The sequence below is a fragment of the Bombus flavifrons genome, chromosome 1 (genome assembly GCF_040668555.2).
Source record: "Bombus flavifrons isolate JBK064 chromosome 1, iyBomFlav1_principal, whole genome shotgun sequence".
NCBI lineage: Eukaryota > Metazoa > Arthropoda > Insecta > Hymenoptera > Apidae > Bombus > Bombus flavifrons.
In genome coordinates this window covers 22,899,402-23,043,580 of record NC_138442.1, presented here as the reverse complement: position 1 = coordinate 23,043,580, position 144,179 = coordinate 22,899,402, and the positions used below count along the sequence as shown (strand labels likewise).

The 144,179-nt window shown below is 36.5% G+C and overlaps 3 protein-coding genes and 1 long non-coding RNA gene across 8 annotated transcripts; 3 read left to right on the top strand and 1 right to left on the bottom strand.

Annotated features, from left to right (window-relative positions):
* The first annotated feature begins 67,684 nt into the window (after positions 1 to 67,684).
* LOC138183261 (alpha-ketoglutarate-dependent dioxygenase alkB homolog 4-like) lies at positions 67,685 to 69,948 on the top strand. The gene is made up of 5 exons (XM_069119935.1): positions 67,685 to 68,125; positions 68,481 to 68,606; positions 68,887 to 68,979; positions 69,095 to 69,525; positions 69,745 to 69,948. Exons 1-5 carry the CDS (start codon positions 68,024 to 68,026, stop codon positions 69,893 to 69,895), a joined length of 903 nt encoding a protein of 300 aa, XP_068976036.1. The 5' UTR covers positions 67,685 to 68,023; the 3' UTR covers positions 69,896 to 69,948.
* Positions 69,949 to 84,515: 14,567 nt separating this feature from the next.
* LOC138183237 (phospholipase B1, membrane-associated) lies at positions 84,516 to 100,368 on the top strand. Of its 2 annotated transcripts, none has more exons than XM_069119909.1 (10): positions 84,516 to 84,801; positions 84,906 to 85,046; positions 87,141 to 87,470; positions 90,557 to 90,666; positions 91,846 to 92,050; positions 92,790 to 92,966; positions 93,431 to 93,590; positions 96,434 to 96,593; positions 97,683 to 97,834; positions 99,849 to 100,368. In XM_069119909.1, exons 3-10 carry the CDS (start codon positions 87,369 to 87,371, stop codon positions 100,025 to 100,027), a joined length of 1,245 nt encoding a protein of 414 aa, XP_068976010.1. In that variant the 5' UTR covers positions 84,516 to 84,801; positions 84,906 to 85,046; positions 87,141 to 87,368; the 3' UTR covers positions 100,028 to 100,368. The 2 variants fall into 2 exon arrangements, with proteins under 2 accessions (XP_068976010.1, XP_068976017.1); XM_069119916.1 differs by lacking the exon at positions 99,849 to 100,368 and adding an exon at positions 97,904 to 98,125.
* A 1,039-nt stretch (positions 100,369 to 101,407) lies between these two features.
* LOC138183250 (uncharacterized) lies at positions 101,408 to 106,821 on the bottom strand. Of its 2 annotated transcripts, none has more exons than XR_011174024.1 (2): positions 105,526 to 106,821; positions 101,408 to 101,667 (listed from the first exon to the last, which is right to left on the bottom strand). It is a non-coding gene; the product is annotated as an uncharacterized LOC138183250 (long non-coding RNA). The 2 variants fall into 2 exon arrangements; XR_011174023.1 differs by having other exon boundaries at positions 101,408 to 101,655.
* Positions 106,822 to 125,202: 18,381 nt separating this feature from the next.
* Positions 125,203 to 131,959, top strand: LOC138183215 (zinc finger protein 699). 3 transcript variants are annotated; one of them, XM_069119889.1, is made up of 3 exons: positions 125,203 to 125,300; positions 125,688 to 125,804; positions 128,419 to 131,959. In XM_069119889.1, exons 2-3 carry the CDS (start codon positions 125,730 to 125,732, stop codon positions 131,302 to 131,304), a joined length of 2,961 nt encoding a protein of 986 aa, XP_068975990.1. In that variant the 5' UTR covers positions 125,203 to 125,300; positions 125,688 to 125,729; the 3' UTR covers positions 131,305 to 131,959. The 3 variants fall into 3 exon arrangements, with proteins under 3 accessions (XP_068975990.1, XP_068976000.1, XP_068975998.1); XM_069119899.1 differs by having other exon boundaries at positions 125,262 to 125,398; XM_069119897.1 differs by having other exon boundaries at positions 125,278 to 125,413.
* The last annotated feature ends 12,220 nt before the right edge of the window (positions 131,960 to 144,179 follow it).

Sequence of the window (144,179 nt, the reverse complement as noted above, 5' to 3'; positions counted from 1 at the left end):
AACCTAACCCCAACCTAACCTAACCCCAACCTAACCTAACCCCAACCTAACCCCAACCTAACCCCAACCTAACCCCAACCTAACCCCAACCTAACCCCAACCTAACCCCAACCTAACCCCAACCTAACCCCAACCTAACCCCAACCTAACCCCAACCTAACCCCAACCTAACCCCAACCTAACCCCAACCTAACCCCAACCTAACCCCAACCTAACCCCAACCTAACCCCAACCTAACCCCAACCTAACCCCAACCTTTTTTTTTTTTTTTTTTTTTTACGTGGAGAAATCCTCATGGACACCCGCTACTGTGAAAACAGCAGCGGGTAGTGTCGGACTCTTACCGACTAAAACTCCACGGTGGCCTGTCCTGACGTTTGGTCGAGGGACACCCGGGCTCTCTTGCGAAGTACTACCGGGGTGCCCCCTGTCGTCTATCTCCCTGTAGATCTTGAAGGGAGACGTCCTGTTCTTGTTTGGTCCGTTAGGGGGGGACCACGCCCCCTAACGCCTCGATCCTGTTCTCACGCTCCTAAGGCGGCGGCTGCGCCGCGCCTTCGTGGCGTCTGGTGTTTCTCTGATGCTGCTGCGACGTCCTCGAGGGATGGCGCGATCTTTCACGGTCTCTTTCCGCCCGCTCCTTCGCGAGCATCACTTGCTCGCAGTACGTGCGGACGGCGACGAACTCCTGGCGCCCTCTTAGCATCGCCTCGACGACCGCTTCGGGGGCTAATCTCTCGCCGATGTCGAGCCGCAGGACGCGTCGCGGTTCTGCCCACGCCGGGCAGTGCTCCAGCGTGTGCTGCGCCGTGTCCTCCTCTTCCTCGCAGTGGTGACAGATGGACGTCACCTCCCGCCGAATCCTGAGCAGGTACTCGCCGAATACTCCGTGGCCGGTGAGCACCTGCGTCGTCCTGAAGGTTAGCGGGACCCCGCCGTGTTCTCTCCAGGCGTCCCAGTTCGGAAGCACGGCGCGAACGGCGCGATGTGGTCGTACGGCGTCCTCCTCCACCAGCCGAGAGCGCCATCGCTCCCAGATCTCCGACTTCGTCTCCTCCCGAATGTTTCGGACCGTCTGGCTGTTGGACGGTGGCGTCGACGTCGAGCGCCCGTCCGAGCTCGGACCTCTCAGGTGTTCGTACACCCTTCGGAGCGCGAGGGCCTGCAGCTCGAACGGCGGGGACGCCGCCAGCACGGTCGCCGACGCGTAGGACACCGTCCTGTATCCTCTGGCGATGCGGATGGCGATCGTCCGCTGCAATCTTCTCACCAGGACCAGGCTGCGACGACTCGCCGCCAGATCTTCGGCCCAGACGGGAGCCCCGTAGAGGACTCGGGACCGGACCACTCCCTCGTAGAGTCGGCGGACTCCCAGTCCTGCTCCGCCGATGTTCGGTAGGAGGCCGCACAGGGCGTTGGCCGCGGCTGTCACCCTGGGGACCAGGAGCTCGAAGTGCGGTCCGAACGTCCATCCGCTGTCGATGGTGAGACCCAGGTATCTCATCTGGCGTCTCACCGGCACCTCTTCTCCGTCGATGGTCACGGAGAGGTCGGGAGGAGGGGTTCCTCTGCGGCGTTGGTCGAAGAACCAAAGGGCCTCGGATTTGGCAGGCGACACTCTCAGCCCGAGCGTCCGAATGGCGCGTACCGCGCATGCCACGGCGTTCTCCGCGTTGTTCACCGCCTCGTTCCACCATCGTCCCCCGGCCAGAACCAGCGTGTCGTCGGCGTAGCAGACCAGGCCCGCGCCCGGGGGCACGGGGCATCGGAGGACCGAGTCGTAGGCCGTGATCCACAGTATGGGTCCCAGGACCGAGCCCTGTGGCACGCCGCGCTCGACGCGTCTTCTCTCTTCCCCGTCCTTTCCGCTGTACAGGATCCACCGGTCGCTCAGGTACGCCCGGATCACCCCGACGAGATAGGCCGGAACCTCGAAGTATCGCAGGGCTTCCACTATCCTGGTCCAGGGGATGGAGTTGAAGGCGTTCGTGACGTCCAGCGATACCGCCAATCCCACCCCTTGGCGAGCGACCGTGTCCTCGGCCATGGATCGGACTCGCCTCACCGCGTCCACCGTCGAGCGGCCTCGGCGAAATCCGTACTGGCTTTCGTGCCATCCGGGCGTCCTCTCCGTCATGTGAGCCTCCAGACGGGCGGCGATGATTCGCTCGAACAGCTTCCCCACCTCGTCGAGCAGGCATATAGGCCTGTACGCGGACGGCGAGTCCGGCGGACGATCCTCTTTCCGCAGCAGAACCAATCTCGCCGTCCGCCACGTCCGGGGGTAGGCACCCTCCCTCAGGCATCTGGTGTACAGGTGTCGCAGGCGGGGAGCCATGGCGTCGATCGTCTCCGCCCACACTCGGCCTGGGATTCCGTCCGGACCCGGTGCCACGTCGCGGGATGCCATCCTTCTCGTGGCTTCGAAGAGCTCCTCTTCGGTGACTCCGAGCTCTTCGCTCCACTCCGTCGTCGTCGTCACCGCCTCCTCGTCGTCGTCGTCGCCGCCGAAGTAGGAGGATGGCGCTGATCGTCCCGCGTCCCTGTCTTCCGGTGGGAACAGAGTACCGATGACCTTGTTCAGCAGCACCGGGTCCATGTTCGCGGTCAGCGGGGGCGCCGTAGGTCGCAGCTTCTTCGTCGCTATCTTGTACGGCCGCCCCCACGGATCGGATTCGACCGCCTCGACCAGCTCAGCCCAGCACCGAGCTTTCGCGATCTTGATCTCCCGCTGAAGAGTGCGTCTCGCCTCTCTGTACGCCTCGTAGCAGCTGGAGATCTCCTCTTCGTCGCGCGTCAGCCTGCGACGGCGGGCCCTCAGGAATCTTCTGCGGGCTCGGACGCAGCTCGCTCGCAGCTCCGCGATCTCCGGTGTCCACCAGTACACGCGGCGATCGCGTCTACCGCCCGGGACGGAGCGCGGCATCGAGGCGTCGCACGCCGCGCTCATGCGTCGGCGAAGTTCTTCCGCCTCCTCGTCGACGCTTTCCAACGATGATGCTGCTCCTGTTGTCCGTCGGGCGTCCCAACTCCAGGCGGAGACGGTGGCCGCCGCCCGCAGCAGGTCCTTGTCCCTCTCCTTGAGCCGCCATCGCGGTGGTGGGCGGGATCGATTCTCTCCTCGTCGTCGGGCGTCGTCGTCGTTGTCGGCCTGTGCAGTCTCGGGGGCCACCTCCATCAGTATGTAGAGGTGGTCGGACAGCGTTTCCATCCCCTCGGCCACTCTCCAGTCGTGGATCCGCCTGAACAGCTCCGGGGTAGTCCACGTGACGTCGACCACGGAGGACCCTCTCCATGCCACGCAGGTGCTCGCCGAGCCTCTGTTCGCCAGCACGAGCCCGAGACCCGCGGCCCAGTCGGTGAGCATCCTTCCCCGAGAGTTGGTACCGGGGTTTCCCCATTGCGTGGAATGGGCGTTAAAGTCCCCGAGGACGAGCGCCTGGCGGGGAAGGCATCTCCTGACGCACTCGCCGACCCTGTCCAGAAAGTCCCCGTACGCATCCAGGCCGATGTTGGGGGAGACGTAGACGGCCACCACCGCTATCCTAGCCCACTCGACCGCGACGAAGCCGCGGCCGCGATCGAGCGGAACGCCGGGGGCACTCGAGGCTGACGTCCAAGTTATCGCCGTGGCTCCGTCCAGGTCCGCGATCCAGTTGGGAACGTCGGGAACGCGGTACGGCTCGGCCACCGCCGCGAGGGCGACCTCGTTCTCTCGGATGGTCTGAGAGAGCAGATCTTGCGCTCTTCTCGACCTACCGAGGTTGCATTGGAGGAGGCGCTCGAATTACGCGGTCACCTCCATGGCCTCCTCCCGACCATCCGCCGCTGCTGCTTTCGCGGCGCTTCCTGGACTCTTTTCCGCCGCTGGCTCGCGGATTGGTCTCCTCTTCTTCTTGGACTTCGGGGGCGCGCAGGCCGCCCCGCCCATCCTGTGGTTGGCGGGTGCCCCGAGCGACTCGCACAGAGGGCACTTGGGAGCAGAGGCCGGACAGCCTCTGGCTCGATGTCCGCTACCGCCGCACCTGTAGCACAGATGCCCGCGATCCACACCGGACACGCACGTTGCGCGCACGTGCCCCAGCTCCAGGCACTTGAAGCACTGGAGGGGCCGCTTCGGGATCGCTCTGATCCTGGCTGTCGACCAACCCAGGGCGATTTTCCCCGCCTGGGCTAGTTTGCGGGCTCCTGCCACCGGGCATTTGATCCACACGGATCCGAGGCCGCCCCTGGTGGCGCCGATCTCTCCGATGTGCATCTCGGCGCAGCCGCATCCCGCGGCCGAGGCCAAAGCTCGCCGCAGTTCGTCCTTTTTGACCGAGATGTCGATCCCGGTCACTTGGAGCTCGGCCATCCTGGTTGGTGTGGCGACTCTCACCGCCGTCGGATCCAGCGCCTCGGCCAGACGCGTCGCCAGCAGTGTCGCCTTTCCCCTGTCCCTGTCCCCAGGGACTCTGATGATTATGGCGCCCGTCATCGCCTTCCTCATGTCGACGGACTCCACACCCATCTCCGAGAGCGGGACCTTCGCTCTGGCTGCCTCCAGCACGTCGGCGTACGACATCCTGGCTCCCTCGTTCAACGTCAGAGTCACCGCGGATGTTCGCGGTGCTCGAGGGAGCGTGACCGTCTTGGGAGCCTGCGGCGGTCCTCTCTTCGCTGCGGCGGCGCTCGGTTTCGGCGCGCCTGTCGTCCTGGTCTGCGGTAGCCGCTGGCGTCCGCTCGTCGCCGGCGGAGCCACGGTCGCCCCGTTTCTCGCCGTCTCGACTCCAGCGGCGGCGGCGGCGGCGGCGGCGGCGGCTGTCTTCTTCCGCTTCTTCCGTTGTTTCTTCCCCCTCGACTCCACCACCGTCCACGACTCGCCACCCTCCTGCTCCCTCGGGAGCGACGCAGTTTGGGGGGTACGTAGAGTAGCGGGGCGGTCCGCGCCTCGACGCGCGTCGGGGGTCCGCGGTCGTTGTTTCCCGAGCAGCTCCTCGATGTCCCTGACGATGGAGGGTCTGAGCTCCCGGACCTCCTTCTCCAGGGCATCCAGGCGTGCCCTGTCGCTGTTGTCTTCCCGCGGAGGACGGCCATACTCGCACAGTGGGCCGGTGCATCGCGGACACTCCTGAACGCGAGCAGTCAATATCGCCAGCTGTTGGCGAAGGGCTGCGTTCTCTTGCTCCACCGCGGACAGCCTCGTGTCTACGACGTCGCTGTCGCGCGCCTGTCCGGTCCTTCTCCTGCAGGACTCGTGCTTCCAGGCGGCGGTGAGATAGCTCGCCGCGTCTTTTAGTGCCTTTATGCACGTTCCTTTCAGGTTGGACGATATCGTCGCAACCCTCATGATTTCGGAGATGCGCATCGTCACCTCCGCGCTGACCTCCGCGGGCGAGCTCGTCCTTACGAGGATGTCCAGTTCCTCGGGCACGTCCGGGGTCGTAATGGCGACCCTCCTCTTCTTACCCCTGGACGTCGCAGAGGCCAGCGACGAACGCGACGAGATCGAGGCGACGGACTCCTCGTCGTCGGACCTCACTCGCGTCCGCGGCCCTACTGCCACCGATGACGTGGCATAGTCGACCAGGGGCGGAGCGAGAAAAGCGTACTCCGACTTGTCCGTGCTCCTGAGCGAGCTCCTCGTGCTCCTCCTCCTTGGAGATTCCTCCGCCATCTCCATCCCGTTGTCCTCGCCAGACGCAGAAACACGTCCGGGGGCCTGGCGGTCCACCCTCGAACGGCCGTGGTCGTGAGATGACGACGCAGCGGGGCCCACTTGACTACCCACGACTGCGCCGGTACTGGGGTCTCCCTCCCCTGCACCGTAAACGTTTTTACCTAGTTTCTTATCTTCCATGTTTGGTTTGTTTGTTTGGTCGCCGGGTCGTCAACAAATCTGCATCCTGGTGCCACTCACTCTTTCGCACCCTACCCCGGTCAAGGCCGGTGCAGGGTGACGGGGAGCCCCACGAGAAGGTGAGGTGAGTGGTCTTGGCAGATATGGGCCCACCAACTTCTCCGAAGTTCTCCGCACCGGATCAGCGAACCGACGGGTACCAAAGGCACCGACCAGCCGCCACCCGACTATAGGAGAACATCAGATCCATCGGGGTTTCCCAGGGCGTGGTCCTACGACCTGGGAACCCATACCCGCCTCGTGCTCCCCAACCTAACCCCAACCTAACCCCAACCTAACCCCAACCTAACCCCAACCTAACCCCAACCTAACCCCAACCTAACCCCAACCTAACCCCAACCTAACCCCAACCTAACCCCACCTAACCCCAACCTAACCCCAACCTAACCCCAACCTAACCCCAACCTAACCCCAACCTAACCCCAACCTAACCCCAACCTAACCCCAACCTAACCCCAACCTAACCCCAACCTAACCCCAACCTAACCCCAACCTAACCCCAACCTAACCCCAACCTAACCCCAACCTAACCCCAACCTAACCCCAACCTAACCCCAACCTAACCCCAACCTAACCCCAACCTAACCCCAACCTAACCCCAACCTAACCCCAACCTAACCCCAACCTAACCCCAACCTAACCCCAACCTAACCCCAACCTAACCCCAACCTAACCCCAACCTAACCCCAACCTAACCCCAACCTAACCCCAACCTAACCCCAACCTAACCCCAACCTAACCCCAACCTAACCCCAACCTAACCCCAACCTAACCCCAACCTAACCCCAACCTAACCCCAACCTAACCCCAACCTTTTTTTTTTTTTTTTTTTTACGTGGAGAAATCCTCATGGACACCCGCTACTGTGAAAACAGCAGCGGGTAGTGTCGGACTCTTACCGACTAAAACTCCACGGTGGCCTGTCCTGACGTTTGGTCGAGGGACACCCGGGCTCTCTTGCGAAGTACTACCGGGGTGCCCCCTGTCGTCTATCTCCCTGTAGATCTTGGAGGGAGACGTCCTGTTCTTGCTTGGTCCGTTAGGGGGGGACCACGCCCCCTAACGCCTCGATCCTGTTCTCACGCTCCTAAGGCGGCGGCTGCGCCGCGCCTCCGTGGCGTCTGGTGTTTCTCTGATGCTGCTGCGACGTCCTCGAGGGATGGCGCGATCTTTCACGGTCTCTTTCCGCCCGCTCCTTCGCGAGCATCACTTGCTCGCAGTACGTGCGGACGGCGACGAACTCCTGGCGCCCTCTTAGCATCGCCTCGACGACCGCTTCGGGGGCTAATCTCTCGCCGATGTCGAGCCGCAGGACGCGTCGCGGTTCTGCCCACGCCGGGCAGTGCTCCAGCGTGTGCTGCGCCGTGTCCTCCTCTTCCTCGCAGTGGTGACAGATGGACGTCACCTCCCGCCGAATCCTGAGCAGGTACTCGCCGAATACTCCGTGGCCGGTGAGCACCTGCGTCGTCCTGAAGGTTAGCGGGACCCCGCCGTGTTCTCTCCAGGCGTCCCAGTTCGGAAGCACGGCGCGAACGGCGCGATGTGGTCGTACGGCGTCCTCCTCCACCAGCCGAGAGCGCCATCGCTCCCAGATCTCCGACTTCGTCTCCTCCCGAATGTTTCGGACCGTCTGGCTGTTGGACGGTGGCGTCGACGTCGAGCGCCCGTCCGAGCTCGGACCTCTCAGGTGTTCGTACACCCTTCGGAGCGCGAGGGCCTGCAGCTCGAACGGCGGGGACGCCGCCAGCACGGTCGCCGACGCGTAGGACACCGTCCTGTATCCTCTGGCGATGCGGATGGCGATCGTCCGCTGCAATCTTCTCACCAGGACCAGGCTGCGACGACTCGCCGCCAGATCTTCGGCCCAGACGGGAGCCCCGTAGAGGACTCGGGACCGGACCACTCCCTCGTAGAGTCGGCGGACTCCCAGTCCTGCTCCGCCGATGTTCGGTAGGAGGCCGCACAGGGCGTTGGCCGCGGCTGTCACCCTGGGGACCAGGAGCTCGAAGTGCGGTCCGAACGTCCATCCGCTGTCGATGGTGAGACCCAGGTATCTCATCTGGCGTCTCACCGGCACCTCTTCTCCGTCGATGGTCACGGAGAGGTCGGGAGGAGGGGTTCCTCTGCGGCGTTGGTCGAAGAACCAAAGGGCCTCGGATTTGGCAGGCGACACTCTCAGCCCGAGCGTCCGAATGGCGCGTACCGCGCATGCCGTGGCGTTCTCCGCGTTGTTCACCGCCTCGTTCCACCATCGTCCCCCGGCCAGGACCAGCGTGTCGTCGGCGTAGCAGACCAGGCCCGCGCCCGGGGGCACGGGGCATCGGAGGACCGAGTCGTAGGCCGTGATCCACAGTATGGGTCCCAGGACCGAGCCCTGTGGCACGCCGCGCTCGACGCGTCTTCTTTCTTCCCCGTCCTTTCCGCTGTACAGGATCCATCGGTCGCTCAAGTACGCCCGGATCACCTCGACGAGATAGGCCGGAACCTCGAAGTATCGCAGGGCTTCCACTATCCTGGTCCAGGGGATGGAGTTGAAGGCGTTCGTGACGTCCAGCGATACCGCCAATCCCACCCCCTGACGAGCGACCGTGTCCTCGGCCATGGATCGGACTCGCCTCACCGCGTCCACCGTCGAGCGGCCTCGGCGAAATCCGTACTGGCTTTCGTGCCATCCGGGCGTCCTCTCCGTCATGTGAGCCTCCAGACGGGCGGCGATGATTCGCTCGAACAGCTTTCCCACCTCGTCGAGCAGGCATATGGGCCTGTACGCGGACGGCGAGTCCGGCGGACGATCCTCTTTCCGCAGCAGAACCAGTCTCGCCGTCCGCCACGTCCGGGGGTAGGCACCCTCCCTCAGGCATCTGGTGTACAGGTGTCGCAGGCGGGGAGCCATGGCGTCGATCGTCTCCGCCCACACTCGGCCTGGGATTCCGTCCGGACCCGGTGCCACGTCGCGGGATGCCATCCTTCTCGTGGCTTCGAAGAGCTCCTCTTCGGTGACTCCGAGCTCCTCGCTCCACTCCGTCGTCGTCGTCACCGCCTCCTCGTCGTCGTCGCCGCCGAAGAAGGAGGATGGCGCTGATCGTCCCGCGTCCCTGTCTTCCGGTGGGAACAGAGTACCGATGACCTTGTTCAGCAGCACCGGGTCCATGTTCGCGGTCAGCGGGGGCGCCGTAGGTCGCAACTTCTTCGTCGCTATCTTGTAGGGGCGCCCCCACGGATCGGATTCGACCGCCTCGACCAGCTCTGCCCAGCACCGAGCTTTCGCGATCTTGATCTCCCGCTGAAGAGTGCGTCTCGCCTCTCTGTACGCCTCGTAGCAGCTGGAGATCTCCTCTTCGTCGCGCGTCAGCCTGCGACGGCGGGCCCTCAGGAATCTTCTGCGGGCTCGGACGCAGCTCGCTCGCAGCTCCGCGATCTCCGGTGTCCACCAGTACACGCGGCGATCGCGTCTACCGCCCGGGACGGAGCGCGGCATCGAGGCGTCGCACGCCGCGCTCATGCGTCGGCGAAGTTCTTCCGCCTCCTCGTCGACGCTTTCCAACGATGATGCTGCTCCTGTTGTCCGTCGGGCGTCCCAACTCCAGGCGGAGACGGTGGCCGCCGCCCGCAGCAGGTCCTTGTCCCTCTCCTTGAGCCGCCATCTAGGTGGTGGGCGGGATCGATTCCCTCCTCGTCGTCGGGCGTCGTCGTCGTTGTCGGCCTGTGTAGCCTCGGGGGCCACCTCCATCAGTATGTAGAGGTGGTCGGACAGCGTTTCCATCCCCTCGGCCACTCTCCAGTCGTGGATCCGCCTGAACAGCTCCGGGGTAGTCCACGTGACGTCGACCACGGAGGACCCTCTCCATGCCACGCAGGTGCTCGCCGAGCCTCTGTTCGCCAGCACGAGCCCGAGGCCCGCGGCCCAGTCGGTGAGCATCCTTCCCCGAGAGTTGGTACCGGGGTTTCCCCATTGCGTGGAATGGGCGTTAAAGTCCCCAAGGACGAGCGCCTGGCGGGGGAGGCATCTCCTGACGCACTCGCCGACCCCGTCCAGAAAGTCCCCGTACGCGTCCAGGCCGATGTTGGGGGAGACGTAGACGGCCACCACCGCTATCCTAGCCCACTCGACCGCGACGAAGCCGCGGCCGCGATCGAGCGGAACGCCGGGGGCGCTCGAGGCTGACGTCCAAGTTATCGCCGTGGCTCCGTCCAGGTCCGCGATCCAGTTGGGAGCGTCGGGAACGCGGTACGGCTCGGCCACCGCCGCGAGGGCGACCTCGTTCTCTCGGATGGTCTGAGAGAGCAGATCTTGCGCTCTTCTCGACCTACCGAGGTTGCATTGGAGGAGGCGCTCGAATTACGCGGTCACCTCCATGGCCTCCTCCCGACCATCCGCCGCTGCTGCTTTCGCGGCGCTTCCTGGACTCTTTTCCGCCGCTGGCTCGCGGATTGGTCTCCTATTCTTCTTGGTCTTCGGGGGCGCGCAGGCCGCCCCGCCCATCCTGTGGTTGGCGGGTGCCCCGAGCGACTCGCACAGAGGGCACTTGGGAGCAGAGGCCGGACAGCCTCTGGCTCGATGTCCGCTACCGCCGCACCTGTAGCACAGATGCCCGCGATCCACACCGGACACGCACGTTGCGCGCACGTGCCCCAGCTCCAGGCACTTGAAGCACTGGAGGGGCCGCTTCGGGATCGCTCTGATCCTGGCTGTCGACCAACCCAGGGCGATTTTCCCCGCCTGGGCTAGTTTGCGGGCTCCTGCCACCGGGCATTTGATCCACACGGACCCGAGGCCGCCCCTGGTGGCGCCGATCTCTCCGATGTGCATCTCGGCGCAGCCGCATCCCGCGGCCGAGGCCAAAGCTCGCCGCAGTTCGTCCTTTTTGACCGAGATGTCGATCCCGGTCACTTGGAGCTCGGCCATCCTGGTTGGTGTGGCGACTCTCACCGCCGTCGGATCCAGCGCCTCGGCCAGACGCGTCGCCAGCAGTGTCGCCTTTCCCCTGTCCCTGTCCCCAGGGACTCTGATGATTATGGCGCCCGTCATCGCCTTCCTCATGTCGACGGACTCCACACCCACCTCCGAGAGCGGGACCTTCGCTCTGGCTGCCTCCAGCACGTCGGCGTACGACATCCTGGCTCCCTCGTTCAACGTCAGAGTCACCGCGGATGTTCGCGGTGCTCGAGGGAGCGTGACCGTCTTGGGAGCCTGCGGCGGTCCTCTCTTCGCTGCGGCGGCGCTCGGTTTCGGCGCGCCTGTCGTCCTGGTCTGCGGTAGCCGCTGGCGTCCGCTCGTCGCCGGCGGAGCCACGGTCGCCCCGTTTCTCGCCGTCTCGACTCCAGCGGCGGCGGCGGCGGCGGCGGCGGCGGCTGTCTTCTTCCGCTTCTTCCGTTGTTTCTTCCCCCTCGACTCCACCACCGTCCACGACTCGCCACCCTCCTGCTCCCTCGGGAGCGACGCAGTTTGGGGGGTACGTAGAGTAGCGGGGCGGTCCGCGCCTCGACGCGCGTCGGGGGTCCGCGGTCGTTGTTTCCCGAGCAGCTCCTCGATGTCCCTGACGATGGAGGGTCTGAGCTCCCGGACCTCCTTCTCCAGGGCATCCAGGCGTGCCCTGTCGCTGTTGTCTTCCCGCGGAGGACGGCCATACTCGCACAGTGGGCCGGTGCATCGCGGACACTCCTGAACGCGAGCAGTCAATATCGCCAGCTGTTGGCGAAGGGCTGCGTTCTCTTGCTCCACCGCGGACAGCCTCGTGTCTACGACGTCGCTGTCGCGCGCCTGTCCGGACCTTCTCCTGCAGGACTCGTGCTTCCAGGCGGCTGTGAGGTAGCTCGCCGCGTCCTTCAGCGTCTTTATGCACGTCCCCTTCAGGTTGGACGATATCGTCGCAACCTTCATGATTTCAGAGATGCGCATCGTCACCTCCGCGCTGACTTCCGCGGGCGAGCTCGTCCTTACGAGGATGTCCAGTTCCTCGGGCACGTCCGGGGTCGTAATGGCGACCCTCCTCTTCTTACCCCTGGACGTCGCAGAGACCAGCGACGAACGCGACGAGATCGAGGCGACGGACTCCTCGTCGTCGGACCTTACTCGCGTCCGCGGCCATACTGCCACCGATGACGTGGCATAGTCGACCAGGGGCGGAGCGAGAAAAGCGTACTCCGACCTGTCCGTGCTCCTGAGCGAGCTCCTCGTGCTCCTCCTCCTTGGAGATTCCTCCGCCATCTCCATCCCGTTGTCCTCGCCAGACGCAGAAACACGTCCGGGGGCCTGGCGGTCCACCCTCGAACGGCCGTGGTCGTGAGATGACGACGCAGCGGGGCCCACTTGACTACCCACGACTGCGCCGGTACTGGGGTATCCCTCCCCTGCACCGTAAACGTTTTTACCTAGTTTCTTATCTTCCATGTTTGGTTTGTTTGTTTGGTCGCCGGGTCGTCAACAAATCTGCATCCTGGTGCCACTCACTCTTTCGCACCCTACCCCGGTCAAGGCCGGTGCAGGGTGACGGGGAGCCCCACGAGAAGGTGAGGTGAGTGGTCTTGGCAGATATGGGCCCACCAACTTCTCCGAAGTTCTCCGCACCGGATCAGCGAACCGACGGGTACCAAAGGCACCGACCAGCCGCCACCCGACTATAGGAGAGCATCAGATCCATCGGGGTTTCCCAGGGCGTGGTCCTACGACCTGGGAACCCATACCCGCCTCGTGCTCCCCAACCTAACCCCAACCTAACCCCAACCTAACCCCAACCTAACCCCAACCTAACCCCAACCTAACCCCAACCTAACCCCAACCTAACCCCAACCTAACCCCAACCTAACCCCAACCTAACCCCAACCTAACCTAACCCCAACCTAACCCCAACCTAACCCCGATCGGACAGTATTGCGGTCGCAAGTATCACCAGTGCGATGACAACTCCCGTGATTCGAGGCAAACGACGGGCAGTTTTCGAGCAGTTACTAACCACAGAGGTGTGCTTGGGGCGACTTACGAATCCAAAGATTTGTCCAGTGCACGTTGACCCGCACGTACCCGGAATACGCGCGAACGAGTACGTCACGCTACGGTTTGAAAGAACTGAGCGACCGCGAACCGATATATCGTGGGAACAATTTTTTCAGTGTGGTAAGCGAGGGGATCAAGAGAGACGAAATCTTTATTTTTCGCTCCAAGATAGATAAGTATCTTTGTACAGAATGAGCTTACAATGCACTTAACATAGGTATCTACCTTACAATTAATTAAGACTAAAACGTACGCATCCTACGATATCCCACGGTGTCCCACGGTGTCCAACGATGTCCCACGGTGTCCAACGTTGTCCCACGGTGTCCAACGATGTCCAACGGTGTTCAACGGTGTTCAACGGTGTCCAACGGTGTCCAACGGTGTCCAACGCTGTCCAACGGCGTCCCACGTTGCAGTCCAGTTTAGATTATCCAAAATTCTCTTCGTGGCTTTTCGTAATCCAAACTGGACTGTATTAGCGTGGTTCTTAGCTTGGTATCGAATTATTGTGCAATGTTTTTACTTATCGATGTAGTGGTTTTCCAAGAATTAATCAACTGATTAATTTGCGAAAACGATTACATCGATCGGTACAAACATTGTACAATAATTCGCAACGGTACTGGCAACATTCGGTATCAAAGATACATTTGTCTAACTTGGAACGAAAGAAGAGAAATGAAACTATTGACACTGCATATACAATTTAGAATCTTGCAAAAGAGACATACGACTCGTTGTACTAAACTTATGAAGATATCGAGAAGTTATATACTCCAAAGTGATCGCAATATGCTTCTTTTAAAAATGGGGAAACGGGAAGGTGCCTGAACAATCAGACAATGAAAGAAATATCATTTGAGTATCTAGTATACATATTTAATATGCTATAAAATGTTCGTATATGTAACTGAAATGTAATTTCTGTATATTGATAAATCTGGAACAAACTCATTTTCTGGTTTCTATATGAAGGAAACAGGCATCTTTAAAACGAGAACAATTTAAAAAATGAAAAATAAACTACCAATAATGGTCAATTATAGATCAAATTACTATTGATTAAATTTTAGCAAATATAGAGGATCATTTGTATCTTTTTAATCGAAACTAGGATTACGTTGAAAACAAGAATTTTAAGTAATTGAATTTAAGCTGAATTAAAAATTGAAAAGTTCATTTGGAATAACTAAGATGAGAGAAACCCCGATTATTATAAAATCACCTGCTTTGTCTTTTAACTTTTAACTTTTAAAAATATGTCTTATAGCAGTATTTTCAGTAATAAACGTAGTAATAAGGGGCGCATTAATAAGGGGCGCTGAAAAAGAAACAAAGCAGTAGCCAGAAGGGCTACTAAAATTCAATCGTCTTCCACTCTATTGGTAAACCCGATCAACACGCCAAGAGTGGAACTGAATATTCTTGTTTCGCAACGCTACTTTACTACTAATATTTATGAAGCAGAAAATTCTCAAAATCAAACGCGATGAGTGCTTTGTTATATCTGCAATATCAATTAATCTACCATTAAAAAAAAAAAGAAAAGTCTGAAAATTCCCGATATTTGATACGCAACGCTAATAAGTATAAATCTACGCACTCGTATTTAAGCAATACGCAACACTAATAGCGAGAGATCGAAGTGCAACCATTTAAGAGGTTGCTGATGAACGATCACACTTGCACAGCTCTTGCAGCTGTACGTGTGATCCAGGAACAGTGTCCGACAATTGCAGTCGGAGGGTTGGAGTAGTTTGTGAACGAAACTCTACTCAACAAAACGCGATCATTCATTATCGCAACGCTAACAGGAAAAATTAGCAGAACTCGCGATGGAACAATATCGCAACGCTAACTCTTATAGTGAATTTAATAAAAATTGCTATTTACTATATAAAAAAGCTACTTTAAATATTCTGGTATTGCTTCTTGCAATACTATAAAATTAATTGAAAACTAACACTTTTATAATCTAATTTTAAACAATAGAAAACAAAATAAATTCTGATACGTATAGTTCTATAAGAAATTCTAAAAATTCATAATAAAATTTGCAAAAGTCAATCGCGGTATCGTAATTCGCAACTCTAAAGCAAACGCCATAATCATTTTCTCGCCACACTAATGAAAGGCCGCGATGTTATTTCGCAACTCTAATACAACCCGTAATTAATTTGTCGCAACACTAATAAGAAAAATCGCGATTTGCCCAATGGGACGATGGACCGATATATCATATACATCGGCCAAAAAAGTAAACTACTACTACTACTACTACTACAAATACTAAAATCGAGCATAGTGACAAAGTAGTAACAATAATGACTTCCCATGCTCTGGATGACCCAGAGGATGGGGAGCCATTAGTAGTTGCCCTCTTGAGTGGCAGTTTGCCGGGCCTCTTCGGCTTATAGCCTCTTCTTTCTTCGGGCGCAATGCCCGCTGAAACTTAAATCTAAGCTCGAGACTTCTAAATCGCAAACAAAAGAAAAAAAAACTTGGAAATAAAAATATAAACCGCGGAAACTGATTGAAGTGCACATGGACTGACCAACGATCACGGCAGTGATCGTTGCCCACTCGCATGTGCGTGCTCGAGCGATAAACGTTCGTTTCGAGCCCACTCGCGACCGCGACCGCGAAATTCGAAAAATCGATAGGCAAAACCAGAGACGAGAGCATGCTCTACCCGTGCCAGTTTCACCGTCGATTTTTCAAATTAGATTTCCAGAAACAGGTTGGTCACACGAAAACGCGCCTACCCGACCAGAGACTGTGCCAACCTGCCCGGCCCTACCTACTTATAATTAACAGTCATACCAGAAAGTATACTACCTATCCTACCTAGCGCTATATTTAAAAATGGCAAAACAGGCACACCAACACATTCGCTCCACGGTTCTCACACAAACGCTCGGGCGCAAAGGTCCTACACTAGAGAGGACGTCCCGGGACGCCTCCGACACCCGAGCTTAATACACAGCATGCACACTCTAAGGTACGTACCGTTTTCCTGAAATCGACTGACGAAGGCTAGTGACCATTGCGTAAAACGCGATAAAACACGTCTGAGGAAATGATATCGTTAAAATAAATGTAAGTAAACTTGGAATTATAATTGTAATTTACGGCAATATTACATGGGTGGTTACACTTAATCGCGTGGATGATATTATCACAAATTGCGATTGTATCGAGACGTAAATTGAATCGATATATTTCTCGACATTTTTAATATTTGAAGTTTTAACGAATGAGAGAAAGCGACGCAATTCCACGGCCTAACAACACACACACACATAATGTGGAAAATACGTCGTGCACGATACACTAACACATCGTCAGTCGCTGATCAATTATTACATTACTTAATTCTAGATCATCGTGCCCAATGTCTCTCTCCCATTCAAGTAGCACCTGGGCACGTGAATGAGATCCTGACAATGGGCACGGAAAGGGTTAAACCTAAAAATCCTGATCTAAAAAGATGATTAGTTTGTGTAATTTTTATTTAACGGACTAACGTTCTTTGATTTTATATTTTACTACTTCGTTTCTGATTAAATCAACTTTATTAATTTAATAGTAACTAAGTAACTCTACTTTATTAATTTAATAAATTAGAACAAAAGTTTAATATTGCAAAAAAGGTAGCGTTAATTGAAAAAGACTGAGACTCGATCAAATGGAACAATTGACTCTAAATATATTACTAAGAAAGAAATAATCTCAGGCGACCTCTTTATCAAAGCATATACTCGAAAGTGCAGAAGCAGTGTTCAAAATTATTGCTTTGATTCAAAAATCTGCCTGTCGCGAAGTGTCTTCTTGCACGTAAAATTTCACGCATTCTTGTACGGGAAAAAATGAATTTTAACTCATATTTTAAATTCTAGCCAAAGTGAAATAAACGAACGTGACTTAATATTGTCACGATTAATTCATTGCCTAAGATCAAGTATATTTGTGTCAAACAGATATATTCGTGTAGATATTTGCCATTTGCAAATATTCATACGGAATATTAACATGCATACTTATAAATAACACGAATATATTCTCAAGTGTATATGTTTAAACTAATTATTATAATCGCGCTGTGCAAGAAGACCTATCCTAAACTAATAAATTTAAAAAAAGAATGTTACTACTCACAGGTATAAAACATACCCGCGGTCACTATGCTCGCAAAAAATTCTACGTAATACAACCAGTCACCCGTGCCGATTCGGACCTTTCATCCTACGACATGATTGGGTGACCGGAGGAACAAAAATGCATGCGACTCACCGTTCGAAGCGGAGAAACAGAGGACGTACCATGGATGCTGCGCCATCCCAGCGAATATCATCAGGGAGACTAACATCAGGCAGGAACCGTGTAAAGTCCAGCGGTGGAAATGGTGGTTGTTTAAGGGCGGATGGGAGGGGGGGTGAGGAAGAAGCGAACCGTCGTTTCGACAATTTTCGTCTTTTTCTTATCGAACGTTTATTTAGAAAATACTGCTATTTTTTACACTTAAAAATTATTATTGACTAATTGGAATAAGTTTGAAAAATATTATTTAGTTGAAAATTGTGAGATATTTCTCGATAGCGAACAAATGCTAACGAATACCGTGAATGCAATGCAATCGTTTGCAAGAATTATACTGTTGGCAATTAGAATATATACTCTGAATTTTCGTTATTAGAATACGAAATATAAATTCCACAAATACACTATAGTCGCGTATTATAAATATTGGAAAATATTTGCAAGAATTCAAATGTTCGCCACTTAAATATACTTAAAGAATACTGCACAAACACGCGCGAAACCTTGTTTCGAGGTATTTGAATCTAACTGTTACTAAGTTGCAAGTTTATGACGTTATAACTCAATTTGAAACAATAAGATAATACGTTAAAAATTCATTTGAAATAAGAGAACAATTTCATACATCGGGATCTTTCAAAAGAATCGATGGACTCGCGTGACGCTTGTGCACAAAATAACTGCAAGATTCAGTGGAAAAGAAGAATAGATTTTTATATCTCGTTCCAAGTGAGATAAGTATCATTGTACAGAATGGGCTCAGAATGGATTCGACATAGTCAAGACATATCCCACGGTATCCAACGGTGTCCAACGGTGTCCAACGATGTCCCACGTTGCAGTCCAGTGTAGATCATCCAAAAATCTCTTAGAGGCTTTTGGTGATCCAAACTGGACTGTTACGTAGTTCTTGGCTTGGTATCGTTTTCCAAAGATTAATCGACTGATTAATTTTTGGAAAACGATGCCAATTATGAAGGTCTCACCACGAGGAAGTGACTACGCACGAGACCCGCCCATGGGTTATTTAAAACTACACATCGACCTCGACATTCAACCTATTGGCAGAATGTCCAGTTTTGACTCTACTTGACCATGGGCCTGCGTAAAGAAATAGTTGCTTCGTAGTCTAACTGCGAAACACATATCTCCAACGCAGCGCTTACATGAATCTTTACAAACGTAGAACAAGGTATACGTAACGCAACATCTATCTCCCACACAACGATTACATCGATCAGTACAAATATTATACAATAATTCGCATGCCTACTGGCAGCATTCGGTATCGAAGACACATTTATCTAACTTGGAACGAAAAGAAGAAAATGAAGCTACTGACACTGTATATACCATTTCGTGTCTTGCAGAAGGGACATACGAGTCGCTGTACTAAACTGTTTAACGTTCTACTTTTGCGACGCTATAAGATATTGAAGATATTGAAAAGTTATATAACGTGATTTCAATAAGTTTCCCTTAAAAATGGGAAAACAAGAAGATGCCCGATGAATCAGACGATGAAAGAAAAACCGCGGCGCGCCCGGATCAAACGAAGTCACGATCTCTCGAAAGAACTAACCAACCTACGCGACGTACTCCCGTGTACCAGATAACTCTAAGGTTCAGCGGAAAGCCCAAGCATTGACCTTCTCTCGATACCTGTCAAGTAGTCTGGATCTTATCACGGTCGATGGCAAAGACCGATGATACTAGTGACCCAGCAAACAGGCCTGCAATTTAACACACTCCAACTGAAACAAGTGAGTACCCGGGGAGGGACCGCTGAACAGGATTACGAAGGCAAGAGGCCTCAACTGCACAGTGGGGTCCACTCACGAGGATGGACCGCTGAACAGGATTACGAAGGCATTACCCCAACTGAACAGTGGGGTCCCCCCACCCGCGAGTTTTTCACTTAAACAGGATTACGGAGGACGTGAAATGCAGGTTTCTGTCCGAGTACCGAAGTACCAATCGGACAGTATTGCGGTCGCAAGTATCACCAGTGCGATGACAACTCCCGTGATTCGAGGCAAACGACGGGCAGTTTTCGAGCAGTTACTAACCACAGAGGTGTGCTTGGGGCGACTTACGAATCCAAAGATTTGTCCAGTGCACGTTGACCCGCACGTACCCGGAATACGCGCGAACGAGTACGTCACGCTACGGTTTGAAAGAACTGAGCGACCGTGAACCGATATATCGAGGGAACAATTTTTCCAGTGTGGTAAGCGAGGGGATCAAGAGAGACGAGATCTTTATTTTTCGTTCCAAGATAGATAAGTATCTTTGTACAGAATGAGCTTACAATGCACATAACATAGGTATCTATCTTATGATTAATTAAGGCTAAAACGCTCGCATCCCACGGTGTCCTGCGATGTCCCACGATGTCCCACGGTGCCCCCGCGGGGGGTTATTAGTCCAGTCTAGATCACCAAAACTATTTTGGATGATCAAGACCAGACTATACTCATGTAGTTTTTAGCTTGATATCGTTTTCAAATAATAATACTAATATTCAAAATAGTACTTGGTGTATTATTATTTGGAAAACGATACCAATTACCGGGACCCACCACGAGGAGGTAACTACTTTCGGGTCCCATTTCCATAAAGAGTTTCTAAGCATTGGAAGCAGAGATGTAAAATTATTTTATAATAAAGAAGTGGCGTGTATTGAAATTTAATAATTGGAATAGCTGTAGTACGTGGATCCGCATAATCGTACTTGAATTTTGTACTTATCATCGAAGAAACGAAACTATGCGAGGTACCAATTGTAGCGCGTATGGACAAATTATAGGATGTCGTTGCATTCTTTTAAATTGCACTTGCTTCCTTGATTCCATGAATATGGTGTTGTCGCCTTGGTTTTGAGCAGAAATGGAAAATTATGTCTTAAAATTGAACTCTGTGTTACCATAGATTTTATACGAAATAATGAAATGAGAGATTAAATACTGTATTTAAAATTAAAAGATAATGCTATATAGAAATAAAATAGCACTTCAAAAAAGACTTGATGGATTCCGTTAATAAAATAAAACAAAATAAATCATTAATTCACTCACTACGAATTGATGGTATTGATTTAAATCAATGGATGTAGAGTTACTTCCGAGTAACGGTACAACTGTTATAAATTAAGAACATAATTACTTTGAATTAATGGGAGAATGTGGTTATAAATTATTGGTATAACTGTTAAGAATTAATGGAGTAATTGTTTTAGATTAATGGCTTAAATGTTATAAATTAATAGTTTAAATGTTAAAAATTAATTGTTTAACTGTCATAAATTAATGGCTTAAATGTATAATATAACAGTTTAAATATTGTAAATTAGTGGCTTAGATGTTGTAAATTAATAGCTCAAATTTTATAAATTAATGGCATAAATATTATAAATTAATATCTTAAATGTTGTAAATTAATAGCTTAAATGTTATAAATTAATAGCTTAAATGTATAAAATAACAGTTTAAACGTTGTAAATTAATAGTTTAGACGTTATAAATTAATAGCTTAAATGTTATAAATTAATAGCTTAAATGTATAAAATAACAGTTTAAATGATGAAAATTAATGGCTTAGATGTTGTAAATTAATGGCTTAGATGTTATAAATTAACAGCATATATGTTCTAAATTAATAGTTTAGACGTTATAAATTAATTCCTTAAATATTATAAATTAATGGCTTGAATGTTATAAATTAATAGTTTAAATGTCAGAAATTAATGGCTTAAATGTTAGTAATTAATATTTTAAATGTTATAAATTAATAGCTTAAATGTATAAAATAACAGTTTAAACGTTGTAAATTAATAGTTTAGACGTTATAAATTAATAGCTTAAATGTTATAAATTAATAGCTTAAATGTATAAAATAACAGTTTAAATGTTGTAAATTAATGGCTTAGATGTTGCAAATTAATAGCTTAAATGTTATAAATTAATAGCTTAAATGTATAAAATGACAGTTTAAATGTTATACATTAATAGCTTGAATGTTATAAATTAATAACGTAAATGTTATAAATTAATAGTTTAGACGTTATAAATTAATTCCTTAAATATTATAAATTAATGGCTTGAATGTTATAAATTAATAGCTTAAGTGTTGTAAATTAATGGTTTAGACGTTATAAATTACTCGTTACAATGTTGTTGTTTGATATTTTTTCTTACTTACCTGATATTTATGTTCTTCTTCGATGTTCACTCTCCGGAATTTCAGGCACAAAAGAGCTCGCGCGCGACTTCCGTGTTCCTTATATAACTTAACAAGGCGTCGGGTTGTTAATCAAACGGTAACGATTTTTTGACATAGCAGGAGGCGGTTTTTCCATTGTAACAAAATCAAATTGAACGATTTCTTAATTTTTATCGTAAATTGGCATCTTTTACGATTTAATACGATATCCATTTTTATCATTTTAATAGTTTCTACAAACTAAGACTAAATTCGCACCTCCTTGATACTAGTTTTCGACTATCGATTAGTTTGAACAAAAAGGGAAAAGAGCCTAAGGGCAGTCGATGACGTTACTGTGAAATAAGTTAAGCTATTAAATAATCAGACAGATAAAATTCATATGATGCGTTATATTATATTATCGATATTCGTTCATTTACTCGTGCTAATTAAAAAATAAAATGTTCTTTTTTCTTGAATGACACCTACTCACTGTCTGCGATACTTAAAATTCTTATTTAATGCTTGTTTAAAATACCTTTTTATTTCCTCTCACGTTAAACGAGTAAATATACTCGTCATAGTTGTAACATAAAATTTCTTTTATTCTCCAATACCGCCTACATCGCAGTACGTGATACAGTTATTAACTATGTTGCAAATAATATGATCTAATTGGTTGCAATCGCGGTTAGGTATTTCTTCGTTAAATCTATCGATGTATTGGGCTATTAGCGGGAGACTTACTGATTCCTCGAGGAATGGTTTGATTCTTATAAATTAATGTTTTAAATGTTGCCAATTAATGTTTCAATTGTTATAAATTAACAGTTTAATCGTTGTTAATTATTTGCTTAAATGTTATAAATTAATGGCTTAGACGTTATAAATTAATAGCTTAAATGATAGAAATTGGTAGTTTAAATGTTATAAATTAATAGTTTGAGTGTTATAAATTAATGGCTTAAATGTATAAAATAACATTTTAAATGTTGTAAATTAATGGCTTAGATGTTGTAAATTAATAGTTTAAATGTTATAAATTAATAGCTTAAATGTTATAAATTAATAGCATAAATGTTATAAATTAATAGTTTAGACGTTATAAATTAATTCCTTAAATATTATAAATTAACGGCTTAAATGTATAAAATAACAGTTTAAATGTTGTAAATTAATGGCTTAGATGCTGTAAATTAATAGCTTAAATTTTATAAATTAATGGCTTAAATGTTATAAATTAATAGTTTAAATGTTAAAAATTAATAGTTTAAATGTTATAAATGAATGGCTTAAATGTTATAAATTAATAGTTTAAATGTTAGAAATTAATGGCTTAAATGTTAGAAATTAATAGTTTAAATGTTATAAAATAACAGTGTAAACGTTGTAAATTAATGGCTTGGATGTTGTAAATTAATAGCTTAAATTTTATAAATTAATAGCTTAAATTTTATAAATTAATAGCTCAAATTTTATAAATTAATGGCTTAAATGTTATAAATTAGTAGCTTAAGTGTTATAAATTAATAGCTTAAATGTATAAAATAACAGTTTAAATGTTGTAAATTAATGGCTTAGATGTTGTTAATTAATAGCTTAAATGTTATAAATTAATGGCATAAATGTATAAAATAACAGTTTAAATGTTGTAAATTAATGGCTTAGATGTTGTTAATTAATAGCTTAAATATTATAAATTAATTGCTTAAATGTATAAAATAACAGTTTAAATGTTGCAAATTAATGGCTTAGATGTTGTAAATTAATAGCTTGAATGTTATAAATTAATAGCATAAATGTTATAAATTAATAGTTTAGACGTTATAAATTAATTCCTTAAATGTTATAAATTAACGGCTTAAATGTATAAAATAACAGTTTAAATGTTGTAAATTAGTGGCTTAGATGTTGTAAATTAATAGCTTAAATGTTATAAATTAATAGCTTAAATATATAAAATAACAGTTTAAACGTTGTAAATTAATAGTTTAGACGTTATAAATTAATAGCTTAAATGTTATAAATTAATAGCTTAAATGTATAAAATAACAGTTTAAATGATGAAAATTAATGGCTTAGATGTAGTAAATTAATGGCTTAGATGTTATAAATTAACAGCATAAATGTTCTAAATTAATAGTTTAGACGTTATAAATTAATTCCTTAAATATTATAAATTAATGGCTTGAATGTTATAAATTAATAGTTTAAATGTTAGAAATTAATGGCTTAAATGTTAGTAATTAATAGTTTAAATGTTATAAATTAATAGCTTAAATGTATAAAATAACAGTTTAAACGTTGTAAATTAATAGTTTAGACGTTATAAATTAATAGCTTAAATGTATAAAATAACAGTTTAAATGTTGTAAATTAATGGCTTAGATGTTGTTAGTTAATAGCTTAAATGTTATAAATTAATGGCATAAATGTATAAAATAACAGTTTAAATGTTGTAAATTAATGACTTAGATGTTGTAAATTAATAGCTTAAATGTTATAAATTAATGGCTTAAATGTTATAAATTAACAGTTTAAATGTTATAAATTAATAGCTTAAATGTTATAAATTAATAGCTTAAATGTATAAAATAACAGTTTAAATGTTGTAAATTAATGGCTTAGATGTTGCAAATTAATAGCTTAAATGTTATAAATTAATAGCTTAAATGTATAAAATGCCAGTTTAAATGTTGTAAATTAATGACTTAGATGTTGTAAATTAATGACTTAGATGTTGTAAATTAATAGCTTAAATGTTATAAATTAATGGCTTAAATGTTATAAATTAACAGTTTAAATGTTATAAATTAATAGCTTGAATGTTATAAATTAATGGCTTAAATGTATAAAATATCAGTTCAAATATTGTAAATTAGTGACTTAGATGTTGTAAGTTAATAGCTTAAATGTTATAAATTAATGGCTTAAATGTTATAAATTAACAGTTTAAATGTTATAAATTAATAGCTTGAATGTTATAAATTAATAACGTAAATGTTATAAATTAATAGTTTGGCCGTTATAAATTAATTCCTTAAATATTATAAATTAATGGCTTGAATGCTATAAATTAATAGCTTAAGTGTTGTAAATTAATGGTTTAGACGTTATAAATTACTCGTTACAATGTTGTTGTTTGATATTTTTTCTTACTTACCTGATATTTATGTTCTTCTTCGATGTTCACTCTCCAGAATTTCAGACACAAAAGAGCTCGCGCGCGACTTCCGTGTTCCTTATATAACTTAACAAGGCGTCGGTTTGTTAATCAAACGGTAACGATTTTTTGACATAGCAGGAGGCGGTTTTTCCATTGTAACAAAATCAAATTGAACGATTTCTTAATTTTTATCGTAAATTGGCATCTTTTACGATTTAATACGATATCCATTTTTATCATTTTAATAGTTTCTACAAACTAAGACTAAATTCGCACCTCCTTGATACTAGTTTTCGACTATCGATTAGTTTGAACAAAAAGGGAAAAGAGCCTAAGGGCAGTCGATGACGTTACTGTGAAATAAGTTAAGCTATTAAATAATCAGGCAGATAACATTCATATTAAGCGTTATATTATATTATCGATATTCGTTTATTTACTCCTGCTAATTAAAAAATAAGATGACTTTTTTTCTTGAATAACACCTACATCACTGTTTGCGATATTTAAGATTCTTATTTAATGCCTATTTAGAAGTCAGGTACCTTTTTAATTCTTCTCAAGTTAAACGAGTAGATTTACTCGTTATAGTTGTAACATAAAATGGCTTTATTTGTTCAATACCGCCTTCATCGCTGTACGTGATACAGTTATTAATTATGTAGTAAATAATATGATCTAATTGGCTGTAATCGCGGTTAGGTATTTCTTCGTCAAATCTATCGATGTATTGGGCTATTAGCGGGAGACTTACTGATTCCTCGAGGAATGGTTTGATTCTTATTAATTAATGTTTTAAATGTTGCCAATTAATGTTTCAATTGTTATAAATTAATAGTTTAATCGTTGTTAATTATGTGCATAAATGTTATAAATTAATGGCTTAGACGTTATAAATTAATAGTTTAAATGTTAGAAATTATTGGCTTAAATGTTAGAAATTCATAATTTAAATGTTATAAATTAATAGCTTAAATGTTATAAATTAATAGCATAAATGTTACAAATTAATAGTTTAGACGTTATAAATTAATGGCTTAGATGTTGTAAATTAATAGCTTAAATGTTATAAATTAATAGCTTAAGTGTTGTAAATTAATGTTTTAGACGTTATAAATTAGTAGTTACAATGTTGTTGTTTGATATTTTTTTTACTTTTTTTTTTTTTTTTTTTTCGTGGAGGAAACCTTCATTGGCGCCCCGCGCCCTCCGGGGAGAGAGTGTTGGGTAGTGCCGGATTCGTACCGGCTAAAACCTCCACGGTGGCCGTACCTGGCGCATTACGGAGAGGACCCTAGAAACGCTCATTAGCATGTCATCACGAGTCCCCTCCGCGCCGAGTCCACCTCGAGTTATGCAATTATAACTAACGGCGCGATGCGCGGCCACCGCTCGCCTGGAAGTGGCGTGTACACGCCCCCCCCCCCACCCCGCCGCCGTCCGCCTATCCTTTCGGGATGGGAATTCCGTTCTCTCTCTCGCTATCCGCCACCTCCTTCCGCAGCGTCACCTGCTCGCAGAATGTGGCGACCTCCTTCCAACTCCTCTCGTTCACCAGCAGCGCACCAAACACCGCCGGCGGAGAAATGTCTCCCCCTATCTCAGAATCGAGAGCGCTGCGAGGCAACGCCCACGCCGGACAGTGCTCCAGCGTGTGTTGCGCCGAGTCCACGCCCCCGTTGCAATGTTGCCACCGCGCATCGCGCCATCCCCGACGGGCCGCCATGCAAGACCTCCTGGTTCCCCGACCAGGCGATTCAGCGGCACCGTGGCGCCGAAGCGGCCGACGCCTAAGACCCACCTGACGGCGAAGCGGTCCGAGCTCGCCTGGAAGTGGCGTTCCCACGCCCCCCCCCCCTCGCCGCCGTCCGACTATCCTTTCGGGATGGGAATTCCGCTCTCTCTCTCGCTATCCGCCACCTCCTTCCGCAGCGTCACCTGCTCGCAGAATGTGACGACCTCCTTCCAACTCCTCTCGTTCGCCAGCAGCCCACCAAACACCGCCGGCGGAGAGAGGTCTCCCCCTATCTCAGAATGGAAGGCGCTGCGAGGCAACACCCACGCCGGACAGTGCTCCAGCGTGTGTTACGCCGAGTCCACGCCCGCGTTGCAATGCTGGCAACGCGCTGTCGCCTCCCGTCCTATCCTGTGCAGACACTCACCGAAGCATCCATGCCCGGTAAGTACCTGCGTCGCCCTATAGGTCAGGGCGGGCCCGCCGCCGTCCAACCAATCGTCGCAGTTTGGTAGGACGGCCTCGACGACCCTGAGGCCAGGCGAAAAGGTAGACACTGTAAATTAATACTTTGAATGATACAAATTAATAGCCGCAATGTTATCAATTAATAAGTTAATTCGTAAAAGTTTAATTCTTCTATCTGCATTGTACACTGGTTGAAACACAACTGACGTCGCACGAGGGTAAATGTGTTCCTTGCATACCTGTTGGTATACACGTGGCAAAATGCCAACGGTCGATCAAACAGAAACGGTTTGCAGATATCACAAATGTACCTTTTAAATGTCGTAAATAAATGGTATAAATGTTACAAATAAATAGCGTAAATGTTATAAATTAATGATTCAAAGGCACTGAATTAACAACTCAAACGTTGTAATTCAATGTATTAAATGATGTAAATTATTATTTTAAATGCTTCAAATCAATAGGTCAAACGTTATAAATTAATAGTTTAAATGGTTATAAATTAATGGTAAATTGTAAGAAAAGAATAGGTAGACACTGTAAATTAATACTTTGAATGATACAAATTAATAGCCGCAATGTTATAAATTAATAAGTTAATTCGTAAAAGTTTAATTCTTCGACTGCATTGTACACTGGTTGAAACACAACTGACGTCGCACGAGGGTAAATGTGTTCCTTGCATACCTGTTGGTATACACGTGGCAAAATGCCAACGGTCGATCAAACAGAAACGGTTTGCAGATATCACAAATGTACCTTTTAAATGTCGTAAATAAATGGTATAAATGTTACAAATAAATAGCGTAAATGTTATAAATTAATGATTCAAAGGCACTGAATTAACAACTCAAACGTTGTAATTCAATGTATTAAATGGTGTAAATTATTATTTTAAATGCTTCAAATCAATAGGTCAAACGTTATAAATTAATAGTTTAAATGGTTATAAATTAATGGTAAATTGTAAGAAAAGAATAGGTAGACACTGTAAATTAATACTTTGAATGATACAAATTAATAGCCGCAATGTTATAAATTAATAAGTTAATTCGTAAAAGTTTAATTCTTCGACTGCATTGTACACTGGTTGAAACACAACTGACGTCGCACGAGGGTAAATGTGTTCCTTGCATACCTGTTGGTATACACGTGGCAAAATGCCAACGGTCCATCAAACAGAAACGGTTTGCAGATATCACAAATGTACCTTTTAAATGTCGTAAATAAATGGTATAAATGTTACAAATAAGTAGCGTAAATGTTATAAATTAATGATTCAAAGGCCCTGAATTAACAACTCAAACGTTGTAATTCAATGTATTAAAAGGTGTAAATTATTATTTTAAATGCTTCAAATCAATAGGTCAAACGTTATAAATTAATAGTTTAAATGGTTATAAATTAATGGTAAATTGTAAGAAAAGAATAGGTAGACACTGTAAATTAATACTTTGAATGATACAAATTAATAGCCGCAATGTTATAAATTAATAAGTTAATTCGTAAAAGTTTAATTCTTCGATCTGCATTGTACACTGGTTGAAACACAACTGACGTCGCACGAGGGTAAATGTGTTCCTTGCATACCTGTTGGTATACACGTGGCAAAATGCCAACGGTCCATCAAACAGAAACGGTTTGCAGATATCACAAATGCACCTTTTAAATGTCGTAAATAAATGGTATAAATGTTACAAATAAGTAGCGTAAATGTTATAAATTAATGATTCAAAGGCCCTGAATTAACAACTCAAACGTTGTAATTCAATGTATTAAATGGTGTAAATTATTATTTTAAATGCTTCAAATCAATAGGTCAAACGTTATAAATTAATAGTTTAAATGGTTATAAATTAATGGTAAATTGTAAGAAAAGAATAGGTAGACACTGTAAATTAATACTTTGAATGATACAAATTAATAGCCGCAATGTTATAAATTAATAAGTTAATTCGTAAAAGTTTAATTCTTCGATCTGCATTGTACACTGGTTGAAACACAACTGACGTCGCACGAGGGTAAATGTGTTCCTTGCATACCTGTTGGTATACACGTGGCAAAATGCCAACGGTCGATCAAACAGAAACGGTTTGCAGATATCACAAATGTACCTTTTAAATGTCGTAAATAAATGGTATAAATGTTACAAATAAGTAGCGCAAATGTTATAAATTAATGATTCAAAGGCCCTGAATTAACAACTCAAACGTTGTAATTCAATGTATTAAATGGTGTAAATTATTATTTTAAATGCTTCAAATCAATAGGTCAAACGTTATAAATTAATAGTTTAAATGGTTATAAATTAATGGTAAATTGTAAGAAAAGAATAGGTAGACACTGTAAATTAATACTTTGAATGATACAAATTAATAGCCGCAATGTTATAAATTAATAAGTTAATTCGTAAAAGTTTAATTCTTCGACTGCATTGTACACTGGTTGAAACACAACTGACGTCGCACGAGGGTAAATGTGTTCCTTGCATACCTGTTGGTATACACGTGGCAAAATGCCAACGGTCGATCAAACAGAAACGGTTTGCAGATATCACAAATGTACCTTTTAAATGTCGTAAATAAATGGTATAAATGTTACAAATAAGTAGCGCAAATGTTATAAATTAATGATTCAAAGGCCCTGAATTAACAACTCAAACGTTGTAATTCAATGTATTAAATGGTGTAAATTATTATTTTAATTGCTTCAAATCAATAGGTCAAACGTTATAAATTAATAGTTTAAATGGTTATAAATTAATGCTAAATTGTAAGAAAAGAATAGGTAGACACTGTAAATTAATACTTTGAATGATACAAATTAATAGCCGCAATGTTATAAATTAATAAGTTAATTCGTAAAAGTTTAATTCTTCGATCTGCATTGTACACTGGTTGAAACACAACTGACGTCGCACGAGGGTAAATGTGTTCCTTGCATACCTGTTGGTATACACGTGGCAAAATGCCAACGGTCGATCAAACAGAAACGGTTTGCAGATATCACAAATGTACCTTTTAAATGTCGTAAATAAATGGTATAAATGTTACAAATAAGTAGCGCAAATGTTATAAATTAATGATTCAAAGGCCCTGAATTAACAACTCAAACGTTGTAATTCAATGTATTAAATGGTGTAAATTATTATTTTAATTGCTTCAAATCAATAGGTCAAACGTTATAAATTAATAGTTTAAATGGTTATAAATTAATGGTAAATTGTAAGAAAAGAATAGGTAGACACTGTAAATTAATACTTTGAATGATACAAATTAATAGCCGCAATGTTATAAATTAATAAGTTAATTCGTAAAAGTTTAATTCTTCGATCTGCATTGTACACTGGTTGAAACACAACTGACGTCGCACGAGGGTAAATGTGTTCCTTGCATACCTGTTGGTATACACGTGGCAAAATGCCAACGGTCGATCAAACAGAAACGGTTTGCAGATATCACAAATGTACCTTTTAAATGTCGTAAATAAATGGTATAAATGTTACAAATAAGTAGCGTAAATGTTATAAATTAATGATTCAAAGGCCCTGAATTAACAACTCAAACGTTGTAATTCAATGTATTAAATGGTGTAAATTATTATTTTAAATGCTTCAAATCAATAGGTCAAACGTTATAAATTAATAGTTTAAATGGTTATAAATTAATGGCAAATTGTAAGAAAAGAATAGGTAGACACTGTAAATTAATACTTTGAATGATACAAATTAATAGCCGCAATGTTATAAATTAATAAGTTAATTCGTAAAAGTTTAATTCTTCGATCTGCATTGTACACTGGTTGAAACACAACTGACGTCGCACGAGGGTAAATGTGTTCCTTGCATACCTGTTGGTATACACGTGGCAAAATGCCAACGGTCGATCAAACAGAAACGGTTTGCAGATATCACAAATGTACCTTTTAAATGTCGTAAATAAATGGTATAAATGTTACAAATAAGTAGCGTAAATGTTATAAATTAATGATTCAAAGGCCCTGAATTAACAACTCAAACGTTGTAATTCAATGTATTAAATGGTGTAAATTATTATTTTAAATGCTTCAAATCAATAGGTCAAACGTTATAAATTAATAGTTTAAATGGTTATAAATTAATGGCAAATTGTAAGAAAAGAATAGGTAGACACTGTAAATTAATACTTTGAATGATACAAATTAATAGCCGCAATGTTATAAATTAATAAGTTAATTCGTAAAAGTTTAATTCTTCGACTGCATTGTACACTGGTTGAAACACAACTGACGTCGCACGAGGGTAAATGTGTTCCTTGCATACCTGTTGGTATACACGTGGCAAAATGCCAACGGTCCATCAAACAGAAACGGTTTGCAGATATCACAAATGTACCTTTTAAATGTCGTAAATAAATGGTATAAATGTTACAAATAAGTAGCGTAAATGTTATAAATTAATGATTCAAAGGCCCTGAATTAACAACTCAAACGTTGTAATTCAATGTATTAAATGGTGTAAATTATTATTTTAAATGCTTCAAATCAATAGGTCAAACGTTATAAATTAATAGTTTAAATGGTTATAAATTAATGGTAAATTGTAAGAAAAGAATAGGTAGACACTGTAAATTAATACTTTGAATGATACAAATTAATAGCCGCAATGTTATAAATTAATAAGTTAATTCGTAAAAGTTTAATTCTTCGATCTGCATTGTACACTGGTTGAAACACAACTGACGTCGCACGAGGGTAAATGTGTTCCTTGCATACCTGTTGGTATACACGTGGCAAAATGCCAACGGTCCATCAAACAGAAACGGTTTGCAGATATCACAAATGCACCTTTTAAATGTCGTAAATAAATGGTATAAATGTTACAAATAAGTAGCGTAAATGTTATAAATTAATGATTCAAAGGCCCTGAATTAACAACTCAAACGTTGTAATTCAATGTATTAAATGGTGTAAATTATTATTTTAAATGCTTCAAATCAATAGGTCAAACGTTATAAATTAATAGTTTAAATGGTTATAAATTAATGGTAAATTGTAAGAAAAGAATAGGTAGACACTGTAAATTAATACTTTGAATGATACAAATTAATAGCCGCAATGTTATAAATTAATAAGTTAATTCGTAAAAGTTTAATTCTTCGATCTGCATTGTACACTGGTTGAAACACAACTGACGTCGCACGAGGGTAAATGTGTTCCTTGCATACCTGTTGGTATACACGTGGCAAAATGCCAACGGTCGATCAAACAGAAACGGTTTGCAGATATCACAAATGTACCTTTTAAATGTCGTAAATAAATGGTACAAATGTTACAAATAAGTAGCGCAAATGTTATAAATTAATGATTCAAAGGCCCTGAATTAACAACTCAAACGTTGTAATTCAATGTATTAAATGGTGTAAATTATTATTTTAAATGCTTCAAATCAATAGGTCAAACGTTATAAATTAATAGTTTAAATGGTTATAAATTAATGGTAAATTGTAAGAAAAGAATAGGTAGACACTGTAAATTAATACTTTGAATGATACAAATTAATAGCCGCAATGTTATAAATTAATAAGTTAATTCGTAAAAGTTTAATTCTTCGACTGCATTGTACACTGGTTGAAACACAACTGACGTCGCACGAGGGTAAATGTGTTCCTTGCATACCTGTTGGTATACACGTGGCAAAATGCCAACGGTCGATCAAACAGAAACGGTTTGCAGATATCACAAATGTACCTTTTAAATGTCGTAAATAAATGGTATAAATGTTACAAATAAGTAGCGCAAATGTTATAAATTAATGATTCAAAGGCCCTGAATTAACAACTCAAACGTTGTAATTCAATGTATTAAATGGTGTAAATTATTATTTTAATTGCTTCAAATCAATAGGTCAAACGTTATAAATTAATAGTTTAAATGGTTATAAATTAATGCTAAATTGTAAGAAAAGAATAGGTAGACACTGTAAATTAATACTTTGAATGATACAAATTAATAGCCGCAATGTTATAAATTAATAAGTTAATTCGTAAAAGTTTAATTCTTCGATCTGCATTGTACACTGGTTGAAACACAACTGACGTCGCACGAGGGTAAATGTGTTCCTTGCATACCTGTTGGTATACACGTGGCAAAATGCCAACGGTCGATCAAACAGAAACGGTTTGCAGATATCACAAATGTACCTTTTAAATGTCGTAAATAAATGGTATAAATGTTACAAATAAGTAGCGCAAATGTTATAAATTAATGATTCAAAGGCCCTGAATTAACAACTCAAACGTTGTAATTCAATGTATTAAATGGTGTAAATTATTATTTTAATTGCTTCAAATCAATAGGTCAAACGTTATAAATTAATAGTTTAAATGGTTATAAATTAATGGTAAATTGTAAGAAAAGAATAGGTAGACACTGTAAATTAATACTTTGAATGATACAAATTAATAGCCGCAATGTTATAAATTAATAAGTTAATTCGTAAAAGTTTAATTCTTCGATCTGCATTGTACACTGGTTGAAACACAACTGACGTCGCACGAGGGTAAATGTGTTCCTTGCATACCTGTTGGTATACACGTGGCAAAATGCCAACGGTCGATCAAACAGAAACGGTTTGCAGATATCACAAATGTACCTTTTAAATGTCGTAAATAAATGGTATAAATGTTACAAATAAGTAGCGTAAATGTTATAAATTAATGATTCAAAGGCCCTGAATTAACAACTCAAACGTTGTAATTCAATGTATTAAATGGTGTAAATTATTATTTTAAATGCTTCAAATCAATAGGTCAAACGTTATAAATTAATAGTTTAAATGGTTATAAATTAATGGCAAATTGTAAGAAAAGAATAGGTAGACACTGTAAATTAATACTTTGAATGATACAAATTAATAGCCGCAATGTTATAAATTAATAAGTTAATTCGTAAAAGTTTAATTCTTCGATCTGCATTGTACACTGGTTGAAACACAACTGACGTCGCACGAGGGTAAATGTGTTCCTTGCATACCTGTTGGTATACACGTGGCAAAATGCCAACGGTCGATCAAACAGAAACGGTTTGCAGATATCACAAATGTACCTTTTAAATGTCGTAAATAAATGGTATAAATGTTACAAATAAGTAGCGTAAATGTTATAAATTAATGATTCAAAGGCCCTTAATTAACAACTCAAACGTTGTAATTCAATGTATTAAATGGTGTAAATTATTATTTTAAATGCTTCAAATCAATAGGTCAAACGTTATAAATTAATAGTTTAAATGGTTATAAATTAATGGCAAATTGTAAGAAAAGAATAGGTAGACACTGTAAATTAATACTTTGAATGATACAAATTAATAGCCGCAATGTTATAAATTAATAAGTTAATTCGTAAAAGTTTAATTCTTCGATCTGCATTGTACACTGGTTGAAACACAACTGACGTCGCACGAGGGTAAATGTGTTCCTTGCATACCTGTTGGTATACACGTGGCAAAATGCCATCGGTCGATCAAACAGAAACGGTTTGCAGATATCACAAATGTACCTTTTAAATGTCGTAAATAAATGGTATAAATGTTACAAATAAGTAGCGTAAATGTTATAAATTAATGATTCAAAGGCCCTGAATTAACAACTCAAACGTTGTAATTCAATGTATTAAATGGTGTAAATTATTATTTTAAATGCTTCAAATCAATAGGTCAAACGTTATAAATTAATAGTTTAAATGGTTATAAATTAATGGTAAATTGTAAGAAAAGAATAGGTAGACACTGTAAATTAATACTTTGAATGATACAAATTAATAGCCGCAATGTTATAAATTAATAAGTTAATTCGTAAAAGTTTAATTCTTCGATCTGCATTGTACACTGGTTGAAACACAACTGACGTCGCACGAGGGTAAATGTGTTCCTTGCATACCTGTTGGTATACACGTGGCAAAATGCCAACGGTCGATCAAACAGAAACGGTTTTCAGATATCACAAATGTACCTTTTAAATGTCGTAAATAAATGGTATAAATGTTACAAATAAGTAGCGTAAATGTTATAAATTAATGATTCAAAGGCCCTGAATTAACAACTCAAACGTTGTAATTCAATGTATTAAATGGTGTAAATTATTATTTTAAATGCTTCAAATCAATAGGTCAAACGTTATAAATTAATAGTTTAAATGGTTATAAATTAATGGTAAATTGTAAGAAAAGAATAGGTAGACACTGTAAATTAATACTTTGAATGATACAAATTAATAGCCGCAATGTTATAAATTAATAAGTTAATTCGTAAAAGTTTAATTCTTCGATCTGCATTGTACACTGGTTGAAACACAACTGACGTCGCACGAGGGTAAATGTGTTCCTTGCATACCTGTTGGTATACACGTGGCAAAATGCCAACGGTCGATCAAACAGAAACGGTTTTCAGATATCACAAATGTACCTTTTAAATGTCGTAAATAAATGGTATAAATGTTACAAATAAGTAGCGTAAATGTTATAAATTAATGATTCAAAGGCCCTGAATTAACAACTCAAACGTTGTAATTCAATGTATTAAATGGTGTAAATTATTATTTTAAATGCTTCAAATCAATAGGTCAAACGTTATAAATTAATAGTTTAAATGGTTATAAATTAATGGTAAATTGTAAGAAAAGAATAGGTAGACACTGTAAATTAATACTTTGAATGATACAAATTAATAGCCGCAATGTTATAAATTAATAAGTTAATTCGTAAAAGTTTAATTCTTCGATCTGCATTGTACACTGGTTGAAACACAACTGACGTCGCACGAGGGTAAATGTGTTCCTTGCATACCTGTTGGTATACACGTGGCAAAATGCCAACGGTCCATCAAACAGAAACGGTTTGCAGATATCACAAATGTACCTTTTAAATGTCGTAAATAAATGGTATAAATGTTACAAATAAGTAGCGTAAATGTTATAAATTAATGATTCAAAGGCCCTGAATTAACAACTCAAACGTTGTAATTCAATGTATTAAATGGTGTAAATTATTATTTTAAATGCTTCAAATCAATAGGTCAAACGTTATAAATTAATAGTTTAAATGGTTATAAATTAATGGTAAATTGTAAGAAAAGAATAGGTAGACACTGTAAATTAATACTTTGAATGATACAAATTAATAGCCGCAATGTTATAAATTAATAAGTTAATTCGTAAAAGTTTAATTCTTCGATCTGCATTGTACACTGGTTGAAACACAACTGACGTCGCACGAGGGTAAATGTGTTCCTTGCATACCTGTTGGTATACACGTGGCAAAATGCCAACGGTCCATCAAACAGAAACGGTTTGCAGATATCACAAATGTACCTTTTAAATGTCGTAAATAAATGGTATAAATGTTACAAATAAGTAGCGTAAATGTTATAAATTAATGATTCAAAGGCCCTGAATTAACAACTCAAACGTTGTAATTCAATGTATTAAATGGTGTAAATTATTATTTTAAATGCTTCAAATCAATAGGTCAAACGTTATAAATTAATAGTTTAAATGGTTATAAATTAATGGTAAATTGTAAGAAAAGAATAGGTAGACACTGTAAATTAATACTTTGAATGATACAAATTAATAGCCGCAATGTTATAAATTAATAAGTTAATTCGTAAAAGTTTAATTCTTCGATCTGCATTGTACACTGGTTGAAACACAACTGACGTCGCACGAGGGTAAATGTGTTCCTTGCATACCTGTTGGTATACACGTGGCAAAATGCCAACGGTCCATCAAACAGAAACGGTTTGCAGATATCACAAATGTACCTTTTAAATGTCGTAAATAAATGGTATAAATGTTACAAATAAGTAGCGTAAATGTTATAAATTAATGATTCAAAGGCCCTGAATTAACAACTCAAACGTTGTAATTCAATGTATTAAATGGTGTAAATTATTATTTTAAATGCTTCAAATCAATAGGTCAAACGTTATAAATTAATAGTTTAAATGGTTATAAATTAATGGTAAATTGTAAGAAAAGAATAGGTAGACACTGTAAATTAATACTTTGAATGATACAAATTAATAGCCGCAATGTTATAAATTAATAAGTTAATTCGTAAAAGTTTAATTCTTCGATCTGCATTGTACACTGGTTGAAACACAACTGACGTCGCACGAGGGTAAATGTGTTCCTTGCGTACCTGTTGGTATACACGTGGCAAAATGCCAACGGTCCATCAAACAGAAACGGTTTGCAGATATCACAAATGTACCTTTTAAATGTCGTAAATAAATGGTATAAATGTTACAAATAAGTAGCGTAAATGTTATAAATTAATGATTCAAAGGCCCTGAATTAACAATTCAAACGTTGTAATTCAATGTATTAAATGGTGTAAATTATTATTTTAAATGCTTCAAATCAATAGGTCAAACGTTATAAATTAATAGTTTAAATGGTTATAAATTATTGGTAAATTGTAAGAAAAGAATAGGTAGACACTGTAAATTAATACTTTGAATGATACAAATTAATAGCCGCAATGTTATAAATTAATAAGTTAATTCGTAAAAGTTTAATTCTTCGATCTGCATTGTACACTGGTTGAAACACAACTGACGTCGCACGAGGGTAAATGTGTTCCTTGCATACCTGTTGGTATACACGTGGCAAAATGCCAACGGTCCATCAAACAGAAACGGTTTGCAGATATCACAAATGTACCTTTTAAATGTCGTAAATAAATGGTATAAATGTTACAAATAAGTAGCGTAAATGTTATAAATTAATGATTCAAAGGCCCTGAATTAACAACTCAAACGTTGTAATTCAATGTATTAAATGGTGTAAATTATTATTTTAAATGCTTCAAATCAACAGGTCAAACGTTATAAATTAATAGTTTAAATGGTTATAAATTAATGGTAAATTGTAAGAAAAGAATAGGTAGACACTGTAAATTAATACTTTGAATGATACAAATTAATAGCCGCAATGTTATAAATTAATAAGTTAATTCGTAAAAGTTTAATTCTTCGATCTGCATTGTACACTGGTTGAAACACAACTGACGTCGCACGAGGGTAAATGTGTTCCTTGCATACCTGTTGGTATACACGTGGCAAAATGCCAACGGTCCATCAAACAGAAACGGTTTGCAGATATCACAAATGTACCTTTTAAATGTCGTAAATAAATGGTATAAATGTTACAAATAAGTAGCGTAAATGTTATAAATTAATGATTCAAAGGCCCTGAATTAACAACTCAAACGTTGTAATTCAATGTATTAAATGGTGTAAATTATTATTTTAAATGCTTCAAATCAATAGGTCAAACGTTATAAATTAATAGTTTAAATGGTTATAAATTAATGGTAAATTGTAAGAAAAGAATAGGTAGACACTGTAAATTAATACTTTGAATGATACAAATTAATAGCCGCAATGTTATAAATTAATAAGTTAATTCGTAAAAGTTTAATTCTTCGATCTGCATTGTACACTGGTTGAAACACAACTGACGTCGCACGAGGGTAAATGTGTTCCTTGCATACCTGTTGGTATACACGTGGCAAAATGCCAACGGTCCATCAAACAGAAACGGTTTGCAGATATCACAAATGTACCTTTTAAATGTCGTAAATAAATGGTATAAATGTTACAAATAAGTAGCGTAAATGTTATAAATTAATGATTCAAAGGCCCTGAATTAACAACTCAAACGTTGTAATTCAGTGTATTAAATGGTGTAAATTATTATTTTAAATGCTTCAAATCAATAGGTCAAACGTTATAAATTAATAGTTTAAATGGTTATAAATTAATGGTAAATTGTAAGAAAAGAATAGGTAGACACTGTAAATTAATACTTTGAATGATACAAATTAATAGCCGCAATGTTATAAATTAATAAGTTAATTCGTAAAAGTTTAATTCTTCGATCTGCATTGTACACTGGTTGAAACACAACTGACGTCGCACGAGGGTAAATGTGTTCCTTGCATACCTGTTGGTATACACGTGGCAAAATGCCAACGGTCCATCAAACAGAAACGGTTTGCAGATATCACAAATGTACCTTTTAAATGTCGTAAATAAATGGTATAAATGTTACAAATAAGTAGCGTAAATGTTATAAATTAATGATTCAAAGGCCCTGAATTAACAACTCAAACGTTGTAATTCAATGTATTAAATGGTGTAAATTATTATTTTAAATGCTTCAAATCAATAGGTCAAACGTTATAAATTAATAGTTTAAATGGTTATAAATTAATGGTAAATTGTAAGAAAAGAATAGGTAGACACTGTAAATTAATACTTTGAATGATACAAATTAATAGCCGCAATGTTATAAATTAATAAGTTAATTCGTAAAAGTTTAATTCTTCGATCTGCATTGTACACTGGTTGAAACACAACTGACGTCGCACGAGGGTAAATGTGTTCCTTGCATACCTGTTGGTATACACGTGGCAAAATGCCAACGGTCCATCAAACAGAAACGGTTTGCAGATATCACAAATGTACCTTTTAAATGTCGTAAATAAATGGTATAAATGTTACAAATAAGTAGCGTAAATGTTATAAATTAATGATTCAAAGGCCCTGAATTAACAACTCAAACGTTGTAATTCAATGTATTAAATGGTGCAAATTATTATTTTAAATGCTTCAAATCAATAGGTCAAACGTTATAAATTAATAGTTTAAATGGTTATAAATTAATGGCAAATTGTAAGAAAAGAATAGGTAGACACTGTAAATTAATACTTTGAATGATACAAATTAATAGCCGCAATGTTATAAATTAATAAGTTAATTCGTAAAAGTTTAATTCTTCGATCTGCATTGTACACTGGTTGAAACACAACTGACGTCGCACGAGGGTAAATGTGTTCCTTGCATACCTGTTGGTATACACGTGGCAAAATGCCATCGGTCGATCAAACAGAAACGGTTTGCAGATATCACAAATGTACCTTTTAAATGTCGTAAATAAATGGTATAAATGTTACAAATAAGTAGCGTAAATGTTATAAATTAATGATTCAAAGGCCCTGAATTAACAACTCAAACGTTGTAATTCAATGTATTAAATGGTGTAAATTATTATTTTAAATGCTTCAAATCAATAGGTCAAACGTTATAAATTAATAGTTTAAATGGTTATAAATTAATGGTAAATTGTAAGAAAAGAATAGGTAGACACTGTAAATTAATACTTTGAATGATACAAATTAATAGCCGCAATGTTATAAATTAATAAGTTAATTCGTAAAAGTTTAATTCTTCGATCTGCATTGTACACTGGTTGAAACACAACTGACGTCGCACGAGGGTAAATGTGTTCCTTGCATACCTGTTGGTATACACGTGGCAAAATGCCAACGGTCGATCAAACAGAAACGGTTTGCAGATATCACAAATGTACCTTTTAAATGTCGTAAATAAATGGTATAAATGTTACAAATAAGTAGCGCAAATGTTATAAATTAATGATTCAAAGGCCCTGAATTAACAACTCAAACGTTGTAATTCAATGTATTAAATGGTGTAAATTATTATTTTAAATGCTTCAAATCAATAGGTCAAACGTTATAAATTAATAGTTTAAATGGTTATAAATTAATGGTAAATTGTAAGAAAAGAATAGGTAGACACTGTAAATTAATACTTTGAATGATACAAATTAATAGCCGCAATGTTATAAATTAATAAGTTAATTCGTAAAAGTTTAATTCTTCGACTGCATTGTACACTGGTTGAAACACAACTGACGTCGCACGAGGGTAAATGTGTTCCTTGCATACCTGTTGGTATACACGTGGCAAAATGCCAACGGTCGATCAAACAGAAACGGTTTGCAGATATCACAAATGTACCTTTTAAATGTCGTAAATAAATGGTATAAATGTTACAAATAAGTAGCGTAAATGTTATAAATTAATGATTCAAAGGCCCTGAATTAACAACTCAAACGTTGTAATTCAATGTATTAAATGGTGTAAATTATTATTTTAAATGCTTCAAATCAATAGGTCAAACGTTATAAATTAATAGTTTAAATGGTTATAAATTAATGGCAAATTGTAAGAAAAGAATAGGTAGACACTGTAAATTAATACTTTGAATGATACAAATTAATAGCCGCAATGTTATAAATTAATAAGTTAATTCGTAAAAGTTTAATTCTTCGATCTGCATTGTACACTGGTTGAAACACAACTGACGTCGCACGAGGGTAAATGTGTTCCTTGCATACCTGTTGGTATACACGTGGCAAAATGCCATCGGTCGATCAAACAGAAACGGTTTGCAGATATCACAAATGTACCTTTTAAATGTCGTAAATAAATGGTATAAATGTTACAAATAAGTAGCGTAAATGTTATAAATTAATGATTCAAAGGCCCTGAATTAACAACTCAAACGTTGTAATTCAATGTATTAAATGGTGTAAATTATTATTTTAAATGCTTCAAATCAATAGGTCAAACGTTATAAATTAATAGTTTAAATGGTTATAAATTAATGGTAAATTGTAAGAAAAGAATAGGTAGACACTGTAAATTAATACTTTGAATGATACAAATTAATAGCCGCAATGTTATAAATTAATAAGTTAATTCGTAAAAGTTTAATTCTTCGATCTGCATTGTACACTGGTTGAAACACAACTGACGTCGCACGAGGGTAAATGTGTTCCTTGCATACCTGTTGGTATACACGTGGCAAAATGCCAACGGTCCATCAAACAGAAACGGTTTGCAGATATCACAAATGTACCTTTTAAATGTCGTAAATAAATGGTATAAATGTTACAAATAAGTAGCGTAAATGTTATAAATTAATGATTCAAAGGCCCTGAATTAACAACTCAAACGTTGTAATTCAATGTATTAAATGGTGTAAATTATTATTTTAAATGCTTCAAATCAATAGGTCAAACGTTATAAATTAATAGTTTAAATGGTTATAAATTAATGGTAAATTGTAAGAAAAGAATAGGTAGACACTGTAAATTAATACTTTGAATGATACAAATTAATAGCCGCAATGTTATAAATTAATAAGTTAATTCGTAAAAGTTTAATTCTTCGATCTGCATTGTACACTGGTTGAAACACAACTGACGTCGCACGAGGGTAAATGTGTTCCTTGCATACCTGTTGGTATACACGTGGCAAAATGCCAACGGTCCATCAAACAGAAACGGTTTGCAGATATCACAAATGTACCTTTTAAATGTCGTAAATAAATGGTATAAATGTTACAAATAAGTAGCGTAAATGTTATAAATTAATGATTCAAAGGCCCTGAATTAACAATTCAAACGTTGTAATTCAATGTATTAAATGGTGTAAATTATTATTTTAAATGCTTCAAATCAATAGGTCAAACGTTATAAATTAATAGTTTAAATGGTTATAAATTAATGGTAAATTGTAAGAAAAGAATAGGTAGACACTGTAAATTAATACTTTGAATGATACAAATTAATAGCCGCAATGTTATAAATTAATAAGTTAATTCGTAAAAGTTTAATTCTTCGATCTGCATTGTACACTGGTTGAAACACAACTGACGTCGCACGAGGGTAAATGTGTTCCTTGCATACCTGTTGGTATACACGTGGCAAAATGCCAACGGTCCATCAAACAGAAACGGTTTGCAGATATCACAAATGTACCTTTTAAATGTCGTAAATAAATGGTATAAATGTTACAAATAAGTAGCGTAAATGTTATAAATTAATGATTCAAAGGCCCTGAATTAACAACTCAAACGTTGTAATTCAATGTATTAAATGGTGTAAATTATTATTTTAAATGCTTCAAATCAACAGGTCAAACGTTATAAATTAATAGTTTAAATGGTTATAAATTAATGGTAAATTGTAAGAAAAGAATAGGTAGACACTGTAAATTAATACTTTGCATGATACAAATTAATAGCCGCAATGTTATAAATTAATAAGTTAATTCGTAAAAGTTTAATTCTTCGATCTGCATTGTACACTGGTTGAAACACAACTGACGTCGCACGAGGGTAAATGTGTTCCTTGCATACCTGTTGGTATACACGTGGCAAAATGCCAACGGTCCATCAAACAGAAACGGTTTGCAGATATCACAAATGTACCTTTTAAATGTCGTAAATAAATGGTATAAATGTTACAAATAAGTAGCGTAAATGTTATAAATTAATGATTCAAAGGCCCTGAATTAACAATTCAAACGTTGTAATTCAATGTATTAAATGGTGTAAATTATTATTTTAAATGCTTCAAATCAATAGGTCAAACGTTATAAATTAATAGTTTAAATGGTTATAAATTATTGGTAAATTGTAAGAAAAGAATAGGTAGACACTGTAAATTAATACTTTGAATGATACAAATTAATAGCCGCAATGTTATAAATTAATAAGTTAATACGTAAAAGTTTAATTCTTCGATCTGCATTGTACACTGGTTGAAACACAACTGACGTCGCACGAGGGTAAATGTGTTCCTTGCATACCTGTTGGTATACACGTGGCAAAATGCCAACGGTCCATCAAACAGAAACGGTTTGCAGATATCACAAATGTACCTTTTAAATGTCGTAAATAAATGGTATAAATGTTACAAATAAGTAGCGTAAATGTTATAAATTAATGATTCAAAGGCCCTGAATTAACAACTCAAACGTTGTAATTCAATGTATTAAATGGTGTAAATTATTATTTTAAATGCTTCAAATCAATAGGTCAAACGTTATAAATTAATAGTTTAAATGGTTATAAATTAATGGTAAATTGTAAGAAAAGAATAGGTAGACACTGTAAATTAATACTTTGAATGATACAAATTAATAGCCGCAATGTTATAAATTAATAAGTTAATTCGTAAAAGTTTAATTCTTCGATCTGCATTGTACACTGGTTGAAACACAACTGACGTCGCACGAGGGTAAATGTGTTCCTTGCATACCTGTTGGTATACACGTGGCAAAATGCCAACGGTCGATCAAACAGAAACGGTTTGCAGATATCACAAATGTACCTTTTAAATGTCGTAAATAAATGGTATAAATGTTACAAATAAGTAGCGTAAATGTTATAAATTAATGATTCAAAGGCCCTGAATTAACAACTCAAACGTTGTAATTCAATGTATTAAATGGTGTAAATTATTATTTTAAATGCTTCAAATCAATAGGTCAAACGTTATAAATTAATAGTTTAAATGGTTATAAATTAATGGTAAATTGTAAGAAAAGAATAGGTAGACACTGTAAATTAATACTTTGAATGATACAAATTAATAGCCGCAATGTTATAAATTAATAAGTTAATTCGTAAAAGTTTAATTCTTCGACTGCATTGTACACTGGTTGAAACACAACTGACGTCGCACGAGGGTAAATGTGTTCCTTGCATACCTGTTGGTATACACGTGGCAAAATGCCAACGGTCGATCAAACAGAAACGGTTTGCAGATATCACAAATGTACCTTTTAAATGTCGTAAATAAATGGTATAAATGTTACAAATAAGTAGCGTAAATGTTATAAATTAATGATTCAAAGGCCCTGAATTAACAACTCAAACGTTGTAATTCAATGTATTAAATGGTGTAAATTATTATTTTAAATGCTTCAAATCAATAGGTCAAACGTTATAAATTAATAGTTTAAATGGTTATAAATTAATGGTAAATTGTAAGAAAAGAATAGGTAGACACTGTAAATTAATACTTTGAATGATACAAATTAATAGCCGCAATGTTATAAATTAATAAGTTAATTCGTAAAAGTTTAATTCTTCGACTGCATTGTACACTGGTTGAAACACAACTGACGTCGCACGAGGGTAAATGTGTTCCTTGCATACCTGTTGGTATACACGTGGCAAAATGCCAACGGTCCATCAAACAGAAACGGTTTGCAGATATCACAAATGTACCTTTTAAATGTCGTAAATAAATGGTATAAATGTTACAAATAAGTAGCGTAAATGTTATAAATTAATGATTCAAAGGCCCTGAATTAACAACTCAAACGTTGTAATTCAATGTATTAAATGGTGTAAATTATTATTTTAAATGCTTCAAATCAATAGGTCAAACGTTATAAATTAATAGTTTAAATGGTTATAAATTAATGGTAAATTGTAAGAAAAGAATAGGTAGACACTGTAAATTAATACTTTGAATGATACAAATTAATAGCCGCAATGTTATAAATTAATAAGTTAATTCGTAAAAGTTTAATTCTTCGATCTGCATTGTACACTGGTTGAAACACAACTGACGTCGCACGAGGGTAAATGTGTTCCTTGCATACCTGTTGGTATACACGTGGCAAAATGCCAACGGTCCATCAAACAGAAACGGTTTGCAGATATCACAAATGCACCTTTTAAATGTCGTAAATAAATGGTATAAATGTTACAAATAAGTAGCGTAAATGTTATAAATTAATGATTCAAAGGCCCTGAATTAACAACTCAAACGTTGTAATTCAATGTATTAAATGGTGTAAATTATTATTTTAAATGCTTCAAATCAATAGGTCAAACGTTATAAATTAATAGTTTAAATGGTTATAAATTAATGGTAAATTGTAAGAAAAGAATAGGTAGACACTGTAAATTAATACTTTGAATGATACAAATTAATAGCCGCAATGTTATAAATTAATAAGTTAATTCGTAAAAGTTTAATTCTTCGATCTGCATTGTACACTGGTTGAAACACAACTGACGTCGCACGAGGGTAAATGTGTTCCTTGCATACCTGTTGGTATACACGTGGCAAAATGCCAACGGTCGATCAAACAGAAACGGTTTGCAGATATCACAAATGTACCTTTTAAATGTCGTAAATAAATGGTATAAATGTTACAAATAAGTAGCGCAAATGTTATAAATTAATGATTCAAAGGCCCTGAATTAACAACTCAAACGTTGTAATTCAATGTATTAAATGGTGTAAATTATTATTTTAAATGCTTCAAATCAATAGGTCAAACGTTATAAATTAATAGTTTAAATGGTTATAAATTAATGGTAAATTGTAAGAAAAGAATAGGTAGACACTGTAAATTAATACTTTGAATGATACAAATTAATAGCCGCAATGTTATAAATTAATAAGTTAATTCGTAAAAGTTTAATTCTTCGACTGCATTGTACACTGGTTGAAACACAACTGACGTCGCACGAGGGTAAATGTGTTCCTTGCATACCTGTTGGTATACACGTGGCAAAATGCCAACGGTCGATCAAACAGAAACGGTTTGCAGATATCACAAATGTACCTTTTAAATGTCGTAAATAAATGGTATAAATGTTACAAATAAGTAGCGCAAATGTTATAAATTAATGATTCAAAGGCCCTGAATTAACAACTCAAACGTTGTAATTCAATGTATTAAATGGTGTAAATTATTATTTTAATTGCTTCAAATCAATAGGTCAAACGTTATAAATTAATAGTTTAAATGGTTATAAATTAATGCTAAATTGTAAGAAAAGAATAGGTAGACACTGTAAATTAATACTTTGAATGATACAAATTAATAGCCGCAATGTTATAAATTAATAAGTTAATTCGTAAAAGTTTAATTCTTCGATCTGCATTGTACACTGGTTGAAACACAACTGACGTCGCACGAGGGTAAATGTGTTCCTTGCATACCTGTTGGTATACACGTGGCAAAATGCCAACGGTCGATCAAACAGAAACGGTTTGCAGATATCACAAATGTACCTTTTAAATGTCGTAAATAAATGGTATAAATGTTACAAATAAGTAGCGCAAATGTTATAAATTAATGATTCAAAGGCCCTGAATTAACAACTCAAACGTTGTAATTCAATGTATTAAATGGTGTAAATTATTATTTTAATTGCTTCAAATCAATAGGTCAAACGTTATAAATTAATAGTTTAAATGGTTATAAATTAATGGTAAATTGTAAGAAAAGAATAGGTAGACACTGTAAATTAATACTTTGAATGATACAAATTAATAGCCGCAATGTTATAAATTAATAAGTTAATTCGTAAAAGTTTAATTCTTCGATCTGCATTGTACACTGGTTGAAACACAACTGACGTCGCACGAGGGTAAATGTGTTCCTTGCATACCTGTTGGTATACACGTGGCAAAATGCCAACGGTCGATCAAACAGAAACGGTTTGCAGATATCACAAATGTACCTTTTAAATGTCGTAAATAAATGGTATAAATGTTACAAATAAGTAGCGTAAATGTTATAAATTAATGATTCAAAGGCCCTGAATTAACAACTCAAACGTTGTAATTCAATGTATTAAATGGTGTAAATTATTATTTTAAATGCTTCAAATCAATAGGTCAAACGTTATAAATTAATAGTTTAAATGGTTATAAATTAATGGCAAATTGTAAGAAAAGAATAGGTAGACACTGTAAATTAATACTTTGAATGATACAAATTAATAGCCGCAATGTTATAAATTAATAAGTTAATTCGTAAAAGTTTAATTCTTCGATCTGCATTGTACACTGGTTGAAACACAACTGACGTCGCACGAGGGTAAATGTGTTCCTTGCATACCTGTTGGTATACACGTGGCAAAATGCCAACGGTCGATCAAACAGAAACGGTTTGCAGATATCACAAATGTACCTTTTAAATGTCGTAAATAAATGGTATAAATGTTACAAATAAGTAGCGTAAATGTTATAAATTAATGATTCAAAGGCCCTGAATTAACAACTCAAACGTTGTAATTCAATGTATTAAATGGTGTAAATTATTATTTTAAATGCTTCAAATCAATAGGTCAAACGTTATAAATTAATAGTTTAAATGGTTATAAATTAATGGCAAATTGTAAGAAAAGAATAGGTAGACACTGTAAATTAATACTTTGAATGATACAAATTAATAGCCGCAATGTTATAAATTAATAAGTTAATTCGTAAAAGTTTAATTCTTCGATCTGCATTGTACACTGGTTGAAACACAACTGACGTCGCACGAGGGTAAATGTGTTCCTTGCATACCTGTTGGTATACACGTGGCAAAATGCCATCGGTCGATCAAACAGAAACGGTTTGCAGATATCACAAATGTACCTTTTAAATGTCGTAAATAAATGGTATAAATGTTACAAATAAGTAGCGTAAATGTTATAAATTAATGATTCAAAGGCCCTGAATTAACAACTCAAACGTTGTAATTCAATGTATTAAATGGTGTAAATTATTATTTTAAATGCTTCAAATCAATAGGTCAAACGTTATAAATTAATAGTTTAAATGGTTATAAATTAATGGTAAATTGTAAGAAAAGAATAGGTAGACACTGTAAATTAATACTTTGAATGATACAAATTAATAGCCGCAATGTTATAAATTAATAAGTTAATTCGTAAAAGTTTAATTCTTCGATCTGCATTGTACACTGGTTGAAACACAACTGACGTCGCACGAGGGTAAATGTGTTCCTTGCATACCTGTTGGTATACACGTGGCAAAATGCCAACGGTCGATCAAACAGAAACGGTTTTCAGATATCACAAATGTACCTTTTAAATGTCGTAAATAAATGGTATAAATGTTACAAATAAGTAGCGTAAATGTTATAAATTAATGATTCAAAGGCCCTGAATTAACAACTCAAACGTTGTAATTCAATGTATTAAATGGTGTAAATTATTATTTTAAATGCTTCAAATCAATAGGTCAAACGTTATAAATTAATAGTTTAAATGGTTATAAATTAATGGTAAATTGTAAGAAAAGAATAGGTAGACACTGTAAATTAATACTTTGAATGATACAAATTAATAGCCGCAATGTTATAAATTAATAAGTTAATTCGTAAAAGTTTAATTCTTCGATCTGCATTGTACACTGGTTGAAACACAACTGACGTCGCACGAGGGTAAATGTGTTCCTTGCATACCTGTTGGTATACACGTGGCAAAATGCCAACGGTCGATCAAACAGAAACGGTTTTCAGATATCACAAATGTACCTTTTAAATGTCGTAAATAAATGGTATAAATGTTACAAATAAGTAGCGTAAATGTTATAAATTAATGATTCAAAGGCCCTGAATTAACAACTCAAACGTTGTAATTCAATGTATTAAATGGTGTAAATTATTATTTTAAATGCTTCAAATCAATAGGTCAAACGTTATAAATTAATAGTTTAAATGGTTATAAATTAATGGTAAATTGTAAGAAAAGAATAGGTAGACACTGTAAATTAATACTTTGAATGATACAAATTAATAGCCGCAATGTTATAAATTAATAAGTTAATTCGTAAAAGTTTAATTCTTCGATCTGCATTGTACACTGGTTGAAACACAACTGACGTCGCACGAGGGTAAATGTGTTCCTTGCATACCTGTTGGTATACACGTGGCAAAATGCCAACGGTCCATCAAACAGAAACGGTTTGCAGATATCACAAATGTACCTTTTAAATGTCGTAAATAAATGGTATAAATGTTACAAATAAGTAGCGTAAATGTTATAAATTAATGATTCAAAGGCCCTGAATTAACAACTCAAACGTTGTAATTCAATGTATTAAATGGTGTAAATTATTATTTTAAATGCTTCAAATCAATAGGTCAAACGTTATAAATTAATAGTTTAAATGGTTATAAATTAATGGTAAATTGTAAGAAAAGAATAGGTAGACACTGTAAATTAATACTTTGAATGATACAAATTAATAGCCGCAATGTTATAAATTAATAAGTTAATTCGTAAAAGTTTAATTCTTCGATCTGCATTGTACACTGGTTGAAACACAACTGACGTCGCACGAGGGTAAATGTGTTCCTTGCATACCTGTTGGTATACACGTGGCAAAATGCCAACGGTCCATCAAACAGAAACGGTTTGCAGATATCACAAATGTACCTTTTAAATGTCGTAAATAAATGGTATAAATGTTACAAATAAGTAGCGTAAATGTTATAAATTAATGATTCAAAGGCCCTGAATTAACAATTCAAACGTTGTAATTCAATGTATTAAATGGTGTAAATTATTATTTTAAATGCTTCAAATCAATAGGTCAAACGTTATAAATTAATAGTTTAAATGGTTATAAATTAATGGTAAATTGTAAGAAAAGAATAGGTAGACACTGTAAATTAATACTTTGAATGATACAAATTAATAGCCGCAATGTTATAAATTAATAAGTTAATTCGTAAAAGTTTAATTCTTCGATCTGCATTGTACACTGGTTGAAACACAACTGACGTCGCACGAGGGTAAATGTGTTCCTTGCATACCTGTTGGTATACACGTGGCAAAATGCCAACGGTCCATCAAACAGAAACGGTTTGCAGATATCACAAATGTACCTTTTAAATGTCGTAAATAAATGGTATAAATGTTACAAATAAGTAGCGTAAATGTTATAAATTAATGATTCAAAGGCCCTGAATTAACAACTCAAACGTTGTAATTCAATGTATTAAATGGTGTAAATTATTATTTTAAATGCTTCAAATCAACAGGTCAAACGTTATAAATTAATAGTTTAAATGGTTATAAATTAATGGTAAATTGTAAGAAAAGAATAGGTAGACACTGTAAATTAATACTTTGCATGATACAAATTAATAGCCGCAATGTTATAAATTAATAAGTTAATTCGTAAAAGTTTAATTCTTCGATCTGCATTGTACACTGGTTGAAACACAACTGACGTCGCACGAGGGTAAATGTGTTCCTTGCATACCTGTTGGTATACACGTGGCAAAATGCCAACGGTCCATCAAACAGAAACGGTTTGCAGATATCACAAATGTACCTTTTAAATGTCGTAAATAAATGGTATAAATGTTACAAATAAGTAGCGTAAATGTTATAAATTAATGATTCAAAGGCCCTGAATTAACAATTCAAACGTTGTAATTCAATGTATTAAATGGTGTAAATTATTATTTTAAATGCTTCAAATCAATAGGTCAAACGTTATAAATTAATAGTTTAAATGGTTATAAATTATTGGTAAATTGTAAGAAAAGAATAGGTAGACACTGTAAATTAATACTTTGAATGATACAAATTAATAGCCGCAATGTTATAAATTAATAAGTTAATACGTAAAAGTTTAATTCTTCGATCTGCATTGTACACTGGTTGAAACACAACTGACGTCGCACGAGGGTAAATGTGTTCCTTGCATACCTGTTGGTATACACGTGGCAAAATGCCAACGGTCCATCAAACAGAAACGGTTTGCAGATATCACAAATGTACCTTTTAAATGTCGTAAATAAATGGTATAAATGTTACAAATAAGTAGCGTAAATGTTATAAATTAATGATTCAAAGGCCCTGAATTAACAACTCAAACGTTGTAATTCAATGTATTAAATGGTGTAAATTATTATTTTAAATGCTTCAAATCAATAGGTCAAACGTTATAAATTAATAGTTTAAATGGTTATAAATTAATGGTAAATTGTAAGAAAAGAATAGGTAGACACTGTAAATTAATACTTTGAATGATACAAATTAATAGCCGCAATGTTATAAATTAATAAGTTAATTCGTAAAAGTTTAATTCTTCGATCTGCATTGTACACTGGTTGAAACACAACTGACGTCGCACGAGGGTAAATGTGTTCCTTGCATACCTGTTGGTATACACGTGGCAAAATGCCAACGGTCGATCAAACAGAAACGGTTTGCAGATATCACAAATGTACCTTTTAAATGTCGTAAATAAATGGTATAAATGTTACAAATAAGTAGCGTAAATGTTATAAATTAATGATTCAAAGACCCTGAATTAACAACTCAAACGTTGTAATTCAATGTATTAAATGGTGTAAATTATTATTTTAAATGCTTCAAATCAATAGGTCAAACGTTATAAATTAATAGTTTAAATGGTTATAAATTAATGGTAAATTGTAAGAAAAGAATAGGTAGACACTGTAAATTAATACTTTGAATGATACAAATTAATAGCCGCAATGTTATAAATTAATAAGTTAATTCGTAAAAGTTTAATTCTTCGATCTGCATTGTACCCTGGTTGAAACACAACTGACGTCGCACGAGGGTAAATGTGTTCCTTGCATACCTGTTGGTATACACGTGGCAAAATGCCAACGGTCCATCAAACAGAAACGGTTTGCAGATATCACAAATGTACCTTTTAAATGTCGTAAATAAATGGTATAAATGTTACAAATAAGTAGCGTAAATGTTATAAATTAATGATTCAAAGGCCCTGAATTAACAACTCAAACGTTGTAATTCAATGTATTAAATGGTGTAAATTATTATTTTAAATGCTTCAAATCAATAGGTCAAACGTTATAAATTAATAGTTTAAATGGTTATAAATTAATGGCAAATTGTAAGAAAAGAATAGGTAGACACTGTAAATTAATACTTTGAATGATACAAATTAATAGCCGCAATGTTATAAATTAATAAGTTAATTCGTAAAAGTTTAATTCTTCGATCTGCATTGTACACTGGTTGAAACACAACTGACGTCGCACGAGGGTAAATGTGTTCCTTGCATACCTGTTGGTATACACGTGGCAAAATGCCATCGGTCGATCAAACAGAAACGGTTTGCAGATATCACAAATGTACCTTTTAAATGTCGTAAATAAATGGTATAAATGTTACAAATAAGTAGCGTAAATGTTATAAATTAATGATTCAAAGGCCCTGAATTAACAACTCAAACGTTGTAATTCAATGTATTAAATGGTGTAAATTATTATTTTAAATGCTTCAAATCAATAGGTCAAACGTTATAAATTAATAGTTTAAATGGTTATAAATTAATGGCAAATTGTAAGAAAAGAATAGGTAGACACTGTAAATTAATACTTTGAATGATACAAATTAATAGCCGCAATGTTATAAATTAATAAGTTAATTCGTAAAAGTTTAATTCTTCGATCTGCATTGTACACTGGTTGAAACACAACTGACGTCGCACGAGGGTAAATGTGTTCCTTGCATACCTGTTGGTATACACGTGGCAAAATGCCATCGGTCGATCAAACAGAAACGGTTTGCAGATATCACAAATGTACCTTTTAAATGTCGTAAATAAATGGTATAAATGTTACAAATAAGTAGCGTAAATGTTATAAATTAATGATTCAAAGGCCCTGAATTAACAACTCAAACGTTGTAATTCAATGTATTAAATGGTGTAAATTATTATTTTAAATGCTTCAAATCAATAGGTCAAACGTTATAAATTAATAGTTTAAATGGTTATAAATTAATGGTAAATTGTAAGAAAAGAATAGGTAGACACTGTAAATTAATACTTTGAATGATACAAATTAATAGCCGCAATGTTATAAATTAATAAGTTAATTCGTAAAAGTTTAATTCTTCGATCTGCATTGTACACTGGTTGAAACACAACTGACGTCGCACGAGGGTAAATGTGTTCCTTGCATACCTGTTGGTATACACGTGGCAAAATGCCAACGGTCGATCAAACAGAAACGGTTTGCAGATATCACAAATGTACCTTTTAAATGTCGTAAATAAATGGTATAAATGTTACAAATAAGTAGCGCAAATGTTATAAATTAATGATTCAAAGGCCCTGAATTAACAACTCAAACGTTGTAATTCAATGTATTAAATGGTGTAAATTATTATTTTAAATGCTTCAAATCAATAGGTCAAACGTTATAAATTAATAGTTTAAATGGTTATAAATTAATGGTAAATTGTAAGAAAAGAATAGGTAGACACTGTAAATTAATACTTTGAATGATACAAATTAATAGCCGCAATGTTATAAATTAATAAGTTAATTCGTAAAAGTTTAATTCTTCGACTGCATTGTACACTGGTTGAAACACAACTGACGTCGCACGAGGGTAAATGTGTTCCTTGCATACCTGTTGGTATACACGTGGCAAAATGCCAACGGTCGATCAAACAGAAACGGTTTGCAGATATCACAAATGTACCTTTTAAATGTCGTAAATAAATGGTATAAATGTTACAAATAAGTAGCGTAAATGTTATAAATTAATGATTCAAAGGCCCTGAATTAACAACTCAAACGTTGTAATTCAATGTATTAAATGGTGTAAATTATTATTTTAAATGCTTCAAATCAATAGGTCAAACGTTATAAATTAATAGTTTAAATGGTTATAAATTAATGGCAAATTGTAAGAAAAGAATAGGTAGACACTGTAAATTAATACTTTGAATGATACAAATTAATAGCCGCAATGTTATAAATTAATAAGTTAATTCGTAAAAGTTTAATTCTTCGATCTGCATTGTACACTGGTTGAAACACAACTGACGTCGCACGAGGGTAAATGTGTTCCTTGCATACCTGTTGGTATACACGTGGCAAAATGCCATCGGTCGATCAAACAGAAACGGTTTGCAGATATCACAAATGTACCTTTTAAATGTCGTAAATAAATGGTATAAATGTTACAAATAAGTAGCGTAAATGTTATAAATTAATGATTCAAAGGCCCTGAATTAACAACTCAAACGTTGTAATTCAATGTATTAAATGGTGTAAATTATTATTTTAAATGCTTCAAATCAATAGGTCAAACGTTATAAATTAATAGTTTAAATGGTTATAAATTAATGGTAAATTGTAAGAAAAGAATAGGTAGACACTGTAAATTAATACTTTGAATGATACAAATTAATAGCCGCAATGTTATAAATTAATAAGTTAATTCGTAAAAGTTTAATTCTTCGATCTGCATTGTACACTGGTTGAAACACAACTGACGTCGCACGAGGGTAAATGTGTTCCTTGCATACCTGTTGGTATACACGTGGCAAAATGCCAACGGTCCATCAAACAGAAACGGTTTGCAGATATCACAAATGTACCTTTTAAATGTCGTAAATAAATGGTATAAATGTTACAAATAAGTAGCGTAAATGTTATAAATTAATGATTCAAAGGCCCTGAATTAACAACTCAAACGTTGTAATTCAATGTATTAAATGGTGTAAATTATTATTTTAAATGCTTCAAATCAATAGGTCAAACGTTATAAATTAATAGTTTAAATGGTTATAAATTAATGGTAAATTGTAAGAAAAGAATAGGTAGACACTGTAAATTAATACTTTGAATGATACAAATTAATAGCCGCAATGTTATAAATTAATAAGTTAATTCGTAAAAGTTTAATTCTTCGATCTGCATTGTACACTGGTTGAAACACAACTGACGTCGCACGAGGGTAAATGTGTTCCTTGCATACCTGTTGGTATACACGTGGCAAAATGCCAACGGTCCATCAAACAGAAACGGTTTGCAGATATCACAAATGTACCTTTTAAATGTCGTAAATAAATGGTATAAATTTTACAAATAAGTAGCGTAAATGTTATAAATTAATGATTCAAAGGCCCTGAATTAACAACTCAAACGTTGTAATTCAATGTATTAAATGGTGTAAATTATTATTTTAAATGCTTCAAATCAATAGGTCAAACGTTATAAATTAATAGTTTAAATGGTTATAAATTAATGGTAAATTGTAAGAAAAGAATAGGTAGACACTGTAAATTAATACTTTGAATGATACAAATTAATAGCCGCAATGTTATAAATTAATAAGTTAATTCGTAAAAGTTTAATTCTTCGATCTGCATTGTACACTGGTTGAAACACAACTGACGTCGCACGAGGGTAAATGTGTTCCTTGCGTACCTGTTGGTATACACGTGGCAAAATGCCAACGGTCCATCAAACAGAAACGGTTTGCAGATATCACAAATGTACCTTTTAAATGTCGTAAATAAATGGTATAAATGTTACAAATAAGTAGCGTAAATGTTATAAATTAATGATTCAAAGGCCCTGAATTAACAATTCAAACGTTGTAATTCAATGTATTAAATGGTGTAAATTATTATTTTAAATGCTTCAAATCAATAGGTCAAACGTTATAAATTAATAGTTTAAATGGTTATAAATTATTGGTAAATTGTAAGAAAAGAATAGGTAGACACTGTAAATTAATACTTTGAATGATACAAATTAATAGCCGCAATGTTATAAATTAATAAGTTAATTCGTAAAAGTTTAATTCTTCGATCTGCATTGTACACTGGTTGAAACACAACTGACGTCGCACGAGGGTAAATGTGTTCCTTGCATACCTGTTGGTATACACGTGGCAAAATGCCAACGGTCCATCAAACAGAAACGGTTTGCAGATATCACAAATGTACCTTTTAAATGTCGTAAATAAATGGTATAAATGTTACAAATAAGTAGCGTAAATGTTATAAATTAATGATTCAAAGGCCCTGAATTAACAACTCAAACGTTGTAATTCAATGTATTAAATGGTGTAAATTATTATTTTAAATGCTTCAAATCAACAGGTCAAACGTTATAAATTAATAGTTTAAATGGTTATAAATTAATGGTAAATTGTAAGAAAAGAATAGGTAGACACTGTAAATTAATACTTTGAATGATACAAATTAATAGCCGCAATGTTATAAATTAATAAGTTAATTCGTAAAAGTTTAATTCTTCGATCTGCATTGTACACTGGTTGAAACACAACTGACGTCGCACGAGGGTAAATGTGTTCCTTGCATACCTGTTGGTATACACGTGGCAAAATGCCAACGGTCCATCAAACAGAAACGGTTTGCAGATATCACAAATGTACCTTTTAAATGTCGTAAATAAATGGTATAAATGTTACAAATAAGTAGCGTAAATGTTATAAATTAATGATTCAAAGGCCCTGAATTAACAACTCAAACGTTGTAATTCAATGTATTAAATGGTGTAAATTATTATTTTAAATGCTTCAAATCAATAGGTCAAACGTTATAAATTAATAGTTTAAATGGTTATAAATTAATGGTAAATTGTAAGAAAAGAATAGGTAGACACTGTAAATTAATACTTTGAATGATACAAATTAATAGCCGCAATGTTATAAATTAATAAGTTAATTCGTAAAAGTTTAATTCTTCGATCTGCATTGTACACTGGTTGAAACACAACTGACGTCGCACGAGGGTAAATGTGTTCCTTGCATACCTGTTGGTATACACGTGGCAAAATGCCAACGGTCCATCAAACAGAAACGGTTTGCAGATATCACAAATGTACCTTTTAAATGTCGTAAATAAATGGTATAAATGTTACAAATAAGTAGCGTAAATGTTATAAATTAATGATTCAAAGGCCCTGAATTAACAACTCAAACGTTGTAATTCAATGTATTAAATGGTGTAAATTATTATTTTAAATGCTTCAAATCAATAGGTCAAACGTTATAAATTAATAGTTTAAATGGTTATAAATTAATGGTAAATTGTAAGAAAAGAATAGGTAGACACTGTAAATTAATACTTTGAATGATACAAATTAATAGCCGCAATGTTATAAATTAATAAGTTAATTCGTAAAAGTTTAATTCTTCGATCTGCATTGTACACTGGTTGAAACACAACTGACGTCGCACGAGGGTAAATGTGTTCCTTGCATACCTGTTGGTATACACGTGGCAAAATGCCAACGGTCCATCAAACAGAAACGGTTTGCAGATATCACAAATGTACCTTTTAAATGTCGTAAATAAATGGTATAAATGTTACAAATAAGTAGCGTAAATGTTATAAATTAATGATTCAAAGGCCCTGAATTAACAACTCAAACGTTGTAATTCAATGTATTAAATGGTGTAAATTATTATTTTAAATGCTTCAAATCAATAGGTCAAACGTTATAAATTAATAGTTTAAATGGTTATAAATTAATGGTAAATTGTAAGAAAAGAATAGGTAGACACTGTAAATTAATACTTTGAATGATACAAATTAATAGCCGCAATGTTATAAATTAATAAGTTAATTCGTAAAAGTTTAATTCTTCGATCTGCATTGTACACTGGTTGAAACACAACTGACGTCGCACGAGGGTAAATGTGTTCCTTGCATACCTGTTGGTATACACGTGGCAAAATGCCAACGGTCCATCAAACAGAAACGGTTTGCAGATATCACAAATGTACCTTTTAAATGTCGTAAATAAATGGTATAAATGTTACAAATAAGTAGCGTAAATGTTATAAATTAATGATTCAAAGGCCCTGAATTAACAACTCAAACGTTGTAATTCAATGTATTAAATGGTGCAAATTATTATTTTAAATGCTTCAAATCAATAGGTCAAACGTTATAAATTAATAGTTTAAATGGTTATAAATTAATGGCAAATTGTAAGAAAAGAATAGGTAGACACTGTAAATTAATACTTTGAATGATACAAATTAATAGCCGCAATGTTATAAATTAATAAGTTAATTCGTAAAAGTTTAATTCTTCGATCTGCATTGTACACTGGTTGAAACACAACTGACGTCGCACGAGGGTAAATGTGTTCCTTGCATACCTGTTGGTATACACGTGGCAAAATGCCATCGGTCGATCAAACAGAAACGGTTTGCAGATATCACAAATGTACCTTTTAAATGTCGTAAATAAATGGTATAAATGTTACAAATAAGTAGCGTAAATGTTATAAATTAATGATTCAAAGGCCCTGAATTAACAACTCAAACGTTGTAATTCAATGTATTAAATGGTGTAAATTATTATTTTAAATGCTTCAAATCAATAGGTCAAACGTTATAAATTAATAGTTTAAATGGTTATAAATTAATGGTAAATTGTAAGAAAAGAATAGGTAGACACTGTAAATTAATACTTTGAATGATACAAATTAATAGCCGCAATGTTATAAATTAATAAGTTAATTCGTAAAAGTTTAATTCTTCGATCTGCATTGTACACTGGTTGAAACACAACTGACGTCGCACGAGGGTAAATGTGTTCCTTGCATACCTGTTGGTATACACGTGGCAAAATGCCAACGGTCGATCAAACAGAAACGGTTTGCAGATATCACAAATGTACCTTTTAAATGTCGTAAATAAATGGTATAAATGTTACAAATAAGTAGCGCAAATGTTATAAATTAATGATTCAAAGGCCCTGAATTAACAACTCAAACGTTGTAATTCAATGTATTAAATGGTGTAAATTATTATTTTAAATGCTTCAAATCAATAGGTCAAACGTTATAAATTAATAGTTTAAATGGTTATAAATTAATGGTAAATTGTAAGAAAAGAATAGGTAGACACTGTAAATTAATACTTTGAATGATACAAATTAATAGCCGCAATGTTATAAATTAATAAGTTAATTCGTAAAAGTTTAATTCTTCGACTGCATTGTACACTGGTTGAAACACAACTGACGTCGCACGAGGGTAAATGTGTTCCTTGCATACCTGTTGGTATACACGTGGCAAAATGCCAACGGTCGATCAAACAGAAACGGTTTGCAGATATCACAAATGTACCTTTTAAATGTCGTAAATAAATGGTATAAATGTTACAAATAAGTAGCGTAAATGTTATAAATTAATGATTCAAAGGCCCTGAATTAACAACTCAAACGTTGTAATTCAATGTATTAAATGGTGTAAATTATTATTTTAAATGCTTCAAATCAATAGGTCAAACGTTATAAATTAATAGTTTAAATGGTTATAAATTAATGGCAAATTGTAAGAAAAGAATAGGTAGACACTGTAAATTAATACTTTGAATGATACAAATTAATAGCCGCAATGTTATAAATTAATAAGTTAATTCGTAAAAGTTTAATTCTTCGATCTGCATTGTACACTGGTTGAAACACAACTGACGTCGCACGAGGGTAAATGTGTTCCTTGCATACCTGTTGGTATACACGTGGCAAAATGCCATCGGTCGATCAAACAGAAACGGTTTGCAGATATCACAAATGTACCTTTTAAATGTCGTAAATAAATGGTATAAATGTTACAAATAAGTAGCGTAAATGTTATAAATTAATGATTCAAAGGCCCTGAATTAACAACTCAAACGTTGTAATTCAATGTATTAAATGGTGTAAATTATTATTTTAAATGCTTCAAATCAATAGGTCAAACGTTATAAATTAATAGTTTAAATGGTTATAAATTAATGGTAAATTGTAAGAAAAGAATAGGTAGACACTGTAAATTAATACTTTGAATGATACAAATTAATAGCCGCAATGTTATAAATTAATAAGTTAATTCGTAAAAGTTTAATTCTTCGATCTGCATTGTACACTGGTTGAAACACAACTGACGTCGCACGAGGGTAAATGTGTTCCTTGCATACCTGTTGGTATACACGTGGCAAAATGCCAACGGTCCATCAAACAGAAACGGTTTGCAGATATCACAAATGTACCTTTTAAATGTCGTAAATAAATGGTATAAATGTTACAAATAAGTAGCGTAAATGTTATAAATTAATGATTCAAAGGCCCTGAATTAACAACTCAAACGTTGTAATTCAATGTATTAAATGGTGTAAATTATTATTTTAAATGCTTCAAATCAATAGGTCAAACGTTATAAATTAATAGTTTAAATGGTTATAAATTAATGGTAAATTGTAAGAAAAGAATAGGTAGACACAGTAAATTAATACTTTGAATGATACAAATTAATAGCCGCAATGTTATAAATTAATAAGTTAATTCGTAAAAGTTTAATTCTTCGATCTGCATTGTACACTGGTTGAAACACAACTGACGTCGCACGAGGGTAAATGTGTTCCTTGCATACCTGTTGGTATACACGTGGCAAAATGCCAACGGTCCATCAAACAGAAACGGTTTGCAGATATCACAAATGTACCTTTTAAATGTCGTAAATAAATGGTATAAATTTTACAAATAAGTAGCGTAAATGTTATAAATTAATGATTCAAAGGCCCTGAATTAACAACTCAAACGTTGTAATTCAATGTATTAAATGGTGTAAATTATTATTTTAAATGCTTCAAATCAATAGGTCAAACGTTATAAATTAATAGTTTAAATGGTTATAAATTAATGGTAAATTGTAAGAAAAGAATAGGTAGACACTGTAAATTAATACTTTGAATGATACAAATTAATAGCCGCAATGTTATAAATTAATAAGTTAATTCGTAAAAGTTTAATTCTTCGATCTGCATTGTACACTGGTTGAAACACAACTGACGTCGCACGAGGGTAAATGTGTTCCTTGCATACCTGTTGGTATACACGTGGCAAAATGCCAACGGTCCATCAAACAGAAACGGTTTGCAGATATCACAAATGTACCTTTTAAATGTCGTAAATAAATGGTATAAATGTTACAAATAAGTAGCGTAAATGTTATAAATTAATGATTCAAAGGCCCTGAATTAACAACTCAAACGTTGTAATTCAATGTATTAAATGGTGTAAATTATTATTTTAAATGCTTCAAATCAATAGGTCAAACGTTATAAATTAATAGTTTAAATGGTTATAAATTAATGGTAAATTGTAAGAAAAGAATAGGTAGACACTGTAAATTAATACTTTGAATGATACAAATTAATAGCCGCAATGTTATAAATTAATAAGTTAATTCGTAAAAGTTTAATTCTTCGATCTGCATTGTACACTGGTTGAAACACAACTGACGTCGCACGAGGGTAAATGTGTTCCTTGCATACCTGTTGGTATACACGTGGCAAAATGCCAACGGTCCATCAAACAGAAACGGTTTGCAGATATCACAAATGTACCTTTTAAATGTCGTAAATAAATGGTATAAATGTTACAAATAAGTAGCGTAAATGTTATAAATTAATGATTCAAAGGCCCTGAATTAACAACTCAAACGTTGTAATTCAATGTATTAAATGGTGCAAATTATTATTTTAAATGCTTCAAATCAATAGGTCAAACGTTATAAATTAATAGTTTAAATGGTTATAAATTAATGGTAAATTGTAAGAAAAGAATAGGTAGACACTGTAAATTAATACTTTGAATGATACAAATTAATAGCCGCAATGTTATAAATTAATAAGTTAATTCGTAAAAGTTTAATTCTTCGATCTGCATTGTACACTGGTTGAAACACAACTGACGTCGCACGAGGGTAAATGTGTTCCGTGCATACCTGTTGGTATACACGTGGCAAAATGCCAACGGTCCATCAAACAGAAACGGTTTGCAGATATCACAAATGTACCTTTTAAATGTCGTAAATAAATGGTATAAATGTTACAAATAAGTAGCGTAAATGTTATAAATTAATGATTCAAAGGCCCTGAATTAACAACTCAAACGTTGTAATTCAATGTATTAAATGGTGTAAATTATTATTTTAAATGCTTCAAATCAATAGGTCAAACGTTATAAATTAATAGTTTAAATGGTTATAAATTAATGGTAAATTGTAAGAAAAGAATAGGTAGACACTGTAAATTAATACTTTGAATGATACAAATTAATAGCCGCAATGTTATAAATTAATAAGTTAATTCGTAAAAGTTTAATTCTTCGATCTGCATTGTACACTGGTTGAAACACAACTGACGTCGCACGAGGGTAAATGTGTTCCTTGCGTACCTGTTGGTATACACGTGGCAAAATGCCAACGGTCCATCAAACAGAAACGGTTTGCAGATATCACAAATGTACCTCTTAAATGTCGTAAATAAATGGTATAAATTTTACAAATAAGTAGCGTAAATGTTATAAATTAATGATTCAAAGGCCCTGAATTAACAACTCAAACGTTGTAATTCAATGTATTAAATGGTGTAAATTATTATTTTAAATGCTTCAAATCAATAGGTCAAACGTTATAAATTAATAGTTTAAATGGTTATAAATTAATGGTAAATTGTAAGAAAAGAATAGGTAGACACTGTAAATTAATACTTTGAATGATACAAATTAATAGCCGCAATGTTATAAATTAATAAGTTAATTCGTAAAAGTTTAATTCTTCGATCTGCATTGTACACTGGTTGAAACACAACTGACGTCGCACGAGGGTAAATGTGTTCCTTGCGTACCTGTTGGTATACACGTGGCAAAATGCCAACGGTCCATCAAACAGAAACGGTTTGCAGATATCACAAATGTACCTTTTAAATGTCGTAAATAAATGGTATAAATGTTACAAATAAGTAGCGCAAATGTTATAAATTAATGATTCAAAGGCCCTGAATTAACAACTCAAACGTTGTAATTCAATGTATTAAATGGTGTAAATTATTATTTTAAATGCTTCAAATCAATAGGTCAAACGTTATAAATTAATAGTTTAAATGGTTATAAATTAATGGTAAATTGTAAGAAAAGAATAGGTAGACACTGTAAATTAATACTTTGAATGATACAAATTAATAGCCGCAATGTTATAAATTAATAAGTTAATTCGTAAAAGTTTAATTCTTCGATCTGCATTGTACACTGGTTGAAACACAACTGACGTCGCACGAGGGTAAATGTGTTCCTTGCATACCTGTTGGTATACACGTGGCAAAATGCCAACGGTCCATCAAACAGAAACGGTTTGCAGATATCACAAATGTACCTTTTAAATGTCGTAAATAAATGGTATAAATGTTACAAATAAGTAGCGTAAATGTTATAAATTAATGATTCAAAGGCCCTGAATTAACAACTCAAACGTTGTAATTCAATGTATTAAATGGTGTAAATTATTATTTTAAATGCTTCAAATCAATAGGTCAAACGTTATAAATTAATAGTTTAAATGGTTATAAATTAATGGCAAATTGTAAGAAAAGAATAGGTAGACACTGTAAATTAATACTTTGAATGATACAAATTAATAGCCGCAATGTTATAAATTAATAAGTTAATTCGTAAAAGTTTAATTCTTCGATCTGCATTGTACACTGGTTGAAACACAACTGACGTCGCACGAGGGTAAATGTGTTCCTTGCATACCTGTTGGTATACACGTGGCAAAATGCCATCGGTCCATCAAACAGAAACGGTTTGCAGATATCACAAATGTACCTTTTAAATGTCGTAAATAAATGGTATAAATGTTACAAATAAGTAGCGCAAATGTTATAAATTAATGATTCAAAGGCCCTGAATTAACAACTCAAACGTTGTAATTCAATGTATTAAATGGTGTAAATTATTATTTTAAATGCTTCAAATCAATAGGTCAAACGTTATAAATTAATAGTTTAAATGGTTATAAATTAATGGTAAATTGTAAGAAAAGAATAGGTAGACACTGTAAATTAATACTTTGAATGATACAAATTAATAGCCGCAATGTTATAAATTAATAAGTTAATTCGTAAAAGTTTAATTCTTCGATCTGCATTGTACACTGGTTGAAACACAACTGACGTCGCACGAGGGTAAATGTGTTCCTTGCATACCTGTTGGTATACACGTGGCAAAATGCCAACGGTCCATCAAACAGAAACGGTTTGCAGATATCACAAATGTACCTTTTAAATGTCGTAAATAAATGGTATAAATGTTACAAATAAGTAGCGTAAATGTTATAAATTAATGATTCAAAGGCCCTGAATTAACAACTCAAACGTTGTAATTCAATGTATTAAATGGTGTAAATTATTATTTTAAATGCTTCAAATCAATAGGTCAAACGTTATAAATTAATAGTTTAAATGGTTATAAATTAATGGTAAATTGTAAGAAAAGAATAGGTAGACACTGTAAATTAATACTTTGAATGATACAAATTAATAGCCGCAATGTTATAAATTAATAAGTTAATTCGTAAAAGTTTAATTCTTCGATCTGCATTGTACACTGGTTGAAACACAACTGACGTCGCACGAGGGTAAATGTGTTCCTTGCATACCTGTTGGTATACACGTGGCAAAATGCCAACGGTCCATCAAACAGAAACGGTTTGCAGATATCACAAATGTACCTTTTAAATGTCGTAAATAAATGGTATAAATGTTACAAATAAGTAGCGTAAATGTTATAAATTAATGATTCAAAGGCCCTGAATTAACAACTCAAACGTTGTAATTCAATGTATTAAATGGTGTAAATTATTATTTTAAATGCTTCAAATCAATAGGTCAAACGTTATAAATTAATAGTTTAAATGGTTATAAATTAATGGTAAATTGTAAGAAAAGAATAGGTAGACACTGTAAATTAATACTTTGAATGATACAAATTAATAGCCGCAATGTTATAAATTAATAAGTTAATTCGTAAAAGTTTAATTCTTCGATCTGCATTGTACACTGGTTGAAACACAACTGACGTCGCACGAGGGTAAATGTGTTCCTTGCATACCTGTTGGTATACACGTGGCAAAATGCCAACGGTCCATCAAACAGAAACGGTTTGCAGATATCACAAATGTACCTTTTAAATGTCGTAAATAAATGGTATAAATGTTACAAATAAGTAGCGCAAATGTTATAAATTAATGATTCAAAGGCCCTGAATTAACAACTCAAACGTTGTAATTCAATGTATTAAATGGTGTAAATTATTATTTTAAATGCTTCAAATCAATAGGTCAAACGTTATAAATTAATAGTTTAAATGGTTATAAATTAATGGTAAATTGTAAGAAAAGAATAGGTAGACACTGTAAATTAATACTTTGAATGATACAAATTAATAGCCGCAATGTTATAAATTAATAAGTTAATTCTTAAAAGTTTAATTCTTCGATCTGCATTGTACACTGGTTGAAACACAACTGACGTCGCACGAGGGTAAATGTGTTCCTTGCATACCTGTTGGTATACACGTGGCAAAATGCCAACGGTCGAACAAACAGAAACGGTTTGCAGATATCACAAATGTACCTTTTAAATGTCGTAAATAAATGGTATAAATGTTACAAATAAATAGCGTAAATGTTATAAATTAATGATTCAAAGGCCCTGAATTAACAACTCAAACGTTGTAATTTAATGTTTTAAATGGTGTAAATTATTATTTTAAATGCTACAAATCAATAGGTCAAACGTTATAAATTAAATGTTCGAATGTTGTAAATAAACAGCTTAAAGGAAAATTAATGGCTTAAATGTTGTAAAAATGTCTAAAAAAATGGATTTGGAAATGTGTTTAATTAATTCACATGTTCTATAAAAAAAAGACAAAAGAACGAGAAGCCATTTAACCACCTGCGATTTACAAAAACTTTAGTAGACCAGTTAAGAGGAGATATAAGCACGAGATCGAGCTTCGACATCGACTGCTAATTGTGATGAAATTCGGTTAAATGGAAAGCTCCATGTAATTTTAACAAGAACAAAAAAGTATTGTTATGTGTGTTCTTACCGAAACGAAGCAGGAGAAAGACGCGAAACAACTTATTATTACGATACTTGTCCCGACAAGCCAAGGATGCATCATGGCAGACGTTTTATAAATTATCGTAATAAAAAGATACAAAAAAATATTAAAAAATTATACTTTCAAAGATGTAAATATATATGAATTATTAAAATATAATGTCTTTTTAAATTAATTTTTATATAAAATCATTTTATATTACCTACAATACACTCGTCACATACGCGCAAAATTGTCTCGAGCTGCTGCTACGACCAACCGAAAAGGCGGTCGAGTACAAAGGGTAGTTTAAAAGTTATAAATTATTGTTCCAAATGTATTAAATTTACCTTTTGCGGACGAGTGTCGGCAAATAGCTGCCCAAGTCTTTTTACCGTTGCGGACGCGTGTCGACATATAGCTGCCTGAATCTGTTCACAGTTCCGGACAGTTATTTAGAAATGGCTGGCGTACTTCTATTTTTCTGAGCGATAATCTTATGCGTATTTGGGCATGGGTATAATAAACTAAACAGTATTATGTTATGAAGATTTTAGATCTTCAAAAAACTTATCTTCCGTTTAACGTAAACTTGCGATGCAGGATGATAGTCGAGTCAGAACAAATTTCAATCTTTCAATGGCATTACCAGATGAATCACAAAGCTTTTTATATATTTTTTACAATACCTTATACACGATGCCTAAAAGTTCCAGAAAGAACATGTTCGATAGTAATAATAGTGGTGACGAACATTATTTTGAACCTGACAAGATACGCGGCCCCGTCCGCAAAGGGTTAATAGTTTAAATGTTATAAATTAATGTTCCAAATGTTACAAATTAATAGTTTAAATGTTATAAATTAATATTTTAAATATTGTAAATTAATAGTATAGGATTATTTATTCAGAAATATTAGAAATTAGGATTTCCAATGATTTCTATTCTATATGATAAATTTATTGATAGATGGATCTACTTACAGTGGATTAAACAGGAAACGATGGTTATTTAACGTGAACTTAATGTAGTAATACGATATAACCAAGACAATTAGATTGATAATTAATAACTCACAACTAATAGTTTACAACTCATGACAACTCGGCAACTCTGTCTCGACTCAACTCTCTCAGCTCAACTCTCGACTCGCAACTAACTACCTCCTCACAATTCGACTGTCAATTCACGACTGCCGATTAACTTGCCTTTTTTCCTTAAGCATCCCTTTGTTCTTCTCATACCCCCACCACGTACGTGTTCCGTAACCGTCCGCGATCCTGATCACGTCGCCTTTTTCCGCGTAATCACTAGACTGAAGGACCGACGACACATTGATGGGCCGCTTGGCCCATTGAAGTTTCCCGACCCTTTTGGCCTGTCGGCACTTAGGCTCTCTCGCAAAATTGTTTATAGTTCACCCGATATTTCTTAGACAATCTGACCACGATACTACAATAGTTTATATGTTTCAAATTAATAGTTTAAATGTTAATAAATTAATCCATTGAATTAGTTAATAAATTAATAGTAAATTGTTAGAAAAGAATAGTTTAAATGTTGTAAATTAATAGCTTGAATCTTACAAATTAATAACGCAAATGTTGTAAATTGATAATTTAATTCGAAAAAGTTCAATTCTTCGATGTTCATTGTACGATGGTTGAAACACAAATGACATCGCACGAAAGTCGTGTGTTCCTTGTATACCTGTTGGTATACACTTGGCAATGTGCTAATGTTCTGTCAAAAGAAGATTGTAAAAAGATTATCAGTTGAAAAGTTTATTATAAAGGCATTATTATAAACGAGGAGATTTATAGTCGATAGTAAACTATTCTAGTAATTTCGAATAAAGTTAACACGTATAGAAGACCCAACCAACGTATTACCCTTCTTATGCTATCGCATCGACATTGTCCTTTAGTTCCCTGACTTTCGCGTACTATGTGTCTAAAATATGTATACATATGTACATATGAATATAGTTCGAAATAAGTATTTAGCGACTTTTAAGTTCTTTGTTACTTATTAAAGGATGGAAACAGTGCGTTCTTGTGGTTGCAAGGGAATAAGATCTTGTCTTCTCTGCGAAACTGAACATAAGATTGTGAAACCCAATCTTAAGACTCATTTTGAGGTTATGTCCCAAAAGTTTGTCTTTTTTACAAATAAGTTTTCTATTATGTTATATACTTGGACAATTAATTTATTTGGTAGCATTGCTATTTTTAATATTTTTTATGAAAGATTTAAATTATTTATTTATTATTTAATTTATCCGTCAATGAAACAAATGATTTTCTAACGCAAGTATGTAATTTTTAATGTAGGCAGTATGTATTAATGTAGGCAAAGTTACTGTTTTATGTACAAAATATGAAAGGTAACATTGTTATTGAACTAGATAATTTACTTTTTTATTAAATTTATACACATAACATTTAAAATTTGTTTCTATGTCTTATTAACTATTATGGATTATAATATTTTAGAAATGTTCCAGTTATGTATATTGTCCAAACTGTGACAAATCGTGGCCTGGTTGGGATGCTGATCTTTACAAAAATCATCCGTATCATCGAGGAACAGCCATAGAATTTCCTGGTGTATATATAAAGGTATTTACTTACCTGTATCCGATACATCCTTCCATTATTTAATTTCTAATTCATGGTAATATTATTCGTTAATTTTCCCTTTCAAACTAATTTACATTTAAGAATATAACAAGAGATTATCAACCATCAATTATAAAAAAAGAAGTAAGATTTTTTAGTGAAGAGAACTTGATAAAAAGTATTGTTAGAATAATAATTTTATTATTATTATTTATATTTGAGATAATATTCGTAAGAAATTAATATTAACCTATTGTTTTATATTCACTTTTATACAAAGCTAGATTTTCTAAATCCTTGGGAAATTAATTCATTGAAGAACGCGCTTGAAAAAATACCTTGGGAAGTTTCTCAGAGTGGAAGAAGGAAACAGGTATTTCAAACAGTATAATATATAACTACATTTATTATTATAAAATTTTGAGATATCGATAAAGTTTATTAATAGATAAGATAGGAAGATTTAAGACATAATTTAAAAACTCCAGAATTTTGGTCCAAAATGCAACTTCAAGAAAAGAAAGCTTCAGTTGGGTTTTTTTGATGGTTTTCCAAAGTCTACTCAATTTGTGCAACAAAAATTTTGCCAAGTACCCATGCTTAATAATTTCCAAACGGTAGAACAATGTACTTTAGAGTATGATTCGCTACGAGGAGCTTCAATAGATCCACATATCGATGACTGCTGGATTTGGGGTGAAAGAATAGTTACTGTGAATGTCATGGGTAACTCAGTTTTAACAATGAGTCCTTACCATGGTCCAGATACAAAATATAATTTAGAAAGCGTTGCAGAGTATTCCACTATACTCGAAGGCTTCGAATTTGATACAAATGATAAAAATGAAAGTAATAAAGATATCGTTGTAAGGCTCCCAATGCCAGAGGGATCGCTTATGATTCTTTATGATAGTGCAAGGCAAGAAATTTTTCTTACAGACATGGCGAATTAGTACTTAAACATCTATATCGTATTATATTTCTGTAATTGTTTGGCAAATTTAGTTATACAATTATTTTAATTGTCAGGTACAACTTGAGAAAGTATTTTATAACATAGATAAAATAGAATATAATGAATGTGAATTTTATTGCATTATTTACATAATTACTAGATTCTCTTCTATATTTTTTGTAGGTATAAATGGGAACATTGTGTTTTAAGAGAAGATATAACTTCTAAGCGAATTTGTTTGGCTTATCGCGAATTAACTCCTCCATATTTATGCACCTCAACAAATAATGAAATAGTCAAAGAACTCTTAAAGAGAGCTTCGGTCTTTCAATGAAGTGTGACTAAGGTTTGAAAATAATTTATTCCAACAAAGTATGTAATATAAAATTTGTACGAAATATTTGTACGTTTCATTATGTATTATGAAAATATATTAGATCCTTATATATATATATATATATATATATGTCGGAGATGAAAGGAAAGCCGAAGCCGTTCCTTGGAAATTTTGGGAACATCTTCTAGTAGTCTAGCCTGGATTTTATCATAGCTGTAATTGTTAGAGATTTGTGATATCAAGATTGGGTTCGAGGCGACAATTGGTCGCCGAACGTAGCCACGGTCACGGGATGGATGTTTTATCTAACGGAGGTCTGGAGTGGTTGTATGTGTTCTCCGAGAAATGTGGTTGTGGCGGCATGCGACCTCGAGAGCGGGCCTAGCCACGTGTGACGTTGCCTCGGAGGTGCCGATGCAATGGGACATACATTGTATTAGTAATCAAAACTCCAGGCAGAAACTGCCTAGCAACGGCGTTTGGAACTTTCTCGATGCTTCCAACGAGTGTGCCTAGCAACGGCGTTTGGAACCTTCTCGATGCTTCCAAACGGGCATAGAAAACAAAATGCAATCGTACGGGGAGAAAAATCTCCACGAGACTGGCATTCGTCTTGTGGCTGCTTTAGAGAGTGACACGTCGTGTTTCTGCGCTTAAGATCAGTCTGCGCTTAGTAAGGAGTCATCCCGTTGATCGTGGATTCGTTTGAACTCAAATTATTGTTTATAACGATTATTAACTTATTGTTTGTAAACCATATTATTCATTGAACTTACTATCCGTTAAACGTATTACTCATTAGCTTTATTATCTGTTAGACTTACTAACCGTTCAACTTATTATCCACTAACTTTATTATTTGTTTAGTTTATTATTCGTTCAATATATTTTTCGCTAACTTCATTATTTGTTAAGTTTATTATTCTCTAGACTTATTATTTGTTAATCTTTGTAACAGACTTGTGTATAAGTGAAAATATAATCTTAGTTGTGTTAAACAATGGATAACTCACGTGAAGAATTGTCACGCGCCCAAAATTCCAATCCCACCCCGACATCAGAAGTGGGATCAGTGCCGACTATGACAATACAAGAACATATGGCCATCATGCGCGAGTTAATTCAGACGCTGGCGCCGAAGTCAAGTGCGGAACCTAAAAACATCGTGCTACCACGTTTTAACCCCGCGATCGCGGGCGCCGATCCAGCCGCATGGTGCTCGACTGTGGACCTGCTTATGAAGGGTAATCCTCTGCAAGACAGTGCATTAGTTTCTGTTTTAAATAGTGCTCTAGAGGGTCGTGCAGCGCATTGGCTCACGCAGATAGTGACCGGCGAAGGGCTTACCTGGCCAACGTTTAGGGAACTTTTCATTACACGTTTTGGTAGCAAAGATACGGCAACCTCGACGCTAATGAAGACACTCAGGGAACCACCACAAGAGGACGAAAACATGGCTGCGTACGCCATCCGTCTCCGTTCCCTCCTGGAGACGAAGTGGCAAAATGCCACTATGGCTGAAGTAATCAACGCTGTCGTTCTTTATCACCTGAGCTCACGGGATCAGCGCATCGAAGAGATAGCAGCTATGAAGGATATCAAGACCAAGGACCAATTTTTAGACGAAATGAGAGCTACTGCTTTCGCGAAAAGGCCCGTATTTGCGACGAGCGACACCTCCACGGGCCCTGAAGCCAAAAGACACAAGCCGTCGGCCCACCACGTGAAGTGCCTCTACTGTGGTAAACACGGACACAGAATAGCGGAGTGCCGCAGTAGGATGCAGAAAGAGCAGCGAGGAAATACACAACGCCCGGAAGGAAGACGACCGGCAACATCGCCCCAGGTGGTTTGCTTCAAGTGTAAGGCGGAGGGCCATATCGCACCTGATTGTCCGCTACTGCAGCACAAGAAAACCGGCTCCAAGAACGAACGACGAGTCGACTCCTGCATGGTGGAGTCTCCAGCTGGTAGTTTAAGTCATCTGGGTGAGTCGTACCCATTTTGTTTCGATTCCGGAGCTGAATGCTCGTTAATTAAAGAATCTATATCTTCGAAATTTTCCGGCAAACGAACGACTGATGTAGTAGTAATGCGAGGTATAGGAAATACTTGTGTTAACAGTACACTTCAGATCTTGTCCACTGTATGTATTAACGGTTTTACACTGGAGATAACTTTTCATGTCCTTGCTGATAGCTACTTAAAATATGGTATCATGATTGGTCGTGAAATTTTGAGCCAAGGTTTTGACGTGAATATTACACGAAATAGCGTCGATATTTGCAAGACAAAAATGGTTAACGCCTGTAGCAAAGTCGTGGAAGATGCGGTCAACATTAACGAGATCAACACTGATGTAGTTGGTAACGACAAAGATCGATTGATCTCTGTCCTTGAAAAATTCAAAGAGTCATTTATTACGGGTTTCCCGCGGACGCGTGTGAGTACGGGCCAGTTAGAAATTCGGTTGATTGACCCTAATGTCACCGTACAGAGAAGTCCTTACAGACTTAGCGGGGAAGAGCGGAGAATAGTGCGCGAGCGGATAAGTGAACTGATTAGGGCAAAAATTGTAAAACCTAGTAATTCGCCGTTCGCGAGCCCCATGTTACTCGTGAAGAAGAAGGACGGATCGGACAGATTGTGTGTAGATTTCCGGGCGCTAAATAAAAACACGGTCGCGGATCGGTATCCCTTACCCCTTATTGCTGATCAAATCGTGAGATTGCAGAGTGCGAGATACTTTATTAGCTTGGACATGGCCAGTGGATTTCATCAGATCCCTATTCACCCTAACTCCACTGAATATACAGCGTTCGTCACCCCCGACGGTCAGTACGAATATGTAACGATGCCGTTTGGGTTGAAAAATGCACCAGCCGTTTTCCAAAGAGCCATTTTCAAAGCCTTAGGCGACCTTGCTTATTCATACGTCATAGTTTACCTGGATGACGTCTTAATTATCGCTGACTCGGTAGATCAAGCCCTAGAACGATTGGACATCGTATTAGATACCCTTGTAAAAGCCGGATTCTCTTTTAACTTTGCAAAATGTTCTTTTCTAACGACCTCGGTACTCTATTTGGGTTATGTAATTTGTAACGGAGAAGTTCGCCCCAACCCGGGAAAAATACACGCCTTAAGCTCTTTACCCGCACCGACGACCGTTACACAGCTTCGGCAGTTCATCGGTCTAGCTTCTTATTTTCGAAAATTCGTTCCAAAATTCTCACAAGTAATGAAACCTTTGTATGCACTCACTTCCGGTAACAAGAACATAAATTGGACGGATAAACATGAAAAGATAAGGCAAAAAATAATTTCTATTCTGACCGATGAACCGGTGCTAATGATATTTGATCCCAATTACCCAATAGAGCTACACACCGACGCTAGTTCAGAAGGCTACGGGGCTATCCTAATGCAGAAGGTCGAAGGTAAAAATAGAGTAGTAGAGTATTACAGCAAAAAGACTAGCCCAACGGAATCTAGATATCATTCCTACGAATTAGAAACGTTAGCAGTCGTAAACGCCGTCAAGCATTTTCGCCACTATCTACACGGGCGAGAATTCCTTGTCGTTACTGATTGCAATTCCTTGAAGGCATCCAGCAATAAGGTGCATTTGAATGACAGGATTTACAGGTGGTGGGCTTACCTACAAACTTTTACCTTTGACGTTATGTATCGGGAAGGCAGACGAATGGCTCACGTCGATTTTTTTTCGCGGAACCCCGTAGACTCGGATCACCGTACGATCGTCAAAATTGCCGAAAAAGAAATCAATCTGGCCGAAATTTCCGAAGATTGGCTCTTGGCGGAGCAACGTCGCGATCCTCAAATTATGGAAATCGTCGATAAGTTGCGGAACGACGAGCTTGCGGACGACGTTGCGAACACGTACGAATTACGATCCGGCACCCTGTATCGTAAGATACAAAGGAGAGGCAGAACTCTCTGCTTGCCCATTGTCCCAAGAGGCTTTAGGTGGTCCGTGATCAACCATGTGCACCAGTCAATTATGCACTTAGGATGGGATAAAACGCTCGAGAAACTGTACGAGTGTTATTGGTTCGAGGGAATGGCGAAATACGTTCGCAAATTCGTCGAGAACTGTCATGCTTGTCGAGTTTCAAAGGCTAGTTCAGGCAAAACACAAGCCGAACTACATCCCATACCTAAGACCAGCATACCTTGGCACACGGTTCACATGGATATCACGGGAAAACTAAGTGGTAAAAGCGACTCGAAGGAATATGTCGTTGTGCTGGTCGACGCCTTCACCAAGTTCGTATATTTGCACCATACCCGTAAGATAGACTCCCTAAATACCATTAAAGCGCTTAAGTCCGCTATATTTTTATTCGGTAACCCCTGCCGGGTAATAGCGGACCAGGGGAGATGCTTTACGGGTAAAGATTTCCAAAGTTTCTGTCAAGATAGGCACATTAAACTCCACTTAATAGCAACCGGTGCTAGTAGGGCCAATGGACAGGTAGAGCGTACTATGAGCACCCTAAAAAATATGTTTTCGACGGTAGAAACGACCGGGCGAACGTGGCAAGACGCGATTGGCGAGATACAGTTAGCCTTGAATTGCACCACCAATCGTGTAACTAAGTCAAGTCCTCTGGAGTTATTAATTGGCAAGGCAGCAAGGCCCTACGGTTTAACGTTGTCTGATAGTGTCGAGGAAAAGGAAGTAGACATCTCCAGTGTAAGACAACAGGCGATACGGAACATGGAGACTTGCGCTAGCTATGATAAAGACAGGTTCGACAAAACGAAAGCCAAGATAGTTAGGTTTAACCTTGGTGACTTTGTGTTACGAAAAAATGAGGAAAGGAACCAAACGAAGTTGGACCCGAAATTCAGGGGTCCATTCGTGATAGCAGAGATTTTGGAAGGGGACCGATATACATTAAAGACCTTAGACGGTAAACGGACATACAAGGACAGACATGACAAACTAAGAAAAATGCCAAATAGTTGCGTTCCTGATGAGTTGGACGTCTGCGACGATGACAGCGACGGTGATAATAACGATGCGAGTGCACGGACCTCAGAGGATCATTAATACCACGTCGTGGTCGTACACCCAGTGTGGTGCTCTGCGCGTTCGTAATGCGTCCACTGTGACCCTCTGCGCCTTAGTAATACACCCAGTGTGGTGCTGTGCGCGTTCGTAATACGTCCAGTGAGATGCTCTGCGCGTTCGTAATACGTCCACTGTGACCCTCTGCGCCTTAGTAATACACCCAGTGTGGTGCTGTGCGCGTTCGTAATACGTCCAGTGAGATGCTCTGCGCGTTCGTAATGCGTCCACTGTGACCCTCTGCGCCTTAGTAATACACCCAGTGTGGTGCTGTGCGCGTTCGTAATACGTCCAGTGAGATGCTCTGCGCGTTCGTAATACGTCCACTGTGACCCTCTGCGCCTTAGTAATACACCCAGTGTGGTGCTGTGCGCGTTCGTAATACGTCCAGTGAGATGCTCTGCGCGTTCGTAATACGTCCACTGTGACTCTCTGCGCGTTCGTAATACGTCCACTGTGACCCTCTGCGCTTTAGTAATACACCCAGTGTGGTGCTCTGCGCGTTCGTAATACGTCCAGTGAGATGTTCTGCGCTTTTGTAATATGTCCAGTGAGATGTTCTGCGCTTTCGTAGTACGCCCAATGTGGTAACACGATCCAACAATCTGAGATTCACCCGTGTACGGAATCGAAAATGATCTGTCGTGTCGTTGCGGTCTGACTGGTGACTCACAGAATGCAACTAGTACTTCGAAATACAAACTATGACACTACCAATTTGAGTTCTCTTTCATTTCTTTGTTTGTTAAACCTTCGAACGGAATCTTGCTGTCAAACTGGACCCTTGACTTATTTGGAACATTTAACTGAATGGTAGATAATATTAGTTACAACGAGTCTAATGTTAAAAAAAAAACTCTGTATTTTAGCTACACACGAGGACGTGTGACAGTCAGAATGGCCGTGTCGGAGATGAAAGGAAAGCCGAAGCCGTTCCTTGGAAATTTTGGGAACATCTTCTAGTAGTCTAGCCTGGATTTTATCATAGCTGTAATTGTTAGAGATTTGTGATATCAAGATTGGGTTCGAGGCGACAATTGGTCGCCGAACGTAGCCACGGTCACGGGATGGATGTTTTATCTAACGGAGGTCTGGAGTGGTTGTATGTGTTCTCCGAGAAATGTGGTTGTGGCGGCATGCGACCTCGAGAGCGGGCCTAGCCACGTGTGACGTTGCCTCGGAGGTGCCGATGCAATGGGACATACATTGTATTAGTAATCAAAACTCCAGGCAGAAACTGCCTAGCAACGGCGTTTGGAACTTTCTCGATGCTTCCAACGAGTGTGCCTAGCAACGGCGTTTGGAACCTTCTCGATGCTTCCAAACGGGCATAGAAAACAAAATGCAATCGTACGGGGAGAAAAATCTCCACGAGACTGGCATTCGTCTTGTGGCTGCTTTAGAGAGTGACACGTCGTGTTTCTGCGCTTAAGATCAGTCTGCGCTTAGTAAGGAGTCATCCCGTTGATCGTGGATTCGTTTGAACTCAAATTATTGTTTATAACGATTATTAACTTATTGTTTGTAAACCATATTATTCATTGAACTTACTATCCGTTAAACGTATTACTCATTAGCTTTATTATCTGTTAGACTTACTAACCGTTCAACTTATTATCCACTAACTTTATTATTTGTTTAGTTTATTATTCGTTCAATATATTTTTCGCTAACTTCATTATTTGTTAAGTTTATTATTCTCTAGACTTATTATTTGTTAATCTTTGTAACAGACTTGTGTATAAGTGAAAATATAATCTTAGTTGTGTTAAACAATGGATAACTCACGTGAAGAATTGTCACGCGCCCAAAATTCCAATCCCACCCCGACATATATATATATATGTAAGTAAATATAAGCATATATATATACACACATACATATCTACAGCTACAGTTTTATAGAAACGTAATAATAAATGAAATTAGATATCTACTATTAAGTATTTAATTTCTAAAAGAAACTGACGAAAAAAAGTATTAAATTTAGAGCAATATATAAAAATCGATCTTCATTAACAAGAAATGAAGAAGGGAACTAACCAACCTACGCGACGTACTCCCGTGCACCAGATAACTCTAAGGCTCGGCGGAAAGCCCAAGCATTGACCTTCTCTCGATTCCTGTCAAGTAGTCTGGATCTTATTACGGTCGATGGCAAAGACCGATGATACTAGTGACCCAACAAACAGGCCTGCAATTTAACACACTCCAACTGAAACAAGTGAGTACCCGGGAAGGGACCGCTGAACAGGATTACGAAGGCAAGAGGCCTCAACTGCACAGTGGGGTCCACTCACGAGGATGGACCGCTGAACAGGATTACGAAGGCATTACCCCAACTGAACAGTGGGGTCCCCCCGCCCGCGAGTTTTTCACTTAAACAGGATTACGGAGGACGTGAAATGCAGGTCTCTGCCCGAGTACCGAAGTACCAATCGGACAGTATTGCGGATCCCAGGTATCACCAGTGCGATGACAACTCCCGTGATTCGAGGCAAACGACGGGCAGTTTTCGAGCAGTTACTAACCACAGAGGTGTGCTTGGGGCGACTTACGTATCCAAAGATTTGTCCAGTGCACGTTGACCCGCACGTACCCGGAATACGCGCGAACGAGTACGTCACGCTACGGTTTGAAAGAACTGAGCGACCGTGAACCGATATATCATGGGAACAATTTTTCCAGTGTGGTAAGCGGGGGGATCAAGAGAGACGAGATCTTTATTTTTCGTTCCAAGATAGATAAGTATCTTTGTACAGAATGAGCTTACAATGCATATAACATAGGTGTCTATCTTATGATTAATTAAGGCTAAAACGCTCGCATCCCACGGTGTCCTGCGATGTCCCACGATGTCCCACGGTGCCCCCGCGGGGGGTTATTAGTCCAGTCTAGATCACCAAAACTATTTTGGATGATCAAGACCAGACTATACTCATGTAGTTTTTAGCTTGATATCGTTTTCAAATAATAATACTAATATTCAAAATAGTACTTGGTGTATTATTATTTGGAAAACGATACCAATTACCGGGACCCACCACGAGGAGGTAACTACTTTCGGGTCCCATTTACATAAAGAGATTCTAAGCATTGGAAGCAGAGATGTAAAATTATTTTATAATAAAGAAGTGGCGTGTATTGAAATTTATTAATTGGAATAGCTGTAGTACGTGGATCCGCATAATCGTACTTGAATTTTGTACTTATCATCGAAGAAACGAAACCATGCGAGGTACCAATTGTAGCGCGTATGGACAAATTATAAGATGTCGTTGCCTTCGGTTAAATTGCACTTGCTTCCTTGATTCCATGAATATGGTGTTGTCGCCTTGGTTTTGAGCAGAAATGGAAAATTATATCTTAAAATTGAACTCTGTGTTACCGCAGGTTTTATACGAAATAATGAAATGAGAGATTAAATACTGTATTTAAAATTAAAAGATAATGCTATATAGAAATAAAATAGCACTTCAAAGACTTGATGGATTCCGTTAATAAAATAAAACAAAATAAATCATTAATTCACTCACTACGAATTGATGGTATTGATTTAAATCAATGGATGTAGAGTTACCAATTAATGGCTTAAATGTTATACATTAATAGTTTAAATGTGTGAAATTAATAGTTTAAATGTTATAAATTAATGGCTTAAATGTATAAAATAACTGTTTAATTGTTGTAAATTAATGGCTTAGATGTTGTAAATTAATAGCTTAAATGTCATAAATTAATAGCTTAAATGTATAAAATAACAGTTTAAATGTACAAAATAACAGTTTAAGTGTTATAAATTAATGGCTTAAATGTTATAAATTAATAGCTTAAATGCTGTAAATTAATAGGTTAAACGTTATAAATTAATAGCTCTAATGTTAAAAATTAATAGTTCAGATGTTCTAAATTAATTGCTTAAATGTTACAAATTAATGGCTTAAATGTTATATATTAATAGCTTAAATGTTATAAATTAATAGCTTAAATGTTATAAATTAATAGTTTAAATGTTATAAATTAATGGCTTAAATGTATAAAATAACATTTTAAATATTGTAAATTAGTGGCTTAGATGTTGTAAATTAATAGCTTAAATGTTATAAATTAATGGCTTAAATGTTATAAATTAATGGCTTAAATGTTATAAATTAATAGTTTAAATGTTATAAATTAATAGTTTAAACGTTCTAAATTAATTGCTTAAATGTTATAAATTAATAGTTTAAATGTTATAAATTAATGGCTTATATGTATAAAATAACAGTTCAAATATTGTAAATTAGTGGCTTAGATGTTGTAAATTAATAGCTTAAATGTTATAAATTAATAGTTTAAATGTTATAAATTAATGGCTTAAATGTTATAAATTAATAGTTTAAATGTTATAAATTAATGGCTTATATGTATAAAATAACAGTTCAAATATTGTAAATTAGTGGCTTAGATGTTGTAAATTAATAGCTTAAATGTTGTAAATTAATAGTTTAAATGTTATAAATTAATAGTTTAAACGTTCTAAATTAATTGCTTAAATGTTATAAATTAATGGCTTAAATGTTATAAATTAATGGCTTAAATGTTATAAATTAATAGTTTAAATGTTATAAATTAATAGTTTAAACGTTCTAAATTAATTGCTTAAATGTTATAAATTAATAGTTTAAATGTTATAAATTAATGGCTTATATGTATAAAATAACAGTTCAAATATTGTAAATTAGTGGCTTAGATGTTGTAAATTAATAGCTTAAATGTTATGAATTAATGGCTTAAATGTTATAAATTAATAGTTTAAACGTTCTAAATTAATTGCTTAAATGTTATAAATTAATGGCTTAAATGTTATAAATTAATAGCTTAATCGTTGTAAATTAATGGTTTAGACGTTATAAATTAGTAGTTACAATGTTGTTGTTTGATATTTTTTTTTACTTACCTTATATTTATGTTCTTCTTCGATGTTCACTCTCCGGTATTTCAGGCACAAATGAGTTCGCGCGCGACTTCCGTGTTCCTTATATAACTTACGACAAGGCGTCGATTTGTTAATCAAACGGTAACAATTTTTTGACATAGCAGGAGACGGTTTTTCCATTGTAACAAAATCAAATCGAACGATTTCTTAATTTTTATCGTAAATTTGCGCCTTCAACGATTTAATACGATATCCATTTTTATCATTTTAATAGTTTCTACAAGCTAAGACTAAATTCACACCTCCTTGATACTAGTTTTCTACTATCAATTAGTTTGAACAAAAAGGGAAAAGAGCCTAAGGGCAGTCGATGACGTGACTGTAAATTAAGTTAAGGGATTAAATAATCAGACAGATAACATTCATATTAAGCGTTATATTATATTATCGATATTCGTTCATTTACTCGTGCTAACTGAAAAATAAAATGTTCTTTTTTCTTTAATAACACCTACATCACTGTTTGCGATATTTAAAATCCTTACTTAATGCTTATTTAAAAGTCAGGTACCTTTTTAATTCTTCTCAAGTTAAACGAGTAAATTTACTCGTTATAGTTGTAACATAAAATAGCTTTATTTCTTCAATACCGCTTGCATCGCTGTACGTAATACAGTTATTAATTATGTAGCGAATAATATGATCTAATTGGCTGTAATCACTGTTAGGTATTTCTTCGTTAAATCTGTCGATCTATTAGGCTATTAGCGAGAGACTTATTGATTTCTTGAAGAATGGTTTGATTCTTATAAATATAAATGTTTTAAATGTTGTCAATTAATGTTTCAATTGTTATAAATTAATAGTTTAATCGTTGTTAATTATTTGCTTAACTGTTATAAATTAACAGTTTAAATGTTAGGAATTAATGGTTTAAATGTATAAATTAATACTTTAAATGTTAGAAGTTAATGGCTTAAATGTATAAAATAGGAATATAAATTTTCTAAATTAAGAGCTTAAATGTTATAAATTAATAGTTCGAATGTTAGAAATTAATGGTTTAAATGTATAAAGTAATAGCTTAATGTCGTAAATTAGTGGTTTAGTCGTTATAAATCAACAGTTTAAATGTTATAAATTAATAGCTTATCTGTTATAAATTAACAGTTTAGATGTTAGAAATTAATGGCTTAAGTGCTATAAATTAATAGTTCAAATGTTGTAAATTAAGAGCTTGGATGTTATGAATTAATAGTTCGAATATTAGAAATTAATGGTTTAAATGTATAAAGTAATAGTTTAAATGTTATAAATTAATGGCTTAAATGTATAAAATAACAGTTAAAATATTGTAAATTAGGCGACTGTCCTCCCTGCGGGAAGCCGAACGAGGTAACTGGGAACCTCGAAGTGTTCCAGGGCCGCCACTATCTTGATCCACGGCATAGTGTTGAGCGCGTTGACGATATCCAGAGACACCGCCACCGCGACGCCGTGCCAGGAAACCATGTCTTGCGTGAGTGCCCGTACGCGCCTGACCGCGTCGATCGTCGTGCGTCCCTTCCAGAAGCCGTACTGGCTGTCGTACCAACCCGGTACCCGCCCCGACATGTGTCGTTCCAGACGGGCGGCGACGGCTCTCTCGAGGAGCTTGCTGACCTCGTCCAACAGGCATATCGGCCGGTATGCCGACGGCGAAGTCGCCGGTCGGCCTTCCTTGCGGAGCAGAACCAGCCTCGCTGTTCGCCACGCCCGTGGGTAGACTCCATCCCTCAGGCATCTGTTGTAGAGGCGCCGAAGTCTGGGTGCCACGACCCCTATTGCTTCCCTCCAGATCCGGCCCCGGATCCCGTCCGGGCCCGGCGCCACGTCGTGGGAGGTCATTTTCCTTGTCGTCTCCCACAGCTCCTCCTCGGTGACTTCCCACTCTGTGCTCCATTCCGTCGTGAGGGTGGATTCCCGCGACTGTTCGAGCGCGGCGTTCTCTTGCGGGGGGAACAGTGTCCCGATGACCTTGGCCAGCAACGTCGGTTCCATCTCCGTCGTAGCCGGGGGACCCTTGGCGCGGAGTTTACGCGTCACGACCTTGTACGGCGTTCCCCACGGGTCGGACTCGACCGTTTCGACCAAGTCCGACCAGGCACGGTCCTTCGCGGCGCTGATTTCTCCGCTGATACGCTCCGTAGCGCATAGAGATCTCTTCCTCGTCGCGTCGCCGCCTGCGGCGAACCCTCAGGTACCGTCTTCGGGCCTGGACGCATCTCGCTCTCAACCTAACCCCAACCTAACCCCAATGATACGTGTGCAACATTGCGTGCATGTACGTAGATTTTTTTTTTGTGATTGTATGTGTATTTCTTCTGTGTAGAAATCATCCGATCGGTGATGTTATAAAGTAATGGTAAATTGTTGCAAATTGGTTGTTGTTTAAATGTTGTTGATTAATAGCTTAACACGACGACGCCGGCGTGCGCCATCAGAAGGTCACACGTGTCTGTCCCGTGAGGCGGCATGGGCCATCGGTGGGTCACGCGTGTCTTTTCCGTGGGACGGCGATGGGACACACATGTATTTCATAAAATAGGTAATACAAAATAGATTTATATTACTTTATCAACATTATAAGCAGACATACAATAGTAAAAACATAAAAATCCAATATTATAAACTTAACATAATTATTTCCTTTCTCATGTAATTTTTTAAAACATGTTGGACAGAGTGCCGGCTGGCCCTTAGAACGATCACAATATGTTGTTACTTTTTTTTTTTTGGTTCTTTTCGCGGCATACCCTCTACCTTTTATTCTAGAAATGCGTTATAACATTCTTTACACCGCCGTTTCGTTTTGCTCGCGGGCCCTTGGTACGACTGAAGAAAATGTGAACGTTTTTTTTTTTGCCAGTACTTCATTCTCACTTGGCATTCCTTCCCTGTGGGGATTCCCTATATTTAAAAGATGATAAATAATTTCTTCACGAAATTTTAAATTTTAATACTATTAGTACTCCATTTTCTACGTACATACGACGCATTTACGAGGCAAGTCCCGCATATTAATTCTATTACAATTTTTTTTATACGATTTTATGGTTCTGCGCAAACAACTATAATAGGGTGACACAGATGATCAGAATCGGATAGATCAACCCCCTTTTTAGCATTATTATAAAAAAAAAAAAAAAAACAGTGTCTGGCTTTAATTTACTATGTTTCCCCTGAACAATAAGACACCTATGATTTTTGAAAGTAGCATACATACCGGCCTTTTGTCAGTCCATTTTAAAAATTTAACGTAACCTAACACTATTTTCCTCGTGCATGTTCCTTACGCGCGCCGTTGTTCTCCGACGAACATGCACGACTATTCCTTTTTCCTGTACGAAATTGAAAAATTTTTTGATTCGCGCTATGAACGTTTCTTATAGAAAAATGTTCACAGAATTACGTGCCATGGTCAGAATTCGCGTCAGTCCTCTACTTTTTGAGAAAAATCGAAAAGAGTACAAAATTAGGGCCAAAGCTGGTCCCGTCAGCTTTACTTAACATTTATAGATATATGCAAACTGATATTGACAAACTATTGTATATCAATGTATTAGTTGAAGTCCACGGAATTCATTGAAACCAACAGGAATCATATAGCTTTGGTAATTTTGCTATAAATTGAGGTCAAAGTTGAAAAATTGCGGGTCATGTCGAACAGTCTAAAGTGACCCAGCTCCGCCCTACGAAGCAAACCGTGAATTCGGGCGTTAATTCACAAATTAATACTAAATTACTGCAAATTAATAGTTTAAATATTGTAAATTAACAGTTTAAGTGTTATAAACTAATAGCGCAAATGTTACAAACTGGTAATAGAATTCATAAAAGTTCATTTCTTTGATCTTCACGGTACGGTAATTGAAACGGAAATGAGCTCGCGCGCGTGTCATGTGTTCCGTATATATTTATTGGCATACACTTAGCGAGCTGCCGACGGTCGATCAAACAGAAAAGGTTTGCTGATACCATAAGAAGTGGTTTTTAAAAGTTATAAATTAATGTCTCAAATGTTTTAAATTAATAGTTCAAAAGTTATAAATTAATGGTGAATTGTTACAAATTACTACTTTAAATGTTGTAAATTAATAGTTTAAATGTTACAAATTAATAGTAAATTGCTACAAATTAATAGTTTAAATGTTGTAAATTCATATTGTAAATGTTGTAAATTAATAGTTTAAATATTATAAATGGTTAGTTTAAATGTAAATAAATGGATCAAATGTTACAAATTAGAAGTTTAAATGTTGAAAATTAATAGTTTAAATGTTGTAAATTAATAATTTAAACGTTATAAATGGATGGTTTAAATGTTATAAATTAATAGTTTAAAAATTATAAATTGATAGTTTAAAAAGTTATAAATTAATAGTAAATTGATACGCAATGGTGACACGATTCGAGAGACGTACGTCAAAAACGGGTATGCATTTTTGCCAGTCAAATTGATACGCGTTGTCGATACGACACGAGGATACGCGATAAATGGATACATAGCTCTCGTACTCACGTACGATTACTACCGTGTAAGAATACAAAAGAACGCAGGTGTTTCGCTTAGTTGAAAAGTAGAGGGGTTACCGACGACGAATATACGTAGTACATATGTACGTTTCTTCCACTGACTTCGTTCATGTCGTATACGATCTCTTGCTTGTAGTGGAAATAACGAAGATTATTTTTTCCCTCTATATTTTTGTGATATATTCTTTGCAATTTTTTAATGCAGGCAACATTATAATTCGTATAAAGAAAATTAAAAACAGTGAGAAAGTGCGCGATTAAAATTCAGTGAAGAAGAAGTGAAAATGATCAATCATTGCGTTAAAACCGATGGTATTATATATATATATTATTATTATTATTATTATTATTATTATTATTGTAGTAGTACAGTATAGTATAGTATTATAATTAAAAGAACATTGATGTGAAAACAGTGTAAAGAAGCTTAAGGAATCACGAATGAATTTCTCTTGAAAGCTCGGGTGTAAATTAAAATGAAGCAACGTCGGGCCTAGTTTTGGTTGAAACGACTGCAAGATATTGATACACGGAGAAGTTACATTTTTCATTGATGTGTAAGTCACCGTTTGTAGAATTTATGTACGCTAGTTTAGGTACGGGTGTGGAATGTTTTCTTATCGGGATTTGCACGGTTTGTCCTATTTTAACTTTTCCTATAAAGTAATATGTATACTAAAAATAACATTTATCGACAGTAATGGCTTTACAATCTTAAATTTAGTACATACATAAATTCTTTTCTCATAATATTTCAACAAATAATACAAAATTGTTTTATAAAAGCGATATTTAACTTTAAATTCATATCTCTTACAAGTAAATCTTACTTCCGGCTTTAAAGTATTATTGCTTATGTTGTATATACATATTAGTTCTTTTTTTAAATGAAAAACATGAACTTTATATACATATTATGAATATCATACATATACATATACGTACGTATGTATGTATATAATTGAATCGAATAAATTTGAAATTGAGAATTTCTATCGTTAAGAAGTAACGTTTATGCAAAAACTAAAAGGAAACTAAAAAGGAAACATATTAAACTGCATTAGATAATATGCTAATGCATTATGATACAATTATGATAAGCAAGAAAATTGGAATTTACCATGGACCTACACAAATGTATCTTTTTTGTCATTTGTTTTTTAAATATAAACTTTGTAGTTTCTCCATGTAAATACTTCATTTTTAATCTTTCATTAGGACAGAGCATAATGTTTTATAAAATTAATAATCAGGAACTCGGAATCTAGTAATCGTTTAATTATTTTGTCTCGAATGTCCACTAATGTCGTGTTTGAGTGTGCATTCATCAAAATATTACAAATATTAATGCCCATTTTAGACACTATTTATAACTACTGTACACTTTTTTCACAATAACATCACTGTGCAACAAGATTACTTTAAAAATATCGCGTATGTGATAAATCATGGACGTGTCGAATTTTTATATCGTATTCATCTCGTTCATTTATGCGAAAAAACATTTCGAGCAATTATTGCTGATACAACGGTACAAGGTGACAGAATAAAGGTTTGTAACTTTTAGATTAGATAGCACTCGCCGAATGATGCCAAAAGATCCTAACAAAGATGGATGGAAAAAGTTAATATTTCCAAACATATAAACAATTTTTTCCTTCGATTAAGGCGACTGATTGTCTCGCTTCGTGACATATCGTGCCATATGGAAACAACGGATTATCTTATCCATTCTTGTTAAAAAATTATCCGATAAAATTCCATAGAGATCAGGTTGTCGAAAGAACTTTCGACTGAATTTATAATTTGATACAGTAATTTGAAAAAGTACTTGACTTTAAGCTTGTATAAGTGGTAGCAGTTTAAGAAAGCATTTATAGTTAGTTTACTGTAGCAGCTACTTCAGTATTTGATATAGAAGTTAATAGTTTTTCACCAAATTACCAATAAGGTTTTAGCAACTAAGTATACTTTAAGATGCGACAGCGAATGTGTAAAATGACCAAGTTCTATATATTTATCCATAAAAACAAACAACACTTCGTACTCGTACGGTATCGTAAAGCATGTTAAATGTTGGCAAAAAACGTCGTCTTCTATAATTCTCGTTATATCTTTATATACGTTATGTAATATCGTTTGAATGTTTGCTGTTCTATTCCATTATTCGAGGGTCAGCGCGATTCATCGAATTTCACGATTGTTCGTTTAGGAATAGTTCAGGAATAATAGAAAGTTTTACGCGTCACGCATGCCAAACTGTTATTAGCTCCGTTTAATCAACTCGCAAATTCGATTAATAAACAATTTATAAGACACGAAATTTTATGTAGATTGTTTGTTATTTGCAAAGTTTAACAAAAGAAAAGTTAACAAGCACGAAAGGTTTGCATAATTTGATTAATTTTCAGTTTGATAGTTTAAGTACTTTGATCTTAGTTTGATTCTTGCACGATAATTTATTAACTAATAATGTTAGTGAATCGATAAACTACAAATTATAGATTATAAGTATCAATTTTATTTTACTTTGCTTTTTTTGTCAAGAAGGATAATCAGATGGCTTGGAACTTGTAAAATTTCATTTCGTTGAAATACTTTCCCTCATCTGTTGTATATAAAATTCCAGCATATAATAATGCAATTTGCAGTTTTCTTCGAAGACCGTATGTCACGCGAAATAACCAGGACATGCTTGAAGGAAGCTCGAGTTCAAGGTTTCGGCAACGGTAACGACATCGATACGAAGAAAGAAGAGAAAGTTTCATTCGTTGAAATAAATCTCTCGAGCTACTATAAACCTTGAAACCTTAAAAGGAAAGCATTGAAAAGATAGCACGAAATTTTTAACAAATCCTTTGATTCTCGTGCGCTGCATCATGAGAATGGAAACCAAGTATCCGCCGTTGATCTTAATACTATTGCCAGCAGTCGCGGGTTCTTTCGTGAACCTGTTGCGAAACATGCTTCAATCAGGAAGGGTAAGTCCTTTGGCTAAGGCCCACTAAACCACTTGAATAATCCTCCTCCTACAAAATTAATTTTTTTAAATTAATTTTAATTACAAAATTTTAGAAATATCGTGTCTTTACGGGTTTTTTTTTTTTTGTAATTAATAAACATCAATTACGCTCTCACATTATAAATGATGGGATACCCGGGTCCTCTTGCGCTTTATCAGCTGTTCATGATAATGGTATATTAATAACGAATGACAAGTTATAGGTTATAAATTTTAATTGCTCAATTTTTGGACTTGATATCGAATAGAACAATCAGCTGGTAATTTATAAACTTGACTCGTACAACTTGTCTATTTCATTATCAAATTTGTTACTGTTATGTAAAAGAATTAATTGGCACTGGGAACTGACTGAAAGGCGTCGATCAATTAATATTTAGATAGCAATATGTAATGATTGGACTTCGAATGCCTAACGCCATAGGTGGTAGTCATATTTCCGATAGGAACATATTTTTGGATATTACATGCATTCGGTACATTTATACGCTTCTAAATAGTCTCCAAATTTCCAATAAATGCACAAAAGTGCAGAAATTTACAGACTACACATAATTTTAAAAAATATACACATGCATTTTTTCTTTTTTCCTTCTTTTTTTTTTTTTTGTTTATACAAATATTGTAGATCGTAGATACTTGGAAAGTTGAAATAGATTTCGAATTGTAGCAGTATAATGAAATAAATATAGATGATAATTAGATCGAACCAATACAATCTTTTGTGCAATACAATATTTACTTTCACAAACCAAAATTACAATTAATTACAATTATTTACTTCCGCAAACTATTTTTCTCCTCGCAACCACATTCAGCAGCTACTATACTAACAATAAGTCCACTCGCTCCATAGATTCGTGTCACGTTCATTCGTCTAATCCATTGATCGATCAATGTTCGGTTAATACAAATAGTATTATTTATTCTATAAAATATCGGTTGACTTAACTGAATGATATCAACTTGATTATCAACCATGTTACTGCCGAATTTTGATAGGTTTCATTGTTTCCGGACCAGAATGTTGCATGTTAGCGCGACATTGCAACCTATGTACATGTTACGTTAAACCGGAAGAACGACTAGACAACCAAAGAAACGAAAGAGTGCTTTGCATGCCGAGTAATTTAGTGAAAGGCCAGTACTTTTCTTTGAAAGAACAAACTAGACCGGATTCCCCGTGTTTGTTCGGTCTCATGTTCAGTCAGTCCATTTTCATGCACGGGCACGGGCGTCCGTAAATTATTTGCGACCTGTATTTAAGCCACGATGCGATAGAATGCAAATGAAGGAAAGCAACCGCCGCGACGTGCATTGTATTTTATATGTGGTAAACCCGTTGCCACTAAAATGACGGTTGGTATAGGATGAAATTCTATCGAAACTGATGGTGCCATGTTTACATCGAACATGATACCGCAAATGCTGGCAAAATGGTACGCATCGGAACTTTTATGCCTCGCTGAAGTACTCGCGCTAGAATAAGAACGAAAATAAAAAATTCGCTAACCGTAAGTAGTAGTGTGACAAACGCGCGCACGTAAATTTCTTCTTTGCTATTAATTGAAAATTTTCTATCTTCTATAAGATGCTCGTTGGAAATAAATTATCGGTATACGTATACGGTAGAGTCATTCGAGATGTTGTTAATTTAAATCAGAAACATTTAGGTAATTACATATTTGAAATGATATAGAATGAAAATCTCGCGAAGGAAACGTGATAAGTACAGTTTTCTTTTATTTCTGCATTTTAAAATGTGTCTTTAAAATTAAACGGGAGTATTTGAATACGACGTAGGTGGAAACGAAAACAAACTTGTCAGGTCCAAGGATGTAAGTCTTCTAACAATAACTATGATGATTTGACCAAGTTTTATGAACGTTCAAGATATAATTATTAAGACAAGCAATATTTTAAAGAGGATGAAACTGCCAAACCAAGTATATATCGAATATATCGAACCCTTGAGAACAGTTGTTTCTCCTGTCAAAAAATAAGAAATATGATTTATTATGTTTTTCGTCTGTAATCTCCAAATAGTCACTTTTATCACTAGCAACAGAGGCATTATCTTTCCTTGATCGTTCATTATTTTCTATTCGTTTTCTATTCATTCTATAGATTCTATCTGTTATATTCTCGGTCGGTTTTCAATTCGTTTTATAGATTATAAAGGGTAAAGTAATTCGAGGAGGTATTCGCTTTTATTCTTTAAAAATAAAATAAGATGCATGTTATTTTCCGTTATACTGCTATACGTATCTCTCGCGTTATCGTTATAGGGAAACCTAATATGTAACATAATATGTATACGTAATATGTAACGGGTAACTAACTCTAACTTTATTTGATCAATTATAATTTAATTCACAACTACTACTAGGCACAAGCAAATTCACATGTTGGATCGATCATTAAACCATATGAATTTCTGGCTGTGCCCAGGTCTAATAATGAATTGTAATTAATTGCGATTAATTATATAAAATATTATAGCGAAAGAAAACTTGTAAATTTAATAGAGAAAAATGTTATATATATTTATATGTATAAATAGGTGTTCGGTGACAGGTGTCAGGAAATATAGCCAAAAAGAAACAGGCCAAAATACCCCTGCACGCGAGCAGACCTTCTATCCGACGAACGAAAGTAAGACAGCTTAAGCAACGGGGTGCATAGGGATCGTCAAATTGAACGATACAATGTGGGCAGTTCGTGTAAGGAGGTTTGCTCGCACACTCAAGATATTTCAGCTAATGTTTAATTATTAATAACTACAAAAACAAAGCCGAGGATGTAATTTTTTTTTACTCTTGACATTCGTCTTATTTCGACTGCAAGAATCACTCCTTAAATTTCCTGACACCTGTCACCGGATATGCTGTATAACGAATGTATATTATACATACGTGTATGTGTAATGCATAAGTATAGACACATTTTATTGAAAGTAATTACATTCAAATAATAAGGAAAAGTACAGATAGATGTTCTGGACATAGAATAAATAATTAAATATAAAAAAGATTATCTTCTTAGGATGATGTCGACAAAAATGGAATTGTGTATCCTGTGATATATGGTGGCGTAAGAAGTCAACCTCGTGTTCCTGATCATGTGCCATTTCCGTGTAATGTACAATTTGGGAGGTATGTTCGATCAACACCTTTTTAATTAAGATCCTTCACCGAAACATGCCTTATCATAGTACAGCATAACGCACTATATACTATAATATAATATAATGTTAATGTAGCATCTTATCGCATCAGTGCTATCACAATTATTATGGATCGCTTATTTATATGTATGTATAATGTATAATCACGTACATATGTATGTGTAATATACGTCATTAATTAAAGAAAGAAGAGAAACAAAAAATATTAAAAGCAAAAGTATATAAAAGCAATTAAAGTTTACTAGTATATTTCTTCAGTTTCGTTACTTACTATCGTATCAAGTATTGTAATAGTAAGTAAGAATTAATTCGAGAATTAATTAATCAATGGAAATCAATGATATACGAGTTTGTATTTTATTTAAATTACAACGATATTTAAATATAGTTCCTATTTCGAAATCTTTAGATTTTTACCTTTATTTATTTACTTATTTATTTAACAATCTATTTATCTCCTATAATTTTCAAAACAGAAGGCCAAAACTTTGAAAAATTTGCTACGAAAATTTGTTTCGTTAGTAAAAAATAATTTTTAATAGATAAATTTCGATAAATCTTTAGTAAAACACATCAAATAATGTTGCAATAAATGAAGTCCAATGAGTTCGTAATACAAAAATATTTTCTTAATCCTCAACAGCTTAGGTATCAGTCTGGTTTATCATTATTTAAATAATATCGGTACATAGTTTTTGCCCCGAAGTAAACAACTAGTTCCTGACTCGAAATAAGCAACTATCTGTTTCCTCTTCTTTATTTGAAGTCGCCGAGAGAAAGTGAGATATCCGAGAACGAGTAAGAGGTCCGTAAAAGCGAGGGACCACAAATTTTTACGATCGAGTAAACAGAAACGTCGTTTAAAATAGAAGACTGCCCGGCCGATCACTTTATGATTTGCCGCTATCTCGACACTCTGGAGACTTCGTTTTTCTTTCTCTCTTGCCTGCCTGACTCGTAATAAACAGCTGGTCAATGACGAGCGTGTTACTTATTTCGAGGCAAGACTATAATATTTAAGTATATAAGATATTTTGTTGCGACTTACAAATGCACATAGTACATAGTATGTATAGTAATCGTTATGCGTAACAATAGTAGCAATAATTTTCAATTATCCTTCTTATTCCCTATTCTTTTACCTTAGATCATTATCGCCCCCAGACAGTGTGCATCGTTTACGACCTGGTGATATAGATGTAGTCGGTGGACTGGGCGATTCGTTGGTCGCAGGAAGCGGAGCTCTAGAAGAGTTTGCGGTAGGAACATTTATAGAAGCACGTGGAGTTAGCTGGTGTGTGGGTGGTCAAGGTGATTGGAGACGATTCTTAACCGTTCCTAATTTGCTAAAGGTATTAAACACATTAAATTTACGTTCTCCTTGAATCCAATTTAGCAAATGGAAGGGAAACGCAATGTACGCGTGTTTTTCACGATGCATGCTCACGCATTGTTATTGTTGTACAGTAGACATTTATTCTGATTTAAAGATAATGAAACTCTGATATAATTATTGGTATAGATATTGTTTCGAATACCTTAGGAATATATTTATGTTTCGATCTTTGGCTGCTTTTATAAACTCACTTTTCAAGAAAAATTTTCTTCTTAGTGCGTATGAATTTAATAAAGATATCTATGATTCTCTGTATCCTTACTACACTGTGGTATTATCGTAATTTCAATGAATAGTACGGTAGCATTAATAAATATCATTAACACATGGTTAGAATTTATATTAGAAATTAAATATCTAATGAATGTACCGATCGTCGGCACATTGCGGTGCATGGCGTTGCCCGACGCTTGATCGCGCCCTATTTATACGTGAACGATTTACGAATCTTCGGGAATTTTCTGGATTCTGGATTATTCCAAAGTATTCCAAATACTAATAATTCCAGGCTCTGGCGCAACACCGCACCGCGGAAACGGTCCGCTCCCTTTGCGCCGCGACCCTCTTCTCATTGTCGATATCGTGGCGGGTCGACTAATGTGTCGAGAAACTGCTATTTGCAAAAATTCCTTACAAAATCGACAATTACTATGTACTGTATCATTGCATATAATTGTTCTGTATTATTGTATTAGGTGTTCAATCCCAATTTAATAGGATATTCAACGGGCACAGGTGAATTTATCTCAACGAAGGCGAAACTAAATATAGCCTTTCCTGTCGCTGCTACGGAAGATGCGCTACAACAAGCTCGGATTCTTGTTCAGAGGATCAAAAGGGATCGAAGAATAAACATAAAGAAGCAGTGGAAGGTATGTGAAATATTACATAATATTCACGTGACAGGTAGTAGTAAAAGAACCTAATCCAAAGCTTTACCTCTTAATAATTTAATGAAACATGACGAAAAATTCCAAATGAACGATTTAAAAATTAATTATTTTTGCGTTTCTGGTGTCAACTAAAAAAGAAAAAAAAAAAGAAAAAAGACATACGTACATACTTTCAACATTTTATAGAAAATAAATATTAATCAATTGGGTGAGCTATTACTACAATTAAGATGCGAAATTTATAGTGCTATACTTGACAACTTGCATGAATCAATCGCATTCTTAAAAGGTTAACACATAACCTTGAATAGACGAAAGTATATCAGATATTTTGCAGTGCTTACTACAGTGATAAGTAGGAAATATATGTATGCAGAACGAAATAAACTTTACTTGATACGTTTGCTTTTAAAATAACAAGTTTGAATATTTCTGTGTTATAGCTGATTACAATCTTCTTCGGCGCAAACGATATTTGCTCTGCGGAATGTTTCAATCGTGTACAATTTTCACCTCTTCGCTACGCTCTTCATCTGCGAAGGACGTTGGACTTCTTGAAAATTGTTCTACCTCGTACATTAGTCAATCTTGTGCCAGTCATAGGTAATGTTTACAATAATTCTGAAAAAGAATGGTTTGAACGTTTCAAATGGAATCTTCGTCTAATATAATTTATTACAAGGATCAGGATACAACACAACTATAAAAATGGTGAATATATAAATAGGGAATGTCATAAAATCACATTAATTTAATTCAAAATTATAATTTGAAATAAATATTCTACATTATATATAAATATTATATATAAATATTCTAAAGTATAAGGAAATTTTTAAATCCTATATTATTAAAAAAATGATAAAAATAGAGCTTTTATAATACGTACAATTGCTTGAACTTACGAGCCCTTTCGTCATGAAATAGCAGCGTTTTAAGGTGACCTTGTAAAGAGAAGTCCCTCTCGATGCAACGATCTCTACAACAACCTCTAATAAATTATTGTACAATCTTTTTTAAACGATTTATAGCACTTTAAACGAAAAGTGTGCCGCTAACATTAGAACATCCCAAGGTATACCACGAAGAAGTTGCACGTTGCACGGTCGATCTTGTGTCTCATGTGTCCTTAAAACGAATTGCTAAAAAAGAATTGTTCAAATCACGTAGAGTCGCTTGAATTCGTAAAATTTGGAAAGAGCAAAAGCGACTTGAATTTCCCATGCTGTTTTGCAACAATCTTCAAAAAAGTGAAGTTCAAGAACGTGAGAGTACAGATTTCACCATTTAGCCTTGAAAATGAAATAAACTATACGATCTCTTCGTTTTCATAAAGTTACATCAGTTCAAATACATATCGACAATTTTTTTTATCAAAATTCAGTGATTCTTTAATTTTATGACGTAGTGCATAATGTGTGAAGTGTGAAGTGAATCGGATAATATTTGTGCAAGTGAAACATCAATGAAGGAAAGATGAGTTTCATCGAAACGTCCATACACGGTTGAAGGTGGATTTATGTATATGTATATTATTTGTTCCGATACGAGACACAACACGGTACGATTACAGCAAGGAATAAGCAATAAGACACAGCAAGAGGCGACACTCCGAGCAGTACCTTTGATGCTACTCGACGATGCCTTGTCCCTTTATTAAATTGGTTGTGGCTATACGTTCAGCTAAGCGGGATTTTGCTGCAAGCTACCGATCATTATCGAAGTTTGCCGTATGGAAATTTAAATTATATGTCTATCTAGAAGTGGTTTCGTTATCAAGATGTCACCTCTTGCTGTTCCCTACTTCTTGCTTTCATAGCTTGTACATATGTAAATATGTGCTGTACAATCTTCACACAGCAGGTATGTAACCAACGTCACCAGATACATTATCAACTTTTATCAACTTTTGCGGATGATATTGCTATAAATAGCAAAAAATGAAAACGAAAAAAAGTTTTACAACAAACATTACGCATACTTCAAATTTCGTTTAAAAAGTGTAATATTAAAATCAAAGAAAACAAATAAATCCAAACACATCACATTTGCATTGAAGAAACAATCAACTCCTGCTATATTGCTAAACGATAAAATTATATCACAAACGAACATGGTAAAATACTTGGATATGTATTCAGGTAGACGACTAACTTGTCGAAAATTCTCGAAAATCGAAATCATTTCAATCTAGCATTGCCACATGCTCCGCCGAGAAATAAAAACAGCGAGTAAAAGAAAGCCACCCATACAATCTAGCAGTTGGATTATGCAATACATCTATTTTAAGAGAACTGCACACAAAGAACCTGAACCATCTAAATATGCACTGGTAATCGTTAATCAGACATGTGTATACTATCAACAGCTACTTGCTTGTAAATTGAAGATTTGAAGGTACGGACCACTAGGAAAATAGCTATATACTATTATTTCCAACACGATAAATCAAATCACCGGATGTTTTCCTTTTTTTTTTTTTTTTTTTTTTGCGAGAAAATTGTAAACTGTAACTAAGAGAATAAGCAAAATTGCAAAGGTATGCCTAACAGGGTCATAAAAATACTCGAAAGGTTAAAGATCGAGCGGGCAAACGGTAAGTTTTTGTACCGGGACTGTAAACATTGATAGTCATCGGTTAATAAGCGATAATCAGCGCGCTTATTTGTTCTTTGTGAATTCATGATTACATTTTACCTTACCCTTATTCTAAAGTGGACTATTATAAACAGTCAGCGTATGACTTGCGTAGACAAATCTCAAATGGTCACTTAACGTTAGCTTAACGTAGCACAACATAGCTTGGCTTGGTGTATATTGAAGATGGCTGTTCATATTGTATACTAATTATTTATCAAGTACATACATACATACAGCAAATATCTCGTAACTTCTCGTATTTCATCACGGTATCATTAAAATTTTAATATGTTTTATATAACACACATGATGTACGTATAAAGATTTCTACAGTAAGTATTCAAATACTTCCGCGTGTCACCAAGTATATATATATATATATATATATATATATATATATATTAGATCTTTTTATGGTATACTGGATAAATGTCATGCGGTCCCTCTTAGTCCGCTAAGTCTAAGAAAGAGCATCAATCCGTTCCTCCTCTAGACAAAATCTCTATTCTTTGGCAATGCGACATCGGATCGCTTGCCATCCGCAAACTCATCACATACATCCTCTAAACAGTCATATTCATATCGACACTTCATTGCTCGGCGACATCGAGCAGCCAGTTATCCACTTTCTGAACATTCACTCAAGATTCATTCTGCCAAGATCCTTACTCAGGCCCAGTCATAAATAGCGGCGGGCTATCTGCCGTAATATCATTAAGAAAATGCGTTGTCGCTAACATGTATGTACATATCTCGTATAGATGTCGTTTTAAATATTTCACTAATTAAAATACTTTAACTTATAGATGTTACAGTTTCTATTAGGTTACCACAAAGTACCATGTGCCATATATTACATCCACTTTACTGTGCTTGCATGCACAGAGGTAATCGACCGGACATTGCGGCTTCGAAAATGTCGCATCTTTATCAGCAAGCCGTCGAAGCTTTAATATATTCAGGAAGGTACGCTTGTAATTGAGCAATCAGTAAATATTTCTTATAACTGCTTATAATGATAGAATTAATAGGAAACTTGCATAGCATATGAAACTTTGTTTAAGAATATTTGAAATATTATTCATTTACCTTATCATGGAAGATGGATTGGTCGGGGAGGAGAGATTGTTTGGCCCGCGAGTTCGCTAGATCTTAAATCACTGTTAGACTTTCAGATCTGTGAGGAATAGTGAAAGCGATTGTGCATCGTACGAGAGTCAATTTGCGGCAAGAACTAATAGAAAGGATTAACGGTACATTCATTGAATTAAAGCAAGATAAACATAAAATCCGGAAAGTGATAAACTCAATCTCCCTACGAGATATCAAGCTTGCATTCGAAAATGAGAACAGTATTTTGAAATGAAAACACAAATTAACGTTTTTCTAATATAATAAACCGCGGTAGTAAGGCGTTTACGTTTAATAAAACAGAAACAACTTGGCGCTGTGCTGCCCACGTGGATTTATTATTAAGCACAAAGCCCATTTCAAGCCTATTTCAAACCTAGCAAACTTCGCAAAGAAATAGTAGCTACCGACATTGTCCACCTAATGGTGGCCAATGGCAATTTTGCTCAGATTACAGCGGGCCATGTTCGCTATTCAACTATTTCTTCGGATTTTGCTGGACAGCGCAACGACAATGTAGAGGTAGTGCAGCAGCAGCGTAGCTCTGTGGCGTGAAATGCTGACATTGCCCGGGCAAAATCGACTTTGTTTGTATACACGTACTTTACGAACTTTATCCGTAACACGCATAACCGAATGTATTTATATAAAGACTCCAGTATAAAATTTAGCGAAGACAATTATTTGTAATATTATTCAAATAATTTTAGAATTAATATTTGAATAAAGTATTCGAATGAATATATAATAAACAAATGATAATGAATTACTAGAATAAATAAAAAGAATAATTTTCATCGAATAACGAATAATTAAATTATACGACTGATAGAATATTCGAGTTTACGAATTTATTCGGATAATTATCTCAGATAAATATTTATTGGAAACAATTCGAATAATGCCCAACTTTTTTTATTTTAGATACGACACGTCTCCGAATTTTACGGTGGTATTGCAACCGTTCATTAAATTATTTAATGCTCCGAACGCAAACCCAAAGGGAGCACCACCGATTGACCCTAGTCTGGTGACGTACGATTGCTTTCACTTCAGTCAAAAGGGACATGCATTAGGTAGGAATATAGATAACAAATAATACAATTACGAACATTTATAATGAAATAAAATTTCTATTTTAATAGACTCACGGTAAGTTGTTCAAAGTTTCCGGCCTTAATCTAGTTTTGTAATATAGTGTCAGATAACGAGATTTCCAAAGTAACGTCCTACTTCGTAAATACGTTACAATATCGCTCAAAAGTTTCTGATTGTTGTTTATTTCATAAGAAAGGGAAACTTGGACCTAAGGGTTATTCATCAAAAATATATATCATAATAATCATTGATTCACAATTATTTGAAACTTTTTTCTCTATCTATCTATCTAATCTATTAAAATCGGACAATGAACAAACTATACTTATTATGTCTCTCTTCTATATCTATATAATAAATTCTACAAATATTTAATTCTATTCTATAATAAAATCTAGTATATGCTAAGTGAATAAGCGCCCTTTGGTATAGGTTTTGTATTATTTGTAACTGGAATTTATTTTCATTTACAAATGTTTGATTAAAGATTTGCAAAAATTCAATACCATAAATGAATTTAATTATGGGTTATGTAGTGACAATAAACGCTCGTACATTGTAACCATTCAACGTTCAGCTATCTGTATCTCAATTTTATGCCGAAAAAGTAATTGAATAAATTACATCTTGGAAGCCTACACGGCGATTGTGTTGTGTTCTCTGCACTTTACGTCATTCATCCTAAACGAAAGTACAAATCGGTTAACAACGACCATACCAAAGTCAAGTACTAGTCAGTCTTTTTATAAGATAAGTTAATCAGAAGTCATGGATGGTCTGACAACGAGGCAGCGCATCTGGTGTCTGTTTCTCGCTTGCTGTACATGTATATGTAACATGAAGTTGGTCATGATTTTGCAACAATCTCATCCACGCAATTAATTGTAAATCGGATAATGTACATAAAAAGATTGTTAATTTAAACGCAATAAATGATATAAAGTAAATGGTTATAGGGGGGGGGGGGAATGCTCCGATACAGCTTTCTTTGTATTACTATTAGTAATATGTAAACAATTATTAAAAGTTTACGTAATAAACGTAAAAAAAATTAATTTACGAAAAATTCGATATCTCTAATATAAAGTAGAAATGTTTGGCAAGAAATATTCCTTTTATTCTATATACAGCATCAATCTTTTTATATATATGTATATATGGCAGCGATAGAGACTTATCGTTAACATAAATTTTAAGCTTATATAGCAAGCTTTCCTTTGCATTTTTTACGTTTGGATGTTTTACACGGGATTAAAAGCAATTATGAAATCGTAATCGGTCTTGGTTCATGAAACAGTCATGAGAACCGAAAGAATATTATAATTGTTGTGGACATAACAACGGTCGTAATAACTGTTATTTTTCTTATATCTATAATACATATTATATTCTTGTATCAGTTTAGTTTAGGTTCTTATTGGTAGTGCTCTTATCGATTTTGGGAAAATATTGATGCACGTTATATTTCCGTGCAGATGCGCATCCATCCAAAGCATCCGTGGAATATCCTATTTAGTTAGACTGGTTACATAGATTTCGAGTTAGAGTTAAGTCATCGTATTCGGCTACGCCACAATTCTAGATTCACTGTAGCGGTAATGACAGTTGTTTGTATGTAAATATCTCTGGGAAACCAGAGCCGAACGGCGTTCGCATCAGTTACATGTATAGCAAAAGATTGTTCAGAATCATGCTCCGACTGATTAAATCGACACTTGAATACCTTCTTTTAACATTATCAAGGTATTCGATGCATTTTCTCATTTTTGCATGATATTATGTTGTATTATATTACATTATTTGTAAACTATACAAAAATATACAATGATACATTTGAATCGTCACAAACATTTTAATAAAAATCAATCGAGGACTTGACAGAAATTTAATTCAATAACAGCTTCATTTCATAACGCGTGCAATTGTTCTACGATTACGGATATTCCAGTGTTTTAATAATGCGAGTGACATTTGTTCGCCGTTTGGTTTTAGGGGCGAATTTACTGTGGAACAACATGCTGGAACCAGTCGGAAATAAAACCGAGCATGGGCTACCAGAAATATTTGAAAGGCTTTTGTGTCCGAACGAGAGAGCGCCGTACATTTTCACGAATGTAAATTCGAGATATTTTCGAATGACAGGACGCCAGGATGGGACCATACCCAGATAACAAACGGAGTAACACTGACAGCGACGTTTTCTCTTGTGATAATTACTGATACGTATCTCAATGAAAAATCCACCGTGTCGATTTTCACGTTTACATGCACGCAGATACTCGTAAATAGACGTGCAAAGTGAAAAAGATGAAAAGCATGATACTTTAGCACCCTGATTATTACCTAAACTAATTAACTATAATACAAACGGATAATCCATTTGGACAGCTAAAGAGTGAAATTATGAGATAATTTATATTTATACAAATTATGTTTTTTACCTTCATTTACATTGACAGATAAAGGAAAGTTTAAGAAATAGACGGAACGAAAAATCACTGTAATTTTACAAAATGGAATGATGTTGAATCACAACAATGAATAATGTAATTAACCGTACTGAAAATAAATTTGAAATGTTATGGTTATGACAAAAACGTTAACTTGGACAATATTGTTTGATATCGAATTACTTTAACATATAAAAAACATGGAACAAAATTACACCAAATTTACAAAATCTTCTAGTTTATTTATAATGCCAGAAAAGGATTGTAGATCTATGAGATCTGATACACAAAAGTTTTCTATATGTTACTACATAGTAGAGTACATATAATTACATAGTAACTATATAGCATGTTATTAGTGTATGTGCGCGATATGCGTTAATTACTTAAAATTAAAATATTTTTGTGCGCCATACACGATAATAATCGTATACGCACTAGTACGAAGTTGACATCTCCGTTAAGCTGAGTCCCCATTGCGTCGGCATTTGCCAGGCGGCAATGCCACCTTGGTTGCCATTCTTGGTTGGCGGTGCCAAACAAATGTGGCAGTGTGACGAATGCGGTGTGTGTCGATTTTGGCCACGATGCCGTCAAAAGCCGACCAGCATGCCAATACATAATTTGCTGCAACTTTTTGGAACAAATCTCTACCGAGACAGTGTACAATCTCGCTTTGATAATCGTCACAATTATTTTTCATACATCCTGGACATTGATATTGATTGATACATCTAACGAAATCTGAGAGGAAGTAGTCTCTTCTCGTACAACAGTATTTTAAAGGCACAACATTCCTTTGATACAACATGATATTTTCAACTAAATTTTCGTGTTATAAAAGGGTTACCTGTGAACATATTGAAGAGAGAGAGAGAGAGAGAGAGAGAGAGAGAGAGAGAAAGAGAATCGCACAGATAACTGAAACAGATTGCTATTTTTTGTGCAATTATTCAATTTTTAGCTATGTTTGTAAAGTAGTTCCAGATAAAAGATACTTTTCTATGCGAAAATAATAATTCATCAATTTCAAATCAAAATTCGATTATCCTATAATACTTATAATAGGATATAATATGTAAACTTTGAGCTACATATGAGTAAAAGTAATTTATGTTATTCCCCTTAAGGCAAAGCCCATGAAATTAAAAAATCACTAACCTTCGATTGAACGTACCTCCTTTCACTAAATACATGGTAAGTTTATTCGTCAATTATTCGGAATCAGCTGCACCTCACCGATTTTGATGATCTTGAAATACATTGCGAAGGTCATCATTCTGGACAACTTTTCCCTATGCATGTTACCGTCGTTCAATCCGTCTTGGTTTCCGAGATATCTGCAAAAACTTAAACAAGACCTATTTATACATGTAGAAGAAGAATTAATATTACAGCAGTATTAAAATATGACATAGCGACAGATGTATCAAAGTCTAGTATGAGATGATCCATGGTCATTTTTAAACGATAAGCGATTTAGTTTTATTTTCTTTAAATTACGTTGCGCTCCCATTTTACAATACACGGATATTTATACAAGTCCCAAATGAAATCGCTACTTTTTAAATAGCGTTATCTAACATGAGATAATTATACAGCCTATGATACTATTTTCTTAAAGTCGACCGTTCCGTACTCGAGCATTCTTGTAATCTAAATATCTCGAAATTTCTATATTTCGATAATTATAATTTTATACATTTTTGCGTAATTGGAATTTCCCAGAAACGTTTCCAATAAACAATCGCAATCTAATTATCTTGTATAAAAGTATTTCTTTCTCTTCTTTTTTCTTCTAGTGGAAATTGCGATATGTATTTAAACTTAATAAGTCGTGATTATAATGTCCGGTTAAAAGATATCCAGAACGTTCTCGTAGCAAGATTGATCGAACTGCGTTCGTACACGCTATAATGTGCCGGGAAAGTGAACCTTTACACACGTGTGTTGGATCAATACCATGTTTTATCAAAAAATCTCCTTCGTACGTACCATGAAATTTCGTTCTCCAATATTTCGTAACACCTTCTTAGGTAGGACCGATACAATTTTTCTAATATTTAAGCAGAATTTTCTGTTTATATTAAAATGATTTCTATCTCTATGTCCAACGGTAGGTGGTATAATATATGGAGACTGCTACGTATGAATATGTATTATGCATGCATAAATGTAATAAGAATTTTAGATTACATATTTCGCTGTATTTTTTGCCAATGTACCATGAATTTATTCCGAATCAAAATTTAATACAACGAAATTAAAATTTTTAATTTAATAGCTACCTTATAATTAGATTGGAAATGTTTATGTATTTGTAGAAAATTCAAAGTTACAAAAATGTACATAATGTGCAAAAATATGTGTAGAAATGAATTTACTGTTATACTGTAACATTTACGATTAGTAGTGAATTTCTGTTTAAAATTCATTTCTCTAATTAAGCCTATAAAAATGTGTAATTGCGTAAATTCTTCCTTTCTCATTATCTTGTATTATCTTCATTGACAAAATGATTAACGATAGGGAAGGAGGTCTGTTTGGAGGCCTGGAGGAGAAATGTTTATTAAAATTTATTAAAAGATGTATTGGTGATTAGGTATAGGTGACCACAAAAATAATTGCAACCTGTATACCATAACAGAATCGCTATTTTCAACATTATATTATCAAATCCCATTCACATATCACATTTAAATTAAAGAGGAACACAGTGATATTTATTCTACCGTACACGCATATTTACAAACTCGAGAAAGATAATATTTTATTTCGAAATAATATTTTATGTAGTAAGACTGATGTAAGCAAGTGTAATCCATGATAATCCATGATAAAAACAACAAAAGAATTTACAACACTGCAGTTGACAATTATCAAATTATCATTTGAATAAAAATTGCTTGCTGTTGCAAAAGCACACTTGTAGGTAACTATTGACAATAAATCTTATTGACCTCACCAACGTCTCTCAATCGTCTGTAACGGTTTGAATTCCAATTAAGCCAATAACGTAATATGTAAATATTTCAGCATTGAATTATTATTATTACTATTATTGCGTATGTTTCCAGAGCACTAGCTTATAACTATAGCTGTTTAATTGACTCAACGTATACGCCTCTTCACATAAAATCATTTAATCGAGCATATTTGTTACATTCAACTGAATTTTCCTTGGAAATTTACAATCAACGGTGTAATTCAATATGATCGAAAGATGTATCTGACCATAAGATTTTTATTAATAATAAGTGACTTCAGTTTTGACTATTATATTTACGCAATTTATATGTACATATACAATATAACGTAGACACACGCGCGCACGTACATACCAAGTATCTCACCTGATATTGAGATATCGGTTTACGTTACTATTATTACCCGCAGCGAAAAATGTTTCAGATAGAAGTTGAATGAATGGATGGCAGGCATATTGTGATGTTAGTTATTCTGTATGTGGGCGTGAGTTATGTGAGGATGAACTTTGCTCTTTTAAAAGGAATCATGTATCTTTTAATACATTAATCGATACAGCGCGAGATTTTTTTATAGAAAAGAAACTATTAGTTTAGTAGTGGCTATTTCAACTTTTATTGTGTAAAATTTATCGTATGAAAGATAAGGAAAAGGAATATGTACCAAATTGTTGCCTTACGTCTTTCCACTCATCACAGTGGAAACAGAAGTATAGGGGACCCTTTTAATCTGTCTTCCGTGTCAAAAATTAAAGGATTTCAAAATAAAGTGTTTGTTAAGTAACAGAGTGTAGATCTATGCTATGAAGTTTGATGATTACAGAATACATAGATACATACATACCAATTTTATTATTGGATATTACCTTATAAAAGTTAATTTATCCATAATTTTCTATATAAATACCTATATAGTAAATAGTAATATATATATGTGTGTGTGTGTGTGTGTGTGTGTGTGTGTGTGTGTGTGTATATTGATATATTGATTTTTTAATATATAATTCAGTATTATAGTTCCTGGTAATTTCATAAAAAGATATTAACTCTTTGTTATTAATTCCTCTTTGATTTGCATACTTACCAAATTTGGTAAAATTTACTTACTGCTATTGCAAGTCAATCAAAATGTTCAGATACATGTACGCTTATCAACGCCAGTGTATATGGGGATAGAGGAGGATGATACATAGTTACATTTTCCATCTTTTATATGTTGTAGGATAGCAGTTTTGAAATTTCAATACGTTGTCAAGTTATTTTGTTACCAGAATACGAAAAAGAAGATATTAAAATATCGTTTATTTCTAAAATTTCTATTTAAAAATTCTTTCGATTGGACTTAAAAGACTCTTCCTATTTTTATCTATTCTATATTGAGATATATTTCAATATTTCTTTGTATAGCTACAAAGTGACATTACAATCAAGAAATTAACAAATATGTATGTAGTTATCATGATTTTCCGTATGGTCTTCATACGTTTCGAATAATATGTAATTTGCGAAAGTTTGAAGAAAAGAAAATGCTTTCTCAAATAGTTTAACTTGTAACATAGTAATGGATAAAATATTAAATTTATGGATGGAAAATATTTCTTCAACGGTTTAACATACAATTATTGACTGTAATGTGAGTACATATATCGTGTGAAAAATTTTATATTAAAATGTAGAAGAATGAGAGGGATGTTATCTAATGCAAAAGAATGAGAAAAGAGTTGAGGAAGGACGAAACAACTAATTTTTCAATAAATATCTTTTATTTGGTTCGAATATCATGCGAAGCAAATAAATTAGAAATAACATACTATCGTCGATTTACAGATTCATGTAACATGTACATATTTTTCATGTACAGATTCAGCGACTAATACTGACTTTTGACTAGTAATATAAAACTAAGAGCCAACTGAAAAGCGTTCGCAAATTTTAACGATTATGGCACATGGTGGTCTTAACAATGCTATAGACGTGTATATGTATAATTAAATTTCGTCTACAAAATAAATAATGTGATATGCAATAAATATAGCGCTTGTATGCGTGCGTATATCCAAGCTGAATTTACAGTTCGATATATGGTTGTTATATGTATTTCGATACGATATTCGGTAACATTTGAATGGATTTGACAATATTCAGTGATCAACTCCATATATTTTGATCGTAGTGAATATCATTTAGATTTCTTCTAAACAAAAATGACGTTTATATCGCAGTTGTGATATTTACCGTACATTCGAGTAGCCGTGACTCGTACGATATCCTTTGATCATCGATCCGAGCAAATAGCCACGATCGATCTTGACGACGCTACGGCGCGGCTAGGCGCGACGCGGTGTAATAACACCTGGTCAGGCTGGTGGATATATGGCTTCGTATTTTCACCAAGTCGCGTCACAACTTCCCGCGTTGATTCAAAACGCGTTATCTCCGCGGCGACGGGGTCGTAGCAAGTCGGCCTTCTATGCCGTGCAATGGTATTTTCCACGGCATACTTTGCTGATACTGCTAGCAAACTCGATCGAAATCTCTTGCACTGTTAATGACTTCTCTTATCGGCTTGCTTTCCCGCGAGGATACGCAAAGAGGATGAAACAAAAAAGCAAAAACGGAGAGAAAGAAGAGAATCACAGCATTTCACTGGTTATCTTCCTCGGTGGTTCACTTCCTGCCCCAGTGTAAAACCCCTCTGTGGTTGTGCGTGCATCTGGTCAGGGAACTATTGCTACCCTTGGAACTGCCACTGTCGGAACTCGACACACTTTCCGATCTTCTGATGGATCTTTTCGTCGGATCGAGTAACTTGTCCAACATCTGTCGTATAGTACTGTGTTTGCGGTTAAACGGGTTGGTATACATGTTTGATTTCTCTTTGGGCTTACTCTCAAACTCGAAACGAATCTCTTCCGATACGCGTTCCTCTTCAATCGGTTTTACCAAGAGAAAACGTTTTCTCGGTCGCGTGATTGACGCGCTGCGTATCACTTTTTATAATTCGAATGTACGTTTCACAGTGAAAACTAGCTGAACGGCTGCACTGGACTGAAATTACTTTAACCTCGGTCGCTCTTCGAATGGTCGCTAACCGTCACTCGCTGTATTTATGTAGCCACGACGCTCGGTAACCTTCGACCGAGCTCGGATGAGATCGGCTTGCCGCGCCGTTTCGCAATTATCTTTCGTTACGAGCAAACGACTGAAATAATGAAACGACAAACGGCCGATCTACAGGTGCATCAGATTCAGGAGATATGTACACACATGCTACGACAAGTGGCAAGTGCAGTCGCCTCTGATTCCGACAGAGAAGATACACTGGTGAAAGTCAAGGGTAATAGGTATTTGTCCACGTGCCGCAACATGCATATTCAATGCTTACTGTTTATGAGTGTCGCGCCGTTCACGTTTGACGCACACGCACCGGTAGAAAAGGGGAAAAAGGAAGGCAAGAAATACATTGTGTTGCTTTATGATTAGCCATCTAAGTGGTTTTATGTTGATTCTCGCACGAAGAGCCAACGGATCTTGTAAAGACAGGGAAAAAGATGAAAAAGGAAAAAGAACTTTGCTTCGAAAAGATGACCCATGAATGCAATGTAGATATTCCGGACTGAAATCTGATAAAGATTCTTAGAATTAGCGAATTTATTATCCAATAAAGATTTTTAGTTTAGCCTATGTATTTACCGTTAGAGAAAGTTATGCATATATTCTACTGGTCAAAGTGAAGAACCTTATATATAATAATCAGGATTGATAAAAGAAGACGAAATAAAAACCTGTGTAATTATGAAACTATTTTAATCCTGCTGCTCCCTTTTGGTCATTTCCAATCCAATAATACTTTTCTGACGCTAAAGATATTTGGAGTTTGAACGAAATGTTATTATAAAGAGAATCCTTGTGCGTTTCTCATTTCAATTTTACATTTGCTAAAATGAGAGCGAGATTGAAATATAAAAGTTCCAAGATTAGTACATATAGGATTAATATATCATAAAGATATAATTCACTTTCTGCGGTATTTATTATTTTTGGTTAAATAAAATTAAATATAAGATTGAACATGTACCGTACCAAAAACCGAATCAAATAAATATTATAATATAAGTTATTTAATCAAAGTATTTTAAATAAATATAATTAACCTTCGTACGAATCTTTAATTTGACACGTGTTATATAAAAGATCCGATATTTACTCGAACCTTTATTTCTTCGTTACATACAAAGGAATATTTGTCAAAAGACTCGTTACAATTGCTTTTCAATATGCCCTATCGCTACTCAGAAAATGTAGATTTTCTCAATATACATATATATGTACGTACGTATCAGGGTTGGTGATTGCCTATATAAAATATTTGAAAAATGTTTATCTAAATAACATATTATCTTGTGTAAATTGATATTATTTTGAGATAATTATCTGTTAGTTTATTTGAATAAGAGAAAATGATTGGAAACGAAAAGAAAATTATTTTTCTTGGAACAATTTTTGGATGTCTATCTAGCAAATGTAATAATTTTTTATTTTATTTGATAAATTATTTTTGTACAGATGTTTCTTCAAATAATATTTAATATTTTTATATTTGGAATAATACTTCAAGTAATTTCCGATTGTATGGTAGCAACGGATTTTATAGAGTAATTAACGTTAAACCTCCCAAGGTTAAGGTTGTTCTGAGAACAAGTGCTACTTTATATTGTAGCATAATAGTTGATACAATGGAAATGCATCAGCCAATTAAAGAAGTAGTTAGGTATATTGTTTATATATTATATTATATATATATATGCAAAATACAATATTTCAAATTTCAATTCACATTAAAATCTGCGTTATTTTATTTGAAAGAGCTGAAACAAAAATGGGAAATTAGTTGATAACAATTTGTTTGATACTAACGCGAAGTAGGGTTACTTTGTCTATGTTATTTTTACAATAAAAATAGGAAAACAGTGAAGATAATTTATTACTTCAAATCGTTATTTTTTATCTTTATTACAAGTGAAATTGTTCAGGAACAAACCTGATACGTATTATAAAATAAGAAGATACAATTAATAAAATCACACCTGCCATAATTGGTTATATGTTTAGGAGTGAGATGTACGGTAGGATGCTTCCTTCCTCAAATTTTGAGAAACCGCATAATTAACATAACATAAAAAGAAATGGATGTTGATATGTTCGTTAATTTTTTATCGTATTTGTCGTATTAATTCCGTATATATAATATACAATTTAAATTGTACACATTGCCACGTAATCCGTTAACCAGTGAAACCTTTTGCGATATAGGTTTTCTTGTTGCGATGTATAGCTTCTTCTCAAGAGTAACCTTAATCCCATAACGCTCGACGGAAACTGATCATTTTCTTTTCCAAAAAAAAAAAAAAAAAAGAAAAGAAGAAAAGAGAAGAGAAAAAAAAGAAAAGTATCGCGTTGAGTCGACCGTGACTGCTATGAAAATCATACGATCGATTGCTACCGCATATATTAATATCCTGCATATACGAAATGACGTGACGCGACACGACATGACGTCTCGGCCAAGTCTTTCGTAATGGAAATTTTCCAGCCAAGTTTTAACATACGTCATATTTATTCACAAAGTGTGACAAATTTCTCGAAACCACATTAATTTTCTGTTATCCATGTCAGTATATTCACTGTATCCAGATTTCTTTCTTTTGGAAATATGGTAATTTGATTTTTGCGGCAAGCTACACGACGAAAGCAGGCTCAAAATTCTTTGGAGAAGCTACCAAGATTTACGCATTTTTTAAACCCCGTTATTCATTATGAGTTAATTTTTGTACGTCAATTGTACTTTATTTACATACTATTTTTTATTAGTGGATAGATACTGATGTATACTGAGATATTTGATATCGTTGTATATGAATCAGCCCGTAGGTAGCGTAATCTAATGTTGCGCAGTTATCGTATGATTTCAAACTTCGATTCGTAATTGAAACATTTTCAAATATCAATCTCTCTTTTAGAAAAGAGGAATCGACAAATTTTAATCAAACCTAATAGCAGTGCAACTGTTAAAATTTCTGAAACAAATCGATCATTTCCAAAATTGAGAAAACTCAAAGTATGATTTCAATTGACAATAATTTGCTAATAACTTATTATAATGCTGGATGCGACTGTAGATGCTCGATCTAAGAAACACGAGGGAAGTAAAACGAGATTTATTAACGAGATTAACGAGTAAAACGACATTTCCTTCGAATATTATTATATGTGTTCTATATTAATGGCATGTATACGTTCTATATTAATGGCAAATAATTAAGAACAATTATTCAGTTATCTGACACTACCCATTCCGTTGTTATTTTTATTAAAAATTTGGATAATTCATCACTATGAAACAAAGATATGCGGTATAAGAAAAAATTATAGCCCATTCAATATTTTCATTTATCATGTGTCTTTGCAAATATACGCAAGAAAATATATGTTTCGCCTACTCTCTATATTGTAATTTGTAATCATACTGAAAGTAGTTTTCGTGGAACTATGGTTTATCAAATCGTGTGGAAAGAAATGCAAACAGAAGCTAAAATTGACTGGGAATAAAATAAAAATGTTGGCTGAGCTATCATTTTGTCCTATACTGTACCTCCAATAAATTCTCTTGCAAAATCTTCTCTTTGTGTCATATTATATGTATGTATCTACTAACTTCGTGCATCTGCGCCTTTCGTTTCTTAGCTTGTGATTTATTGTTTTGTATTTGTTGTATTTATTGATTTGTACTCCGAAGTTTCTACAAATTTTTCCACGCTTAAAAAAAAAAAAAAAAAAATGAAAACAAAGAAAAGCAAAAAACAAATGCAGAAAAGAATTTTAATCTTTCGGATCTTTCCAATTAATAAATATTCTTTAATTTAAGCGTAACGCTTAAATCTTTTTGCGAATTTATATCTTTATAAGTACAACTAAAAAAGGTAGAACCTAGAGATTAGTTTCATCCCCTACACATTACAACGAGTACTTTACTTTCGATATTTTTTATGATTTTTGATGTTTTAATACTTTTGGAGCTTTACATCAAGTTTAACAGCGACACTGGGCAGGGCGAATGTATTACAAGAAAGTGCTTTTCCCCGCAGTGTTAAGAAGGAAATTCTGGTTTAAAATATCATAGACGTATATATAATATACGTATGTATAATAATACTTATTACATATATCGAAGAACAGTTGGTACATAAAATTGTTGTCCATGTTGTATGATTGCGGTATATATACACATAAATATGTTACAGCTTTAGTTGAATTTGACAGTGTTTCGATAATAGACGCACATCGATGTATATTCCGAGAATTGCTGGTGTTATATCGTTTTTAATAATTTTGATGCAGCCGCTGCTTAGCAATAGAGGGGAAGAATAAACCTGGGTGAAATAATAGAAAGATCGTTGTCGTTCGACATTGTCGTCGCGGTGTCTTGTGTCGCATGATAGCTCGAGTATGGTCGCCAGCAAAGCGTAAAAGTCTTCGAGATTCGCTCGACTAAAGCAGTTCCAGAAAATGGTAGGAATAACTCTACATCTAGCATCGAGGTAAACATGCGCCTACTACATATCGAGGCACTATTCTCATATCGAGCACGGTAGCGAGATAAACACATTACCGAAACACGAACAGCATATGCGTTAGTGTTAGAGTGATAAGATACGAATTCGATGCTTCAGTTTTCCTTCATAATGTATTTTCAGATAGCCAATAATTCTTGCTAACTCATTGAACAAATGTGCACATACGATGTCCCTATGTTGTTTGTTTATTTATTATTGCATACTTGTAGCACTTTGAAACAAGAAACAGAGAAACGAATACCGTTTGGTCAAAATGACCCTGCATCCGTCATCCGACGATTTATAAGTATTAACATGATTACAAAAACCTACGTAAACCTGAAAAATTGTAAGGAAATTACCAAAACTTTTAAAAATTAAAGCAATTAAGACAAATTAAAAGGACCCATACATTCAATATTACAATAACAATCTTATCAATTTGATAACATGAAATATCGCATCTTTCGATTACTATTTTGATAGGTTTTGACATTCGCGTTATTATTGCATTTGGTGTTATTCAGTTTCATACATGTCTACTCTCTACTATAAATGGTTTTACAATGCAAATTTAAATCTTGAACAGATTTCTTGGAGTTTCATATTTAATCACATTTAATTTAGCTACATTTTTTTCAATAGGATTAGAATGGAAAAATTGAGAGGATCAACATCTAATTGTTATAATTTATCATGAAATTGAGAATGACGTCTTTAAAACGTCAGGAGTCGTTCCAAGTCCGATAGTAGACACGTTTATTTATATTCACAGGCCTTACGAATTTCACGATCGAGCCTTTCAGATGTTCTTATCGTTGGTGCGATAGAAAATATCTTCTCGTAAGAAAAATATTCTTGCAGCATATTGATCCCTTGATATCATTAAATAAAACCAATAAATCAAATGTTTTTCACATCATCCCAATTGAAAGAGGTATCTTGAAGGAGGTATACGTATAACGCGAGGAGATCACAAATATATTTGAACAGTCAATTGTCCATTATAAGTGTAGATTTAATACACCTGTACTAACCACTTATTATACATATCTTTAAGACATACGTTCATATTGTACATCAATTTTTTACGAAACATATCATTAGTAAGAAATATCTCGTAACCCCTATATACATTTTTTCAGATTACTTTTGAATTTTACCAATATAATCATGCAGCTAATGAAATTCCAAATTGTCTTATGTAACACATCCAATAAGTATACATAAAAATTTTTTATCTCAACTGTTGAAATAATTTCGTGAACAACTGTATTTTAAGAAGCAATTTGTTTGTGAAATTTACCATATGTATGTATCTATCTTGTCCGTGCGGTCTTCATTTGTAAATGGCGAATGATTTCACATTACAGGAAACATTCGATAATTGCAGAAAAAGATCCTGTGCATAATTGTAAAGTCGTTATCCCCACTATACCGTCGATGCACCAATAAGCTGGACGGTTCACCGCGATCAAGCAGTGTAACATGATCTAATATCAGATATCGCTAGAACAATGTATCTAGGTATTAATTAAAAAATAAAACATTTCCGCTTTCGACTCATTTTAATTGAACCTTTACTAATGTATCTGTGAGATCTTCCTGGTTAAAACGAGACAAAGCACGATATAATTTGAATTGTATTTACTTATCGATATGTATTTAATTATCATGTATTAAAGTCATGGCGTCATTTTCAATCAGAGAAATGTAAAAAAACGTGTTGGTGAAAGTTTCATGCATCGCAAATCAAACAAATAGCATAACAAATTTTGATTTTTGAGTTAAAGGTATCAGCTTGTCACGAGCATTAACGTTTGCTTCTTTCTCTTTCATTCGCGTTCCCCCTTTTTACGCCCGGCACGTCTAAAATCTCAGTTTCGAGGAATAGAAGAATCGTTTCTATCTCTGCATAATTTCAATAATTGGGTCCCGATATTTGTGCGATTATCCAACGTTTCTTGTATATGTATATTTACATTACAGCGTAGATTTGACTTAGCTTGTTAATATTATTACACGAAGATTATGTATATATTTATATCGTCGTGTAAATTTCGCTTAGTTGGTCAATATCATTAACTGTTAGCGCGCAACAAATTAATAACATCTTGTTGGATTTCTTTGCTGTGCACTAACTGCTGCTTATTGGTATTGAAACCTTCATCGTTGGTAGTGCGCTTGTACAACGAGAAATCATAAATGAAAGACGTACAATCGCTTTCTTATGCATACATCGTTAATGAATGATATATGTACAAGCCGTTTCCTTATGCGTAATCAGCGATTCATAAATAAGCCGGGCGAGTGACGCTCAAAATAGGCACGACACTTCTTTTACGTGTGCGAAGATAAAAAGCGGTGAGCAAGAAATAAAAATTGGAATAGTTGATCGGTCTTGAGATCGTCTAGATTCCAGGATTTTAGAATGTATATTTAAATAGTGCGTCATTAGTGACAGTATCGAGACTAAAACGCATTTCAATTTATGAATATTTCCTTATGTTGTCAACGATTTTTAAAGTAATATGTGCTTGTTAAGTAAGAAGGTACTAATAGTAATATCTACATATACCTATATGTACTTGTATGATTATAATTATACTTATACATATATATATATATATATACATATATACATACACATAGTACATGTGTACGCATAATATAGTATATTATATGTAGACTGCGAAGGTTTATGCAAATTCATATTCGTATGTTCGTTTTTGTAAACACAATTAAAGAAATAGAAACTGAGAAAGGATTTGTTTTATATCTAGCGAATACTATAACGAGCTGTATACTTTTGATATTTTATATATCTTTAGGTATTATGTGCATTCTGTTCATATTTGCATGTTTAAATTTTCAATAAATGCATAAACGTAAACAGTCAATTCACATCTGTAGCAAAAATAGGAAGCTAGTAGTTACGCAGAGTAAAGTATGGTCGAATTAATTGTAGCATATTTTTAATACTTCTCACAACGTTATTTCAGAAGCCACACAGTTACAGTACTTTATTCCAAAGAATATAATTTCATGCAAAAAGAGATCCACTTGATTCTAAACCGTAAACCGTAACTTAATACTTGTGATTTTTCGAATCCATCATACGTTATAAAAGAATTTTCCTATATTTCTATATACGTAATTGTGATTATATTACATATTATATAATATTGTAATAATAGAGATATGTATTGACGAGAAAAAGAATATGTGCGTTTCATTTTCTAACAAGATAATTTTATTTTCTAAATGAAAATATTATTAGAGATTGTCTCTAATCTAATTATTTTCCCATCTCTCTATGTGTAAAACAGTAATGTAGACATTAGTTTCTTTAATATTCTGTCACATATATTAAAAGAAATTAAATTTTATATCAGGTTGTTGCATAATGAATATCATAAAATTTGCTCGAACCTTATTTATTTTTTTATTTTTCTTATTTTTTATTTTTTATTTCTACCACACTTTACACAAATTAGAATTTATATACGATTACTTTAAGCTTCTTCTGAAAAGCATGTATCTACAGATATAACTATGATCTTTATATGTATAATATTTCAAGAAAAGTACAAGTTAATAAGTATATTTAGCTAAGAGTAAATCAAAATAACCGAGAGAGAAAGCAAGAACAGTTAATCTAACATGATTACATTGGCTATTGATTATTATCCAAGATTCAAGTGTTATAAATGTATATTCTGTATACTTTTCCACTTAAGATTCCACATGTGTAAATGTATAAATATCCGGAATCGTTGAACAATTATAACGTAGTATTTCACGATTTTAGTATTTTAGCAAATTTTCACGCGGCTATATTCAATTTCGATGAAATAGAAAAACTATATTTTCAAAACCATCTTAAGAAAATGCAAAGTCAATTTTTCTGCTAGTACGAAAATATCCTTTTTACGTTATAGAACAGTGTTGATATAAAATATTCATTTTACTTGTAAGAAGCAAAACACGTTACCTGATATCGGTCTACTGCGTTGCGATAATATACCGGAGTAAGTAAGCATTCATTTTCCTTGCTTACTTGTCTCCTCCTGTGCCTACTATTGTATCATTCGTATTCAAACACGACTGCGAATGAAATGATTATCTTCGTAGCAATATCGAACGTACCTATAGTATATATTATGCGCGAGCATACATAAACTCGTGTTTGGGAAGCAACTGATAATTAGTATGTCCTTATTACGATGGCCTCCTTACTCATAGAGGGACCGAAGAATTTATATGACTTCCATTACGAATATCGAACAAAATTTACAAACTTTCTTTCTATCTGGGCTACTTACAATTCTAGTGAAAGCAAGCCTGCTAAAACTTTCGGAAGAAAGTTTTCATTAAAATATCGAATATTAGTCGAGAGTAAAATATATTAGACCATAAGTTTTCATTTATCTCTAAATAATACGATTTTAATAATAATATTTAGATAATAAATAGTGATTTAATACATGATTCAGTGTATCACAATGCCATGTTAACTTGTTTTGCACGTTTAGGATCATTAATTTTAAACGAAATAAAGTGGCACGCAAATGCATCTAAAAAATTATCTGATGAAGTTAGAAAACAATGTAAAGATCATCGCTGACAAGATCGAAATTAAAAGAAAATTCCTTGACTGAAAGCATATCTATACGTGACATACATAAATGCATAAATACATAATATGTACTACGATTCCTTTCATCGTTCACGAGTAATTTCAAGAACTAGTAAGGTTGGCGACGCCTTTAGAACTTCAGTAAACACGTTGCTACATTTTGCAAGCTGCTTTGAATATTGCTCTACTATATATTAGTCTATTATTGAAATAGAGAGAACTAGAAAAATTTGAATGAGTCAACCATTGAAAGTTATGAATTTTATATCGTAGAATCACATTGTGAGAATTATGCTATAATTATAGGTTAAACGTATGATTCTCATTGAAAAACGGACAGTGAATAAATGCTTGCTGTTACGAGTTACGAAATACGTAGGTAAATAACGGTTCCCGGAAGAACGCAAAAGAAATATTTAGAAGAAAAGAATGTCAATTCATGACAGGCATGGTCATGCGTGTGATCTAGAAATTTGTTCGACTACGTTAGTGCACACCATTTGATTAATTACCATTGAGATATAGAAATGTATAGGAAAGCTTTCAAAGTGAAAGTGCATGCCTGACTTGTTAGTATATTTGTCCATGTTAGTGAGGAGATTCAATGAATAATTCTGAATTTAAGGACGCCCTAGGTCACTTTTTATCGTCAAGTATCTCGTGGTCACTGGCCAAGTAGCTACATATGTATGCATATAAAAATCGCGCTATTAACGGATGAGATTATCTTTACCACATTTGTTTGAAATTTGTTTTGAAATGTCTAATTAAAGAAGGATACAAGCTGAGTTTTACAGGATGAAAATTAGCTATATTCAAAATATTCCTTCATACATACTGTATGTATATGTGCAGTATTGAAACGAACTATTGTTAAAATACAGAGTGTATCGGTGATGATCGTGATCCGAGCTGAAAGAGGGTGATACCCTACGCAAATGCAACTGGCACCGAAAGAACTTGAGCTAAAATTTCTCATACAATTTTACTCGATTCGCACCATCTTCTTATATGTCAGCTCTTCTCAAAAAGTATCTCGATTTATTTGTACACGTATGTAATTATTATACGTGCATACAAGTATTTCATTATAATTTTATTTTCATAATATATATCAGCAAATATAATGTAGCTAAAAGAATACGTAGTTATCTTCTCGATTTATTTTGTTCCCATTCGTTGAATGATTTCATACTTTATAATTGATTATATTCATTCTTACGAAGGAAAGATTAAAACGAGAGAATCGTATTTGTTGATGGAATATTCAAATACATCTACGGAAACTTTTGTTCTTTTTTTCATAGATATTTTAATATTTGAGGATTCTATAACAATTATCTGACCAACGATGTAATATGTATATTTGCTTTTTAATGCGCTGACAAAAGTAAACGTTCTCGGTTAGTAGACGTATCAATCGTATTCGTTGTTATTCGAATTCAACTGGTATTACGTACGTCACTAGAGCAAATGAAGCAATTGACCTTTTCATTCGAAATAGTCACCAATGACGATTAACTCTTTGATATTGTTCGAAGGAATCGTGTGAAATTCTTCTGTGATCGTTTATGGAGTTTATACGATGTGTATTCTTTGTTTTTTCTAAATTAATACAGGAATAAAGCACTCATGAGCATCCAAGGCAAATTTAATTCAGATGATTTAGATAAATTGATTGTATTTGCATAATATTACTTAAATTATAAATATATCGCAAAACATACCTCCAGTACTCGTGAAATACGAATTTCATACACATATTACATACGCTACATCATACATTACACGCTACATTATTTTATAATTTATGAAATTAATTTGTTTAATCAGATTAAATTATTAAATATAGAACGGAAAAATTATATGATTTTACAAATAGAAGCTATTTTTGTTAAGATTGAAAGAATTTAATTCATTCGGATATTCTTCATTAATGTCGTATTAACGTAGGTATTTGAAGGTATTTTTAGACAACTGTTTGATAAATTATCAGCAGTAGTGCTGATGGCCTTTCGTATCAAAGACTTCGTACTGAAGCGAAATTGAAAAACTAAAACCATGAATACTCTATTAAATCAACTGCTCTATTTAATAATTTGATACCTGAAAGGATTACATAAAGGAGTTTTTAATTTTTCGCTCTAAGCTGAACAATGTATGTCTGTACAGAAACCGCGCACAATGAATTCTACCTAGGTATATTTATCCTAAAATTAATCAAGGCTAAAACGCACACGTATTCCACTATAATTTCCAATCTATAATTACAGAGGTCTCGGGATTTTTTACTAGATTTGCGACTTTCACGATTTTTACGATCCATCACAATATTTCATTACAAGTTATAAATTTCCTTAATTTTCTTAAACTTAATTCTAAGCATATACCGTTGATCAATAATTAATCGTTAAATACATAAAATAAATCTAATATGTCTTCGCGCGCGCATACACACACACACACACAACTCTGTTTTAGTATAAGATTATGTTAAAGTATTGTTTTATTTTAATTGTTAATTTAATTACTTACGTTATTTATTTTATAACGTCTGTAATTTGTATTTAATATAGATAGAGGTCCGTTTACTTGAACCTAAAATTTTGCTATGATTCAAACGGACTTATGATTGAAATCGTCTCGAGGGGATGGTATAAATCGTAGAGGGCGTGAGAAGCATTCCAATTTTTCTCGAAGTCGATATTTCAGAACATGAGATACGAAGTCCCGTTTAAATGTCACGCCTATCCTATCCCAAATCAGTGCTACTGCTATACTGAATCGATAACGTCGCGTGCGATACGAAAATGGTATGGGGGGCCAAGTGACCATCAAAATGTGGAACACGGAAAAGCATTCGATATCATGTTTATTCTATATCTCGGTGTAGGCACCATAGGTAATAATGTGAATAAACTGTGATGTAAACAACGGTCGGTATTGTAGAGAAACGCACTAGCGTATGTACGCATGCCATATTTATACGTCAATCTTAACCACTTCTAACCATCTAGGCATTATAATAGTCATCAAAGTGCCTTTTACTAGAACCTGTTATTACATTATCTTCATTATACAGCATATATTTTGCCACTGAATACTGTTATTGAAAGACAGGCTTCAATTTAGTTAAACTCATAGGACCTGAATCAATCTTAATGACACACATTTTGTGACATACAACTTTGCTATGACATAAAGCTGTGACATAACTACCCTACCTAAACTGTTATCACTCTCTATCCATCTATCCATCTTATTCCATCAACGTATTATATTAATCAATCTTTTAGTAATACCGGAACGCTATGCTGTCACATTGTCACATCATATACATTATTGTAATCGAACGAATGGAGTTGAATGGAGAAATTTGTACAAAGATAATCTGCGGTAAATTTATTTAAAATTCTTAATTAATGTATGTAGATATAGCCTATACGTGTTGTAAATTTACCGTGCAAAAGATAAAATGTCCGAAACAATTTCTACCTCTTTATACATGTTAAAACGTAATCATCGTTATTCGATCAAAGTGCGTAGGAGATAACTCTCTGTTAATATCTGATTTACAGCTGTATGCGATTATCTTATCTATATCATACTTCCAACGATCGATTCAAGTAGTGCCAGTTAACATTGTGCCCGGAGGTCTGAGATAATAGGATTTACAGTAGGTAAGCACACCAAGGATTAAATCAAATCCTAGAGTAATCTCTAGAGATTGGTGTAGTATCGAGATTTAACTGTACGGTGTACAATATTAGGCGATGCTAGTGAAAGGCAGACAAACAGAGTTTAATTCTGGTATTTAGGTCTTTCGTCTTGTTTCTCCAAACAGCTTTTTGTAATTAACAATTATCAGAAACAGTAGCCAATAATTAAGCGTAAGATAAAAAAAGGATTATCTACTTAATGACATCTTAAAAATTAGCATAACGTAGATGTACTGGTATATAAATGATCCCTCAAACAAAAGAATGCTAGATGCGCAGAAAAGAATGAGATTTCGCGGACGTGAGAGGTTGCCTTGTAAGACATGCATAGCCTGATATAACTGACAAAGAATATTTCAAGGGTATAATTGAAAATTGTCAGGAATCATAATTGCGTCGTAATTGCAGCATTTTTGTTAAGGAACAATTTTAAACTGATTTCTCCCTGCGTTATCAGGAAGTTCGATGAAATAGTGTTAAGTGGTTTTAATTACTTACAAAACTTGGATATCTCCGGAAAGTTTACACGTCGTTCAATGACGAAATGGATGCGCCCGAGAATGCAATCGTTGTTCCATCTCTTATCGTTTTCTTTTCGGTGAAAGGGTCTACTAGCAGCACGGATAGTAGCCTTTCGCTATCAACGGCCCTATCATTAAGGCAACCAATTATTCGCTTATTTAATCAACTAAAATGGTTTTTGCAATTAACCAACTTCCTGCATATAATTCAATCTACATTATTCCTACATTTCTGAATAAAATGTTCACTGCCAGAAACCGATTAAACATTCTGCTTGTACACCTCGAATGGTTTCTAATAGGATTAACGTATAAGCAAAAATGAGAATTCTACAATCGTGGTCATATTGCTTAATTATTTATTATACATATTTGAATTTCTACACGATTAGTAATGCAATAAGTACGGTGGTAATCAATTTTACATCGGGGACGAAACGGTTAGCGAAGAATAATTTTAACTGCTCTTGGTAATAGAGTCACGATGATGGATGCAAAGACTCGTTGTATTTACATTGCTTTACGTACAATATGTACAGTCATTTGTAAAATTCAGGAAAGTTAATATCAACTCGGGTAACCTTAACATCACAGATACTAATCTCCTAGGACGGTAAGGAAATTTCTATATCTGACTGAAATAAAAATTTATTTGTCGCAATTATTAGAACAACGTTAATGAATGAAGATAGGTGGAGGAAGCCCTACTACCACGTGGATCGTGGGTGACATTGCTCATGGGAAAACTCCCGCCTTCTCCGTGCTTTTTAAGAACGAACATTAAAGCCTAAGGAATGTTTGTTTTAAGGACCATCCATAAACCAAAGACTCCTAACGGGATTTGCGAGTCTTGATTGTTAGAAATAAGATTTATCGTAGATCCTTAGGTTTATCGAGAGTCTAAGTAAGAGTATGAGGTGGATAGGTCGTGATAGGTGCGGAAGCCTAGTGTGCTGGTGTGTGGAGGCCGAAAGTGTAGGGTCTGGTGCTGGTGTAGATGTCGCTGCTGGCGTACTGCTGCATTTTCTTCTCATTTAAGAATCGTGGAAGAAAAATCGGACTACGGTCGCCGGGACTTGAACCCGGGTCCCGAACGTTCGTAACCTAAGGCTTTTTTTTTTTTTTTTTACATATACATCATACATATAAATACATTTGGGTATTCACAATAAACTATGAATTTGATAATATGTGTTAGGCAAAAGTACCGATACGCGACGGTACGACATAGCCATACTATATTATGTGCCGGCGCTTTACATTTTTTGTGCTAAAATCTAATCATTGGATTTAAGCCGCTGGGGAGCGGAGCTTTTATGTAATTTTGTTTTTGGTTGATTTTTCTGTCCTGAAAACTTGGTCGCAAAACAGGACGCTTCGGTAGTCTTCTTTTTGGGTGCTGTATGACTTTGGGGAGAGGCGGGATGATGGGGAGGGGGCGGGGGAGGGGGATGTCAAATAGGTTTATTTACAATATTTACAGTATTTGCAGTTTACACCTGTGTTATACGGTGTCAGAGTTGAGTTCTGTCGGTTTATTGGTTTGCTCTCTTGTTTTATTATGGATTTGGAATCCACCAATATTTCTTTGTGTTTTTTCTGTGTTTGTCTTTAGTGTCTTTCAGAGGGAGGGCCATGTTGTATCTCCACCTAGTGTCTGCGGTTTGTCCGTTTAAGTCGTAACCTGAGGCGCTAACCACTGCGCTGCCGTCGTCCGACGGTAGTTAATGTCGAGCAGTGGTATTTGCTGTCGAGTGCCGTCACAAGTATGTGGACATCATCGGGTTGCCAACTTGCCTGTGGCGTGGGGCCTGGTTTAAGTAAAGAATCACCGGACGTAACACTCAATATGGCAAAATTTTAAGAGAAGCGTCAGGCTCTGTTTACAACAAAACGTAGGAGGACATATCGAGCATGTGTCGTAATTCGTTGTATTTTTTGTGGACACTCGCGGTAGGGACAATCACGGTGCGTGGTGTAAGCCTTTTATGAACATTATTGAACATACGTTTTTTTATTTATGAATTATAGAGGCAACGGTTCAGAGGAAACATTAATTCTCTCCACTCGTAAATTTCATAGTGCGGTTTCCGATGTGCTCTTGTGGATTTCCATGAGTAATGAGTAGGTTTAATATTCAATCCAATATTTCTTTGCACAACGTCGGGCGGGATCGTTTACGTTTCTGAATCTTCTTTTCTACGACTTGTACGAGGTGTATAAGAAACTCCGACTCGCGCGGGAGCTCATTTTCCCTCGATCTGCCGTATCGTGTAGATCATAATAGAACTTATTAATAATTTAACTATTAATTTGTAACAATTAAACTAATAATTTACAACATTTAAGCCATTAATTTGCAACGCTTGATCTATTAATTCCTCACAGTTCAACTATTAATTTATAACAATATATTATTAATCTGAAATAATTACTCCATTAATTTTTAACGATTATACCAATAATTTATAACAATATCCTCCTATTAATTTAAAATAATTATGCTCTTAATTTATAATAATCATACCATTAATCGGAAGCAATTCTACTATTCATTTAAATTAATACCACCAACTCATAGCGATTAAATTAATGAAATGGTATTTTGCTTCCATTTAGTTTTATTTTTTAATTTTAAACACAGTACTTAATTTTTCACTTGACTGTTTCATATAAAATCAGCTCCAATGCAAAGTGTAACTGTAGAGCGTCTATGGATGAAATGTAATTCTTCGTGCTCGCTCAAAGCCAAGGAATCAAACCGCGTTCATGGAATTGAAGAAGCAAATGCAATTTAATCGATGGCAACGAGACATCATCACCCATTCATGAGAGCTACAATTGGTAAGTCGCCTGGTTTGGTTCCTTCGATGGTAAGTTCAATGTTCAAATATGATTATATGGATCCACATACTATACCTATTCGAATTAATAAATTTCAATACACGCTACTTCTTTGCTATCAAATAATTTTACATCTTCTGCTTCCGATGCTTGGAAGCTCTTTACGTAAATAGAACCCGAGTGTAGTTACCTCCCCGTGATGGGGCCAGGTAATTGGTATCGTTTCCCAAATAATGATACATGAAGTACTATCCTGAAAGTGTAACGTTAATTTTAATATTAGGATTAGATTGCTATTGGTAAATAACATATATTAATAATTCCGGGATATATCAAGCTAAAAACTACTATAGTTTAGTCTAGTCTAGATTATTCAAAACTGTTTGATGAACTAGACTGGACTAATAACCCCCTACGGGGGCACCGTGGGACGTTGCGGAACGTCGTAGGATGCCGTGGGATGTCGTGGAATGTCGTGGGACGTCGTGGAACGTCGTGGGACGTCGTGACATAAGGGCTACTGCTTGTTATCTCATCTAGCAGAAGAAGCCTAGTTAGGTACTGTAAATCCCCACCTTCGCTAATTTATTTATGTGGTTGTGCAAGGTAAGCTGCGCTAGACTGCCACGACAACCCCACATCAGCTCAGATTTCACTGCCATTACCATGTTCTGAAAAAGTCCAAATGTAACAAGGCTGTTTTGAGTTATTATTTTAAGTGTTTGATGAAACGCCGATTCAGAGCCGCCTTTTCTACATCCAGTATAGATTCTCCGTGGTACTCCCTATCGATTGGAGAAATGTAACGTGGCTCTGTCTATCTTTTAAATGAGACGCATCGTTCAGTAGGCCCTCATCATCGTCATCAGATGTTCAAGTTGAAATCGAAAAAAGAAAAAACCTCTATTGTTAGTCTAGACATTATCGAGAAAACACCAGTTTTGGTTTTCCTTAGCACAGAAAACCTGTTGCACTTTCAATAGAGTATTGTTGCGTGTTCCAATCCATTCCTTTGTAGCTTCGCTAGGTAGTAATCATTTGGATACCAGGATAATTTTTGGGCAGTACTTCTTTGGAACTGCAGCGCTTCACGACAGAAATTGAGATGGATTTAAAGATAGAGCACTGCCTCTTAAAGAGTCCCATATTTCCCTCTATTTTTATTACTATTGGGACAAGACTCTGAGAACACCGGCTGGCCTTCGATTGACACAAAAGCTTGGGTATCCAAGATGTGACATGGTAAGGAGATACCTATATATTATATTTAGCAATGTGCTGGATTGGATAATTGTGCCGGTGAGAAGAGAAAGTATTATCGAGACGCTGAGTCGGTAACATTTGGAATAATACTAAAATGGTAAAGAGTCTTAAAGCCTCGAGACGTGCGACAAACGTGTTTATTCTACGTTCCGTCTATGTATACTGATATAAATGTTTATTCTGTACTTCGTTCCGTCTGTGACATTGCATCTCAGATGATATTACATATAAATATGTTGTCGGTAATTTACCGACCGCAAAAATTGACGGTCCATCGGTTTCAGATAATCATTTCTTTAACCACATTTTAATTTCCTGAGCAATACGATTCTCATCCTTAACGTTAGAGTATAAAGCAGATATTTTGACAGATATTTTAACAACCAGTGATATTTCATAAGCCTTTGACAGAGCCAACAATAAATACGTGTGCGTGTGTGTGTATGTGTGAGCGCGCATGTTATGTATGCACATATTTGCCATGTTCGTATACACAAATTTAAGAATTCCATTAGAGTGGGTAAGACTCCTACGGGCCAGAAAATATTTCTCAAGTAAGGTACTTCAATCGATTTGTTAGACATCGTCGTGCAGCGCTTCTTGTGCCAGCAGCACGATCGTGTTTATAACTAAACTCTATTGTATTATGTAAAATTACAATTATTTAAACAACATTCTTCTGTATCACATGAAATACTGTATGTTTACTTTAAGTATATTGATGAAAATTATGAAAAGCAGTTCAGTTTATATTCTTTACCTTCAGTGATAAGGCAGACGAGAGTGTTAACAAATCGATGCCAGCGCTATCACTAACGGCCGATTTGTAAAACACACTTCCGAATATTAAGAGCATTAGCTCCTCTACTGGAGTTTCCAAACCTGTGTATACGAATGCGATGCTTACTTATGATGATTCCTGCTTATGATGCAGGAATAATCAGATATTCATTGACGTGTGTTGGTGTTGGTTCTTAGATGCACAGATATACATACGTATATAACGTGAGTTTATATAGAAACGTGAACAAGAAAATTGTATTGGACATAACGTGAGGTTAGTCAGAAAATCTACTTAATAACACGCATGCGCTGTAGCTTTATGAATCAATTTTTGATTTACCGTTACGTGTAAACGTACCATATGATACTGTTTCGTAATTAAAATGTAATTTATAAAATGGATTAGGTAAAATTAGATGAAACTAGTAGTAAACTGTTGAAGAATGATGTATTATAAATAATATAAGATTCTTTATTGTACACTTTCTCTCCATAAATATATTTTCAAGGTTACTTCCTTACCGATAATGATCAGAACCTGTCTGAACTGAGCGGAATGTTTGTTGCTAGTGAAGGATGCCATTTTCATGTCCATAGCGCTGCTTATGGTGGTGTCCGAGTTTGAGTGGTATTTTCTCTCTCTGTGCATGTTTATATGTGCATAAAAAAAATTAGGTTCTATTTTGACGCGAACTATTAACAAAGGAAAACATGTACTGAGTACAAGTGAATAATAAGAGAGTGTAAACAACTTTTAAGATTATACATGACACGTTAACCTGAAATATTTTCCATTGTCTTCTGCTTCTCATTGATTTCACGACTTTTTATCAAATAATTACAGTTTTGTTAAACATATATTTGATAACTGTATTTCATACAATATCTATATTCATTTACAAGTTGCTACTGTTATTGTGCAGTTATGACATATTTTAAGGAAAACGTGAATTGTTTCTTTGATGATATTATTAAAGTCTACTACTCACTAATCATAGATTTTCTTTGTGCACAGGTAAGCAGTTTGTCTAATAATAATAATAATTTCATAAAGCAAATGGCTCGAGTGTTAGTTTACGCACGCCCTGTTGATGCAATCTTCATGGATATAAAATTGGGCAGCAAAATAGATGTAAGTACCTTTTGAAACATCATTCGATAAGAGAACTTTGACCGTACTGAATAATATATTTTGTTTCTATAAATTTTGGTTAATATAACATATTAAGCTAATGTTTATGTACCACTTTCTTTAACTATTTCAATATGACAAAGTAAGACTTGCTTCTTTGGCCGTTGTGACGCAAACATGTGATTTGTAATAGAAATGAAATTTAATTGTTGAATTAGAAAGAATTAGAAAGAATTTCCCATCATGGTACATAAAATTTTATATAATGTATCTGTCAATTGTAAGATTACTTTGGCCAACGAGCTATGATCTCTTGCATCTATGGTTTATATATTATGGCTCAATAATAATACGTGGATTAAAAATACTAAAGTGATGCAGAAAGCCTATCATCGATGCAACCTTGCTTATTATTATTATCAATATAATATTTAATTGCCGCGTTGTAGAATAATAAGTTTATACGAATGCCATTATTTTGCAATTAAATTTCATTTACATATTTTATTTTATAAAAATAGGAATATTGAATTACAAATGATTTTCATTAGTATGTTAATATTTTAATATTTAGTATACTGATTATGTTTGCCATTTGTGTTCCTATTATTAGTTATTAATTTTCCTAGGCTTGTAGAATATAAAATTGATATTTATACATATATAAAAATATGTTTTATGTAATATTAATGTAAATCACTGATGTATCGTGAAATGTTATCTATTTATTCGTATGATACCAAGTGAATTAATAAAAAAGATGCATGTTACAGATAAGATTTTTATCATATTAATGCGTTGAAGCATACGAGCGTTGAAACAACGTATGTTGTAAAAAATATATTGCCGTATAATAGATTAAAACTCACACATGTACCAGGAACGTCCGTCACTGGCAGCGTCCGTTACCTTTTCACTGATGTATTTATGTTAGTACGGGCATTGGATTCAGCTGAGGCATGTTCTGTATTGTATAACCTTAAATAGAGCAGGTCACACGAACGTATCGTTCGTTATTCGTTATCAGTTCGATGAGTACGTATTTTTTATGTATGTCCAGCGATTATTCTATAGCGAATAGTTGGATCGGAATGAAAACTTTTCTATTTTGTTCAAAGATTTTTAGATTTGTTTATTATAAATCATTTGTTATTGCAAAAAAGTTCCTTTGTTATATATTTGTATAAATCAAATTATTTACAGTTTTTAACGCACTTCGATGTCGGTTCAGATTAAAAAGAGATATTTTTTGAGTTTTGCAACACAAGATGCCGAAGGTTCTGTTAGGCATGGTTTACGCCACAGTCAAGAACAATCGCTATTTTTGAGAAATGGAATTTTATCGTTTCGACCATCTGCGTGCCAACGCTCTGATAGTACGTGAGTAATTCCGCCAACTCTGCAAAACAAGCAACGCTCGTATGCTGTGACTTCTACGTACGTACGAAATTACTGTGAAACGTATGTCCGTTTTAACGCTACGTCCGTGTATCCTTATGCCCAGGTTTAATTTTGCGCATGCGTTATGAACGATATTGCTGCTATGAGTTCATATAGAAAATTTTTCCGCAAACAGTTATAACGAGGCACAGATATATTCTTATACAAATTGGCAACATAGTGAAAGGGTGGAATTTTGCATATGTCCCTTACTGTCCGAACAGCATTGGGACAGTAGTTCTAGTATAGTCTAGCGTAGAAAGTTCGTTGAGCAGCATGTACACGCTGAAACGTATTGTAATGATTGTAATGATTGCATCGACTCCAAAGTCTCATGAAATGACATCAATATATCAATATATACTCAATATATACACAATGGCTTTGCTTATCAATTAAGAAAATATATTATTTTCTGCATCGGTGCAAGCCAACATACATCATAAAAGAACAAAAACCATATTTATTTAGATATTTTCCACCGAATTGGATACAAATATTTCTATTTTAAACAATTCATGGTGATTTTTGTAAACATCTTGAGTTGTTTCTTTATATTTTCAAATGATATGGAATTTTTAGAGTTCTGCATGGTGTTTGTTACTCTGTCGTACATTTTATTTCTCATTTATAATATACAATTTGCTAAATACGTAGAAGGACCGCTCGTTGCTTTGTACTAATTTGCTACCGGGAAGAATATATTCATGAAATAACGTTAAACAACCATGCTGAAAGTATCGTTTGCGAATCTGATTTTTCTTACATTTGAATATAGTTGATAGTTGAATAATATAGTCGACTTCACTACACACTAGTTTGAAAATATCGATCGGCCCTGTCCCATGGTAAATGTTAGGAGTTGAGGAAAAGTTTCTTAGTAATTCTAATGGAACCGTAAATCTATACAAAATTTTCACCTCTATTGTTATGTATGTAGTATTCTGGATTTGTGCAGTTATGTATTTCATGTTTTTAATGGTAGAACCTGGCTGACTCATAAACATGACGTCGTAAACCGTTCTTTCTAGTACCTAGTGCAGTGGCTCTATACGTAGCTTTTTATCCTACCCATGATATTCATGACACGATTGACTTCAATTACTAGACTAGGACTGTTTCATAGATTTTCCGTTTTTTAGGATGTTACATTAGGTTTGTATATTTTTTTCAGCCTTCTAAATATGCAATAAGAATAAAGGAAGAGCCAATCGATCCAGAGATCTGCGATGATTTATCACCAGTTGATACGAATACAGAGAATGAAAATGAGACAGCGAAGAGTGAAGGTGAATCTTCGGATGGCGTTTATTGTAGAAATAGAGAATCCGCGTTTCCTCAAGAGAGTACATACTTAGAAAATAACAAATCGGATGCTGATAAACGAAAAAGTAAACATAAAGTACCTTCAAACAACAGAATAAGTTGCAATGTTTGTTTGTTAACTTTTCAAACTAAACATTTATTGGAACTGCATAATAAATTATATAGCTGTAATGTATTCAAGTGTAATAATTGCACTGCGATCTTCAATATGCATATTACGTTGATGCGTCATTTAAAGACGCGATGTTGTACGAAACAATGGCCTGGATATAGATGTAATTTTTGTAACCGAAGGTTTTCCTATAAAAGACATGTCCAATCTCATTTATTCCATATGCATGGGAACGCGATATTTCCTGGTGAAAGCAAAATTACGAAAACATCTCCTGAATCGTTAGGAAAGTCGAATCATTCGGATGATATAGTCATGGCAGAATCAAATACTTCACACAGTTCCTCCCCAAAGAGCGTAAATAGCTCGATAAATATATCTTTGAAACTATCTAATAGTTCAAACAATACACCCACCAAGGGTTCGAGCAGCAAGATCAAGTCTACGCATCCGAAATGGTTAAACGATTCGTATGGTACACCTTCGAAAAGAATGAAACAGACCGTCCTTACAGACTTTATATCGCTGTACAAAGAGAAACCGGATGACAAATGGGTTAGCCCGGAAGAAGTTATCGATACGGAGAATATTCCTGTTACTGCGACTATTATTCCGACTTCAACGCTCGAGACATTTAGTAACAAGACATCAACGGCTTCAGAAGTTATCCAGATGTCTACTTCTGTTAAGCGAATCGAATCTCCTGTTAGGAAAAGACCATTTGTTAAAATTCATGTGAATTCCAAAACAATGATATCTTTATTAAGTAACGAAATAGAAGCTGAATCTGAAGGCTCTAATACCTCGCACAATATTTCTTACAACCTTAGGCCAGTAAAAAGATGTTCTTCTTCTTTATATGATTTTTACGATTTATTGGAGTTTGAGACCTTTGGAAGATCAAGACAATCTTTTAAAAGAAACAAGTCCCGCTATCCGTTTAACCAAAGTGAAAGATCTGCACCTGAAGCTAAGTGTAAAGAATGTGTGGTCCGTTTGGAGAAATGCGACAAATTCTTGGAGCCTATTAGTTTTGTGTCGAACGGAGACAAAGACGAAAAGGAAAAGGAAAAGGAAAAGGAAAACGAAGACGGTTTCAAACAAGCAGTATCGAAAAATGTGAAGGAGCAATTTGAAGGTTTTCGTGAGACAAGCTCGACAGGTAACTTACCTTTGGAAGCTGGCACGATTGCGTCAAAGCGATTCAATGAATTTGTAAAATCTTTCGTTGATAGATCAATCGTACCTCAAGAAGAATCGGTTGAGTTTAAGAATAACTCTAAGGTCAATCAGCAGAAAATATTTCAATGTCATATTTGTAAAAAATCGTTTTCTTTGAAGGAGAACCTGCGCGAGCACGTGAAATTGTCCCATGCGATTTACATGTCGAGCATATGCAACGCGCGTTACACGTCCATGAATAAGTTACTAACTCACTATCTACGTCAGCATATTGTGTTTAAACGAAGGGAATGTTGCGTGTGTTATGAGAAGTTTGACACGTCGGCATTGTTGAAGCGGCACATGATATTGCATTGTTTGAAGACCATAAGATCAAAAAAGGACGTTCTGCCGGTTGATGTTGAAGTAAATTGCAACGCATTCAAGAAACAACACAAATGCCAAGGTTGTCGCAAACGATTTTGGCTATACTCATGTTTGAAACAGCATGAGAATGTATGCCGTCGAATGAAAGTCTCAATACATAAACGACGTGTACCTCGTGTAAACCATCTGTCTCGGTCCTTGAAAGAACCAAGTGACATGGAACTCGGCATAGTACAGTCGCCTGATTTGGAACAAATGTTGGATGTCCCGGATGGGATGACAAGACCTTTGGAAAATTATTTGGCTCCGAGTACGCTTATTACGAATGATACTTTCTCTTCGTCATTCGATACAGCTGCAAAGAACAAAAGGCTACTTAATGGGATAGCATGCGTGAAGGGTTACCAAGCGGACAAGATGAACGGAACAAAGTTTCCTTGCACTACTTGTGGGACACAATTCCGAACATTTCAAAATTTGTGCATACACGAGCGCACCTATTGTCAAACAGCCACCAAAAAGTGTAACGTTTGTAACACGATGTTTTCCACTAAAAGATTATTACAGCTTCACATGCTTGCTACTCATACGCCTTCGTGCTCGGTGAACTACAAATTCTTTTGTAAGTTCTGTAATCAAGGATTTGTTAAGAAATCGAAAGTTCAAATTCACGAACGACACTTTCATATTGGGCAGAATCCTAGACTGGTGCTGAATTCCGATTGCGGTTTGAAAGATAAAACACCAATCTGTAATATATGCCATTTGTTATTCGAATCCTACGAACGTTTTGTCGAGCATAACATGTATTATTACAAGGGCAAAGATTTTTTATGCACAGTATGTGGTAAGTCGTTTCAAGGAATGTACAAGTTTCATCATCACAACAAGTTGGAGCATTATCCGAACGAAATATGGAAATTGTACCGTTACAAATGCGATATTTGTGACGAAGGCTTCAGCTACGAATCACATTTCCACGCACATAAGCTACACGTACATTCGCACGATTCGCCCGCTGACAAAGCGCGCAACCGCGATACATCGGATCAGATACATCGCATGTGTTCATGATTCATTCGATAAATTAGGATAATCATAAAATAGGTCGTTTCAAAATCAATTTTCACTGTACTATACGGAAGAATCGGCCTAGATTGAGACGTACGATAAACATGCCAAGTACACGCGCGCGCGCACACACGCACACACATACACATACGAAGCAAATGATTTCTCAAGCGTTTTTTAAGTCATGTATTCGCATTTTCCATGATACGCATGAAATGTATTGATATTTGTTGAAATATACTTTACAAGTCAAATCAACGCTCCTGACCTAGTACAAACTGAGCTCGACTCAAACATCGAGCACTGAATGAAGTTTGGGTGTCAGCCTTAGGCGCTTCCTGTTCATTGTTTGCGATGGTCTCAGTTTATTGAACCAGAAGATGTCAAGCATCCTAGACTAGACGACCAGCCAGAAAACGAGTGAACTAGATATTCCATACTGTCTCTAACTTTATTTAATATACATCGTTTTGTTCACTTGAGAGATAAAGATATCTAATCGCGTTATCGTATCGTTTACTAAGTGCCGCTTGAAACATCTTAATGAAAATTATGATAGATCGAGTAATAAATTTGTCTGCTTTTCTTTGAACGCGTTATATTTATGTGCTTTTATATACGTATATGTTTCTGTGTGCGTGTGTGTGCGTGTGTGTGCGTGTGTGTGCGTGTGTGTGCGTGTGTGTATTTTATCAAGTACATTGTGATCATTACCCTATTTCATTACTGTAAAATTTGTCGTTAAAGGGAGTTTGTCGTTCGGCGTGCGCGTTTGCCGATCTTTATATTTTATAAATTGTTTTTGGTCGGCGTTTGAAACATTTGAAAAAGTTAGAAAATAAATGAAGCAAGGGTAAGTAAACGTTGCAGTTTCTTTTCTTAATTGCTCTGATATTGGTCATTTTTCTTCTATTGCAATGTTTATTCGCTATAATTATTCGTTTAAACGTCCGCTCGATATAATATATATAACATTCGTTAAAAAATGAATAAACCTATTAATGAATCTGATATTGAGATTAAAAAAAAATTCATTTCGTTTATCACACGTGGAATGATTATATGATAAGTTTCATATTTGACAGATGACTAATTTAAATATGGATCGTAATTACAATTTTCATTATGAGATGATTTATTTACTTACCCAGCTGTCGATTAATGACGTCGAATGATAATTGTACGGGAACGATAATGCTTTGTAATGTGCAATTAAACTATTACGTTAAATATTCAGTAAATTAATATTTCAATTTCCATCACAGCGCTGGTCGCACAATTCGATAATCGGGAGGAATATGAGATCAAGAACGATATGTATCGCTATGAAAGCGTGAATTAAAATTGTCGTATTAGAAATTTTATAAAGAAATGAGAATTGATGTTTATATCAAAGAATAGTTACAGCGCGTAATCAAATAAATTGGTTGTTTCACAGCGGGAAAATGAACTATTTTCACGAGCTTTCACCGGTTCTGTCGTACAACGAAACGAACCGTTGAACAATTATAAAAGCTAACGTTTGTATTTTCTAAAAATTAGAAAGCTGGTAAACTTAATAGATTGCTCGGGAAATTTGTAGATTTTAGTAGTACGATATGTACTGTTTTTAAAAATGTAGGTATTCTTTAATAAATTACATTTTCCAGAAAATAACGTAAATTCTTTCCCCGTGTAAACCACGATATTCGTACAACCTTTGTTGCTGTACGAACCAACACTCTCGCATCCGAAACGTTGTGTATGACTCGCGTTAATTAAAAGACGCGACGTGAAGTTAAAATTATGTCTTTGTATACTCGGGACTCGAAATAAGGTGTACTGGTACCATTGTATACATCACTTTGATTCCAAACGTTTTGTACAAGCAACGTTAATTAGAAGATTGAAGCTACGTTTTTGTTGAACCATCAACTAGAAAATAACGACGTATTTGTCGACGTATTATGCTTTTCCATCCTGTTTTCACCGCGATGATCAATCAGCAGTGAGTGCGCTGAAACAAATCCTCTTTATGGAAACACGAAGCGTCTTTGTGACAGAAGAAGTACAATTCTACAAATTCTGCCAATAACCTGGATTTCGAAATTTAAACCGAAGCTCCTATCGAATTTAATTTGAAGTATGTTAAGATGAATCGTTCGAGTGAAAAAGAAGAAAAGAAAAGACATCGAATTAGAGGAATTCCAAAGAGAACTCACCAGTTACAATCTCGAGTAAAGTTTCATCGGTATGGTAACTTATGCCGATTAATATGTTCAATATTGCCGAACATCACTTAAAGTGAAACACGAACGAAAAGTAGAGAAAACATTTTACTAGATTATAGATTTGAATGGCAAAATAGAAAGCACTCTAAAGAAAAATGGATCTCTGCCCAATACGTATCCTATGGTAAAGGAAATTTTGATAAAATCCAGATGTGTCTGATCAAAATTGGGGTGAGAGAGAGGCTAGTCATATTTATCAGGTCGACGGTTGTATTGCGTTGCAATTGCAGCACGGTAAGTTAACGAGAATTGAATTTCAACGGAGGAGATCCGGAGTATGGGTGCCGGCCCATTCCATGCATTACAAATCCCGCTCGGCCTTTGAACGCGTCTCCGTGCCGTGAAATGATGCGATATCAATATTGCGGTGTACAGTTACCCATACAACACTCGACAAAGCATTCTAACCTGGCCGACATTATTACGATAACATGTACGTTCCCTGATAACGTGACACACGACACGGGTATAATATCAACGGCGTGCTCTGACGTGCCTCTGTTATCCTGTCGTCCTTCAGTCACGCTATTTTCACCTCGGCCCCGAATGAAATTCGTGTGCCGTATTTCCCGTTTGGCATTCCTTCCTCGCTGCGGCCACCTGATTGAAAAATCTAACCCAAACGTAAACCCAACATATCGATGATATTCACTTTTCATCGAGGGTTATAAGTTATGATCGTGCACGGGGCCATCAACATCGCGCGCTTGTCGTTTATAAACGAAAGATAAGCGACCGACAACCACCACTGATGCATGCGTTGTCATAGACGCCGCACAATTATACGCGGAATTTACTGTGTGCTGTCGACAGTTTCTTGCGAATATCGCGGTAACTAAGCGATACCGCTTAGTCGGTTATATGTATTTAGGAAAAGGAAAAAGTTGTTCAGAATCGTGCTTTCTCTCCCTCGACAACATATTTAAAAAAGTGTTACCAAGTATTATGCCTTACTGGAAAGAGGACTAACAAGAGGACGGCTCAGAGGCAAGGGAGGTACTGCTCTACATTGCTTACGCATTCCTTATGTACGTACAGTTACTTAGGAATTTGCTAGATCCGGAAATTTTAATACTTTAGTCTAGACTTTTTATTATAGCTGTACTTAAATAATAAAACCTAGAAGTAGTTGTTTATGATTGAATCCGATTATGTTTGCCTGAGATTTGTGACAGTGGGCTTGGGCTCGAGATGACACAACTGGTCGCTAAACATAGCCACGGTCACGGGATGGACGTTTTTACCTAACAGTGGTATGGAGTAGTTGTATAGGTCTCCTTAAAAATATAGTTGTAACGGCATACGGGCTCGAGGATCAATCAAGCCACGTGTGGTTTTGCCTCAGAGTATCAATATCGTAAGATACACACATTGTATTAGTAATCAAACTTCGGGCAGGAACAATGTCGACGCTACGCGAAACTGCCTAGCAACGGCGATTGGAATTTTGTCGGTATCCCTCGACCAATGTAAAACAAACGAACGCGATCGTAAGGAGGGGAGAGTCTCAGTCAGTCTCCTTTTTTTTTCGTGCGATCTCCTTGGAGAGTTACACATCGTTTTAACGAGCAGTTAATATACCGAGCGTCCTAGCGAACGTGTTTGTGTTTCAAAATATACTCTACGTTTTAACAAAGAGTTATCCTGTTGACCGTGGATTCGTTATCGAACCTAAGATCATTGTCATTAGCATCTCGAGTGTCTAATCATCACGGTAATTTGTCAAATTCAGTAATAACCATATTTATACCGGTAAATATTATCTCTATTGTACAACAACGATGGCTAATATCAAATGAAGATTCGTTATACGCCCCTAACCCTAATGAGAACTCGACATATGTATATTTAATAATTATATTTATTATATATGTCGGGGTATGGTTGGAATTTTGGGCGCGTAACAACTCTTCACGTGAATTAACCATTGTTTTACACAACCGAGATTATATTTACACGTATACACAAGTCTACTACAAAGATTAACAAATAATAAGTCTAGTGAATAATAAGCTTAACAAATAATAAAGTTAGTGGATAATAAGTTGAACGAATAATAAGTCTAACAAATAATAAGTCTAATGAATAATAAGTTTAACGAATAGTAAGTTCAATGAATAGTATGATTTACGAACAATAAGTTTAACGAACGCTATTAACAATATTTTTGAGTTCAAACGAATCCACGGCCAACGGGATGACTCTTTACTAAGCGTAGACTGATTTTAAGCACAGAAACACGACGTGTCACTCTCCAAAGCAGTCGCAAGAATGCCAGCCTCGTCGAGATTTTTCTCGCTGTACGATTGCATTTGTTTTTCTATGCCCGTTTGGAAGCATCGAGAAGGTTTCAAACGCCGTTGCTAGGCAGACTCGTTGGAAGCATCGAGAAAGTTCCAAACGCCGTTGTTAGGCGGTTTCTGCCTGCAGTTTGATTAGTAATACAATGTATGACCCACTGTATCACACGTGGCTAGGCCCGCTCCCGAGGCCGCATGCCGCCACAACCACATTTCTCGGAAAACCCATACAACCACTCCAGACCTCCGTTAGGCAAAACGTACATCCCGTGACCGTGGCTACGTTCGGCGACCAATTGTCACCTCGAACCCAATCTTGATATCACAAATCTCGAACAATTACAGCTATGATAAAATCCAGGCTAGATTACTAGAGGATGTTCCCAAAATTTCCAAGGAACGGCTTCGGCTTTCCTTTCATCTCCGACATATAAATACGATATAATAAAAACTGAAAAAATTATACCTTTTTTATTCCGGTAATTTGATACCGGATTGAATTACATCGATACGGATCGTATCTGACGCCGAGGCCTTCTTCCAGCGAGCAGTTCCAGACATTGGTGGGGACAACTCGTAGTCAGTAGAGATGTACGAGAACCCGAACATTTCGGGTACTTGATACTCGGATCGAGTCAGCAACTCTTTCGATCGGCTGCAGATTCTAACAAGTTTGAAAAATCTGTGGCGGCACTCGACAGCAAATATCACCGGACGACGGCAGCGCAGTGGTTCGCGCCTTAGATTACGAACGTTCGGGACCCGGGTTCAAATCCCGCCGACCGTAGTCCGATTTTTCTTCGGCGATACAAAAATGAGAAGAAAATGCAGCAGTATATCCCAACAGCGACATCTACACCCGCAGTAGAACCTATCTCGGCCTCTACACCAGTAGTAGCGCACTAACGCCAGCAACTACAATTGTCACAAAAAACTTACTAACTACTACTACACCTCAAATCGATCACGGACAGTGCATAGTACGTGATATGTAGTACGAAAATTAAAATCAGAGTGCATCAGATACAGTTTTTTTTTTTTGTGGACACTGTTCGGGATTTGGAATGGCCGTCAGTTTATGACTCGGGCAGCGCATCTCCATTTTGCCTGTCTTCCCGAGCTGTAAATATTTTCAAGGATATGCATCCTCGAGAGTACAGGTACTCCGGGGAAAACCCAGGGACGGAAAGTCACGATGTACGGACGAGACGCAACTGCTGGTGGGGGAACAACAACATCCGGGGGCAGTCTTCATCAGAGCGTCGTACCGTTCGTGTAAAACTATATAGTATTCAGTCTGAATCGTAGATCGTACAACCGTCGTGATCAGAACTCTTCTTGTAACTAAAAGTGCAAATAAAGTGCCAAACTATACTAACACTCGATATATTCAATTTACCTCCACCTTGAGTGTTAATTCATTCAAGGTTCGCGATATCAACCGATCGGTTGGACCTGGCCGATCGCCATTTACTTGAGAATTCGCAACGGACACTTCTAACGGTCATGTTCAACAAATTTTATCCCTATATACGATCCTTCAAATTTCTAAAAACCCGACCCTGATAACGAACAACTCGAACCTGACATGAGTATCGGGTACCCGGAATTTTCGAGTTCTCGTACGTCTCTACTGGCCATATATCCGGGCACTACTGTAATTTTAATTCTCGTTGTCGTCGTATAGCGAATTAGAGACAAGGTGATTGATAAATTAGAGCTCAAGTGTTGTAACGTCAACGTGCAGATTTGAGATCTGTGTGTCGCATAATTTTGTACGAACACGACCAGCGTGTCGCTCGATAGACGATCGACGATAGAGCGACATTACCACGTTCTCTGCTACACGTAATTCTGACCGTCAAAGTTTCAGCTCGTCGGGGCTGGTTCTTCGCTTGTACTCTATGAAAACATTCCATATATGTATGTACACGTTGAAAGTATATTCCGAGCGGCTTGTATCCGAACTTTCCAACTGTTAATTCGAAGCAGAAAGTCAAAGACAATCACGGTTTATTTGACTTCCTGGTCTTGTCGCTAACATTTTCCGAGAAGAATTTTAGTAGTTTTGCAATTCGTATGTCTACGTCAATTTGTTTTCCTACAGTTTCCTAACCGTAACGATTAGCGAAGTGATAGCTTCAAGAAGACAAAAGGATTGCAAGAACGAAATTATATGCTAAAAATACACAAACATAAAAACGCGTTAAATAACGTAGAGCAGAAACGGCGCGGATGACTACGAAAAATAATGGTAACGAGTGAGAAGAAACGAGGTGTTAAAAATGAAACTCGTTCGTACGTTTTCCATGCATGCTCTTACATTCATTTCACTTGCAAATTTTACGATTGATCTTCGGTGTGTCGCGGGGCCGTGCGTGCTCGTCCCAGTTCCATCCTTGAAATTGGGTTTGCGCGTCACGACGGGTGTCACCCGATTGCAAAATCTAAATGATGCATCGGATTAGCGAAAATCAGCTTGCTTTGCCCGTAGACGGGCACCCAGATGAGAAATATTAATTGGATGGAGCTGTCTCGCGGGTATCTTTTAACCGTGCTTTACAATCGGGCAGACCGAGTAATCGTCGACATGTTCGTGCCGTTTTGCAAGTAACGCGGCCGTTAACGAGTCCGCCTTGACTTAAAATCCACTTCCGCCAACTGGTTCGTCTGAGAGAAAAAAGAGAGAAAAAAAAGAAGAAAAAAGAAAGGAAGAAGGAAAGGAAAAAAAGAGGAGTTGAATTATCTTAAATTCCTTGCGATAATTGGGTTAAGCGCCGCTTAACCGGCCGCTTAACCGGCCGTTTCTCCCAGATTCACCACGCTGAAGATGCACTTCTTCGGTTGCATTCCTCTGAAATCCAATTTTATCCCGTCGATTCGAAAATGGAGCGCGCAAGACCTTGTCTGGACAACCCGAGCCACGATGATTTCGCAGAAAAAGGAGTCGAATGCGGTTTTCGACTCCGGCCTGGCAACGACCGAGCCGAGGTCTAATAGAAAATTGAATGCGGTTCGATTATCCTCGGTCGGTAAGCTTCTTATCTATATAGCGAATGGGGCGGAGTGGCCCGCTTCCGGAACCATCGAGAAGAAGAATGGTAGGACAAAGCGAAACCTAGCACGACCTCGATGAGAAAACCGGGGACGAAGGTAAGTTCGCTTTTTTGTCGCAAGACCGGTATTAGGAACTTAATTTCAATCCTTGGACGTGAATTTATTGTTCGAAATGGCAAGTGTCCTACCCAGTGAGCCGATACAAGCGATGTCTCTGCTAGACGACGTCTCTTAATTACTTTCCTTCGCACCCTTCTATGATACGACGGCGATCAAAATGAAAAAGTGGCCGGGTGACTTACAGTGACTGTAATGGTAAACTGATCTGCAAATTGGTGCCATATTTCTTTCGAATTCAGTCTGCGACCATTGGAAGGATGAAATCCTTCTCCTTATTAAGCAGTATGTCACGAGTTCGTAAGTTTGCACAATCCTTTGGAAAGATCGGTATTTTCGAGTGGGCCGGCTGCTTGGAATTCACGGCCGTTTTATACAGAAGATAAACGAGTCTGATCCGACGAAGGATCACGTCGCATTTTACCAAGATGTCACACGCGTTTCACTCTCGTGGCTTGATCAAAGAAGATCAACTGCTGGATATCCGGGATCTGCGGGATCTTTTATAAGATCGCTGTTGTTAACTTAACGAGTTGCCTTATTTTTAATTAAATCGTCGGCGGGAGTCTCAACCCCGTTGGGAGCGCGAACATTTCCGTGCTCGGAAGAAGGATCGTCGTTCTTTCTATGACGGTTCAATGTCTTTTTTCTTTTTCTTTTTTTCTTTCCTCTCTGCTCGTTCTGTTTAGTTGCGTCGAGTCTGACATAGGCGGTCTTATCTCATCTCATCCATCTTGCCTCTGAGCCCCTTTATCAAACGGACCTCGTACTATACGTACATAGAATAGCCTAGGTTGCCACCAGCCGTCTTCGAATCCACCGCGGGTCAGATCTTACGAACATTAATAATCTTACATCGAGCTGTCTGAAAGGGTTGTGGGAAAGCGCGGGAAACAGCAAAGAACAAAGTTATAGTTATGCTTATGGGGAGGAACAATTTATCAGGAGACAAGAAACAAGCCTTTAACGCGTGTATTTATGTCGGCAAAAAAGAAAGTTTTTCTATTCCGCCTCTTTACCATACATGGATGTTGCTTGTAATTCTGCTCGCTACCGACTATGAAATTTCCATGGCAGGTTTATCGATACGTCGCCGATATGAATCGCGATATAAACGGCACCGTTTACGCTCGCGAAACTTTAAAACTCGGATATGTACGGAGCATCAGCGCGCAACGATTCCTAATAATCCCGCCTGGATCCTCGAGAAGCAGGTAGTTGCAACTTTCTCAAGAAGATAAATATTGAGTGTGTTACAGGAATCGAGTGAAAAAGTTAGGCGGTAATTGAATACAAGTATCTGGCGTGCATTACCGTGCCCGGGAATAAATCTGCAAGTTTAAACGTTGAAAATGCAGGTTTCTCCCGAACGCTGATATTTTTCCGGACTTTTTACGTTCGTAGGAAAAACGCGATCGAAATTAGAAATTAGAATAAATATATCAGGCGGAACATTAATTTTTCATCATTAGCTGATCGATACCGCGATATCATTCGATATGCTTTATTCTCCGGTCGAATGTAATTATTTTTTGTCAACAAAAAGCAACCAGTTAACGAGCATTTTTATCTCTGCACGTTTCTCGCGTGAAATTCTAACGTTTCTGTAAAATTCTCGATACGCTCTACCGATGGAAACGACGCACGTAATATTTGTAACAATCGCAGAGAGGCCGAGTATCCCGAGAACCTTAACGACGAGACGAGACAAGACGAGACGAGACGAGACGAGACGAGATGAGACGAGACGAGACTTTCAATTCTTCCTGTTCGTAGATTTGCGTCAAGTTTGCCGCCTTAGCTGGCTAGTAATAAGCGCGATCATAAAATGTAACAGGCACTAAAGCGGACCGGAAGTCGTTGATCGATTGCGCTGCATCGAATCGTAGAATTTCGTGCGACGATATCGCGTGCTGGCTCGCGATAGGCGATAGACGATAGGCGATAGGCGATAGGCGATACGAGATACGCGATACGCAATGAAAACTCTGGGATAGGTGTTCTCTCTGTGTGTCGGTTGTGCAATAATCAACGGTGATATATCGTGCCGCTTCGTAGCTCACATTCACCTTTGGTCGACTTTATGACGGTTTAATGAAAAATCGTGGCGATCCTTCACAAACCGCCATTGCGCGAAATTTCGCTGAAATGATTTATCAAAAACGGCCCGAAGGGATTTCTGCCATCGAAACAGGTTTTCGATCGCGAATATTTCCAAGCTTATCCAGAAAAATTTCGTCGCACGCCACGTTCGTCGATGTTGGCGCTTTATGCCGGAACTTGTACTTGGAAAGGGCGTTCGCTGTAAGAGCTGCACGGTTTTTTTAAGTGGATTATTAAAAGAATAATTTCTTTGTTGACGAAGGCATCGTAATAAAGTCTCTTTGTGTGCTTTCAAGCGGAACATCATATCCTTTTCTGTCGCTACACGATGGCGGACTTTATGAGGCCGCGCCTTTCACAGCTCGTGAACAGCTTTTCGCTTTGAAGCAATAAAAGCTGTCGTAAAAACTTTTAAATACGTTTTATTCGACCGGACATACAGGCCACTGTTATCCTTACGCCCGTGCAGACTGAAAAACAGACAGATTCTTGAGAAACGTGCGTTTCCATTTCCTTTATGAAACTCAGGTAATTAGTCGAAGATTACGAGGATACAGGCAATCGCGCTCCAATGAATCGTAACTGCCTCTCTGTTTTGTTCCGTTCGTATTTCTGTCGTTCGAAAGTTTCCTAGATGCCATTCAAAGGGATAATATCAATGGGAATTTCGTGGCGGCCGTTCGACGAAAGACAAAACGAACATAGAACGTAGAGGATTGAACGCGAGAAAAATGGCCGCTCGCAATAAGAGAAGACTTCTTCGCCGTAGGTGCAAGAAAGTTTGAGAAGAAACCCGACAGAATTACGCGCTATAAATCGTTGACTATTTATTGTTTCTCGAGTAACTGCTTTGAAAGTTCGTGACGCGGCCGTGTATTCGATCGAACGCGCAACTTTCATGCACCTTTTAGAACGCGGCGTTATTTTTTCTGTTCTGTTTCTTTTTTCTTCGATGAACGATATTCAAGATGTTTGCACGAGAAATTTACCGCCAAAATTAGTCTAAATCTTATTGCGACACGCCGGACGACGGTCGACCCTTGCTCGTGAAATCGTGTTTATGGTTTTAATTGGTCAGCTACGTACGTTTGAAATGTACACGCACGAATGAAAAACAACGTGGACGCGTTTCATCCCGGCTCTACGTCTCTTCCGGTTTATGTTGTATTTTTTCCATTTTTCAGTTTCAACGCACGCGTAGTCCAAAAGGATTTTTAAATTGCTTCCAGCGAAGGGAAAATATAACTGGTAGTTTTAATACGTATACGGGCATTTTTAATAAAGTTTCCAGCATTTCGAATCGTTTTACGAGTTTCAAAATCGACGATGATTCCACTTTTTTCATCGATATCGTCACGCTTATCGAAACGTGTATCGCGTTGATGTTACAAATAGGTATTCTTTTCACGTGAAATTTTCAATCGAAGCTGAAAGTTAATTGAAAGTAAACATTATCCCGTGGGGGTATAAGAAGAAGTAGGTCATTACGTTTACGAAAGAAAGGAAAGCATAGAGGAAACGACATTGCGATTATATGCGTGATATGTGCGATATATGTGACTCAAAGGAATCACGTTCTTCTCGACATAGGTTCGAAGGATATCAACGTGGGCAAATATTAAACACGCTAGGCTGTCTTCTCGTTCAAGGTGGTTCCGTTAGTTTCGGTCGAAGGGCGATCCGAAATGTTCGGAACGTCCTGTGAATCCATCTGGCTTGGTCAAATCAACGAGCTACGTGAAAAGCTCGATAACCTGCGCGCTAAACCTTATGAAATCGAAGCTGGAACCTGAAATCGACGTTTCACGTTGAACAGAGGTAACGAGAATTTATTCCGTCGAGTAATCTCTCAGGGTTTTTCGGGGTGAAATGAATTTCTTCAGGAGCAGACTTTGTGGTGGGGAGTCTGCTCGATCTGAAACAGACGGCAACACCTCAAACAGCGACTTCCGAAGGAAGAACATTGTCTCCTGGTGAAAAGAGAGCCGGAGTGAAAGAAAGATAGCCGCGACGAACGAATTAACGTAGGTATATATTCGAGTTGGCAAGGTGGATTGATGGGCCGAAAGAAACGGTGTCGACGCGAGGCAATCGGTCGACGGGAGGGGGGGCGGCGGGGTAATACGCTCGTAAGTAGACAATGGGATTCCATTATCTCGGGCCAGGCTGCCTCGATAAATATCGTACGAAGTTAACGAGCTCGCTAACGATTTACGCGCTGCGAACAGGAAAAACGAGGCGAGACAACAGAGGCAAAAAAGCGACGCTGGAAAATAGACGCTGCTAACGAAACGTTTTCACTTGTAATTTCCTATAGGAGTGCATTAAACGAGACAACGTGAAAGGAGCGAGCGAAAAAGGGAAGAGGGGACGGAGCGGCGAAGACGAAGAGACGGAAACTACGAACGGACAGAAACTGAAGCAAGGAGGGAAAAAGAGAGGACACGATTCCGTAAATAGGATCGTCGTTCGAAATAGACACCGAGGTTCGACGCAGCAAGAAATAGGGGAAAGGAGAAAGAGAGTTGGAGAACGTCGGAACAAAGGGAAGCAATGGAAATAGAGGGAAAAGTTTGAGAACGGAAAAGGACAACAAAGGAAACGAAGAGAGGGAGAAACAATCGAGAAATAAGATAAAGATGAGCTTTTGTTTTCCGTAGGCGAACAAATCTAACTTGTCCCGATGTCGAACGGAGATGGTGGCGGGCTTGGTCGAGCTCAGCCCTGTCCGCTCGACGCCTTCGACTCTGTCAGCCACGGAATTTCCAACGGCTTCGGCATTGATTGCACCCCGGAGCGAATTACATCCGCAGGCTGGGCACTGATCCTCGACGAGGCAACGGAACATCGAGGCGCAACGGTGAAATCGATGGCGATGAGCATAGGCGTGCTCCTTGTCACAAGTCGAACGCGAAACGAGTCAGTTGCTGGCTGCCTACTACTTTCCACCGGTTCCAGATAAATTCTTGTAAATCAATTCGCCTGACATAATTTTAATCAAGACACGCGACGCTTGCGACAAGCATAAATT

Bases quoted from the DNA above. Each gene is read 5' to 3' on its own strand.
- LOC138183261 (XM_069119935.1), top strand. From the start codon at position 68,024: ATGGAAACAGTGCGTTCTTGTGGTTGCAAGGGAATAAGATCTTGTCTT. The intron at 68,607-68,886 runs GTATTTACTTAC...TTTTATACAAAG, and splicing joins TTCCTGGTGTATATATAAAG to CTAGATTTTCTAAATCCTTG. The intron at 69,526-69,744 runs GCAAGAAATTTT...TATTTTTTGTAG, and splicing joins ATTCTTTATGATAGTGCAAG to GTATAAATGGGAACATTGTG.
- LOC138183237 (XM_069119909.1), top strand. From the start codon at position 87,369: ATGAGAATGGAAACCAAGTATCCGCCGTTGATCTTAATACTATTGCCA. The intron at 87,471-90,556 runs GTAAGTCCTTTG...TTATCTTCTTAG, and splicing joins ACATGCTTCAATCAGGAAGG to GATGATGTCGACAAAAATGG. The intron at 96,594-97,682 runs GTACGCTTGTAA...TTTTTATTTTAG, and splicing joins GCTTTAATATATTCAGGAAG to ATACGACACGTCTCCGAATT.
- LOC138183215 (XM_069119889.1), top strand. From the start codon at position 125,730: ATGGCTCGAGTGTTAGTTTACGCACGCCCTGTTGATGCAATCTTCATG. The intron at 125,805-128,418 runs GTAAGTACCTTT...TATTTTTTTCAG, and splicing joins AATTGGGCAGCAAAATAGAT to CCTTCTAAATATGCAATAAG.